Source organism: Arachis stenosperma, chromosome 5 (genome assembly GCF_014773155.1).
Source record: "Arachis stenosperma cultivar V10309 chromosome 5, arast.V10309.gnm1.PFL2, whole genome shotgun sequence".
NCBI lineage: Eukaryota > Viridiplantae > Streptophyta > Magnoliopsida > Fabales > Fabaceae > Arachis > Arachis stenosperma.
In genome coordinates, this window is record NC_080381.1 from 21008653 (window position 1) to 21122668 (window position 114016).

General features: G+C 35.3%; 3 protein-coding genes and 1 long non-coding RNA gene across 25 annotated transcripts; all 4 read left to right on the forward strand.

Moving 5' to 3' along the window:
- Positions 1-26790: 26790 nt before the first annotated feature.
- Positions 26791-30187, forward strand: LOC130980547 (protein tesmin/TSO1-like CXC 2). The gene is made up of 9 exons (XM_057904212.1): positions 26791-26847; positions 27654-27814; positions 27918-28518; positions 28696-29183; positions 29268-29436; positions 29528-29623; positions 29713-29779; positions 29868-29970; positions 30076-30187. The coding sequence occupies exons 1-9, from the start codon at positions 26791-26793 to the stop codon at positions 30185-30187; spliced, it is 1854 nt and encodes a 617-aa protein (XP_057760195.1).
- A 2842-nt stretch (positions 30188-33029) lies between these two features.
- Positions 33030-58337, forward strand: LOC130981825 (uncharacterized). 9 transcript variants are annotated; one of them, XR_009087044.1, is made up of 3 exons: positions 33030-33319; positions 33585-33632; positions 56836-58337. XR_009087044.1 is itself a non-coding variant. In XM_057905553.1 (2 exons), exon 2 carries the CDS (start codon positions 35107-35109, stop codon positions 35968-35970), a length of 864 nt encoding a protein of 287 aa, XP_057761536.1. In that variant the 5' UTR covers positions 33030-33319; positions 33443-35106; the 3' UTR covers positions 35971-35987. The 9 variants fall into 9 exon arrangements, 4 of the variants coding, with proteins under 4 accessions (XP_057761536.1, XP_057761535.1, XP_057761537.1 ...); XR_009087041.1 differs by lacking the exon at positions 33585-33632; XR_009087040.1 differs by lacking the exons at positions 33585-33632; positions 56836-58337 and adding an exon at positions 52744-56827.
- Positions 58338-76000: 17663 nt separating this feature from the next.
- LOC130981077 (protein NETWORKED 1A-like) lies at positions 76001-82578 on the forward strand. Its single transcript, XM_057904711.1, has 3 exons — positions 76001-76168; positions 77054-81048; positions 81184-82578. Exons 1-3 carry the CDS (start codon positions 76066-76068, stop codon positions 82360-82362), a joined length of 5277 nt encoding a protein of 1758 aa, XP_057760694.1. The 5' UTR covers positions 76001-76065; the 3' UTR covers positions 82363-82578.
- Positions 82579-82883: 305 nt separating this feature from the next.
- Positions 82884-89808, forward strand: LOC130981081 (uncharacterized). Of its 14 annotated transcripts, XR_009086964.1 has the most exons (5): positions 82891-83371; positions 84601-84844; positions 85302-85400; positions 85556-85692; positions 86415-89360. It is a non-coding gene; the product is annotated as an uncharacterized LOC130981081 (long non-coding RNA). The 14 variants fall into 14 exon arrangements; XR_009086954.1 differs by having other exon boundaries at positions 82884-83371; positions 84601-85692; positions 86415-87352; positions 87432-89360; XR_009086959.1 differs by adding an exon at positions 89367-89808 and having other exon boundaries at positions 82885-83371; positions 84601-85692; positions 86415-86959.
- The last annotated feature ends 24208 nt before the right edge of the window (positions 89809-114016 follow it).

Below are 114016 nucleotides of genomic sequence, written 5' to 3' on the forward strand. Positions count from 1 at the left end.
CGTGTTGCTCGTTTCACATCTGTTCGAGCTCTCCTTGCCATTGCTGCGGTAAAAAACAGGTCTCTCACTCATATGGATGTGAAGAATGCATTTTTTAATGGGAATTTAAAAAAGGTCTATATGAAACCACCACTATATGCAATCTCGGTTTCACTTGCAGCTCTTATGAGAATGCTCTCTTCATTCGTAAAAGTGAATGAGGAGTTGTTCTTCTACTCTTGTATATTGATGACATTATCATTACTGGAGATGATGCTGATGGTATCTTTGATCTCAAGGCCTCCCTTCACCATACTTTTGAGATGAAAAATCTTGATTCTCTCAATTATTTTCTTGATCTAGAAGTTATATCCACAAATGACGGCATCTATCTCTCACAAGCTAAGTATGCTTCGAATCTTCTTGCTCGAGTCAGAATTACAGATAGTCGCACTGAGTCTACTCCTTTTGAGCCTAATATTCGATTTATCCTCTATGGATGACACTGTTTTGGATAATCTTACTCTTTATTGACAGTTAGTTGGAGGACTCGTCTACTTAATTGTCACTCGACTAGATATCACCTATCCAGTTCATGTTCTTAGATAGTTCTTGTCAGCTCCTCGTACTACTCACTATGCGGCAGTTCTTCGCATTCTTTGCTACATCAAAGGCATCCTATTTCATAGCCTTTATTTTTCTTCCCATTCATCTTTATCTCTTTAGGCGTACTCAGATGTTGATTGGGTTGGTGATCCCACTAATCGTCGTTCTACTAATGGTTAATGTTTGTTTCTTGGCGATACTCTCATTTTTTGGCGAGCTAAGAAGTAAACGTTCACTGCTCGCTCAAGCACAGAAGTTGAATACCGTGCTCTCGCTGACACCACTGTTGAGGTTGTCTCGATTCATTGGCTTATCGAAGACTTAGGTGCTCCTCATTCGTCCCCAACTGATATTTTTTGTGACAACCGCAATGCTATTCAGATTGCGCATAATGATGTGTTTCATGAACGCACTAAACACATTGAGATTGATTGTCACTTTGTCTGATAACGTCTACTTGTTGATTCTATTCGCCTCGTCGCTGTTGGAACTCTAGATCAGACTGCTGATATCTTCACAAAGGCTTATCATCTTTCTCATTTACGGACTCTAGTATCCAAACTCAAGATGGTATCCTTAACTCCCACTTGAGTTTGAGGAGGGATGTTAGAATATAAATTATAATATATTTAGATCAATTAGTATCATTTACATTTATATAGCATATCTGTATATTAATTATAGAATTGTATGCTTTTATTGTTTTGATTCTTCTAACACCTATAAATACCCTTGTACCTTGTATCTTTGAGACACACTCAATAATACACCATCCTTTATCCAGTTTAGTCTCTTGTTTCTAACAGAGAGTATGAGAAGAGAGAGCGCCCATAAACCCAAAGAGAAGAGAACCCATTATCGACAATAGAAACACAAACAAAAAAGAGAAGAGAAGACAAGCAAAGAAAGAATGGAAGATGATAACACGAAGAAACGTAAACACAGTAGCTACGAAGATGAAGATGCGACGGCGACTAACCTTGGTCACATTGGCTATGACGATGAGGAGGAGGAAGTGTTCGTCCTGGAGGCGGCGATATGACAGAGGCTTCAGCAAAGTCCCTTCAATAGTGTTCCAGCATTTGAGAAGAGAGGAGCAACTGAGAAGGGGTCCTAATTAGTTTTGCAGAGAGGGTAAGTTTGGAATTATAAATTTAGATTGAAGGTGTTTTTGGAAAAAAATTATTAGTTGAACTTCAATTTTCGTCCTAAAAAATTTCATTCCCTGTGTTCCTACTTTTTGGAAGTACTGAAATATTGAAATTTTGGATATGAAGACTGAAATTTCAGTACCAGTCTCTGAACCAACAAATATAATACTAAGTTCTAGTTTCCATCTCAGTACCTCAAAACAAACACTATCTAAGAGACATAGATACCCTGATCCTCCCACCTTCTCATCATTATTTCCAACTTTTTCTATTTAAATAGCAGGAGTATTTTCTTTTCCAAAAATGTTATTTATACATTGAAATCAGCTATCAACATATTTATATATAAATATATGTATATTTAATTTATTTTTAATGTATATTTATATTTTAACATGTATTTTATTTTAGTAATTAATTTTAATATATATCTAACATAGTTAATTTTTCCAATGTGTTTGGTTTAACTTTTGTAAATTGAGATTGAGTTTAATTTGATTCTATTAAAATTAATTTTGATTAAAATTGAATTTATTTTAATATGTTTGAATACTACTTTGATTCAAAAATAATTATAATTGATAAAATATTATTTGAATAACAATTACTAGAATTATTTTTAGATATGAAATTACCAAAAGAATAAAGGTTATATTAAATATTTAATATTATTATTTTATATAATATTAATATATTATTATTGTAATGAATTATACATAATATTAGATATATATACACATAATTGATCATGTCTAATAATTATAAACTATAATGATAAAAGATAAACAAATTTATAAAAATAAATAAAAATAACAATAAAGGGCATAAAACATAACAATGTACTACAATCATATGAATATAAATATAATATTAATTTAATTGTAGAAATATTAAAATTTGATAGATTTGATCTGTAAATTAAGATTTGATTTCGAATAAAATCTTGAATAATGTTCATTTTTTATGAAAAGACAATAAATAATAGAAAAGCTACAAAAAAAAGTAAAATAAAATGAGGATGAAAGATGAAAAAAATAAAAAAATAATTATAAAATAAAATAAAAATAATTGTATATATAAAAAAAATAAAAAAATAATTAAATAAATAAATTTTATAATTAATTTTCAACAGTAAAAATTAAAAACAAAAACCACCAAATGTTACTTCAAATGGACGAGCGTTTAATAATAAAATTATATTAAAAATATTATCTAAATTAGTTTAGTCTAGTTTTCAAGATTTTTCAACGGGTATTCATGTTTCTAATCGCGGCCAAACATATACTTAAAACTTAATCATAGCGGGTGTTTGTAATGCGGTTTGAATCGATTTTAAATAAAAAATTCATTCGATTCGAATATTAATTTTACTTACAGTGTGGTTTAAATTGGATGATTTAAAAAAAAAATCGATTCGATTCGATCCAATTTCAAGCGGTTTGGATTGGATTGGATTTGCAGTTTTATAAATTAAAAAAAATAAATGCATATAACAAGTCTCAAAATCAAATTTTAAATAATCAACCATGACCTAATAAGTCTCAACAATATTTTAAAAAACCGACGATAACATAACAATAGAAATAAAATTATAAGTTAGTTAAAATAAATAAATAAGTAACATTTTGAACATAAAATATTTATTAAATAATAATAATACATAAATAATATAAAAATATATAACAAAGTAAACATGTTATAAATATAATTATAAATATAATAATAAAAAAATAATATTATAATACATTGTCCGGTTTGAATTAGATTAAATTGATTATAAAAAGTAGATTCAAAATTTGATTCGATCTAGCGGTTTGTAAAAAATAAAATCTAATCAAATCTAAACTAATACAATTTTAAATAATTTTCAATTTAAATTGAATTGAATAAACGATTTAATTTAAAATGATTTTGATTTAAAGTCTCTCACTTAATCATTATTAAGTGTGGTTGTTTCTCGTATTAATGGTTGAGGAAAAAATCACGTGACCAACACATAATCTTTGTTTTTGGTAAGAACACATAATCTTTGTTTATTTATGAGTAAAGGATGAAGGGGTCCAAGAGGGACCACATGCACCCCGGTAAAGGGGACCTGCTGGTGTTAGTGTGGCTGTGGGCTGTGGCATCCAATCTTTGGAAACGAGTGAACGGTGGAATTTGGGAGCTAAAGGATAAGATAGACGCACACCAAGACCAAAAAAAAAAAAAAAATTGGTAGACGCACACATCATGAACCTCTTAATTTTGCACCTCTACCTCATAAATCTTTGTACATGGATTTTATGAGTAATGATCATCAAATCGCACCATCATCAGACCATACACGTGTCCAATAGTTCCGCCTCATTAAATTTCAGTTAAAACTACTACTGTTTTTTTATTTTCCACAATATATGTTTTTCTTAGTTCAGCGAATCTACTCTCGTTAAAATTTGGTTTTGTAAAATTTTTCAAAGAGATATTTATATTTTTTAAAAGAATAAATTTTTTATTTTGTATTTGATAAATAAAAAAATTATATATTTATATTTGTAGTTTTAAAAGATCAGATTATTTTTAAAATTACATAAAGTAAAATTTTTTAAAGTTGAATTATGTTTTTTAAAATTTAAAAATTTAGTATAACTTTATATATTAACTAATTTTTAAATTTAAAATTAAAATTTATGTCTCTTATAATATTTTTAAATTTAAAAATTATTTTACTAAAAGTAATTATTATTACTTGTATTTAGTAAAAGTCAATTTTAATTTGATTTACTAAATATAAATACTACACTTTTTAAAAAATCATCTTTTAAAAACTAGTTTTTATAACTACTTTAAAAAAGGTAAAAGTTTTATCATATACAAATATAGTACAATTTTAATATTAGAAAAAAACTCTAAGCATTAAGAATTTTAATTTATATTGGCTAATACTTTTAGTTAATAGTCTAATATTTTTAGTTTAATAATTTATTAGTTTATTATTATTTTTAAATATTATTCTTTAATTATTGACTAAAAATAATAAATTATATTATTTCTATAATACTATATTTTAATATTTTGTAATTTGTTAAAATTTAATATTTCATGATCTTAACCAATGTGTCTACTTTTAAAGATTAATCAGCTTAATTATTATTTTATAGATATATGATTTACAATTTAATTTAACATAATGCTTAATATTTTTAATAAGTAAAATATAAAGTCCAAACCAAAAGAAATATGATACAAAACTCATACGAATAAGATTAAAATATACAACTACTTCAATCACTTATATATACTAACAAAAATTTAATAACAAAAAAAATTAGTTAAAAATAGTCAACTTATTTTATTTAATTTTTATTAATTGTTAACGAGTTATTCAAAATATACAATTACCTCATCACCTAGTTTAATTTTCTCTAGTTTTTTTTTTTTTCTAGCATCACTAATTGAATATAAAAAGACAATTATTCTCTACAAACAAAATTATCTATATATATATTCGGATTTGGTAAAAGCAAGCATATCCATCTTGAAAACAAAATAAGGTTCTCCAAAATACATTGTCGTCAAGAGAATTTTAGAGATGACTACAATAATTAGAGACAACATCTTGACTAAATCGTAAGGAATTAATTACATTGATGTATAGAATAAGGATCCCGTTAGGGAGACAATGGACTATTTGTACAATGTGTACAATGGCTATTGAGTTATGAAATGAACATCCCCTATACTATTTAGAATAACCATCCGATCGAACTCTTGACCTTTCGGATCTAGCGCTTTAATACCATGTCATGATACCACTCATCCCAAAAGCTTCAGCTGATGGGAAAATGTAACACTAATAATTATATCTCTAATACTTTATAAACCTCCATTGTACACATTGTATAAATATCTCATTGGCTCCTCATACTTTCCCTTATAATAAATTCTAGAATCAGTTATTTTTTAATAGAATTAATCTTTACATATAAGTGATTCTGTTATACAAGTCTTACAAGTTTTTTAATTGATATTATGCTCAAACGTGTCTCTAATAAATTTTTAATTTTTGAAAAAATTCTATTTCCTTTTCGAATTTCTTACCTTCTCTTTCTCATTCTTCATTTACTTGTTTTTCTCTCTGTCTCTTTCTTCGTTATTCTCGATTTCCATTATTTTTTACATTAAGCTCTGAAATCGTTTTTGAAGTGTTTTATTTTCATCGTCGTGCTTTTCCTCGTTCTTCTTTTGATTTTGCAACTAACATTATGTATTTTTTTTGTTTGATTTTTTCCTTCCAAAAAGAATTATGAGAATATGAAATAAGAAAGTGAAGAGGAGAAAGAGGAAGAGTTCTGAATTATGTATAAGGTGTACTTCAACGAATTTTGGGTGTATTTCTTAAATCCTTTAGGTGTATTTCTGTAATTCTTTGATGTATTTCTATAATCGTTTGAGTAAATTTCTGTACCCGTTTGGGTGTATTTCTGTAATCGTTTGGGTGTATTTTTAAAGTTTCATTATCTTTAAAACGATTTCAAAGCTTGATTTCAGAAATCATGAAAATCGAAAAAAAAAAACAAAACAAAAATACCAATGATAAATGCAGGTAAAACAGCAAATGAAAAGGCAAAAAAAAAACACACGAAAAAATTTTGATGTTTTACTCTTGTATTGAGTATTAAGAATTTTAAGAAAAGTAAAATTTTCCAAATTACTTTATCCACATCATAGGAGGAGGAAAATTTGATACTAATTTAATAGCATGCGTCCGCTCAAAATTTATTTAAAACGAACAAAAAAAACAAATAAATTCTTAATTTTTTTTATTCACAAATTTTATTTTTCTGTTTACTTAGGTCGATTAGATCTAAAAAAAAAAAAAATCAAACGTGATTGCTGTGATATTAATTTGGTCAATATACAGATGTATATATGAGAAAATTTTTAAAATGGAATAAATTAGACTGGAATCGATATGTTCTATTTGTTATTATCGCTCAATATTAACATAAATATTCAGTAGTACTTAATTAAATTAAGAGTAAAAATTTGCTAGAAGTATGACCGTGTCTTTTAATTTTGATACGTTTAGACATGCTCTTTTCTATGATAAAATAAAAGGATGCATAACGAAATAATTATTTCTGCTATACTTTATCTGTAACAAAATTAGTCAAGTCGAACTTTTTTGTCACACTCTTTTCTGTGGCTAACGATAAAAATTAAATTAAAAAAATATCATAATAAAAATACTCTTTAATATAAAATTACATCATATAATATAAAAAAATCACATTTTTATACGTATTATTCATAATATAAAAATATGAACTAATACTTAGTATTTAAAAGCAAATATCCTAAATTAAATGGGTTTAGTGTTAAAAAAATTACCAAATAAAACTATTACAAAATAAATATCAGACTTTATTAAAATAATACCAAAAATTAAAAGCTTGAAAGTATCAAGATAAAATGAATTTACCAAGTTCTGTATTTCTTGTTACATAGACAACCCACATAGAAAAATATTTTTAGATAAATAGCAAAAAGGACACATAACTTTGCCACTAAATTATACGCCATGTGGATACTCCAGTTGCCTGAATTAAGCTAAGAAATTAATAGGTCATGATTTGACTCTTTCAAGAATGATTAGAAAAATTAAGAAAGAACACTTATTTTTGGGATGTAATTTGCAACTGCTATGTAGTTTTTAGTTGTCAATTTGTATAACATTTTTTAAAATGTCAATTCATAATTTAAAATCTATCTACAGCCAGCAAAAAAATAATACATGTTGGGATAACAAAAAAAAGTCTAAAATTAACTTACATTATTGACTAAAAAATATATAAAAAATAAAATAATGCCATGAAAATTAATTAAAGAAGTGTCACTTTATTCAATTTTAGCATAATTTTAACAGTAACATTGGTCATAAAACTAAATAAAAAATTGAGCCATTTAAAAAAAAAACACAAATTTAAATTTAGTCAATTAAAAAGTCTAAAATAGGTGCATATCAAGCAAAACGGATGCTATTAAAGTATCTAGCACTCAAGTTACAAGATCATGCATGAAAATTTCAGCATCAACAAGAGCTAAAGTTATAGCACTATACACGCAGATTTAGTTCCTACACAAAGAATATTAGATAAAAGAGTTAGTGAATAATTAAAAAAAGTTAGTCTTTTAAATACAAAAAATAATCAACAGTAAAAAACTAACAATTTACATAACTAGCGACAATACCTATCTTTTTATTTTATCTTTAGACTAAATGCTCTCTTAGTTTCGGATAAATAATTCAATAAGCAAACTACTAATTCCCTTTATTAAAGAGAGATCCAGCAAAAAGAAAATAAATAAATATAAAAAAGAGTATGGTGGCTGCAGCTTCCAATAAAGTATGGGAAATAGGGGCCTTTATTCTCCAGAGAGAATAATCGAACAAAAATTAAAAAAAATAAAAAAAAATGAAAGTTACATTGTAATTTGTTTGGCTATCCAAATGATCATATTAGGGTTGCAAAAGATTATCTTTTGATAAAATCGTATTTTAAATAAGTACAGTATGTGGCTTACCTCAAAAACAGCTAAAATATTTGCTTGAGAAGAAAAAAATGATTGATCTGCAAAATTGTAACACCAAAGTTTAATAGATTAAAAACAAAAGACACGTACAAAATGCACATAAATGTATTACTTTCAATTATTAGACTCACATGAATTTAATTAACAGTGAGTAATTAAATTAGTTATTATTTTAATTAATCATACTTAATAAATTCTACTTTTTAGAATTAGTTAGACCTATTCTATTAAAGATAAATATATAATTTTTTTTGTACTTTTTTAGTACTTTTTTATAATTTAAATATTAATTCTCAATTAAATAATTTTATTTCATTATCAAAGTCTCTAAATTAATGCATACTATAAAATTAAACACTGAATTTGGCCAGAAAGAACACAGACAACAAATGCAAATACTAAAAAATATAAATACTGAAATTATATATACTAGTATATGTTTTCGTACTCTGTATGAAATAATACATAAAATTATATAAAAATTTTATTAAAAAATTAAATAAAATATATAATAATTATTATTATAAATATTTTATAAAATTATAATTAAAATCAAACTCTCGCAATTTTTAATATTGAAATATTAAAAATAATTAATATTTATTTTAATCAATTTGAGTTTTTTGAGTAATCACCCCATTCGTCCGCTTAAACAACTATTAGGAGTTAGAATCTCGTCTTGTGTGTAGCAATTCATTGGCTAGCGATATACCTTTAATAAATGGAGCATCAATATTTAGTTAGACTTGACATGAGTAGCCGCGGGTACCCGACCCGTCCATACACGGTTGGGGAGGATAATAACGAGTAGTGGCAGATTTTGCTTAGTACAGGACATGGTCGGATTTATGGTGTACTCAGTCCATACTCTATAGTCATGCAAGAGAAACCGAGTCATCCTCACCTAAAGTCTTCTTCTTCTCGCCTTCTTCACAAAAAGCCTCATAGCTCCTGTCATCATTGTTGTTGAGCTCATCACCGCTTACCCCTTCACAGCTCCATCTTCCTTCACAATACATGTCGCCATCGTTACTTATCCCATTACCATCGTTATTGAGCCCGTCACCACCTTTCTCCTGCCTACCGGGTCTCTTTCTCACTCTCTCTATCTCTCTTTTTTTCTCTCTCATTGTGAGTCTGTTGAGTTCTTTTCTTCTTTTTCACAGACTCATCACTTCATAGCCGTCGCTATGAGTCCGGATGTTGCCATTGCAGTTTCATCTGAGTCTATCACAGAATACAGCACAATTCATACTTTTTTTATTTTATGATTAATCAATATTTTTGTTAAATCTTTTGTATTTTATAATTGATAATTTTTCTCTACAAAATACAAATTTGTGAAGAATTATTACAAACATAATTAATTAAAAAAATCAAGAAAAAAGTATAAAAAAATCAAATAAAAGATAAAAAAATAGAGTAAAAATTTATTTTGAAACTAAAAATTTATCAATTGTACTAGAAATTCTAAAATTTTGTATCTTATTATATAATTAATTTTAATTTATTACTCACTTTAACTTTATTATCCCTTTATATCCAAAAAAGTATATAATGTCACATTTATTTCAAAAAAAAATAAAACTTTTCAAATACATGTTATAATGTATAATTTAAGAACAATAAGATAAAAAATATCTAGAATTTTATAATAGTATTTGAAATTTTCAATGATGATAATACAAAGAGTTTAAATCTACTAAATGAATTCAATAGTTACCATTTGCACATCTTATTTAAATTTGAATTTTAAAGTTTAATTTATATCTTTTTTTCTAATATAAATTATTTTTGATAAAAAATAGAAAAAAATTTTATTAGACTAAAAAAATATTCTATCAAAAAATTATTATAAGGAGATTTATAATTAGAGAATAAAATAATAAAAGTATTAATAATAATAAAGAAAAAGAAATGAAGCTCATATTAAAGAGTGTTAGAAAAGAAATAATAAAGTTCGTATTAATAATAATAACGTTGAGAAATGATGTTGCTGCTTTAGCCTTTTAGCCTCTGGCTTTGGCCATCGTTTTTTTTTTGTTTTTTTGATTTTTTATTTAAATGATCAAGTCATAATAAAAAGAACAATACAAGAAACGAAAATAGCAAGATCAATAATAATTATACAAATCAAAATACATGAGAAAAAAATAAACTATTATATGATAGAATTGACATGAGTATATTTCATCATTAAATAAACAAAGTTAACGCAAAACAAAATTATATGTAAAGAGAGAAGAAAAGAAAGAGGGAGCAATAAGAAAAATATTTGTGAGCATTCAAGTTGTGTAAAATGATATAATATAGAAGGTTATTTATAGGTGATAAGAGAATTGAAATAATAAAGTCGTAATATTATATAATAAATATTCATATATGTTGAATAATGCTAATTGATCTAATTGATCCTAATTATACTTTAACAATTATATTCAATTAATTTATATACATAATATTAAATTGTGTGATACTTAAATATCTAATCAAATTAATTAGTTGATATGATTAAACTATCATAATGAATTGTATTTAGGGAGTCACTTAAATAAAGACGCTTAAAACGTCTTTTTTTAAATATGTTCTTAAGTAATTAAAATTCAATACATATAATTGATTAAACTATGTTATTTTTATTAAAATTAGATCAAATAAATTGATTTGGTCAAAAAATCGATAAATTATACCTTGATTTGATCTAAATTAATATTTTTTATAAAAAATCATTACAATATTTCTATTATAAAAAATGACTAAAATATTCTTTTATATATATATAGATATATATATATATATATATATATATATATATATATATATATATTATATATATAAGAGCCTTAAATTCTAACCATTTTTTTTTGTTGTTATAGAGTTAGAATTTAAGATTTTTAAAATTAAAAAATATATAATAAAAATATTTTGCTCATTTTTTATAATAAGGTTATTGTAGTCATTTTTTATAAAAAAGAATATTAATTTAAATCGGTTCAAGGTTTGGTTTACCGATTTTTTGACCAAATCAATTTGTCTGATCTAATTTTGACAAAAATAATATAGTTTAATCAATTATATGTATTAAATTTTAGTTAATAACGAACATATTAAAAAAATATTTTAAGCATCTTTATCGGAGTGTCTCCCTTGTATCTAATGAGTTAAAAGAAATAAATTAAAAAATACTCTCAGAAGCATGCCACATCAGTTTTATTATTAAGTGCAAAAACCCAATTTTTATATAATAGAATAGATATGATTTTGTCTTTTTGGTTGCATTATAATCTGATTTTTATACAAGTAATAAACAACACAATTACACTAAAAAATAACTGTTAAATCATGAAGGAAAAATTAATAAAATCAACGCATAACCAGTACTAAGAAAAAAACAAGATTTAGAAATATAGCAGAATTTAAGAATCATACAAAGTGAGAAAATTGTACATTATCAACAACATCTAACATCAAATAATTAATTGTTGAGTTAATAAATTAACTAATTAAATTAGTGATGACAAACATTATTGGGCAAGATAAATAATTAGTATTGATTAATTAATAATTGTATGTTATTAATTATTTATAAATATGTTGCAAGCAAAAACTTAGTTTAGCAGCCCAATTGGAATGAAAAAAACATAGCAAAGCTGATGGGTTAATAATATAAACAAAGCCCATAAGAAAACAAGGCTGGAAAAATCAAAACGGGCAAAATGAAGTGATCCGACCCAAGTCCTAGTACTTCACTCAGTTCAAACTCTTTCCATGTGCTTCAACCAAAAGCAACGTACACTTCTCTGTCTCGGTCAAATCACAGAAGAAAGAGAAAGAGCTTCTTCCACACGCCATTCACAGAAGAAGAAAGAAAGAGAGAGATTAAGCTTGAAAGGCAGAAGTCTAATCATCCATTTCAAACGAAATCAAGCTTAGGTAAAGGTTAAAGGTAACCCATTTCCGTTTACATGCATCAGATCTTCTTCTCCTCTTCCCAACTCTCTGCAAGTGCAAAATTGGCATACAAGGGAAAGTTGCTCCCTGTCCTAATCTGCTGTGTATCTACGGTCACAAATGATTCTTAGAGACCAAGTAGCTCCTCAATGGCTCAGATTCGGTTGACCATTGGAAGACTCTTGTGGTTGCTGTATTATGGCTTTTGGTCAAGATAGAGAAGTCAGAAGCAAAGTTTTCACTCTGATGCTTAATGAGAAACAATGAACGATGGGTTGGTGAAGCTCAATGCTCAAGAAGTTGACCTAGGGTGAGCTACCAAGGAAGATGCAAGGAGAAAAAAAGAAGCTTGCTGCTCATTCAGAAGGCAAGGAGAGAAAACCAGAGTTGGTGAGTTGTGTTATGAATAGAAGTTCCTCTACTTTGATAATGCTTTCTTTCAAAGAAGCATTCGGCCAATACTGAAGAACTGAATCTGAGGTTTGCAAATCTGGTTTATCACATAGCAAATATGCTGTTGATGAAGTCAATCTCCTTCATGTTTTACAGATTGTGATGTACTTTTCTATGCTTATCTTTCTGTAATTTCTTGTGAGAAAAGGCATAGTGAGAAAGTTCAAGTAAAAGCCATGAGTGAAAAAAGGCTGAGTGATACACTTGAGAGAAAAACCTAGAGTTATTTTCTGATTTTTTTAGGTTAGTTAAGTGTCTTGTATCTTGTACCTGTAAGGTATCCCTTTCTTAGTTGGGTTAGCACTAAGAGTAAATAGTTAGGTGTTAGCATAACCAATGTCAAGCTAGGTTAGAACTTGAGTGTGAAATTGGTGTATGTAATACTTTTAACTATAGTGGAAATTCCTCCATTGTTGTGGAGGAGACTGGATGTAAGTTGCATGGCACAAGAAAACCGAACCAGGATATATGCTGGTGTTAGCTTTTCTCTTCTCTGCTGTGTTCTATTTTCTGAGATTCATGAGACAAAACAAAATTGTCTCATAAATTTTTGCTGCTGAGTATCAACAGAATCAGAATTAAAAGTTTAATTTGAAAAGGCCATAACAGCAACTTAAAAGGAAGGCATAGATTCAACCCCCTTCTCTAAACCTACCACAACCTTCATTAATATACTTTATTAAATTTTCAATGACAACACTGAGAAAGAGAGAAAAAACTAATGACAGGGTAATTGAAAAAAAATTGCACCTTTCTGATAAATTGAATTTACCTTAGGTTAGGTTTAAATTTAAGAAAAGTATAAACTGCATAAAAATATTTAAAAATGGATGAAGGAAAACACCAAATTATTAAGGGTAGAATTTAGAAGTAAAAATCATTCAGAATTTTTTTTCAAAGAAAATATTTCATTAATAAAATGAAGTGAAAGGTCCACTAGGGACTACACATAGAGGGCAATTTTGGAAAAGATCCAACAAAGTCTATGAATGTAATTGAATTACATTGATTAAGTCACTTTCCTAATTCCTCAGAAGAAGTTTCGTTCTCCTCTTTGTCACAAAGAACACCATACCCAGTTCATCTTCATCTTCTTCATCTCCTCGGCATGGATCGGTAAGCCGCTTCAACACACATCCAAGATGTTCTTCGCTCTTTATTGAAGACCAATTCATTCCTTGCTTTTTAGATCTGCCAGCATAGGTTCGCTGCTAGCTCTATATCACTTGAATAGTTGTGACTTCTAGTCTGGTTGCTTGTATGAACTCTGACCATCTCTTCCATGGTTCTGTTTGTTGTGCAGGAACTTCTAGCTCCGCGAGCCTCCAAGCTTCACTGAGTCCGGACAGTTAAAAATGTAATGACCCACTGATTCTTCTTCCATTTGGCAGCGAATACACGTCGGGTTAGAAAAAGCAATTCTGGAATGCAACTTTTGGTTAACCGGTAAGCCTTCATGAGCCATCTTCCAGATAAAATTTTTTACTCTAGGTTGGCTTTTCATCTTCCATATGTTCATCCACAGCTCTTGTTGCTTGCATCGACCAGGGAGGAACTCTACTGGAGGGTGGTAGAAGAGGAATGCTACTTGGTAACCTGACGCTACAGAATATCCGCAGTTTTTGGTCCGCATCCAGGTTAGTTTATCGTCTCCTTTACAGATACGAGTAATGATAATTGCTTCAGTGATTTCTGGTTGAAAAAATTTTGCTATTTTATCCTGGTCCCAAGTTTTGTTAGGCAAAATTAGCTCTGAGACCCACTGAGGGATTCGATAATTGTTTTGATTAGAAATAGGCATAATTGCAGTGTAGTCATTGACTCAAGAATCTGTATGAATGTTCACCATATTTCCCCTGCCAATTTTTCAGATTAGCCCTTTTTCCAGGACTTTTCTGCCTTCCAAGACACTCCTCCAGTCCCATGATGGGTTATTCCCTGTCTCTGCTCTCAAAAAATTGTGAACTTGTAGTATTTGCTCCTATACACTTTATTAAGCAAGGAATTCGATTTAGTAAGTAGCCTCCAGCCTTGTTTTGCAAGCATTGCAAGGTTGAAAGTCGTTAGGTCTTTGAAATTTAATCCTCCTTGGTTTTTGGGTCTACATGTAATCTGCCAACTTATCCATTGCATCTTTCTCTCTCTATTTTTTTGTCCCACCAAAACTGTAGGATAGTGCGCTGTAACTCCTCTAATAAAGTATCAAGCAATCGAAAACAACTCAGAGTATAGATGAAAATTGTTGTAGCTACTGCCTTTATCAAAATCTCCCGACCGCTAGAAGAAAGTAGAGCTCGTTTCCATTGTTGGAGTTTGTGGCGGACCTTGTCTTTAATATAATTGAAAGTAGCTCTCTTGGACCTCTGAATAACTGACGGTAACCCCAAATACTTATTTTGATTTCCAACATGCGGAACCATAAGAAGATTAGATAATTAGTCTCGGGTTTGAAGCGGTGTATTTTTGCTGAAGAAAATAGATGACTTGTCTAGGTTAACCACTTGGCCACTTATACCCTCGTAGGTCTGTAAGATACTTAGTAAGCCTCGGCAGTCTCCTTCTATAGCTTTGCTAAATAAAATTGAATCATCGGCAAAAAATAAATGGGTAATTCTGGGACATCTGTGATTCAGTCTCAAACCAGAAAGATCCTGTCTCTGTTCTCCTCTGTGGAGCAGATGGGAGCTGAGAGACCCTCTGCACAAAATAGAAATAGATAGGGAGAAAAAGGATCGCCTTGACGCAACCCTCTACATGGTTTAAAGTAACCATGTGGTTGACTATCCACAGTAACAGGGTAAGAAACCGTCATCACACATTCCTTCATCCAGTCCAGCCATTTATCACAAAAACCCAACTTTTTCATCATTGCCCAAACAAAAGACCATTCGACTCTATCATAAGCCTTACTCATATCAATCTTTAGAGCTAAGTCACAGTCACCATATCTCTTATTTTTCAAGAAATGCATAAACTCGTGAGCAATAAGAACATTATCACTAATCAGCCTCCCTTTAACAAAAGCACTTTGATTGTCACTAATCACTCTATTCATGACTGTTTACATTCGGTGTACTAAAATCTTAGAGATAATTTTGTAAAAACTAAGACTTATAGGCCGAATATGCTTCATAGAGCTCGCATTATCAACCTTGGGAATAAGACAGATATGAGTGTGATTAAAAGCTTTCAAAATTTTACCTCCAAAGAAAAAACTCCGGACCGCTCTGATCACATCATCCTTAATTGTCCCCCAAAAGTATTGAAAGAATTTAGCTGTAAATCTGTCATCCCCAGGAGCTGAAAAGGGATTGATAGAGAAAACTGCTGACTTAATTTCCGCATCCGAAACTGGCCGAATCAACCTTTTATTTGTGGCTGCATCAATTTTCAGAGGCACATGTTGAATCTCCTCCTCCGGATCAGCCGGGTTGTTAGAGGAAAAAAGATTCACAAAGTAATCCTCTGCGATTTGAGTAATTCCATCCGGGTCTGTTGCTGAATTTCCTTCTTCATCCTCCATAACACACACTTTATTTCTCCTTGATCTTGACTTGAATTTCGAGTGAAAGAATTTAGTATTTCTATCTCTCCAATTCAGCCATTGGACCCTGGATTTTTCTCTTCAATACCTTTCCTCATCCTCCACAGCCTCTTCAAGTTCTGCTTCCAATATTCGAATCTCTGTGAGATTAACATGGCTTCCTTTTTTCGTATTCAGCAACCAGCCGTTCCTTAATGTATGAAATTCGGACTTGGGAGTTAGTGGGGGAGTTCCTTTGCCAGTCCACCAGCCGATGCCTACAATTTTTTAGCTTTCCAGCCAACTTAAACATTAGAGATCCAGATATTTCTATTTTCCATGCTTCCTTGATTAATGCTATCACATCCTCTTTTTCACACCATCTTTCTTGGAAGTGAAATCTTCTTTTAAATCTCCTCTGATGTCGATCGTCACTTAACAAAATAGGTTTGTGGTCTGACCCAATGCAATCTAAATGCGTCACGAAAGTATTCGGCCAAGCCACTCTCCACTCATTAGTGACTAACATCCTATCCAGTCTCTCCCGTATCAGGTTACCTCCAAACTGACGGTTGCTCCAAGTGAACTTTCCTCCTTCGAAGCCCATATCTACTAACTCACCCTCATTGATAAAGTCATTAAATTCTTGAATTGAGGATTCTGCCTTGTTTCGACCACTTTCCTTTTCATGATGGAATCTGATTGCATTAAAGTCCCCTATCACAATAATCTTTTCATCCCCAATCTGAACTCTTTGCAGTATCCTTTCGAATTGTTCTTTTCTTCTTGTTTCTTCTGTGGCTAAATAAACCCCAATTGCCTCCCATTGTTGATTAGATTCCACATGGTGACACTTTAAGTGAATAAAAAAATTTTCTTGCTTAATAACTTGCAAATTATTGCCTTCCTTCCATGCGACTGCCATGCCTCCTGCCTGACCCACCGAATCCACCGTGAAAAAATTTGTTAAACCTGCCCTCCTAACAACCCTCTCCATTGTCAAAGCATTATTTTTAGTTTCACATAGAAACAATGCTTCGGGAGAATGGGATATTGTGATCCCTTGGATGTTGTGAACTGTTAGGGAGTTTCCCAAGCCCCAACAATTCCACATCAGCATCTTCATCCCTCCTTGGGTGCCATATGTTGGGTGGCACCTTCTCCCATGCTTGCTTATGTATCCACTACTTGACATTGTCTCTTTCTATTTGTCATGTCTTGCAATCCCATATTGCTCCTCTTGGATCCTGAGACCGATTTGAGGGTTGGTTTCCTTCGGGCTAACTGTTTCAACTTCAGCTTGCTGCCTCCATTACCCTCCTCACTTTGGCTTGTTGCTTCGAAGGTGAATAAACTATTAGAATTTGCAGCTTCTATCAAATTCTCCTCTCTTCCCTTGTTCTGTTATCTTCTTTCCAGCCTTGGGTCACTCTCTCCCACTTCCTCTTGTTCTCCTCCCCCTTCTGGAATTTGGTTTTCTGGTTTGAAACCTACCTCAGCTCCACTATTTTGTGAATTGCCTTCTTGAATTGATAGGCTAGCAAATGCACGTATTAGATTTACTGATGTAGGCTTCCTTGACGTTTGTCTCCTCTCCTCCTTCTTTTAGGTTTGTTGGGATTTTGGTTCTCCTTTGGATTTTCTATTTTCCTCCCTACTTGTTCAGCTCTCAGCCACGAACCCCATTGTTTCTCTTTTGACTGTCCAACCGTTGTATCCTCCAAATTCTGTTGGCAATTTCTCACTTCATGACCAATAAAACCACAATAATAACAAAAGTTACCGATACACTCGTATTTCAGGTTCACCTCCATTACTTTTTTATTATTGCCTGAAATTTTAATGGATTTTCTTAGTGGTTTTGTGATGTCCAGCATCACTTTCGTCTTCAGCAATCGATCCTCCTTACCCCTTATTGAAAATAGATCTGTCTCTAACACGCTCCCAAGTGTTTCCCCTACTTTGCTGCCTAGGTTTCTTGTTTTGCATTGTTCTGGTAATTCCCATAGTTGAACCCAAGTTGGAACTGTTGCAAACTCCTCGTCTTTAATCTCCAAGTCCTCATTCCACCTTCGTAGATTTAAGATGTAGTTTTTGAAAAGCCAAGGTGCACCTCTTTCAATCCTGATCAAGTCTGTTTCATTGTCGAAGAAGAATTGGAACAAGTTCTCCCCATGATCCATGATTTTGAAACCTATCGGTTGGCTCCAGATCGCATATAAAGCTGCCTCAATAGTTCATGGACTAATTTATCGATATGAAAATAGCCTGCCTACAAGACTCCTCGAGCATTTTTCTATCCCATCCTTTATATCCTCATCATTGAATAGAATGAATGTTTCTTCATCTGTCACAGTAGTATTGGTAGCATGAATTCGATCAGCAGCATGTGTTGTCATTGTTCCCTAGTAGTCTTCTATAAGTCAGCCTCACAATTAAGAATTCTCCTTAAAAAATTATAGCAGAGCAGAGTACACAAACAAACCCTAGAAAATAGGGCACATAAATTTTAATTAGTAATCGTTCAGAATTTACCACGGTGCTCATTGTATATATAATAATTGAGAGAACTCATCTCAAGTTGGCTACGAACAAATAAAATCGTCAAAAAATTCTATAAAATTTGTCCACAAAGATGCAAGACGTTGCAAGTGACTCTATTTTTCATTTGTGAATATCTTTAATAACTTCTGTATTGGCGGTCATATGAGCTTTCTTACTTCACTCTTTTTCCACACAGCTTGCTCATCATGCATGTAAAGAGACAATAGATGATTATTTCGTTTTTATTCTGACAGTAGCAACATTCTGGGGAGGTAATCTGAAAAATTTGATTGTTGCATAGAAGAACATGTATGCAGTTCGGTATCCAGTTGCTACATCATAGCTTTTTGATTTATTCAAAGCCCATTCATCACTTATTAGTTGCCACTCTTAATCATATCTTATATAACATATATTTACAGTAAAGCATTTTGGATTGAAGCTAATCAAACTGAAGTTTAAATAAAAGTGATTTTATAGAATTAATTTTGGGTAGAAGTAAATTTGTGTCACCATGATTTATATTTGACAATTCTATACTAAAATTGATTTTGATAAAATAAATATTGTTTGGATAATATTAGTTAAAATCACTTCTAGATGGATAATTATTAAAAAGGACATGATATTAAATTATAATATTATTTTTTTATACATGTTTAATTATTTTTATACTTTTTTCTTATATGTTTTTATATAGTATGTTTTAGTATTCTTAGTACTCTTATTTAGTACGTTATAATTTTTTACTATTATTATTATTATTTATCGTTAATGTTTTTATTTAATTTAATTTACTTAATGGGATCAATAGATTATATTATAAAAAGATGATAATAAATATAATGCACAAAAATTACCATTATAAAAATATAGAATGTCAAATAAAAAATTAATAAAAAATATAAATAATAAATAATAAATAATAAAAAAAGCGTTCAAATAAAAAAATAATAAGAATTTTATAAATAATATAATAATAAAGGATAAAATTAGTAAAAAAATAAATGTTAAATATCAATGGTCAAAAGCCAGGAAAGCTAGAAATTGTTGCTTTTTGTAAATATGATTTTGTGACTAAAATCACTTTTGTGTTTATAAAGAAAAAAAATTAAAATTTTTAAAAAGCTATAACGTGCTTTTTCTCTTTTAACATGGTTGCCAAACACACCCTCATTCTTAAAAGCAACTAATTAGACCATCTCCAGTAGGGAACTCATCCCAGTTCTTGTTTATGGCCCACCTGTCATAAAAAGTAACTTCACATCAGCTTTTGCGTGATAAACAGTAAATAGAAACTCAAAGCATCTCTCTCTTCTCCATTAGGAGGAACTAACTTTAGTCCCTATTGTGGTCCCACTTAATTAATTAATTAAAATACTTGTAATTAATATAATTAATTTTTTTAATAATGTAATTTAAATATTTAAATTTAAAAATAATTCACTATTAATTGATATTAATATTAAATAAATTCATATATAACAATAATACACAATAGATAATTTGGGGTTATATTAATTTGTAAAATTACTTAATACAAAGAAAAATATAATTAAACTCTATAGTTGACGACAAGCATTGTGAAATTGCCATATGTGTTCAATCAAGTCTTCCTTCAATTGTCTATACTGCTGCCTATTTCGAAGTTGGGCATTTCTTTGGAGAAATTGATAGTATGGTGCAAAATCTTCCTCTCCCAATTGAGGTTGTGATAAGCCATTTTTAACATCATCATACTCTAATTATATTAAATAATTAAATCATATTTAATTTATTAATAATTATAATAATTAATTAATTATGTAAAGTATACTATATATATATAACGTTAATATGTATAATGTATATGAAGTATACTATATATGTAACGGTTAACTTAATACATATATATAAAATATTAATTTTATTAATAAAATATTTTTTTTTTTGAGATAGACAGAATCTCTCTTAGCAGGGCTTCTCTTGTTCCGAAATTTGTGAAGGAACTCATTTTTTATTTGCTCCAACGGTAGATCATTCCTTTTTACTGACACACAGTAAATGAAGTTCAAAATTTTTGAACCGTTAGAGTTGCTCTTAATTAATTACATAATTAAAATAAGATAATTACAATATAAATAACTATCGGTATAATATATATTTTTTTAAATTATTTAAATATAATATTTACAAAAATATATAATTTATAACGTATTTACGCATAAATCTTATACATTTTAAGTATTGAGTTATTAAAACTATAAAAAGTACCACTCAAATACTCTACGTCTGTGATACATGCAGTTTAAACATCCGTGCATAAACTGGGTCGGCACAGGATTTGGTGGTCCAGGAATCTTTGGACCACTTAGTGGTCCAAGTAGAAAACATGTTTTTAGAGTTTTTTTTATCAATTGCTACGTAGTTCTTGAATTAATTTTAATTACAAATCAACCCTATATATTTTATTTAATTATAAAATAGTTTTTTATTTTATAAATTATTATTTTATTAATTATCTATTATATTTATTAACAATGAAATACAAAAATAACAACCAATTATATCCTCCATTCATCCTAATAATTCCAATTGATTAAAAAATTAACTTTGATCTCGTTACGTTCGTCCATGGCTTCCAAATCGTGTTTCCTTGAAATTCAATCGATTGGTTTTTTAAAACAATCGATTGAATGATAACTCAATCGATTGGTTTACATTATATCACAAAACAATCGATTGAAAGTTGTAAGGTAGAATGGTAAAAAACTTATACCAATCGATTGTTTATACTTTCCAATCGAATGAATGCCTCAAAACAATCGATTGTTGTTGTTACTCAATCGATTGAATTCACGAAAACAACATGGATTTGCCAAATACAATCGATTGGAAAGTGATGACATTGAAGTTTTAGCCAAATTCAATCGATTGGTAATGTAATCCAATAGATTGGAAGGTGATGAAGTTGAATGTTTTGCCAATTTCAATCGATTGGTAATGGTACATAAAATTAATTTATAGATTGGTAATTTATAAAATTAATTTTGCCGATCAATAGTACATTTTGCTTTTATTCAATTAAGGCAGAGTAAAATATACAAAAAGTATATGATATTGATAAGGTAGCAGCGTATCAAGTAGTAAGTATGCTTAATTTATTTATTTGTGTTATGCACAAATTTAGTTTCGTTAAAATATTAGTAGCCAGTGCTCTAATTTTTGTAAATATGTTTTGGGATAAGTGTTTGCAATTAGTTAAATGTTAGAATATATTGAGTAAATTCTTTTAATATATTTAGAGTTAATATAAAACTGAGGGTAAAAAACGCATTTAAGCCAAGGAATAAAAGTTTATTACGCATATAAGTCAAATAAGAATCTGATACAAGAATTCACCAAAGAAGTTTATTAGGCTAATTTTTTTTTTAATATTGATCAAAGATGTGTGTTACACTATGTTATTTAGTTTCAAGTAAGTTTTACTCTACTATAATTTTTTTTTTTTACTTTTCAGAAGACACAAATCTAAAAATTTTATAAATTAATTTAAAAGAAAATATCATTGACGTTTTATAAATTTTATGTACCATTACCAATCAATTGAAATTGGCAAAACATTCAACTTCATCACCTTCCAATCAATTGGATTACATTACCAATCGATTGAATTTGGCTAAAACTTCAATGTCATCACTTTCCAATCGATTGTATTTGGCAAATCCATGTTGTTTTCGTGAATTCAATCGATTGAGTAACAACAACAATCGATTGTTTTGAGGCATTCATTCGAGTGGAAAGTATAAACAATCGATTGGTATAAGCTTTTTACCATTCTACCTTACAACTTTCGATCGATTGTTTTGTGATATAGTGTAAACCAATCGATTGGGTTATCATTCAATCGATTGTTTTGAAAAACCAATCGATTGAATTTCAAGGAAACACGATTTGGAAGCCATGGACGAACGTAACGAGATCAAAGTTAATTTTTTAATCAATTGGAATTATTAGGATGAATGGAGGATATAATTTGTTGTTATTTTTGTATTTGATTGTTAATAAATATAATAGATAATTGATAAAATAATAATTTATAAAAAAAATTATTTTTATAATTAAATAAAATATATGGGGTTGATTTGTAATTAAAATTAGTTCAAAGACTACATAGCAATTGATAAAAAAACTCTAAAAACATGTTTTTTACTTGGACCACTAAGTGGTCCAAAGGTTCCTGGACCACCGAATCCTGTGCCCACTTGGTCCACTGCTGTACCGTATCCTAGATACATACAGTTTAAAAAATATATTTTTTATTAAATAATATTTATTTATTTTTTATTTTTATATTTTTTTATATTTTGAAATTTAATAGAATTATTTCATAAAATATGAATATATTATAAGTGAAATATAAATTTAACTATAAAAACAAAAATATAATTTATTTGAATTAGATTAGATAAATTTTAAAAGTTAAACCTAAAATTTGATTTGAATCCAATGTAAATCGCTTCAATTTTGATATATTTTATAATTAAATTTAAATTAGATCATATTGAATTAAATTAGATTTTAAGTTTTTAATACTCTAACTAATTAATTAGCTTATTGATTTATTAGTCTAATTGATTCAATTATGGTTTAACTGAAATAATTATTTTATAATTAAATAATAAATAAATATAAATAAACACACTAAAATATAATTATAGTCTAGTATAAGTCTTAAAATATCATCTAAATTTAAATATTACATCAATAAAAATTTTATGATCTTATCAAAATACAAACTCAAAAATTATTAGTTAAATAACAAGTATTTCTTGATTGATACTATCATTTATAAATAAAATTATAAATAATAAAATATATAAATAATCTTTGATCTCATCAATTATTAATAATTTAATATTTTTCATACCAAAAAACCATAATAATTTATTCACAATTTTAACAAGGTTGTCAATATAAAAATTTATTTTATTTTTAGAAATTATTTTATTAAAAATGATTAAATTAAATTTTAAAAAGTTATATTTAAATAAATTAAGACTCTTATATAATTTTTATAATAATTAGGTATTTTTATATTTAAAATTTAAAATTTTAATAATTAAAAAATAATAAAAATTAAATAATTTTATTTGTGGATCATATGTGTTATATTTTATTTTATTAATACTTTAAATATGGATGAAATTTATTATTTAAAGGGAAATTTTTTTTAAAAACTGCATGTATACAGCGTCAAGAATTTTATTATGACCGTATCCCGGGTATAATGCACGGATTTTTAAAATATATATATTCCGGGTACAAAATATTCAAATGGTGTTTTTTTATGATTTTAACTGCTTTGTATTCGAGAGGTGTAAGATTTATATAAATAAATTATATATTTTTATAAATATTACATTTAAATAATTTAAATAAAAAATTCCTAGATATAATAGCATTTTATTTAATGATAGATTAACATAATTTAATGCAGACATAAATCAGAATGCAAAATGGTGAAAATATAAATATATAATAGTATAACTGTATAACTTAGGTAGTATATTCTCTGACAAATAATACTTAATATTTATTTGGGTGTCATTAAAATAATAATTTTTTATTTTTTAATATATTTAATAAATTTCTATTAATAAAAGTAAAAATACCTCTAGATAAAAATATATATTTATTTTTGAGAAGTTATAATTTATATAATTTTTTTAAAGATTAAAAAAAACTATTTTTCATATAATAAATAAATAAAAAATACTTTTTATATTATTCTACTAATATAAATTTGTATCAAATAATAGAAAATTTGATAGAAATTCAAAAAAAATAAAATAGGAATTCCTAGAATTAGAGGTAAAAAAAAAAGTCGAGTTTCTAATTACATTATGCATATCTATACTAGTATATTTTATTCCTATTAATAGTATAATAATTCTCTAATTAGACTATAGACCAGTACTATCTTAACATTATCCTCTCTTTTAAAAATAAGTTTGTTTCCAAAATTACAAAAAAATTTAAATATTAATTAAAATTATAAATACAAATTACAATTAAAAATATATTAATCTTAACAAAATATTTTCTATGATACTGTGTTAAAAAAAGAATCTACAACAAAATTCATTGCTCGAAAAAAATTTAACCCTTCAATTCTATAAAATAAAGTTGTATATACATTGGCTTAGATTTTGGCCTACGAAAAAAAGTACAAATTATAGCTAGGTTCAATATTTTTTTTAGGGGTGGCAACGAGTAAGATAGAGTTGGGTAAGGTAGGGTTTGTATCCAACCCTAATCCTATTCGAGAGTTGAGAATATTTTAATTCTAACCCCTACCCGCTCTTGACCCGTTGATACACGACTCTATTCGCGGATTACCAAAAAGATGCAATATTATTATATAAATTGATGATAATTTAAAATAGAATCAACTTTTATGTAAAAATAAAAGAAAACGTATTAAAGTATCAATTAATAATATTTTTTCAGTAACTAAAGACCTTTTGTATTTAGTGAAAGGTCTTTGGTTCAACATCTATTTAAAATATATTTTTATATAAATATATACATATTGTTAGAATATAATTAGGATCAATTATGATCATTTAACATATCTGAATATTTATTATAGGATATTATATCTTTATTATTACGATTCTCTTAATACCTATAAATATCCTTTTATATTGAATAAACAACTTGAATACACTCAATAATACACAAATCCTTTCTCCAGTTTAGTCTCTTGTTTCTAACATGGTATTAGAGCTATGGTATCCTCCTCGAAGAGGATAGGTTGTTTTTCTTGCGGTGAAATCACGGTAGTTTTTGCATTTCTTTTCTATGTCATCATTCTTTTCCTTTTGTCACTCCTTTGATGTTTCTTCACCTCATCGACTATCCTATTTTTTCTGTTTTGTGTTTTTTCGAGTCGAATGATCAAACACCATTGTCATCACAGGTCCGTCTGCGTTTCGTTTGTGTTTTCTTATGGCAGTTTCGTCTGCGTTTCTTTCTAGCAGTTCTGTACTTCTTTCAGACAAGCGGCAGTTCTATCTGTGCTTCCTTCAGACAAGCGACAATTCTGTCTACGCTTCCTTCAGACAAGTGGCAATTTTTGCGCTTCCTTCAGACTAGCGGCAGTTCTATCTGCGCTTCCTTCAGATAAACGGCAGTTCCATCTGTGCTTTCTTCCCACAGTTCTGTCTACACCCATTTTATCTGTTTATGCAATTTTTTTTCTTTATTTCGTTGTGTCTTGTGTGCGGGTTGGTCAGGTTGAGTCGAGAGCATGAGTGGGGGTGGCTTAGCCACTAGCGAAGAGATATTCTCTTTTTGTATAAAGATAAATGAATTCGGACCTTATTTCTTTTATATAATAAAAATTTAAAATAATTAACTAATCAAACTTATAATTTTTGTAATTTGTGAATGCATTACTTGGTTTAAAAAGTTGTTAAATTTTTATCTTCTTATTATAAAAATCTACTCCAATACAAATGTATGATATATAAAAATAACAAAAGAATTAAATAATTCCAAAAAAATAGAAGTGAACCATACTATTAAATATAAAAAATATTTAGTCACAAAAAAAAATAAAAAATATTTTTAAAAAATTTAATAAAAATATAAAATGAATTTATAATTTTATTAATTTTCCTATCATAATTTAAGAATAATTAAAATAATAATTTATTATTTTATTATTCTCCGATCCTTTTAACCGAATAACGGTCTAACGGAATAAGATAAGAGACATAGAGGGAAAAAACGAAGTGAAATAGTGACTAGTGAGTAGTCCCCACCAGATACATTAAATTTAATAGTCTCTTCCCGCCTTCCCGCTTCTTCAAACCCTTCTTTTCGCCTCTCCGTGTTTTTCGCAACAGCAACGGAGGAAAAACAGAGATAAACTCCACACTCTGCACCTCGTATATAAGGAATACTCATACGAAGTTACAAACTGTTGCATTGTGTGGGTGTGAATAGCCACGCACAACAATGGTCATGGACACGCCGGAGAGGAACCAGATCAACCCTTCCCTCTCTCGTGTCCAGGTTTTACGTTTTCTTCTTCCCATTCTGCCTTCTCTGCATGTCTTTCGTTAAGTATTCATGGAAAACGCTATGTGTGTGATTTTTCTTGTTTTTGGAATATCTGTTTTATGAATATCTCACCATGCAGTTCAATTTGCACCAGTGGCGGAACTTGAGGATAATTTTTGGAGGGGCCAACATGTTAAATTTGAAAAAAAAAGGATAAACTTTTGGAGGGTCCAACATGTTAAATTTGAAATAAAAGAAAAAGATTGGATGAGTGACAGAAGTGAGTATCAAAGAGGGTGTAGCTTGATTAGTAACATAACATTTGACCAATTATGCTATTTATACTTTTTGTAATGGTTCTACTATTTTTTTTATAATGGCTCCCTGTGACTACAAAGCTCCGCCACTGATTTGTAGGGATTGCAAATAGTTTCTTTTGCTTTGCGTTTCGCGTACTGTGGTTTGCGTTTCATAATTATCCTCTTATCGGAGAGCACCTTTAATTTTATATGGGGAAGGTACTCTTGGCACTCTGAAGTACTTTTAAAAATGTTAAGAGGTCTCATGCTGGTGTCAATTTTCAAGTTCCTTTTTTTTATTATAATATTTTTATCATCTTCTGTTTTGGAGTTAGTGGTCATTCCTCCCATCGCTTAATGCGGCAAAAGGTACAATTAGTTATGATGCTGAATATGTATATTTACAAGTACATTCTTATTTGCTGTATTTGTTTATAGTCTTGATTATCTGTTTTTACATGAATTAATCCTTTTAATTAATCTACATTTAATTATATTTCTTCTCTTTGCTCTTGGCAGGATTCCCCTGTATTCAATTTCCTCAACGGTTTGTCGCCTATAAAGACCGAGAAGCCTGCTCAGATTGGTCAAACGTTTAGCTCGCTTAGCTTTCCATCCCCTCCGCGTGCTTTTGCTTCACCCAATCTTACCAGTTTCAAGGAATCAAAAGTGCTCAAGAGGTGATCTCTCTTCCTTGTTTGATTATTTTTAATTTGCTTATATCTGTATGAATACTGTTCAATGAACTATTTCTGACTTGTTACTTATTATTCACATCTCTAGGCATAACCCTTTTGGGAAATCAAGGCCTGGGGTGTCATCTGAAGATGGTAATAAATTTCAGATAAGTGACGTGGCTATTGCAGATTCATTTCATCCATATCATAACTCGAGGGAATCTCAGGGAAATTTTCATGATGGAATATCTGCAGTTGATGATTCGATTGCTCTACCTGGTGAGCACACAGACTTCTCAGCTGAGATACCACAGGCCTTAAAATATAATAATTGGGGTAACCCTGGCTATGATCCTGGTCATGAGGATAACTCTCTTGATTCAATTGAAGTCCTTAACCAGGAGTCGGGTGAATTTGATCCGAAGGGGCAAGAATTAGAGCATTGGGATAATTTAATCTCTGGAGATACTGACTTCTTCGTTTTCAATTCCCCAAATGAAGCAGCGGCTTTTAAGGATATAATGCAGAAGCCAGATTCCCATCTTATGCCTCTGGTACCGGAATCTTCCATATATAATGGTTTGAGAGATGATAGCAGAGCTAAAATAGAAGACTATCGTCCCGAGCCTTTAGCAGTCACAGACCAAATGCAGGACAAACATTACGTTGCCATGACTAGCAATACAAAGGAGAAAGCAGCTGCTGAGGTAGATAAGTTTGTTACTGTTGCGACGAATTATGCATATTATATTTAGTTGTGAACATTGCATTGCATTTATAAATTATAATTCTAGCGAGTATCTCTAGATTTTAGCCAATTGCTTCATGGTATGTCATGGCAAAAGTAAATTATTTATTTGAAGTTCTATTTCTTTTGTTTGCAGTTTGCTTCTGTGATGAATCGTAGTAAGCGGAGGCGATGTCTAGACTTTGAGACGGCCAGTGTGCAAAGGAAGAACTCAGATCATAATTTAAAATCCGATTCTCTTGTACATTCTAATGAAAAGCAACTGGTTGCTGCAAAATGCAATAGCAGTTCACAGCAATGCACTATGCCTGCAGTTGGCTTAGATTTGAATGCACTTGCAGCCTTGAAGGGAGACAAAAAAGTCATAAGTAATGACAATTGGCCTTGTGAAATTCATGTTAATCTTCCTAGTTGCACTTCAATGCAAATCTATACCAGTCATGAACATCATGATCCATTGGCAATGGAGGTGGATTCATCAGACATTGGGCTTCAGCCAGTTGAGGATAGTTCCCATGCATCAGATTTCACTGTTGATGAAGATGTCAATCAGAATAGTCCCCAAAAGAAAAGACATGGAGACTGCAAGCGTTGTAACTGTAAAAAGTCAAAGTGCTTGAAGCTGTAAGTTGAAATAAGTGATTACAATGTGACAGGCCTTTGAAATCGAATTTATATTTTTCTTGCTTATGACTTTTTGTTGATAAGATATTGTGAGTGCTTTGCTGCTCGTACCTACTGCACTGGCAACTGCTCATGTAAGAATTGCCACAACAAACTTGATCATAAAGACGAAGTCCTTCAAGCTCGCAAACAGATCGAGTCTCGCAACCCTCTGGCTTTTACTCCTAAAGTCATCCCTGAACCTGAAATTGGGGTCAGAAATTAAATTTCAACTCTTGTTTTATGCTAGCCGGAATTTAATCCCGTTCTAAAACTTTATTGATTTATTTTTTTTTCACTTTCAGAATGACCCAAATAAAACTCCAGCACCATCACGACACAAGAGAGGATGCAACTGCAAGAAATCATCCTGCCAAAAGAAATACTGTGAATGCTTTCAGGTATTCATCCATTCTTGCTATGTATCATGAATGCTTTAGTTTTATTTATAATATCAGTTATTAATAGTAGTGTGTTTTGTTTTTCAAAGGCTGGTGTTGGATGTTCCATAAACTGTAGATGCGACACGTGTAAGAACACGTTTGGTAGAAAGGACGGTGAGTTGTCACTCTTTTTGCAAATTAAATACAAATTAAATATCTGTCAGAATCTAACTGTTTTATTGTTTCGATTTTAATTCTATAGGAGTAGAAATCCAAGCAGAAATAGAAATAGAGACATGTGGTAAAGAGATTGTTGAAAATTCATCCCAAAAAATTGAAATTCAGAATTCGAATGGGATGTCTAGGTTGAAAATGTTGTTTTTTGGTTAACTTTGAAATGATAAAATTGATAATTTTGCTTATTAACGCTGACTTGATTTATTTTTTGATTTTTTCTTTTTATGTGATAGTTCATTGAATTTTCTGTCAGAGGAAAGGATGTTTGGGACTCTTTGCTCTCAGCCAACTGTTTCAGACCAGGAAAGGATAGATATTCTTGGAGACAGAGGTAGAAATGGATAGGTCTCCAATGACTTGGACCAAAACTACTTCTCTAAATGAGAAGAAATTTTTAATTGATAGTCAATAAATATTAGTTAGGTCTGTTTCTTTTTCAGTCAGATTAATAGTTTGTACCTTTAAGTATATAGATATCGTGGTTTTTAAGTATATTTTAACTTTAGTGTCATTTTTAAATGAGTATGGATAGACTATATTATTTCAGTTGTAACTAATTAATTTAGTTTTATTTTATTTGAGTTCTTTCAATTATTTAGCATTTATTTGAGCAATGGTTATAATCTTTATAATTATTCTAATAAATAATCTTTACAGGTTTTTGTTAGAGAAATTATAGTTCTATTTATGGTTTTTAAATCCGTGTTTATATATATAATTGTTATAATCTTTATAATCATTCTAGTAAATAATTTCTACCGTTTCTATTAGAGAAATTATATTTTTATTTATTATTTTTGAATTAGTATATATATTACTAATTTTATAATTAAAATATATTATATTTTATTTTTTATTATAATTAAAATTAAATATTTTTTTAAATTAAAAAATTATCTCCTCTTCTCTTTCTTTCTTTCTCAATCTTTTTCATTGCTTCACTCACTGTCTCTTATATATTATTATTAATAACTAATTACAAATTTGACAATCAAAATATATATGACATTCTCTAATTACATTCAAATTAAATTAAAATATTAAAATTGAAACATATTTATATTATATATTATATATATTACTAACTAAAATGTGTCATATGACACTCTCTTATTAAAATTTAGAAAAAATATTTCTTCAAAAATTAGTAAACCTCCTTTTTAAATTCTCTTATCTGCATTTTTTTTCTATTTCTCTCTATTCTTTTCACTCTATATATAATTTATAATTTTTAATTTATATTAGTAATTTGATGAATCAAAATGTGTAGCCATATATTTTTTATTATAATTAAAATAAAATTTTTTCTTAACTTCCAAAATTAACAAACTCCCTCTCTTATTCTTTTTCTTTATCTTTTTCTCTCTTTTCTCTCATTCTCTATTTTTTTTAATCTTTTTGTTCTACAAAAAATAAAATTAACATAATATAATTTAAATAAAAAATATTATTTTATGCGCATTTTTTATTAAGTTTTAAATTTTTACTACTTATCTTTTTAATTTATATTTTTTACTTTTTTTAAATATTTATTACATATAATTTAGAGAAAATACTAATGTTGTGATTAAAAGTTAGAATTAAGATTTAATTATTTTAAGAAAAAAATGAGTTAATTTTATAACTATCAATATAATTTTTTTATACTAATGTCTAGTTATATTTTTATATATAGATAGAAAAAAATATTATTTTTAAATAGCAAGTATAAAAATTAATTATTTCTATTTGTGCAACATATATAAAAGTATACACGTTAAATTCTTTCAAATTTTAGATAAATAATGTTAAAATTAATTATTAGTAAAATATTAAACTCTTTCATATGAAAATAATAACTAAAAAATTATTATTCAATTTTTTATTTACAGAGACCCCGATTTTCTTAGTCGACGTGGACTTTTGTCCATTACGATCTTTTTGTAAAAGTAGTTTAATGCTATAAATTTTTTGTGCCATAATCTATAATATAAAGACTGGCATAGTTTTAAAAAAATTATATTCCCGTAATATTGTTACGGATAAAAATACTTGTATACACTATTATTACTATCAATAAAGCTCTACATCCAAGCAAAATAGTTAACCAATTCTAACCAAGTTGTTATAATAACTTTTCAAATTACGCGCCTTCTTCTCCTTCTCCTCCTCCTCCTCCAATGTTGCGTCTTCTTCTTTTTTTTTTCTTTTTCGTTATTGTCATCACCAATAACACCAACATTTTATTAATTCTGATTTTTTCTGATGTTATCATTAAATAATTTCGATTCATTTCTTAGTTTATTTCTGTTCATTTGTGTGTTAATTGAAATTCACTTGATGCTACTGATAAATATTGATCAAATTTTTTATTCTTTAAGTAATTTCGTTTCATTTATTAGTTTAATTGATGTTTATTTGGATCCAAAAATAAATTTGATGTATTTTTATTAATGATTGAGTCTTTTTAACTGTTTGTTCAAATTTGAACAATTTATTTATATGCTAATTGAGATTTACTTGATGCTAAGAAGAAGAAGGAGGAGGAAGAATGCGCGGAGACGAAAAAGGAAAAAAGTCAAAAAGAAAAAGAAGAACGCAAACGCGAAGACGAAGATAAATAAAAATTTGCGTTATTGAAATATGCGTATATATATGCTAGTAACTAGTGTGATAAAAATATATTTTTTTTAATTTAAAGTAATTTAATTAGACTTAATTATAAAAAATATTTAAATGTGTAGTTAGAGCGTATTATTATCGAGTGTCAAGAGTCAATAGACTTTCAAAATGTTTAGAATTTTTTAAATATGATATTTCCTCAAGTCATAGTAATGGTTACTTTGTTCATTTGCACTAATTTAAAAAAAAATGATTACAAAGTTATTCATCAAGATACCTTAATTTGGTTATTAATCTATAAGGCAAGTACTTTATTTTTATTGTTCTTAATATATCATGTGAAAAAATAAGAATGAATGAAAGATGCTTAATACATATCAAACATAATTCATTTTTTTAAAATCTTGATCAAACAAAAATTCACCACTTGAAAGATAATCTTTGTTATCTCGAAGAAATTCACTTTTGAAATTTTCTAAATCTAAAGCTATGCTTCTTTTTTTTTTTTAACTTAATATATTTTTTTAAGACTAGATTTGATATATAAAGCTGTTGATTTGTTCCCAAAGTGAATGAATGGGCATTTTTGTCTGTTCTTGGGCTAAGCCTAGAAAACCCTATCCGAACTCGGACAACAACTCAGCCGACCCAAAACCCGACTTCCATTGTCTCTGTGCTTCCATGGCTGCCACAAGCTGACCATGGTGGTTTCCTCTTTCGATTGATCATCGGTTCTGGATCAAGGTTTGATGCGGTTGAACAAATCTGATAAGGTCTCTCCGCTGGCATCACTTCCGAAAGAAAGATCCGCCGCAGAGGATGAAGGATAACTCCTCACTACCGTGCTTCGCCGCTTATCTCCTTCTGCTACACCAGGTAAATACTTCTTCTAAACTCTGATTCCCACTAGTCGGACACTGAATATTCCAATGCTATTAGTAATTACTCAAATTTGAAGCTTCTTGGTCTTTCTCCTCATCTTTTATTTAACTGCAATAGCTCCGTTCCTGGGATCTTGCTCCCACTGCTCTGTTCAAAGGACCATTCATGTTGTCTAATATTGTCTTATTTGAAGTCCCTTGTTGGTCCAGATAGAATCTTGCTATCACTGTTCCTTATCACTCCATTCTCTCTATTGAAGGATTCATCTATATTGATTTTCATCCAATCATACGGTGGTGGCCTCCAAGTAATTTGCTTCTTGTTTCTCTTAATTTTTGCTTCTTTTACTTTTTCTTCCTGTTTTATTGATTTCCTGAATTCTGCTTCTTTAATACTTGCCATAATAATGGTTGCTTTTGGGCTGATTTGTTGTAGTTCCTAACTTTTCATATAGACCAATTTATAAATCCTAAACTGTTTATCCTCTCTTGTATTTCACACCCATCTTCAGCCTTCAATCTTTTAATGATTGTTAGTAGCCACTTTGCAAAAGATGTCATATTAGTTGGCGTAAGCAAACATTGAATCTGGGATCCATACTAAACTGCTCTAGTCCATGGACATAGTAATAACGGTGTTTTACTGTCTCTATTGCCTCTTGACAAATGTTGTAAGTAGGATAACTAGGATTCTTCACCATTTTCCTTTTAAACTGTTCGGTGGTTGGTTACCGGACAATTCGGGTGGATATTCGAGGGGATGTGAACGCTTCAATCGTGGTCGTGCTGGGTTCGGATCTGGCGGGTAGCCGAGCTCTCGTTGTGGAAGGAAAGAGGGGGTGCCACCTGCAAAGACACTCCGACGCTCTAGTCAGCTAGTGTGCAGGTGGGGAATAGGTTAGGTGGAAAGTATGACGTACCTCGAGGGAGGGTAGGGCCCTTCCCTCATATACCATGTCAGGTGTGGGCCCCAGGAGGGCAGAACCCACCTTCTTCGAAGCTTCCTTGTACAGCTGTGGCGGCCAGCTGTCCTGGAAGGATGCGCGGGTCGGACAGGTTCGGGTCACCTGACCGTTGAGGTCGGGTGGTACTCGGGTCGGGTAGGCCCAAGTTCTTTCTTGGGCCAGGCCGTAACAGTGCCCCCGACGTGTGAGCAACAGCCGCGCGGGCTGTTGGTGACGCGACATTCCTGACCTCTTGTGTTGTCGCCAATTCGGACGTCCGTAGAGAGGACGTGCCCCTTTCGCGCGTGCCTGTTTGTTGCTGGGGCGATCAGTTACTGCCTCGTTTTTCGCGTCGAGCATTAAATGCTCATAATGGGTTTAAAACCCTTTATGCAAAGACTGATATGCCCTTCGACTTTCGCGCTCCTTTTGGTGGTGGTTTTTAAAACTGTTCAGTAGTGCTTTTGGGATTCATTTGGTGATCATCTCTTCCAATTCCGATTCTGCCAACCTCCATCCTCTTCTCCCTTATCAATTCCAGGGCGTTTGTTGCTGCTTTCTCTCCAGATTTTTGTTATCAACACAGGTAACTTCCTTTATCTTTTTGTCATTCTTTTGCTTCTGCCATTACTTCTTTTGTGCATGCCGTATATTTATCTTGCATGAAGGTTGATCTTAGGTCCTAAGAGGGGGTTGCCATTCTTAGTGTGACTTTGTTTGGACCTTTTACATTTTTAATTGTGTTTAGCCTTAGTTGGGGAGTAGTGTGGGGGTAGCTTCTGTATTCGCTCCGAGCACCCGACCTCTTAGACTGACTGGATGGTCCCCCCATGTAGGTATGGCTCGCACCGCCTCCCGGGCTTCCCCTTCTCCCGCGGCGTACGACCCCTACGCCTGGGTTGTTTCTAACGTAAGGGACTCTCCCAACCAAATGGGCGAGGAGGAGCTCACCGAGTTCCGTCAAAACGAGTACTTATGCGGAGGGACCGACGAGGAGGCCAATTACGACGTCTTCGTCCCGGCTCCTCATGAACGCTTGTACGAGCTTAATTTCCACGCTCCCCGAGTTGCCGATTGGATTTGGTTCTACAAATCCATGTTTACCCAAGTGGGGGTCCGTATTCCATTTTCCGCCTTCCAAATGGCGCTTCTAGGTCGGGTTTCCGTGGCGCCGTCGCAGTTGCATCCGAACAGCTGGGCTTCAATCCGCTGTTTCGAGATGGTTTGTGAATATCTCGAGCTGCCGGTGTCTGTAGATGTTTTTCTTTTCTTTTTCAATCTTACAAACCCTTCGAAGGAAGGGAAACATAAGAAGGGATTCATGTCCTTCCGGTCTGCCCAAGGTCGGAGGATTTTTGGTCTGTTTGAGGATTCCTATCACGGATTTAAGGATAAATATTTCAAGGTCCGCCCTGTCAAAGGTCGTCATCCCTTTTGGTTGTCGTTGGAGGGGGCACGCCTTATCCCGACTTATTGGAGCTTCGGGGCAGGGTCCAATGCCTTTGTTAAAGTATCCTATAAGGGCATGTCTGCGGTAGACAGGAAGATTGCCGATGTGTTGCTGGCAATCTTTGGGAGGAATCACGTGAATCCTCACCTCCTCATGGGTGACCGGGAGGCCGGTCGGAACTATATTTGTGAGAAGTCTTTGCTTGCTTTGTCTTTTAGCTTCTTGCTTTTCCTAATAACTCATTGCAACTAACGGACTTCTTTTTTCTTTTTACAGTGGGAATGTCTGCCGAGATAATGGGTCTCCCTAACTTGTTCCAAACCTTCCTGTGCGCGAGTGACGACGAGGGAGGTAATGAGAAATCTGCTGCTCCCCCGGAGGACAAGGCCCATTCCGAGCAAGGGGCTACGGTCGAAAAGACCGGCACCTCGGCTCAGGATGCCTCGGTTCAAGGTGACAAGGTGGTTCACGTTTCCCCCTTCCGCGAGGTGGTCGACACTGGGGGTTCGACGTCCAACCCTGCTGCCGATGACGAGGTGGAGGAGGTTCCTAGCTTCAAAAGGAAGAGGAAGATGTCTAGCAGTCCTGAGGGTTTCTTACTGTAATGGAGAAGAACTTCGACGCCGGGAACTTTATTGATTCTCAGCTGATTCCCGGTACTGAAGAGCATTTTCATGAGTCATCCCTTGCCGGGCAAGCGAGGTGGATGTATCGTACTCTCTTGCACGGCACAGTGATAGCTCGGAAAGCCGAGTTCGAGCTGTCCGGGATGGAATCTCTTCGTGGGAGGTTGGAATCTGCTAGAAAGGCTAATAATGAGCTTAAACGCGAAGTTGAGACTCTCCGGAAGCAGCTGACCCAATCTAATGAGAAGCTTGACGCCGCCGAGAAGAAAGCTACTGCTGCTGAGAAGAAGGTCACTACTGCTGAGAAGAAGTTGGAAGAGTCGGACGCCACGGTTTCACGTCTTGTTGAGCACGAAATGACTTTAGAGAGTTAGGTCGGCGCGGCACAAAAACGGGTGGCCGAGATGGAGAAGGAGAAGCAAGCTGTGGAAGCTGAACTGGCAGCGTTAAAAACAAAGTACAAAGACGTCGTCAAGCAGGGAAAGGGTGCGATCCTGGCGACCGAGGAGGCCCTTAATGCTCAGGTCAAAATTGTTGCTCCTGATTTTGACACGTCGGCAATTGGAGTCTTCAAGGTGATCAAGGACGGGAAGATTGTTGACGTTCCCAAAAAGTGATTCCTCTCGTTTTGTATGAAACTTTTGGTTGGCCGTTTGTTTTGGCTTTTGTGAACAGTTTGTTTTATTGGGTTTTTGCCCGCTTTGTCAATTAATACTTTAATTCGTCTGGTAGTGTTGCTGTTCATGTTCACCGTTATTGGTTTGTAGTTGCCGTTTATGGGGCCAAGTCGTGGCTTTGTAGTGTAGCCGTTTGCTATTGTGGTGATTTATGGGCTACCGGGGTGATCAGTCCCGGGGCCGCGCATTGTTGTCGATTTGTGAGGAATTCGCTTGCGTAGTGGATTGTCCAGAAAAAGTGAACGAAACAAAAGAAATAAAATTTGCACAAGTATATCTTATTCGGTAATTGCGTAAAAGTACAATTTCCTGATGAATAGTACAATTCTATGAATGAAATACTTAGCTTGATTGGTCGGCATGTCGCCTCATGTACTAGGAATAGAATCTTCTCAGGTTGTTTGCGTTCCACGTTCTTGGGACTTCTTTACCATCGAGCCTTTCTAACTTGAAAGCGCCTTTACCCATTACTTTTTTTATTCTATAGGGGCCTTCCCAGTTTGCCGCCAGCTTGCCCACTCCAGGGGTCGGTAAGCCGATGTCGTTACGCCTTAGGACGAGATCGTTCGGTTCAAACTCCCTTTTGAGCACTTTGGTGTTATAGCACAGGGCCATTCTTTGCTTCAGCGCTGTTTCCGCCAAATGGGCCATTTCTCTGGCTTCATCTATTAGGTCCTTCTCCGCGGCTTCCTCCACTCCTTTCAAAAGTAGCCACGGGTATTACCGCATCTAGCCCGTATGTCAGTCGGAAAGGGGTCTCCTTAGTGGAGGATTGTTCGGTTGTTCGGTAAGACCAGAGGACCGAGGCTAGCTCGTCGGCCCAAGCACCTTTTTTATTATCCAATCGCTTCTTGAGCCCTAACAGGATAATCTTGTTCGCGGACTCCACCTATCCGTTTGTTTGGGGGTGCTCTACTGAGGAGAACTTCTGTCTTATACCCAGGCCGGTGAGGAACTCCGTGAACTTCTTGTCGGTAAACTGTGTGCCGTTGTCCGAGATAACAACCTCTGGAATCCCGAATTGCGTTATCACCTGCCTCCACATGAATTTCCTGCAGTTGGATGAGGATATGCTGGCCAGCGGCTCGGCTTCTATCCATTTGGTGTAGTAATCAATGGCGACTATGAGGTACTTGACTTGCCCAGGACCAACTGGGAAGGGCCCCAAGAGATCGACTCCCCATTGCGAGAATGGTCGGGAGGACGTTAGCAGGCTTAACTCGGAGGCTGGTGCCCTGTGAAAATTGGCGTTCTCTTGACACTTGACGCATTTTCTGACGAATTCTTTAGAGTCTGCCATCATCGACGGCCAATAGTATCCAGCTCGGATTAACTTTCTTGCTAAGGCTTTGCCCCCAATGTGATGTCCGCAGCAACCTTCGTGGACTTCCCTAAGGACGTAGCTCGTCTGGTCGGGGTGTAGGCATTTCAGTAGGGGCTGGTTGAGTCCTTTCTTGAATAGCTGTCCCTGGATGATCGCGTACTTGGCCGCTTCCCTTCTTAGTTTCGCGGCATCCTTTTCGTCATCGGGGAGTTTGCCGTTTTCTAAGAAGTTGGTGATGGGGTCTATCCATGAGGGGCCTAGCCTTGATAGGTGTAGAGTGATCGCCGGCTCCCTCGTCATACCTTGGATAAGAGACCGGTTACCCTCTCCCGGCTTGGTGCTGGCCAGTTTTGATAGGAGATCTGCCCGTGTATTTCTTTCTCTGGGCACGTGGTGGATCGTGACCTCTTCGAACTTTTGGCTCAAATCCTTGACCTTTTCCAAGTATTTTTGCAATAATGCGTCTCTGGCTTGATAGCTCCTGTTTACTTGGGAGGTGACGACTTGTGAATCGCTGCATATCTCCAACCTCGTTGCTCTGACTTCCTTTGCTAGAGCTAAGCCCCCTATGAGGGCTTCGTATTCTGCTTGGTTGTTCGAGACGGGAAATTCAAACTTGATCGACTGCTCGTATACGACCCCAGCCGAGCTTTCCAGAATGATTCCGGCGCCCCCTGAGGTCTGGTGGGAGGCTCCGTCTACGTGGAGCTTCCATCGTGTGCTCGCTTCTTCGGTTGGATCTCCCGTTACTTCTACTAGAAAATCTGCCATTGCTTGTGCCTTGATTGCTTGCCGGGGCTCGTACCGTATGTCATATTGGGAAAGTTCGATGGACCAAGTCATCATCCTTCCCGCCAGGTCGGGTTTTTGGAGCACTTGTCGGATCCCTTGGTCCGTTCTTACGACTATCCGGTGACTTTGGAAGTATTGTTTTAACCTCCGTGAAGAGGTCAAGAGTGCTAGAGCTAGTTTTTCCAGTTTCCTGTACCTTAATTCTGCCCCTTGTAAGGCTCTGCTCATGAAATACACCGGTTGTTGAGCCCTCTCTTCTTCTCTTACCAGAACCCCGGCCAGAGCTTCTCCTGTTATGGCGAGGTACAGGTACAGCGGCTCCCCGACCCTTGGTTTCCCGAGAACCGGGGGTGCCGCCAGGATTTCCTTGAAATGCCTAAAAGCTTCCTCGCACGCGGGCGTCCATTCGAACGCTATCCCTTTCTTCATGAGGTTAAAGAAAGGCAGGGCCTTTGCTGCCGAGGCTCCGAGAAAACGGGATAGCGAGGTCAGTCGTCCTGCCAATCTCTGGACGTCCTTGATACAACCCGGGCTCTTCATCTGGAGGATCGCTTGGCATTTCTCCGGGTTAGCTTCTACCCCTCTTTGGGTTATCATGAATCCTAGGAACTTTCCCGCTTCCATAACGAAGGCACATTTGAAGGGATTGAGTCTGATGCCATGTTGTCGGAGAGAGGCGAATACCTTTGCCAAGTCATTCAGGAGGTCGTCAGGTCGCGTTGTCTTTGCGAGGATGTCATCCACATAGACCTCTACAGTCTTGCCTATGACGTCGTGGAATATCTTGTTCATCAGCCTCTGGTATGTTGCTCCTGCGTTTTTCAGCCCGAACGGCATCACCTTATAACAGAAGGTTCCTTCCGGCGTTATAAACGCCGTCTTGTCCTCGTCGGGACGGTGCATCGGTATCTGGTTGTAGCCGGAGTAAGCGTCCATGAAGCTCAAATAGCGGTAACTTGCCGCAGCGTCGACGAGTGCATCTATGTTGGGGAGGGGGAAACAATCTTTTGGGCATGCCTTGTTAAGGTCGGAGTAGTCTACGCACATTCTCCATTTGCCACTGTGCTTCTTTACTAGAACTACATTCGAGAGCCACGTCGAGTAGTCTAGTTCTCGTATGAAACCTGCTTCTAGGAGGCTGGCCGTCTGCCTGACCATCTCCTCTGCCCTCTCCCGCAACATCTTTCGCCTTCGCTGGGCTACCGGGCGCGCCTACGACTTCACGGCCAGGTGATGTGACATAATTTCAGGGTCTATGCCCGGCATGTCGGCCGGTGTCCAGGCGAACAGATCCCTATTGGCCCTGATCATTTCTACCAGGGGCTCCTTCAATTCATGTGGGAGGTTCCTGTTGACGAACGTGAACTTTTCCTCCGTGTCGCCGACCCTGAACCTTTCCAGGTCCCCTTCTGGTTTCGGCCTGGGCTTGTCGTCTACCCTGGCGTCTAGGTCTGCTAGGAACACCCCCGACGCTTCCTTAGATTTCTTCCTTAAGGACAGGCTGGCATTGTCGCAAGCGACCACCGTTTCCAAATCTCCCCTTATGGACCCTACGGACCCATCGTCGGTAACAAACTTCATGACTAGAAGCTTCGTGTTGATTATCGCTTCAACATCATTGATCGTCTTTCTTCCTAAGATGATGTTGTAGGCTGTGGAATCTCGGAGAACCACGAATTCGACCATTGCCGATCTCCGGCCCTGTGCCTGTCCCACAGAGATCGGCAGGGATATTACTCCGTCTGGCTTGATGAAGTGGTCACCTAATCCGATGACCCCGTGTTGGTGCGATGACAGGTCGGCGTCCCTTAATCCTAGAGCGTCGAACACATTGCGAAACATGATGTTCGAGTCTGCCCCCGTGTCGACAAGGATCCGTTTGACGAGGCCGGTTCCCACCCTGGCCGTGATGACCATAGGTGGGTTCTCGGGTGCCTCGTCGAACCATTGGTCTTCGGGGCCAAAGGAGACGCATGGGGGCCTCTTAGAACTTCTCATTGGGGCGAAGGAGACTGCTAGGATTTTGGCGTCTTTCTTGTGAGCTGACCTAGACCTCGGCGCGGAGTTTTTGGCAGTTACTACGTTTATCACCGTGAGACCGTGGTCTTTGTCTTCTGGCTCTTGTCGCCGCTTTGCCGCTGGGGTCTTGGCCTCTTCGCTGTCTTGGTCACGTTGCCGTCTCCTCGGCTCCCGTATGAGATGGGAGAACTCAGAGAGTGTGCCATCTCTTATTGCTTGCTCTAATGCATCCCTCAGGTCAAATCTGTCTTGTGTTTGGTGTCCGTAGCCCTTGTGGTAGTCACAGTAGAGGCTCTTGTTCCCCCCCGTTCGGTCCTTGAGTGGTCGGGGCTTCGACAAGATCCCTCTCTCGGCTATTTGCTGGTAAACTTCCACAATGGGAAGAGTGAGTGGAGTGTAGTTGGTGAACTTCTCGATCCGGGAAAATGATCTGTGTGCCTTGGTCGGTCCTCCCTCCTTGGCTTGTTCTTTGTGTCTCTCTCTGTTACCCTGTTGCCTAGGTTGATTGTAGCCGGAATGCCGTTTATTGGCGGCCACGACCTGGCTGACTTCTTCGTCATTTATGTATTCCTTAGCCACCGTTTGGATCTCGTGCATCGTCCAAACCGGTTTCGTGGTAAGGTGTTTTCGAAAGTCCTCGTTCAGGAGGCCGTTCGTCAGGCAAAGGCTGGCCACCGAGTCGGTTAGGCCGTCGATTTCCAAGCATTCATCGTTAAAGCGATCCAGGTACTTTCTGGTCGGCTCCCCGGGTCTCTGGGTTATCCCGAGCAGGTTGATCAGGTGTTTTGCCTTTGCTATCCGCGTTGTGAACTGAGCCAAGAAGGCGCGGCTGATGTCCGAAAATCCACAGATGGATCCCTGCGGGAGGCCGTTAAACCATCGGATCGCGGGTCCAGCTAGGGTGACCGGGAAGGCCCGGCACCTCACCTCATCCCCTACTCCCTCCAGATTCATTCTAGCCTCGAAATTTGTGAGGTGTTCCAGAGGGTCTTGGGTTCCATCGTACCTCATGTCCGTCGGTTTGTCGAAGTGCTTCGGCAACCAGACCTCAAGGATGGACCGATGAAACGGGGTGGCGCCCATTATCACGGGTTGCCGCGTCCTCACAGGCCTTCCTTCCCCGCCTTCGCGATCTCGTCCTGTGTGGTACGTCTCCTTATCTCGGGAGTAGATGATTGTGTCATTTTGTCTTCTCGGGATGGGAGAGTCTTCTCGGGTGCTTTCCGCTTCCGTTCTGGAAGTGGAGGCGTGCCGGGGGTGACTTCGGTGGGAATCTCTCTCCCGGCTCTCTGGGGACGGGGAGTAAGTAAGATCGGTGGTCCGTCGATCGCGCTCCTGATCAGCTAGTTGTCGTTCCAGATTCTGGACTCTGTGGCGTAGCTCTTGCATTATTCGGGCGCTGTCACCACCAGTTCCTCCGAAAGTCGCGTCTCTCGCGTCCTTGTTCGTGGTTCGATGTGTTGCCAGGGGGACCTTCGCCGTCCTCCCGGTGATGCGACAGAGGCTGCCGCCTCTGCGCCGGCTGCTCGGCCTTGGTCTCCAAGGCCCGGCACAACTTCCATAACTGTCCCCACAGACGGCGCCAATGTTCGGTGGTCGGTTACCGGACAATTCGGGTGGATATTCGAGGGGATGTGAACGCTTTAATCGTGGTCGTGCTGGGTTCGGATCTGTCGGGTAGCCGAGCTCTCGTTATGGAAGGAAAGAGGGGGTGCCACCTGCAAAGACACTCCGACGCTCTAGTTAGCTAGTGTGCAGGTGGGGAATAGGTTAGGTGGAAAGTATGACGTACCTCGAGGGAGGGTAGGGCCCTTCCCTTATATACCATGTTAGGTGTGGGCCCCAGGAGGGCAGAACCCACCTTCTTCGAAGCTTCCTTGTACAGCTGTGGTGGCCAGCTGTCCTGGAAGGATGCGCGGGTCGGACAGGTTCGGGTCACCTGACCGTTGAGGTCGGGTGGTACTCGGGTCGGGTAGGCCCAAGTTCTTTCTTGGACCAGGCCGTAAGATAAACAAATTATAATTCATAGCGAAAATATTATGATAACTCCCAAAAAAATATTTTTAATTTTTGAGGTATAAGCATTTTCCATATTGTTCTCCATAACTTCTTTAGAGCTGTACTTGATGTTGCCTGATTTTGTATTTGGATTTTTCCTCCTTTGCTAGATGATACCCAATTTTTACCGTATTTTCACTGTTTGCTTTATATGGCCCAATCAGATTATCTTTTTTATTTATTGGGCTTATTAGTATCCTCATAATTCTCTCACCAACCCAATTTAAAAAAATGCTCTAAATTTTTCTCATATCCTATCCCTCTCCTTCTGCTAGGAGTTCTTTTACCTTCATATTCCTATCTCCTATTGGGTGCTCTATTCTCCCCTTTTCTTCAATCCAATTTTCGTCTCGTATATTAATCTCTGATCCATCACCAATGCTCCATCAATCTTTTCTTTTAAAAAAATCTCTCCCTTTTAAAATACTATTCCAATACGAAACCTTTCTGCTCTTTTTGGCTACTGAAAAATTGCCATTAAAAAGGTAAAAATGGTTTTAGAATTTTTACTCATGTTATTTCTAGGTTATTGATTAATCTCGATGCCTATTTAGCTAGATGGGCTAGATTCTGTATTTCAAAATTCTTAAAACTTAATCCTGCATCCTCTTTCGCTGTGATTATTTTCTCCCAACTCTTCTAGTATATGCCTCTTCTTTTTCCTTGAATTTCCCACCAGAATTTAGCAATTTTTGTGTTAAATCTATTGCAAAAGTTCTTGCAAAATTTTACTACGCTCATAGCGTATGTCAGAATCGCCTGTATTACTGTCTTGATCAATACCTCTTTTTCTTCTTGATTCAAGAGGTTTTTTTTTCAACCATCAATTTTGTTATCAATTTTCTCTTTTATCTATGCTGAGGCTTGATTTTTTGACCTGTCCCATTTGGATGGTGTTCATACCCTGGGTCAAGATGTCCGACCTGGGATGTTTAGCAACAAGCCAACCGACCTCTCCAGGTCAGGCTATCCGACCTCTTCTTAAAGAGCTCGGCCAATATCCGACCTCTTTTTAAAGAGCTCGGCCAATATCCGACCTCTTCTCAAAGAGCTCGGCCAATATCCGACCTCTTCTCAAAGAGCTTGGCCAAAACGCCACAGAGGCCCAAGAAGGCCCAAACGAAGGAACACAGCCCAATCCAAAGGCAGCCGAAAGATAAAGGCGGTTCCGTTGAAGATAAGCTGACCTCACCCAAAGATAAGATAAGATAAGATAAGATAACTAACTTATCTTATCTAAGAAGGTCACTTCTCACCATTATAAATACACTGGAGCACCCAAGTATAACTCATACTCTGATTCTACATAAAACCTGTTTAATACCCATGCTAACTTAAGCATCGGAGTCTCTTGCAGGTACCCCCCACCCTCCGGTGACGAAGGATCAGCAGTGCAACCAGTCCAACAAGTCGGACGCGGCAGCTCTGGCCACCATCTACAAGTCGGACGCGGCGGCTCCGACCACCATCAACAAGTCGGACACAACATCTCCGACCAGCACAGAAGATCTCATCCGAGATCGACCTACAGTTTCAGGTTACCCTCGAAACATTGGCGCCGTTGCCGGGGAACCTGGAAGTCATCCCATCACCATGGCGGACAACCATGACAACGACCATGATTCAGATCTAGAGGATAGAACACCGCACAAAGACGCAGATACTACACCAAAAGATACTCTTCAACCCACCAAAGGCGAGAATTCGCCAAAAGAGGAGGCTATGGAGGCACTTCAAGATCGCTTAAAGCAACTCGAAAAAAAGGTGGAACATCAACAAGAAGCTGAGAGAGACCTACGAAGGGAAGTTAGGTGATGCCACGAGTTAAAGGACAAGCTCCTAAAACTCGAAGCAGATCTCAAGGCCAAAACAACTCGATCCGGTCACGAAGACAACCCCTACAAAGATCAAGACCCATTCACCAAAGATATCATGAAAGCTAAAGTCCCAAAGGACTTCAAGGCTCCCGACATGATCCCGTACGGCGGCACATTGGATCCAAGCCATCATCTCAGTAATTTCAGAAGAATGTACCTCACCGACACATCGGACGCCATTCGATGCAAAGTCTTCCCGACTACTCTAACGAAGACAGCAATATGGTGCTTCGACAGTTTGTCTCCAAGATCCATCACAAGTTTGACGACCTTGTTAAGAAGATTCCTCGCCAGGTTCTCCATCCAGAAGGATAAAGCCAAACACACTTCAAGCTTGCTGGGAATTAAACAAGGAGATCAGAAAAGCCTTCACAGCTACATGGAAAGATTCAACAACGCATGCCTTGACATACAAAGTCTTCCAACAAAAGCGGCCATCATGGGACTCATCAATGGCCTAAGAGAAGGACCTCTCAGCCACTCAATATCCAAGAAGCACCCAACATCTCTGAACGAGGTACAGGAACGGGAACAGAAATACATCAACATGGAAGAGAACTCTCGACTAGGAGAAAGCTAAAAAACCGAATTCTCCTAACCCACCACGGGACAAGGATAAAGAGTCCAAGAAAAGAGAAGATCAATTGGAGAAGATCCCACCACCTCGCCCAATCAAAAGCAAAAAGGAGAGAGAGGTCGGACGAGTTGAAGGCCCACCTCATAACAAAGAATTGGGCAAGTTGAAGGTCCACCTCACACCGAAGAGGTCGGGCGAGTTGAAGGTCCACCTCACACCAAAGAGGTCGGACGAGTTGAAGGTCCACCTCACACGGAAGAGGTCGGGCGAGTTAAGGTCCACCTCACAACAAAGAGGTCGGACAAGTTGAAGGTCCATCTCACAACAAAGAGGTCGGACAAGGTGAAGGTCCACCTCACACCGAAGAGGTCGGGCGAGTTAAGGTCTACCTCACACCGAAGAGGTCGGACAAGTTGAAGATCCACCTCACACTGAAGATGTCGGGCGAGTTTAAGCTCCACCTCACACCAAAGAGGTCGGACAAGTTGAAGGTCCACCTCACACCGAAGATGTCGGGCGAATTGAAGGTCCACCTCACACCAAAGAGGTCGGACAAGTTGAAGGTCCACCTCACAACCAAGAGGTCGGACGAGTTGAAGGTCCACCTCATACCAAAGAGGTCGAACGAGTTAAACATCTACCTCACACCAAAGAGGTCGGACGAGTTGAACGTCCACCTCACACCAAGGAGGTCGGACGAGTTGAAAAGGACAACGGAGTACGAACAAGCCTTCCGAGATTTCAAAATTCTTGGGGCAACCACCCATCCTTTCCAGACCACGGGAAAGTGAAGAACTCATTATACCTCGCAGTGGGAAGTCAGGCAATAGCCTCAGCACTAGTCAGAGAAGACGAAAGTGGGAAACAACCCGTCTACTTCATCAGCAAAGCTTTACAAGGGACCGAACTAACCTATCAAACAGATAGAAAAAGTTCGCCTACACCCTCATACTCACCTCTCGACGACTCCACCCATACTTTCAAGCTCACACTATCAGAGTTCCAACCAACCAGCCAATAAAGGGCATCCTGCAGAAAACAAACTTAGCTGGAAGAATCCTACAGAGGACAGCTCGGATAATTCGGGAGACCTTGGACAAAACCAGAGAACTTCTCGGACAATTCAGGGGACTCTGGACAAAAACAGAAAATAGCTCGGACAAATCGGGGAAAATGAAGTCTGACACATAGAATGCCCGAGCTAATGCAGCCAGCACCAACAACTCGGACAAATCGGAGAAAAATGAAGTCCGACACATAGAATGCCCGAGCTTATGCATTTTCAAAACCAGCCAGCACCAACAGCTCGGACAATTCGGGGATATGAGGTCCGACACATACCTTGAGAGCAGAATGCCCGAGCTGATGCATTTTCAAAACTAGCCAACCAAGGGGCAATAACAGAAGCCTCATCCGAGCTACATTACAAGACCACAACAAATCGGTCTCGAAGGCGGTATAAGGGATGTACTCAGGGTCAGCCACAGTAACACGCATTTAAACTATAAAATCCAGCTAATCAGACACGCTGTCCGGGATCTTAGTAGACATCTCAAAGACATAGGTCGACTATGGAATTACTACCAAACAACTCAGGCAAATAAGGAAACAACTCGGACAATAACAGTAAAACATAAAGTGACAGACGTGGCAGTAAAAGGGAAACCCCAGGACTCACACAAAAGTCCAAGGGCACCCTTTGGAGGCAACAACAGAGCAAAAACCCAAATACAAAGTCAAAGCTTTACATCAAAAAGCATGCCAACTTCCACATTGCCCCACCAGAGGAGCTCATCAGTGTAACATCACCTTGGCCGTTCGCAAAGAGGGGACTCGACCTCCTCGGACTATTTTTCCAAGGATCGGGACAAGTCAAGTTCCTCATTGTAGGGGTGGATTACTTCACAAAATGGATTGAGGCAGAGCCCCTAGCTAATGCCACTGCTCAAAGAAGTCAGAAATTCTTGTACAAGAACATTATTACAAGGTTTGGGGTTTCTTACTCCATCACCACAAACAATGACACTCAATTCACGGACACAGGTTTCAAGAAAAGAGTGGCTAACTTGAAAATAAAGCACCAATTCACATCCGTAGAACACCCACAAGCCAATGGACAAGCAGAAGCTGCCAACAAAGTCATACTAGCTAGGTTAAAACGGAGACTAAAGGACACAAAGGGAGCTTGGGCTGAAGAGCTCCCACAAGTCCTATGGGCATATCGGACAACTCCACACTTCACCACGGGGGAATCACCCTTCCGATTGATTTACGAAATGGAGGCAATGATCCCAGTAGAGATCGAAGAAGGATCCCCCAAGAATGATCTTCTACAATGAAGAGGTCAACTCCCAAATCCAAAGGAAAGAACTCGACCTACTTCCAAGAGTCCGAGAGAGAGCTCCGATCAAGGAAGAGGCGTTAAAACGTCGAATGGCCTCAAGATACAATCAGAAGGTAGTACAGCGAAGCTTTGCCAACAACAACCTTATCCTAATCCGAAATGATATCGGAACAACTCGACCTGGAGAAGGAAAGCTAGCACCCAACTGGAAAGGACCATACCAAGTTGTTTAGACGAACTGGGGAAAGGTTGCTACAGACTGCCCGAACTTGAAGGGCAAGAGCTACCAAGGTCATGGCATGCCTGCAATCTAAAAAGGGCGCCAGGCCGAGATCCAAAAAGATTGCCGACCTAGAAAGGTAAGTACTAACATGTACACACTCTTATCTTTATATTATTGTTTAAAAGATTGCAGATTCCCTAAAAAGTTTCCTACCAAGACGCCCGACTACGGCAGGTCGGCAAGGTGAAACACCAAAATCATCGCCCGATCACGACAAAGTCGGCAAGATGAAAACCAAACTCATCGTCCGATTACAAAGCGACAAGTCGGCAAGGTGAAAACCAACTTCACCGCCCGACCACGATGAAAACCGAATTCATCATTCGATTTCGACAAAGTGAAAACAAAATTCACTGCTATACCAAGACGCATTAATCTGAAACGCAAATTTCACTGCCGGATCACGACAAGGTCGGCGGGGTGAAAACCAAATTCACTGCCCGATCATGATAAAATTCGGCAAAGATGAAACCAGAATTCATCGCCCGATTTTGACAAGGTCGGCAAAAAAGTGAAAGCAGAGTTCATCGTCCGATTATAAAGCTACAGGTCGGCAGAAAGTGAAAAACAATTTCACTGCACGACCACGATAAAGATGAGTCGTCCGATAAAGGTGAAAACGCAATTCACCCAAAGGACGAGCTAGAGATGCCAACCACTTTCTACAAATCGGCAAAGATGAACACAGAATAATGTAAGAAGTTATCGAAAGTGATCCAAAAAAGAACCTGACGAGGTCTTACGGATTGCTAAAATAGTAACTTAAAGACTGGCCGACGTTGAGAAGTCGGACCAAGTCAACCCAAGTTATCAGCAAATCCCTAAAAGAGACCTGACAAAGGTCCAAGAAAGAGGGTTACGAAATAACTTAGAAGAGATCGACATAAAGAAGTCGGTCTCCTACAACGGACAAGTTATAAAAGTAATCCCTGAAAGAGATCTGACAAAGGTCCAAGAAAGAGGATTACAAAAATAACTTGGAGAAGGGACTGACGTAAAGAAGTCGTCCCATAAATAAAAAGTTATAAAAAGTAATCCCTGAAAGAGACCTGACAGAGGTCCAATAAAGAGGATTACTAGAAATAACTTAGAAGCGACCGACATGAAGAAGTCGGCCCAAAGCTACAGCTTGGAACAACAAGAAAAAGTCGGACCAACAAAAGCTACAGCTTGGACCGACAAGAAGAAGTCGGACCAACGAAAACCACAGCTTGGACCGACAAGAAGTCGGACCAACGAAAGCTACAGCTCGTCGACACGAGAAATTGGACCAACGAAAAGCATGCGCTAAAAGGGACATAGCTTTGCCCAAAAAGCCACGGCTCCATGACAAGGCTATCAAAATTGTTCAGACCAACTAAAAAGGTTCTACCAAAGAACACTAAAAAGTCGTCGGACAAGTTAGCCCCAAGGACCACCTCAACCAAGCAGAAAGTGGACAAAACCGGCAGTGATCAAAAGAGGTCGGACAACAAAATACCGACACTCTACAAAGATCCACAAAGGGGACAAAGACATCTCGCAACGGCCAGAGGAATGCCAGGAATGCTTTGCTAAAAGGTACGAAGTCTTGAAAAAAGACACTACTTAAAAGGCAAAAGCACAAATCAAAACGGCGCTAAAAAGTCATCCAAACAGACTATAAAAGGTTTCCCATCAGGAACTATACCTAAAAAGTTGTTGGATTATGACTAAAAAGCCCGAACAGTGAAGACAAACAAGTCGGAAGAAGGCTGAAAAGACCTCTCAACAAACTAAAAAAGGCAATGCCAAACTCGCACAAGATAAAACTACTCAAGATCGACCAAAGTCAGGATGCTTGAGTACGACTTCCCCCAAAGAGAGCACGATCTCACGGAAAGATCGAACTCAAGCAGGGGCAAATTCGTACAGGTCGACGTCAGCTAAGAAGAGGCGCAAGTACAATCACAAAAAAGAACAAGCCAAAAGGTTAAGAAAAAACCTTAAGGCTCAAAAGTGCTTAGCTAAAAGGGATACAACTCCACTCAAAGAAGGCACAATCTCAAACAGGGCTACGTACGTCATCCGAGACTAAAAAGGTTCTATACAAAGAACACTAAAAAGTCATCAGACAAGTCACTAAGAGTCCGGATATCAAGCCGCAAGGATAACTTCACCAAAGCAGAGGGTTGTCAACACAAAAGCAAGGCGTGATCCAGAAGGCAAGGGTAGAAAACCCACACTACTACTCAAAAGAGGACGGACTGTGAAGTACCAAACCTCTAGAAAATCTGCAAAAGATTTCAAAGCAATGAAGAATCAAAGCCAGACAGATGCTTGAGCACGACTTCCAAAGAGATCGAAGCTCTGAAAAACACGATCTCACGAAAAGATCGAACTCAAGCAGGGGCACTGTTCATACCCTGGGTCAAGATGTCCGACCTGGGATGTTTAGCAACAAGCCAACCGACCTCTCCAGGTCAGGCTATCCGACCTCTTCTTAAAGAGCTCGGCCAATATCCGACCTCTTTTTAAAGAGCTCGGCCAATATCCGACCTCTTCTCAAAGAGCTCGGCCAATATCCGACCTCTTCTCAAAGAGCTTGGCCAAAACGCCACAGAGGCCCAAGAAGGCCCAAACAAAGGAACACAGCCCAATCCAAAGGCAGCCGAAAGATAAAGGCGGTTCCGTTGAAGATAAGCTGACCTCACCCAAAGATAAGATAAGATAAGATAAGATAACTAACTTATCTTATCTAAGAAGGTCACTTCTCACCATTATAAATACACTGGAGCACCCAGGTATAACTCATACTCTGATTCTACATAAAACCTGTTTAATACCCATGCTAACTTAAGCATCGGAGTCTCTTGCAGGTACCCCCCACCCTCCGGTGACGAAGGATCAGCAGTGCAACCAGTCCAACAAGTCGGACGCGGCAGCTCTGGCCACCATCTACAAGTCGGACGCGGCGGCTCCGACCACCATCAACAAGTCGGACACAACAGCTCCGACCAGCACAGAAGATCTCATCCGAGATCGACCTACAGTTTCAGGTTACCCTCGAAACAGATGGTAAGCCAAGATATTTTCCTGGGTTATCCCAAGTCGAAATCTCCAAAATTTCTTCTATATTTACCCTTGTTTAAATTGAGATAGCGTTGCCAAAGAAAATTCCTAACTTTTGAAGATTTATTTTTTGACTCGAAACTTCAGTATAATTGTTTAGAATTTGAATAATCTTATATACTTTGAAGGTTGTGGTAGGCTTAGAGAAGGGGGGTTGAATCTATGCCTTCCTTTTAAGTTGCTGTTATTACCCTTTTAAAATAACTTTGCAATTCTGATTCTGTTCGAACTGAGTAGTGGAAATTTATGAGACAATTTATTTTTGTCTCATGAAATCAGAAAACAGAACACAGCAGAGAAGAGAAAAGCTAACACCACCAAGTATCCTGGTTCGGTTGCCTTGTGCTATGCAACCTACATCCAGTCTCCTCCACAACTATGGAAGAATTTCACTATAGTTAACAGTATTATATACACCAATAACACAGGATTGACCCAATCCTTTCACACTCAAGTTCTAACCTAACTTGACATTGGCTATGCTAATACCTAACTATACCTTTTAGTGCTAACCCAACTAAGAAAGGGATACCTTATAGGTACAAGATACAAGACACAATCACACCTAAAGAAATCAGAAAACAACTCTAGGCTTTTCTCTCAAGTGTATCTCTCAGCCTTTTTCAACTCTTGGTTTTTTCTCAAGCTTTCTCACAATGCCTTTTCTCTCAAGAAATTACAGAAAGATAAGCTTAGAAAAGTACATTACAATCAGTAAAACATGAAGGAGATTGACTTCATCAACAGCCTCTTTGCTATGTGCAAAACCAGTTTCGCAAACCTCAGATGCAGTTCTTCAGTATTGGCCGAATGCTTCTTTGAAAGTAAGCATTATCCAATTAGAGGAACTTCTTTACAGAACACTGTTCTCACTCTTCTGGTTTTCTCTCCTTGCTCCTGAATGAACAGCAAGCTTCTTTTTATCTCCTTGCATGTTCCTTGGTTCTTCTTCCAAGGTCAACACCTTGAGCCTTGAGCTTCACCAACCCACAAGCTCACTTTTTCTTCTCAAGCATCAAAGTAGAACTTTTGCTTCTGACTTTTCAAACTTGACTGAAAACCATGAAGGAGTAACCGAAATTGTTTTCCAATGGTCAACCAAATCTGAACCATAGAGATGCAACTTGGTCCCCAAGAATCTCTTGTGACCGTGGATTTGTAGCAGTGAAGAGCAGAGATCAATTTTTCTCTTGAATGCCATTTTCGGATAGAGCAGAGAGTTTGGAAGAAGGGATGAAGATCTGATGCATGTAAGACGAGATGGATTACCTTTCTTAAGCTTGATTTGGTTTGGAATTTCTATTTTAGCTTCTGTGCTTCAAGCTTCAACGCTCTCTCTCTTGCTTCTTTGGTTACAGCTTAGTGAAGAAGCTCTCTCTCTCTCTTACTTTTTCTGAAGTTGATTTGACTTGATTAGAGAGGAGAGGAACGTTGCTTTGGTAAAAGCAAGTGAGAGGAAATGAGGACTTCAATATTGTATGAGAAGCTTGGATCAACTTGAATTGATGGACACGGGTTTGGATCGGATTACTTCTTTTTGCCTGTTTTGATTTTTCAGCCTTGTTTCCTCATGGGCTTTGTTTATTTATTTACTCACTAGCCTTGCTATATTATTTTCATACTAATTTGGGCTACTGAACTAAGTTTTGGCCTGCAACATATAATAAATAATTAGCAACATATAATTATTGACACTTAATACTAATTATTTATTTTGCCCAAAAATAATGTTTGTCATCACTAATTAATTTAGTTAATTTCTTAACTCAACATACTTTCTTTTCTTTGGCCTCTGCAAAAACAATACAATTATTTGCAAAAAGTAAATAAGTTAATGAGAGCTAATTTAATATGGGTGATTAAATTTTTATTCTGAGCCTCATTCATAAAGATAGTAAAAACTTCTACAGCAATAATAAATAAATAGGGAGATAAAAGATCTCCTTGTCTTAACCCTCTTTATGAAATTATCTTTTTTGATAATTTTTCATTAATTTTAATCCTATAATTTGCACTTTTCACACAACTTATTAACAGCTTAACCCATTTCTCATTAAAACTAAAGACTTTGAGCACCTCTTCCAAAAAAAAAAAACCATTCAAATCTATTATAAATCTTATTCATATCAAGTTTTATGGTTAATACATCTGCTACATTTTTTCCTTTCCTATCCAATCTATTAAAAGCCTCTTGTATAATAATTTTGCTATTCTGAATAAGTCTTCTCCCACAAACACTTATTGTGGATGCAATTTTTTCTAAAAAACCTCTCAATCTTAACACCAAAATTCAATATATGATCTTATAAATAAAATTATAACAACTAATCGGTCTAATATGATTAAGGTTTTCAAAATTTTTAATCTTAGGAATGGAGACAAGAGTGGTTTCACTAATTTGATCTGGTATAATTCCTTCAACAAAAAATTTTTTCACCACTTCACAAACCTTTCCCTTAATAGTTTTTCAGTATTTTTGGTGAAATCTACCATTAAGGCCATCTGGATCTGGTGCTTTCATACCACTCGTATTAAAGACGGCTCTCTTAATCTCATAGTCACTTATATCTTCCATAGCGCATTTAATGAATGACCATTATGTTGCAATTGGTTCAATTTTAACCATGGTTCTGAAAATTAAATTGGACCGGCCGGTTCAATCGAAAAAATTGGGAACCGATCACCTAGTCGGTCTGGGTAAGATCAAAAACCGCCTAATAAAAAATCAGTGAGAAAACTGGTCGAATCGACGGTTAACCGGTGAATTGGGAGAACCATCTAGTTTTTTAATGGTTTTTGGTTTAAAAATTAAACTACCAAACGGCGTCGTTTTGAAGGTGAAAAAAAATAGAAAAGAAAGGCCAAACGAACGTAAACAAGCTGAATCAAAAGAAAGGCCCCAATCCCCACCCACCCCTTTCTGTCTCTCTCTCTCACTCATACCCACCAAAAAACCCTAGTCCCACCCATAATCCTCTCATCTCTTCGAATTCCAAGAATAGCCACCACCCACCATCTCATTTCAGAGCTTAAACTCATCGCCGACCCCTTCTCTACTTGTCACCCTCTCTGTCCGAGCTTGCTTTGTCGCCGTGGGTTGCGCTGCTTCACTGCTCCTCGCCGTGGGTCGTCGTCGCTCTCCCCTCCTCGTTGTTCCTCCTTCGCCCTTCCTCGTTGGCGTTGTTTCTGCTTCTATGCTCCGAACCGTGTCTCACCGTCGTTGCTTTTCTTCTTCGCGTGGAGTCTCGAAGTCAAAGCGACTACCTTTCATCGTGTCTCATGTCTTGGTCTCTACTTCAATCCTCTCAGGTCTCAGATATCAGTTCTCAGTTCTCAAGTTTCTTCTTCTCTGATTCAAGCCTGAACCCTCTCAGGTCTCAAGTCTCAGTTTCTAACTCTCCCTGATTTTGTTTTCCTGACTCTATCCCTCTGAAATTTGAAATTTATTCTGAACATGCATATGATGTATTATTGATGATTCTGCTGAATTTTGAGATATTAATGTTTTGAATTTTTATTTGAATTCAGTTTGTTCATATTGAATTAATTCTGCTGAGATTGAGTCACAAATTCAATTGTTTAATTTATTAATTCGACTGAGATTGATTTTCAAATTCAACTTGTTGTATTTGTTTTGGTGAATTGTTGTTTTGATGTTATTGATTCAAAATAAAAGCATTGCCACAATTCTGTATTGAATTTGCTATATGGCTTCATATGATTTGGTTGAATTATGTTTATGATTTTTAGATTGGGTACATGTTTTGGATGTTTTGCAAGGAGACTTGATTGACTTACAGAAATTCACATATTGGAGAGTTGGAGTTTTATTAATAATTTTATTATATATTTAATGAAACCGGTTCAACTCTGGTTGAACCTCAATTGAACCATTAAACCATTAAATCTATCACCTGACTGTTTCAATAACCGATCCGATTTTCGCAACCTTAATTTTAACAGCATTTACAGGCTAATAAAAACAACGATAATAAAAAAATCATATATTGGGCTAATGGGCCATTGAATTCATGGTTTGTGAACAGCAAAAAATCTTAACTGGACATCACATCTTGACAAAAATAGAAAAACCTTTGACATCAAATGTTTAGTGTGGGATCTTAATTTTTCCTTCCTCTTTATTGATTGGCCTATATGAAAACATGGACTAAATTCCCATTTTGGTCCCTGAGATTCACGCGATTACTTATTTTGGTCTCCCAAATTCAAAATTACTTATACTGATCCTCCAGATTCAAGTTTTGGCACCAATATGGTCCCTCGACTCTTTCCGGTGATGATTAGGCAAATAGAGTGCTGAGATGACACCCTTCCTGTCACGTTGAACGCTATAACGGCTAGTTAATGTGGCGAGAGTTGTATTTGTATCCAATTTAGTCCCCCTTATTAAAACTTTGTCATTATAACTCAGATAAATAATAAGATAATTAGAATTTCAGGGACTAAATTGGATACAAATATAACTCTCGCTATGTCAGCTAACCGTTACCGCGTCCAACATGACAGGAAAAGTATCATCTCAGCACTCCATTTACCTAATCATCACTGGAAAGAGTCGAGGGACCATATTGGTGCCCAAACTTAAATCTAGAGGACCAGTATAGGTAATTTTTAATTTCGAGGACCAAAATGAGTAATCGCGTGAATTTTAGAGACTAAAATGGGGATTTAGTCGAAAACATGTGTCTTTGTAGGCATCCTGATTGGTCCTAATCAGCCATGAACACGGAACCCATTTTCTGGTGATGTGGTCCTTTTGATCATTGTCCATCACGCTTGATTTCGATCTTCTGAATTGAAGTGCTACCCTGTGTTCCTCTTTCTTTTCCCGTATAAATCATATCAATTTTAATAAAAATAGTTTTATTGGCGCTACTTGATTGCAATAATTATAATTTCTTCAATATGTGAGATTTGATTCCTTCCCTTCAGTGTATGTGTACACGCAAGCTTTCATAATTGATATCAAGGTAGGGAAAATTGAGATTTTACATAAAATCGAAAAAATAAATATAAAATCTTAACAAGATTTAAATCATAAAATTGTTAGACTTAGTACAAATTTCGTAAAATCAATAGACTCATTTAAAATTGTAATATCGAAAGATTTTAAGAGTTAAATCCAGATTTTAGTTATTATGATTCATACTTAAATAATAGACACCCCCTCCTCCAAAGATTTTAAGAGTTAAATCGAAATTTTAGCTATTATGATTCATACTTAAATAATAGACACTGACAACCCATTTCCAAAAAAATGCTTTAAATTTCTTTAGGATAAATTAAACTAATGGAACTAACAAGAATTGGTTACAATCATTATATTGTTGAAAGGGTTTTAGTTATGCATTTTTTGAAGTAAAAATAAAATAAAGTGTGAATTATAGTCGAAAGATTGGTCCAACCAACATTATTAGTTATTTAATTAGCGTGTGACAATAATGGAGGGGCTTTGCTATTTGACCACATCAACAAGAAGACGATCTTGTGAGCTGCATAGATTCAAGATCAATGTTCTCATTCTTCCATTACCAACACTAAGTTGTCCCTTAATACAGGGCTTTGCCTAATTCTCATGATTCAAGAATTTATACAAATAAGTTGTAAGACTAAGGATTATTATTAAGAACAACTTTAATGTAATATTTATATCTAATCAATTTTTTTTTATAAAAAAACTTAATATCTTTATCACCCACAAGGTGAATACTCAGTTAACTTCATGTGAAGTTGATAGTTGAGAATCGTTAACGACTCTCAACTATCAATTTCATATAAAATTACCTGCAACTAAGTGTTATCTTATCACAATATTATTATTATTATTATTATTATTATTATTAGGCGTTGAATGTTGGTGCTTGTGGGTGATGGTGAAAAAAATGGACGAATATATAGCAGTTTATGTTAGGTTAACAAATAATTTGGCATTATTCTTTCCAAACACAAAAGTACAAAACCAACCTCTCTCCTAAGTCATTTAGCTTCCTTCAAAAATTGACCAAACAGCTTATGCTTCAGCTTGAAAAGCCACAATCTAAGGGGAAAAAACACAATATCTGATTCATGATCTTTTGTGATATGGGGATGGGACCAATATAGAGTGCCTTGTCCACAATGGGGTTCCTAGTTCCTACTTCTTCATTCCTATATTTCAAAGATACGTTGTAGTTGGGCTTGTGAACTACTGTGAATGAATGTGGTTGGTGAATGGTGAGGGTTGTGCTGTTTGTAGGAGGAAAGTGAGAATTAAGAGAGGTAGATATCACCAAGTCCAAAAAAAAAGAGAGGTAGATATCACATTACCTAAGCTTCAATTCAATCCTCAAAGAGTAACCAAAATAATGTGTGTGTACGAATATATATTTATATATCCATGTGTCACATGTTCATCAACTAATAGTCTAATAAGGTTGATGGGCCGAAACGAAATTAATGGAGTAAGATGAAAATCATGTGGGGCTTCAAGTACGGTGTCTTAAAAGCATCTAAGCTTGGTTAGGGTGTAACATCAACTAGAATAGTACCTTGTATGCTAAACAAGGAAAGAAGATTATAGCAGTGTGCTTAAAGTTATCATTGTGCCTGCCTTAGCTTGTGGATACCATTGTTAATTGTCAATTAAGCCATGTGCTTGTGATCCTCATCATAATCTATATTTCCCTTATTAATTGGATTCATTGCCAGCTTTATTACTCAATCATTATCCATTTCAATTAATCAAAAAGTCAACAGCGTCAACCAGCTTAATATGCTAGCAAAATATTGAGTATTTTTAGGGTGTTTACAGATTCGGATAACTCGATTATTCGTATAAATTCGAACCGAACCATTTAAATTAGTTTTGGGACCAATGAATAATGAGTATAATTGAGCCGATCCAATGATACCTAATTATGGTTGGTTCAAGTATTAGTTTTGGAAAAAAAAATCCGACCGAACTTATTTATGAATTCGATTATTTTTTTAGTATATATATATAACTTTTATTCTAATTAATCTAACTCTATTATAATTATGAATTTATGGATATTTTTTATTATTCAAATATTATTGACTTGTTAGTTAATATTACATATTTAACAAATTTACATTATTTTTTAAAAAAATTCTCATTTTTTAATTTTTTAATTTTTATTTCATTAGATATCCAATTATCCGAACTGAATTAATTCGTTCTTAATCAGTTTAGTTTAGTTCAGGTACACAAAAAAAAATATAAAACCAAACCAATTCGAATCAATTATAATTTAATTGGTTCGGCTTTTATGTTACTCCAAATTCGAACCAATCTAACCAATCTGACTCATGAACACCTTATACTAAGATTCTAAGTAAAGTTAAAAACTTAAATATTCAATCGAGATTTATTCGTAATTTAATCGAATATAATAAAATAATATTTATATGTAAATTATATAACTTTTTCCATAAAATTTGCTTTTTTATTTATTATTTTAAATTAGTTAATTACTAAAACTTAGTAAACCGGTTTGACTGGAATACGAGAGAGTAGATGAGAGTATGTGAAATGGAGAGCGGGAAGAGCGGGGGAGAGTCTTCGAGGGTGGCACATAGCGAGGCAGCCGGCCATGCCGACGGAAGCAATAAGAGGGAGAGTGGAGGGGGGCATGCATCAGGTGAAAAGGAGGGGATTAAAGGAGACAATAACAAGACTCAAAATCAGCAGATATGATAAAGTTGTTGGTGCCTCGACAAGAAAAGTTTTGGAGGTTGCTGATTCTCTTGATGGGGATAAGATGTCTATAGTAGTTGGTAAGCAAGGCGATTCAGAGATGCCAACTGTGACGTTTACTGAAAAAGCAAAAAAGATATTGGCAGAGCCCTACAAAGATGCCATCGTGATCAAATTTCTTGAAAAAAAATTTAGCTATACAGCGATCACGCACATGCTTAAAGGTGTGTGGAGAACCAAAGGAGGATATGAGGTACTAGATGTCGGTTTTGGCTATTTCTTAGTCAAATTCGATCTCTTGGAGGATAGAAAAAAGTTCTTCTTGGAGGACCGTGGATGATTACTGGTAGTTATGTTGCGGTTAAACTTTGAGTTCTTCATTCATTCAGACCTTGTGAAAACACTTTTGGGTCTACCATGATTTGGATAAGAATCACATGTTTAAACATTAACTATTATCAAGAGAGAGTCATGAAAATGATTGCGTCAACTGTTGGCAAAACGATCCACATCGACTTAGCCACCAAGTCTGCGGAGAGGGAAAAGCATGCAAGAGCATGTGTGCAAATTAACTTGGAACTTCTACTTATAAAAAAATTTCAAGTTGATGGTCATATGTATGACATAGAATATGAGCACTTGAATTTAATTTGTGAAAAATGTAGCTGCTTTGGGTACGTAACAAGAGATTGTGCGAAAGAGAACAACAATGGCATTGGGAAGGAAAGCACGGTGAAGGAGAAAAATTTGTCGTCACTATTTTCGGTGGATAACAATGAGAAAACGGCAGAAGGTAGTCAAATCCCAGTAAAAAATCAAAATTCAACTTTTCAAGCATCAATTCCAATTATGGAGAAGCATGGAGCAGCAGATCTTGTGCATGATAATTTGCAAGAATCACGCATGGATAGGGATACTCATGCAAAATAGGGTGAATAGGTTACAGTTAGTAGAAAAGGCAAGGAAAAAGTGGGTAAAGGCTCAAAAGTGATGCCAAAAAAAGTCAATGTAGCAATATGCTCCAATTTTGTAAGTAAGAAATTTTCTTTTGGGTCTAATAACGTGCATGCTGGATCCTCATCAAATGCAAAGGTGGGGTTTAAGGAAAAGAATGATCCTCCATCCACGCTTAGCTCTTTGGGAACAACTCAGGTGACTTTCAAGGATCAGAGTACTTCCTTTTTTAAAAGTAGGGCACAAAAGACAGCGTCCTATTTCATTTCAAAACTCACCTACTGAAGCATTGTCAATGGATTCTCGAGTACAAAAAGAGCTTGATAAAGCTAGTGCAACAACAAACTTGGAGAACCAACCTCAACAGAAGAATGATAGTTCTGCGGCGCAAGTCCAAGAGAAGACACTTGGAGACAAGGGTCCATCAACGTGAGGTAGGATAATTAAACATTCCAATTATTTAATTTATTTTTATAGATTGTGACCATTTAAATATTATTAGTTGGAATGTAAGGGGGCGTCAAATAAGATGTCTCGGGTGCACTGTAAGGAGTTAGTACGAAAATTTCAACCAACTTTTTTTTTTATTTTGGTAGAAACTCATATTGGGTTTAAAACAATGAAAGAATTTTGGGAGAGATTAGGCTATTATTCTGTAGGGATTGTAGATGATGTTGGATACAAAGGAGGAATTTGGTTCTCTAATTTAAAATTTTCTTGTAAAATTCTTTGGGCTATGAATCAATTTGTAACTTTGGAAATTGATGGTGATGGGAGAAGATGGATCTGCAGTATGGTTTATGGTAGTCCTCAAGCCACTAATAGAGTAGAATTATGGAGTCATCTGCTTGATATTGGTTTGTGTATTCAAGACCCGTGGGAGGTGATTGGGAATTTTAATGATATTTTGAGTGTTCATGAGGTGAAAAAAGGTAATTTCTATTCGAATTACAATAGTATCTTTGCAAGTAATTTAGATTCTTGTGGTTTTTTGGATCTGACAACCTCTGGAAGACAGTTTACTTGGTTCCGTAAAATTCAAAGAAACAAAGAAATTGCAAAGAGATTGGATAGAGCTTGCTGTACTACAGAATGACGCCTTTTTTTCTAAAAGCTTTTGTTGAATTTCTCAGCCGCTCTCACTCTGATCATTGTCCCCTGCTTATCCGATGTCAAGGAGTTCCTATTAAGAAAGAAATCTGGCCTTTTAGATTCCAAGTGGCATGGGCAACGCATCTTGATTACAAGGCCATTGTTCAGAAATCTTGGGATAGTACAGACTTTGGCATCCACAGGAAGTTGCTGGGGATTCAAGAAGCTTCATTGGAATTCAACTCTATTGTCTTCAGCAATATTTTTATTAAAAAGAGGGAATTGGAGGCTTATTTGAATTGTATTCAACAAAAAATAGAAGTTGACGATGATCCGAGTTTGAAGCACAAAGAGGAAGAATTGAGAGCTGAGTATAATCTAGTTTTGGCTCAGGAAGAATTGCTTTGGTACCAAAAGTCAATAGATCAATGGGTTCGGTATGGTGATATAAATACTAGCTTTTTTCATATGCAAACCATCCTTAGAAGAAAATCTAACAAAGTTCATGGGTTGCTGGTCAGTGATGGGTCCTGGTCTGATAATCCGAAAGTTTTGCAAAGAAAGGTTGTTCATTTCTACAAAAATATTTTTTGCTCTACTGAGCCTGTTGAGGTTAATTGCATGGGAGAAATTCCTATGCCATATCTTAGCCAAGATGCTTGTGATAATTTATTTAAACCAGTAACAATGTTAAAGAAGTTTTGGATAATATGAGCTCATTCAAAGCTCGTGGGCCGGATGGTTTTCAAGTTTTTTTCTTCGAGGAATATTGGGATGTGGTGAGTCATGAGGTGTGGCGTACTGTTCAGAAAGCATTCTTAGGGGAGATGTTAAGTCATTCTTTGTTGGAAACTTTGATTGTTCTTCTTCCTAAGTGCGACCCTCCAACTAGATTGAAGGATTTTTGGCTAATAAGCTTTTGTAATGTAATTTATAAGCTAGTGACTAAAGTGCTGGTTAATAGATTACGACCATTTTTAGATGATATTGTTAGCCTAACTCAGGGAGGGTTTATTCATGGTAGAGGAGCGCCTGATAATATTATTGTCGCCTAAGAAGTTCTTCACTTTCTTAAGCGAACAAAGTCTAGAAAAGGAGCTATGACTTTTAAGATTGATTTAGAAAAGGCTTATGATAGAGTTGATTGGAATTTTCTTGAGCACACTCTTGAATCTTTTGGCTTTCCTTCTCTAATTTTTCAGCTTGTAATGAATTGTGCTCAGGCATCAAATCTTTCCATCCTTTAGAATGAGAATAGATTGGACAGCTTCCAATCTCGCAGAGGGCTCAGGCAAGGAGATCCAATTTCTCCTTATTTATTTGTTTTGTGCATAGAGAGATTGGCGTGCTTCATTTTCAAACAAGTTGACGAGAATATTTGGGATGATATGACTATTTCTAGAGGGAGACCTAGAGTTTCTCACTTGATGTTTGCAGATGACCTCCTTTTTTTGTAAAGCGAAGAAAAGTCAAGTTCAGAATGTTGTGCACACCTTGGAGTTGTTCTGCAAAGCTTCAGGTATGAAGGTTAACATTAAAAAATCTAAAGCTATTTGTTCTAGAAATATCTCTAATAAAAGGAAGGAAATATTGTCTGGTGTTTCTCATATTTCTTTTACTAGTGACCTAGGTAAATACTTGGGGGTGAACCTTAATCATTCTCGAGCTACTAGGTCTATTTTTTCAGACTCTTTAGAGAAGATCAAGAATAGGCTGGCTAGTTGAAAAGGCCGGCTCCTTAACAGAGCAGGCAGGCTTTGCTTAATTAAATCTGTTGCTTCTTCTCTTCCTATTTGTCAGATGCAAGTGACTCTTTTTCCTACTTCGATTTTTTAAAAGATTGATTCTGTGCTTAGACAATTCTTGTGGAAGGGAAAGGTGGGGGAGCGTTGCTTAAATTTGGTCAAGTGGAACAAAGTTGTCACTCCAAGAAAATATGAAGGCTTGGGAATTAGAGATACCCAATGTGTAAATTTTGCTTTATTAGGAAAGCTTGTTTGGCAATTACTATATAATAAAGATAAGTTTTGGGTAAGAATTATGTTAGCAAAATATTTACCTGGGAGTTATTGCTTTTCACCCAATTTTTCTAATAATGTTTCAAGCACTTGGTGAGCGATTTATAAGACAATAGAAAAGCTTTGTGATGGTTTTGATTGGTGTACAGGCAGGATGTCTCAATCCTTTTGGTATCATACTTGGCGACCATGTGGAATGCTAGCTCCTTTGGTTTCTTTTGTGCACATTTCTGATTCTCACTTGAAGCTAGAAGATGTCTGGCACCATGGACATTGGCGGTGAGATATTCTTTGCACAATGATTTCGGAAGAAGTTAAACTTGATTTGATGCTCTTTGATCCTATCAAGCAGGCAAGAGATAAAACAGGTTGATTTTAGACAAACTCAAATACTCTCACCTACTCGACTAAAAGTGGGTATGAATGGCTATTAAAGAAGAAATTTGGCTGGAATGATAATGAAAATTGGCTTTGGCTTTGGCGCTTGAGAATACCGGAGGAGATAAAGTGTTTGCTCTGGCTTTGCCTCAACAACGGAGTTCCTACAACTAGTTACTGGTTTCAAAGAGGTCTTGCTACTTTTGATTTTTGTCAGAGATGTTATCTTGCTCTAGAGGATATTAACCATTGCTTTAGGACTTGCCAAAAAGCTCGTCAGATTTGGATTAGCTTAAACTTAGGAATGACCGCTGAGGACTCTAGTTTGGATTTTATGTCTTGGATTCGTTCTATTCTCAACAAAAATGAGTTTCTCTTTGTAGCGGCCTTTTGGTGGATTTGGAGGGATTGGAACAATGACATCTTCCATCAAGATGATCCATGGAGTAAGGAGAAAATTGTTCACTTAGTTAAACATGCTGCTCGAGATTTCTCTAATGTTGTTACCACCCAAAAACATATTATTCCTTCCTCTTTGCAATGTAACTAGGAACCACCTCCAATGAATGTCTATAAAGTGAACTGCGATACAAGCGTTTTTGAAAATGAGCAATTAGCTGGCTTTGGATGTATTATTAGAGACAGCATGGGAATTTGAATAAAAGGTTGTTTTGCCAGTATACCTCTTTCTAGTGTTCTCTGTTGTGAGTTTCATGCTATTTGGAGAGGGCTTCTTATGACTTGGGATTGCGAGTGCAAAGAGGTCATATGTGAAACTGGTAATCTTGATGCGTTTCTTCTTGTTTCGCGAGGCACAACCATCATGATTAGGAATGATTCTGATCTGCTTGACAAAATCAAAGAGATGCTCCAGCACAATTGGACAGCTACTTTAGTGCTTCTCCAGTGCACAAATTTAATGGCTAAGACTGTTGCCTTAAACAAGTAGGTGTATCTAAAAGTGGCTATTGCCCTCTAATAATTTACGGAAAAGCTCTGCATACAAGCCATTAGGGCTTGTATGCTTTACAAGTTTATTAAACGATAAATTTAAAATACGCGCTCCTCCACCTTCGTTGATTACACGCGCTATATAATATGCCGCGTATATCTAACTTCCAAATTTAAAATATTTGTTTCCTTCTTCGTTTTCGTTATTTTGAGATTTGGTTGTTCTTCTTCTCGCGCGTCTTCCCTCATTCTTCTCCATCGATCTTTTCCTCTTCTTTTCTCACTGGTATGTTCTTCGTTTACGTTCTCTTTTCTCTATGCAACTCGAGCTTCGTTTTCTCTTGATTTGTTATTTCTGAAATCAAAGTTCGAACTCATTTTGAAGATAATGGATCCTTCAAGCTCAGATTCTGTGCTGAATCCAGGCGATGTGGATTATGAATTTGAATCTAACGAAGTTCCTGAGGTTTGATTTACAGTAATTTGTATAGCATTGTGTAGTTTAAAAATTGCTGAACATTGTTTAATTACCTGGAATTTATAGCAGACGCTCGGGTGTAGATCAATTTCTTCTTTGGGTGTATTTTAGCTATAAGTGTGGGTGTATATACACTATGGTTTTTTTATTTTAATTGAGTTGTTGTTGTTCAGGTGTATTATATCAGACATGATTGGGTGTGTTTTTAGTTTTTGACATGGTGTATTCTGCAGCCTGTGTATTGACAGTTTATAGCTTTAAATGTCATTCTGTAGTTGAGTTGTTTCGGTTCGGGTGTATCATTAGACATGATTGGTGTATTTGTATCATATCTATGGGTGTATTCACAGTTCTGACACGGTTTATTGTGCAGCCTCTCTCTGTTGTTGATGACGAGCTTGTTCCGAAGGTCGGAATGACCTTTACGACCCTTGAAGATGCCGAAAAATTTTACAGGAACTACGCCAAGGCTGCAGGTTCTCTACAAGAGTTCGGTGCACAAATAGGAAGGGAAACGAGATTAAGAATCAACTGATTACATGTAGCAGAGAGGGAAAATGGAAATCTAAATATCTCCAACCGAGAAGACCAATCCGACAGCCGGTTTTAAACTGTCCTGCAAGAATTATATACACCATTGAAGGATGTCGGTGCTTGGATCATTTCAAAGGTTGTGCTGGATCATTCACACCCCTGCTGTCCAAGCAAAGCAGAGATGCTCAAACAGCACAGGGAACTAAGCATGTCCATTCGTCGTACGATAGAGAATAACGACGAGGCCGTATCAGACCAAGCAAAACCTACCAATCATTTGTTGCGGCTGCCGGGGGTCACCGCGAGTTAAATTTCATCGAAAAGGACGTGAGGAATTACATTACCAGGGAAGTGCGGAATGTTTCCGCACAAGAAGATGCAAAGGAATTCGGGAAAATTTGTTAAGGATGAAAGAGAAGAATCCGAATTTCTTTTTTGAGCTCGAACTCGAGGAGGATCAATCGATTAAGCTGGCCTTTTGGGCCGATGCAAGAAGCAGAGCCGCCTGTGAGTATTTCGGAGACGTCATTTCATTCGACACCACCTACAATACAAACAGGTAACAAACTGTCCCTGTTTATGATGCTAAATTAATTTATTTTTACGAATCCGCAGCAGAGGTGTATATTGGCTGTGTCATTGGGTGTATTCTAAGCATTGTTGGGGTGTACCTAATGATTTTGCATTCTGGACCATGGTAATTCGTTTCAGGTATAATTTGGTCTGTGGTTCTTTTGTCGGGGTGAATCACCACGGTCAGTCAACACTTCTCGGATGCTCTTTGATGAGAACGAAGAAATTGATTCATTCAAATGGTTATTTCAATGCTGGCTTCGTTGCATGGGAGGAAACGCTCCGAAAGGTTTTCTCACCGATCAGTGCGCATCAATGAAAGGTCTCTAGAGGCCTGTATGCCAACAACAGTTCACCGGTGGTGTATTGGCACATCATGAAGAAGATTCCAAGCAAATTAAACGGGTACAAGGGACATGCCGATATCGAACAACAAAGAGCCATGTTGTTTGGAACTCTCACAGCAAAGACTCATTCGATAGGATTGGAACGATTTTTGGTGATTTTGGTTTTGCGGACAACAAGTGGCTTTCAGGTAATGTGTTTTTAAAATCTGCAGTAGAGGTGTAAATTGTACGATCTCTCGGGTGTTTTACTGTGTGTGTTTGGGAGATTATGCAGATCTGTACGAAGACCGTCACATATGGGTTCCTATCTATCTGGACCACCACTTCTGGGCAGGGATGAGAAGCACACAAAGGAGCGAGAGCATGCATTCATTTTTAACAAGTACATCACCCGGAACAGCTCGCTCATTCAGTTCGTCAACAGTACGATAATTGCCTCGGAAGCAGGGAGCAAGCAGAGAGAGAATCAGATGCTGCAGATTTTCATACGGTCATACCGTGTGCAACCAAATCCTCCATCGAAGCTCAGTTTCAAGATGCGTACACCCACGCAAAGTTTAGGGAAGTCCAAGCCCAATTCAGAGGAAAGGCGAATTGCATCACCAGATTAAAGAATTCCGCTCTAGGCTATTCAGTATACGAAGTCGGAGAACAAGTTTCCAGCTCAATATTGGACAAGTTCGCGGTTACCTACGACTCAGTTGCAGCCGAGGTAAATGCCAATGCTTATTATTCGAGTCGAGAGGGATACTGTGCCGTCACGCACTAAGCGTGTTAAGCTTCGAACAAGTAAGCCAAGTGTCCCTAGATACATACTGGAACGATGGAGCAAGAAGGTAAAGAGGCGACACACACACATCAAGAGCAGCCACGACGAGCCACTATTGGAGCCAAGAAGCAAGAGGTTTCGACCAACTGGTTTTTCGTTCGCAAAATATTTGCGAATTTGCCTCCAAATCGGAGGAGCTGACTGCAATTCTGCACCGTGCGTACGATAACGTCATGGCCGAGATGGAAGCATTAAAAGCCAAAAGAAGGGGACATCTTCTTATACTACGAAGACGCCAACTTGGAATCCGTTAACGAGCTCAAAGCCGCCAAGGATTCGAACAAGAGGACGTCCAAAAAACAGGCTAGGTTCAAAGCTGGAGAAACAGATTGCAAATGCCACAAAGAAGAAGAAGACGAAAGTTTAAGCGAGGTAAATGTAATGTTCTTTAAATTTGTGGCGATTGAGTTTATTTTTCTAGTTAATAGTTTAGCTAATGCGTGAGGTTATAGATAAACCTGTTTGATGCTGCATCAGTGGCGCATTCAAGTTGCAGCCAATATCAGGGACAAGTTATAAATTATCAGTTCAGGGTACCAGCAGCAGGGATAACTCTTTGGGTGTATAGTTATAAAGAGTATGGGTGTAAAATCCCTGTTACTTTTGGGTGTATTTTGTTAATTGACAATTTACATAGACACATATATAGATACATATAGAACAAAAGCTGTAAAAATTCACAGGTTATGGACGTATATTTCAGTTGATATTTTTTCATATTTTAGTACATGTAATTCATTCATTTTGAATACAGCACAGACAATTGGGTGTATATTTATTCAACCTCGGGTGTATTATTAGACTTGCGTTGGGTGTAACAGTTTATAATATGCGTATGCCTTGATTTTTTGCTTTATGTTTTACCACCTGTAATACAGTTTTTGAATACATCACAGACAGTTTACTAGCACAGATAGTTTAACTATGGGAAAAAATATACATGGAATAGAAGTTGTTGATAAATGGCAAAATTTACATCATTGTTCAATTTACAAACTACCCAGTTTCTATATCAGCAGAATTAATCTGACAAAACGGACTCAATAATACAGAGGATGGCTTCGACAGCCTTATAGCACTACTCTCTCTAATTGCCTGATCTCTCTGTGTATTCATCTCATGAATAGTATCCGGGAAGCATACTCCACTCTATAGTGGTCCACCTCCTCCTACAATTAAAAAGTATGTTATGTTTAAACAGAAATATTAATTCAGTAAAGTAATACAGAGTTATATAGTTCTAAAGACAGTTACTTGTGTCCAATTATCCCATTCATACTTCCCCTTTTTAATGTTTTCCGGCTCTATTAACTCAAGCCACTTCATTACGTAGATAGCGCAGTCATAGCTGAAAATGAAGAAAATAAATTACAAATCTCATTAGGAAAGTTTAAGGTTCAGAGTCACAAATCTATACCTTGTTTTTTGGCCTGAAATTTTAACATATGGTGCTTTAATTTCCTCTCCTTCTCGCCTTTCTCGAGAGGTTTCCCGCCGGCATGCTATCAATCTTGAAAATACATATCCCTTAAATACCAAAACAAGTCAGTAATACACCCGAATGAATGGGCAAGATACACCCAATCGAATATGGAATATACACCAACTCAAATTTCAAAATAGACCTATCTATAAAGTAAAGAAGACAGAGGAACTTACAGTGAATTATTAATGTCCTTTCTCTCAGGGCTTGGAGCTTTTTTGTGTAGCGGGTTAAGTATTTGACATTTCCGCGTTCTTGTTTATTAGCCATAACCACCAATGTCCCGAGTGGCAAACAGGAGCAAAAATCTGAAGGATTACCACATTTCAACAGTCTGTTATTTTATTGGCATATAAGTAAATAAGCGTACTAACAAATTTACGAAACAAAAACTTACATATGGATGCGAACTAAATTTTTTTCTATCTGAAGGGAATGAAACTGGGGTAGGCTTCCACCATGAATTCTTTGTTCGTTTTCGGAGATATAAATTCCCCCTTGGGTGATCCGAAAGTGCCTGCTCTGCAGAATTGCAATACAAGAAATGAAAACATGAAAATACACAACTTACACCAATGTTAGCTAAAAAATACACCCAATCAATGCATAAAATACACCAAAAGTTCGTAGAAGTAACACTTACCACAATATCGGGGGGGGAGACAGTATTTGTGCCTGAAACTCTTTTCCTTTTTCTGGTTTAGGATGAGGCAGACGGCAGATACAATCTAGAAATCAATTTTAAATTAATAACATTGCAATTGACTTTGGTGTAAAATCATTAATGTTAGTTTAAAATTACCTGACATTCTATATCACTTTTTGCCTGGAGGGATGCAAGGTGCGTTTCATCAAAATGTATTCTCCTTGGCCAATCAGAGTGCATATCTCCTCAAACTCGTCAGTATTGCCCTTTGCATCTTCCTTCAGTCTCGTCCCCCAGATGTAGCACTTTTCTTTCATATCATCCGAATTTGATTTATTCCCCCCGGGGTTTCAAACTTTGCAGAACTTTCTCCCCAGTCTCCCTCTGAATTTGTGGACTTTCGTCTTTTCCCTTGCTAACTTTTGGACCAAACTGTCCAATTGTCTAGCATAGTTGCAGTTGGAGATTTTCCCTTTCTGTCTCCTGCGTCGACGCCCCCTCCTGGCTTGAATCTGTCAATCCGAGGCTGAATGACGGCATCCCGGATCTGTTTTAGGAACATAGCTTGCTGTCCGTGCCATCAACAGGGCAGCAGCGTCCTCGGCGTCTGGATGACTGCATCATTATGTATAAGAATAAGAGTAAGAATAGAATATACGGATGACAAGCCGAGATTGATTCTAGTCTAATTAACTTACATTTTGTTGGAGCTGGGGAAGCTTGGTGTTGTTTCTTGAAGTTGTTTGGGGGTTTCAGGAGTGCTGCACAGTTACACAAAATCGATCAGGAAGAGTATACACCCAAAACTTAGCAAATATACACCCAAAACCCTAAACAAAATATACACCCAATACTATTTTCTTACGTTTCTCTAGCCCCTTCACCTGTAGCATAGGGGTTGGTTCGGAATCTGCGTCAGTTGTGTTTGCTGGGATGGCGGCACAAAAAAACGGCGTTTGTTCCCTAACAACCATATTTCGAATCATCGGATTCAACCTAAAATACACCCAAAGAAGGTCAAAAAATACACCCGAACAATTCAAAAAGAAGACGGGCTTTGTTTTTTGAGAACTTACATAATTGCAGTTTTTGCTTTTTTTTGCTGCCTTTTTTTTCTTGAATAAAATAATAAGGGCTTTTTTTCTAAAAAAAATATATACAGAATTAGAAGTAGAAGTTATTAGAAGAACAAAAGTAACGGTTATTTGAAAGAGAAATTACATGCTCTGAGACGGCTGGTTTACAGTACTCTGTTTGTGCGTCCTTGAGAGGAAGGATCATCACTTCCCAAGTTCACAGCCGGTAGTCTAAACAGATTTCATGTTATTCAAACGAAATATACATCCAACTTAGTAAACAAGATACAACCAACTTGATCCACAAAATACACGCATATTGTTTCACAGAATACATCCAAATCATGATAACAAGATTTTATTAAATAATAAAGCTTCTTACGTTTCAGAGGACATAGCGACCTTCTGTCGATCGCAGGTCAGCCTGGTTGTCCCTGCAAAACAAGATACAATTATTAGCAAACAAAAGACACCAAAATCTCAAATACACAGCACAGCAAGACATACCCCTCTGCAGCAGATTTATGACGTTTTCCCCTAGCCATTCATCAAGTTCGTCACTCGATATTTCATATCTCTCCTACATTCATAAAATAAGACGTTAACAAAAATAATTACGATGATAGACCGTATAGCTTACGGGTACTGTACCCGTCAAAGTATTGGTCTTCTTCAGGAGGTGAATCCTCCACAACAACTTTTTTCTTTTTTGTGGTGTTCTGGGTGGAAAAAAAAACAGTACCAATCAGAAATAAAAAATTAATTTATCACAGAATTTTATCCAAAGAAGTGCTTACTCTTTTGGTGTTGTTTTTGTTTTTTTCTTTTTCTTCTCTCTTCCAGGTGATGATTCTTCGCTCCTATAAGTCAATAAAGACACATCAGTTAATACACAAAATCTTTATAAAGAAGCCAAAAGAAAGTAGTAATAATTTCAGGACATTACTCATCACTTGGTTCAGATTCAGACTCTGAATCAGAATATGACTCCTCTTGCCTCTGCTTTCTTTTTCTTGAGTCCATTCTGCAGGCAAACAATGTCATTTAGAACATACTAAAAATACACCCAATGGATTCACGAGATACACCAAACTAAATATACAATATACACCCAAAACAGCAAACGAAAACACCCTGTTTAATAAGCTACATACACCCAACGTGGACAAACAAAATACACCCAAACCGAAAAAGAAATTACACCCAAGTATGGTACTTACTTTTCCCTTTTTGCCGGGGTGTTAATTCCCGAATCCTCCGAGTCTTCTTGAGCCTCAGACTCAGAGGTAGAAGTGTCACTGTCAGTAGTTTCTGTCTCCGAAGACGATGTGAACTCGCCTTCGTCCCAGTTGGCAATCCATGGCTTTGGTAGTCTTTCAACCCTGTTTTTGCCTTTGTTTTTTGAAAGGTGAAAGTAGATTATCATCAGGGCGAAGAGGCAGCCATTGATTGCCTTCTTCTTCTTCTCTTGATAGTCTGTTATGCCCCTGATCATGAAGGTCAAAACATGCCCCCCCAGTTTCTCTCCTCTATGCCGTCCATCTTAAAAATCGGGACCAGGTGCACGGGTGATATTTTGTTTATCGTCGTTGGCAAAAGGAACGCCATCTGTATGTAGAGGATGAATATCCTCTTGAACATCAGGCGTTCCTCTTCATTGCCAACGCCGATTTCCATCATTTCATCGGTAAGACTTTTGAGGGTCTTACCCTGGAATCTTCTATAAATTATTTTGTCATCATCAGAAAGTTTTATAGTCAACTTTCTCAGGAAATAGATCTCCTACAAAAGAAAGACAACAAAGCATCCAAGTCGGTTCAAATACACCCAAGCATCAGGTTAATATACCCAAGCAACAACTAATATACATCTATAATTTTGAGCTAATTACCTGTTGCATTGATGCCAAGCGCATCACCTATTTTTTTTGGGGTTATATGGAAAGAACCATATCCTGTCTTCAGTTTGTTCTCCCCAAGTTTGAAGTTTTTTGCCAGCTCCCTTAAGAGTTGGTGATCCACCCTCAGTGGTGGGATGTGCATCAACCCACCGAATCCAAGATCCCTCACAATTGCCTTCTTCTCCTCAGTCATGTTCTGAACTTATCATTCAGGAGATGTGTGGCACATTTCAGGTCTTTGGTTTGGTTTCTTGCTGCCATTTTCTCTGAAACTAAAAATACACCCAAAGATATCAGTAATATACACCCATATATATGACTCAGATACACCATTGATAACAATTAAGATACACCCATTGATAACAGTAAGATACACCCATATATATGAGTCAGATACAACCAAAGATATTCGCAAGATACATCCATTGACAACAGTGAGATACACCCATAGATATTATTCAGATACACCCAAAGATGTCAAATAAGATACACCCATTGATTACAGTGAGATACACCCATAGATATTATTCAGATATATCCTTATAGATATCAGACAGATATCACTCAACCATGCTTCAATATAAAGCCACATTACAAGGTTAAGCAGTTTACACCCCCGAATCTACGGAATAAACCCCTAAAAATCAACAAAAATAGCAGGAGAACTTAGAATAACAATGTAGAACGACGTAGAACTTAGAAGAACGACGTATAACTTAGAAGAACGACGTATAACAAAGAAGCAAGAGTAATAGTAAACCCTAGAAGAACGACGTAGAAGAAAAGTAAAATATACAGTATTTTAATGGACTTACATTGAGTATTCTTGGTTTGTTTTTTCTTCAGATTCTTCACAGAGAGGTTGATGGTGTTTTGATGCAGTTTTCGAACTACGATTTCTATATTTTGAAACTTGATTTTCACTCGAAAATGAGAGGGTTTCGTTGTTTTGAAAGTGCCTTGAGAAATGGAAGAAGTGGAAGAAGTGGAAGAGTCTCCCATACGTAACCGTTCGAATGCTGAGCGCGTGATTTGGACGCGGCATCTTATCTCTCTTTCATGCGCGTGATTCGTGTTTGGGCTGGGCCAACTTGGTTGCTTGTAGGCTTGTATGTGTAGCAGGCCCGAATAATTTAAACATTATTATTAGAAAAAAATGCTACTCTTTCTCTTATGTCTTTTTTTCTTGTATTATGTTCGGTCACCAAAAAATCGATTTGATTAATTAACCAGTATTTTTAACTTTTTATTGATTTCTCGATTCTTAATTAATTTACTATCGAACAATTTTTGCCTTAAACCAAATTAGTCTAGTAGTCAATTATCGATTAACCGAATAGGATTCAATTCTCAGAATTAGGATATTTGATATGTTGTCAGAAGCTGAAAATCATATATTAATAACTGATAAATAAATTAAATCTATATATATTTTGTTTTGTTTTATTTTATGGTTTCATTTCATCTGTCTACCAATTCTAATCAAAATCCGGTAATGGAAACTGGAAAGTTTAGCATCCCAACCGGCCAAGTAACTATTTGTTTTTGTGATTTGCTACTGATAATGAATGATTAAAAGGTGGGACACACACTACTTGCTAACCAAAACACGTTTGACTATGATGCATGCGTGCCCAATTCTTATTGCAACTGTAGCCCACAAGTCCAGAATCTAGCGGTAATCATGCGCAACAAGAAATGTACCTCCTCCTATCCTACAACAATGTACAAGTCATGAGTATTTTCTGCGATGCTTATTTTAAGACTTATATTAGCATATATCATTTTGTTTAATTCATTGTACTTTACAAAAGACAAATCATCTACCTCTTCTTTTGGCTTTAGCATCTCACCTGTCCCAATTATTTGTAATTATAAACGTGCCATTCTACTTGCATGCCAACCATTATATTGCCAAAGAAATAAAATAAATAATGATGAGAAGTTCAATACAGGGACAAAATTGATATTCGATAATTATAATGGTATTGTCCTCCTTTCTTCTATACCCATAACCCATATTTCCATTCCATCCCCACTATGATGAAATTGTCGGTTTTGTCAAAAAGTCAAAAAAGGAAGACGCAGATGAAACCAACCAATACTTATTTGGATGTTGAACAGAGTGACTTTACTATTTGTAACCGAATATGCATTTTAACATTTAAGTGTAACCATTTATTTTCCTAACAAATATGTAATGAAATTATATATATCCAAATGTAAAATAATATTTTTGCAGATGAACAACGTGTTTAACAAAAGTGAGAAAGGGAATTGCTAAATGGCAAGTAAGATTGGTAGTTCACTAGTTCTCTTTCAAGCAAACGATGGATGAAATTGAAACCACAAAAACCAGAAGAAGACGACCGTTGTTACAATATTGGTGTTAATTATTAAGTGTGACAAAAGTAATAAAGGTAATTAAGACATAATCATAGCTATGGATCCCGTTAATGACGGTTTGAATGGAGACAAAGCATTGCATTTGCACGCATTCACTTCCTTCAATGTTACTATAACAGTACACGTAATTATTATTATGGCAATAAACAAGAGAATTAGCATAAAAAAACACAACAACTACTCATCAAATTCTTCTTTTTTTTTTTTTAATATAAATCTGTCGTGGGTCTTTGTCTGTGTTTCCTTTTACAGCTCGTGCGTCACACGGTGTCACAGCCGACACACGCAAGAATATATTGCCAAATAACCTGTTTCAAGAACAGTAGTGGGAGAGGAAGAAAGAGAACATTTTTATTCTCAAATTTTTGTGTGAGCTCACAGAAAATGAAAATGGGGTAGTAAATTGGAAGGTTTTCGGCTGCTCAAGGGAATCCATTTCCAGATTCCATAATTCTGGGCCGTCTTTGATCCTAACAACTTCAAAGCTTGATGCTTTTCATGGTTTTCTTCATACCCATTTGATCACTTCGATGATAATTATTGTGCACCCAGAAGTTGTTGTTGATAACTGTTAAACACCAAGTTCCAAGTTCCTCATTCACTTGGTGAGTACTTGATCTCAGCTTCTTCCCCCTTTTTTTTGTTTGCCTCATGATCACTGCCTTTATTTTTTTTTTCTTTCACCTTTTTGATATGTCATAGCCTTTTTCTCAGTATACTTCTCTATGCTGCTTTTAACATTTCATGATCAATAATCATTCTGCATCACTGCTTCCGTTAAGTTAGTAATTCTTCGCATGCAGAAGCTAAGATTTACTTCTTGTCCATGGATACTATATAATGGAGCCCGGTTGTTGCATTTGAAGTTGTTCATCTGATAAAATGCATCATCATGAAGCATGGAACCTTCTGCTGCATATTTGATATTTCGTACTGTAATCTTGTTCAGTACTTGCCTAACATAACTTTTTTCTTTTTTCCTAGATTGATCTGGTTCATTTCCTTCTGACTGCTGCCCCATTGTATCAAATTGTGGGAACAGCTGAAAAAACCATTTAGCTACGCTGATAAATTGGAGCTGTTTCCAATTGGAAGGTAATACCATATCAATGTTGAAAATTTTAACTTTATTTCTTATTGATTAGGCCAATTTATACTATGATAACATATTTGCATTTATTTAATGGTAGGTACAATAAATAAAGAAACTGGTCTAAAATGTTTTGGAGTAGAGCAATACTCAATACCAGGCTTTTGCGAAAGTAAAACCAACTGTACTGGTGTTCATCAGCATAGCTATGGCAACCTTGACACATTCCGAGTCCAGGCGCTTATATTCTTGGTTGTGGGATAGCCACATTAGCCCAAAGAATTCAAAATGGCTTCAGGAAAACCTCACAGGTGTGGCCAATTCCTCTATATCTTGAAGGTTCAATACTGTTTTAGACTTTTAGTGGATTTTGAATAGATAGATTACAGACTTTGAGTTGTCATTTTTGCATTGAATTTGCTGGCAGACCACGTACTAAACTAATGGAAACACTGCTGCTTTTTTAGATGAAGCTAAACTATCCACAATAAGCCAAATTTCATTGTAACCAATTTCATAAAAACACATTGGTTAGGAGTAACAAGATACTAATAGGAAGGACTAAGAATCAGAACATCATGCTAATGTCCATGGTGTTAGGACTTGTGGGAATATTCTAGACTTAAGCTTCTCCGGAGGAAAGTAGTTCTAACATTGCTATGGCAAACATATATATCACGGTTTTTCAGTCCATCTGTTACTCTGTTAGCTTACAAATGGCTTATGTTTTGGGGACTTTTGACATGAACTAGGGTCCTGGAGTTTTCTGGAGTCTTCTTCACTAAGAATGTTTATGGTGTATGAGTTCCACATCTTTCTTATTTGGTATATTTGAAAAGATTAAATATATGCAAACCCTGTAATGTTGTGGCCTTGTATAAGATTTTTTATAAAATCGTTCCAAAAGATTGCGTATGTCTCACAAACTTAGCATGACAAAATTTCACTCCAAGAATGACTAATCCTTTCCAATTTGATATACTTTTAATGCTGAGATTGACATTTCTTTTTCAGTCTGTCATAATGTCTATTAGAAATACTCAGTTCTCTTAAAAGAAGTGTGAACCATGATTAATTCATTACAATAAGATGATGGAGTGGAGTGGGTATTTAAACTTAGAATTGGTAGGATCCATTAATTGTAATTTGTGAATATGGTCCTTAACATGTTATATTCTGTGTTATTTTTCATGCAGACATGGATGCAAAAGTCAAAGCAATGATCAAGCTACTTGAGGTGGATGCAGATACATTTGCAAGGCGGGCAGAAATGTACTATAAGAAGCGCCCAGAAATCATGAAATTAGTTGAGGAGTTCTACCGAGCATACCGTGCATTAGCAGAGAGATATGATCATGCAACGGTGGAGCTACGCCACGCCCACAAAACCATGGCAGAAGCATTTCCTGATGAAGCAAATTACATGTTAACTGATGATCCTGCAGGCCCTGATGCTGAACTGCAGAAATCAGGGGTGCCTCGTCCAAGTTGTGCATCCTTGGAGCCTGATGATTTGCAGAAAGAAGCACATGGACTTTCTTCAATCCCTGAAGCTCAAATCTTAAGGAATGCCCTGGCCAAAATACTGTCTGATAAGAATGCTGTCTCCCTTCAGTACCAGAAGAGTTTGGAGAAGTTATCTCAAATGGAAAGAGATCTTAGCAAGGCACAAAAGGATGCTGGAGACCTTGACGAGCGAGCAAGTAAAGCTGAAATTGAAATAAAAGTATTGAAGGAAGCGCTAGCAGAGGTAGAAGCTGACAAGGATGCTGGACTAGTTCAGTACAACCAGTGTCTACAAAGTATAGCTAACCTGGAGGCTATGTTATCTCTGGCCAAGTTGCAAACGGAGAAACTTGATGAGAGAGCTGTTAAGGCAGAAAGCAATGCTGAAAATCTCAAGCATGAACTTAGCAGAGTGGAAGCTGAGAAGGATGCTGGTCTTCTTCAATATAAGCAGTGTCTTGAAAAGATATCAGATTTGGAGGCAAAGATTACCCTTGCTGAGGAGAATTCCAGGACGATAAACAGGCAACTTGAAAAGGCAGAACATGAAGTTAATGAACTGAGGAAAAGTCTTGCTGAACTGAAAGAAGAGAAAGAATCTCTAGCCACCCTTTACCAGCAATGCTTGGAGAAAATATCTAAACTGGAGAGGGGAATGTTGCATGCCCAAAAAAATTCTGAACGACTAAATATAGAGATCTTGGAAGGGGCTGAAAAGCTTAAGAGTGCTGAAAAGCATTGTGATCTGTTGGAGAAATCAAACCAATTGCTTCAGTTAGAGGCTGAAGATCTAGTTCAGAAGATAGCTGCAAAAGATCAAGAGCTATTAGACAAGCATGCTGAGATAGAGAAGCTGCAGACTCTGATGCATGAAGAGCATTCTAACTTTCTTCAAATTGAATCCATTCTACAGATTCTGCAGAAGTTATACTCTCAATCACAACAGGAGCAGAGGAATCTTGCTTTGGAGCTTAAATATGGGCTCCAGCTGTTGAAGGACTTAGAGGTTTCCAAGCAAGATTATAAGGAAGAAATGGAAGGCATTGCAGAAGTAAACAGAACTCTGCATGGACTTAACTTCTCTTCCTCGATGTCAATAAAAAAACAACAAACGGAAATCTCTAAATTGAAGGCAATCAATGAGAAACTTGAAAAAGAGTTTGCTATCAATCCTGAGGAAACCAATGGCCTACAGCAGGAAGCTCATCAAATAAAGGAAGATGTTCTGGACCTTAATAGTAGACATCAGGCATTGCTGGAACAACTACAGACTTTAGGTTTGAATCCTGTATGTTTTGCAGAATCAGTGAAGGATTTACAAGGAGAGAACTCAAAGCTCAAGGAGCTCTGCCAAATGGAACGCAATGAAAAGGAAGCTCTTCGTGAAAAGTCAAAGGATATGGATGAACTTTTGATAGAAAATGCCTTTATGGAATTTTCCATGTATACATTGTATAATGAGTTAGATGGATTAAGAGCAACAGCAAAGAAATTTCAAGAGTCCAGCGAAGTTCTACAGGAAGAGAAGTCCATTCTTGTTGCTGAGAAATCAACTTTTCTTTCACAGTTGCAAATTATCCAGGAAAGTATGAAGAAGCAACTGGAGATGAATACCTTGTTGGAGAAGTCTCTTTCAGACGTAAAGATTGAACTTGAAAGTACAAAGGCTAAATCAAGTCACTTGGAAGGATTGTGCAAGTTGCTAACTGATGAAAAGAACAATCTTCTAACTGAAAGAAGGGTTCTAGTATCTCAGTTGGAGAGCGTTGAAGCAGGACTAGGTAACCTGGAAAAGAGGTTCACAGATTTGGAAGAGAAGTATTCTGATGTGGAGAAGGACAAAGAAAATGCTGACAGTCAAATAGAAGAACTCCGTGCTTCAATTTTGGTGCAAAACGAAACACACACTATTCAGAAACAATCAAGTGATGCTCGCCTAGCAAAATTGGAGAATCTTGTTCATGTACTACAAAAAGAGCAGCGATTGGGGAAGATAGAATTTGAAGAAGAACTTGACAAAGCTGTTAATGCTCAGATCGAGATGTTCATCTTGCAAAGTTCTATAGAAGATTTGGAGCAGAACAACTTGGCCTTATTAATTGAATGTGAAAAGCATGTTGAGGCATCTAAATTTTCTGATAAAGTCATCTCAGAGTTGGAGAGTGAAAATCTCATGCAACTGATGGAGGTAGAGTTCTTGTTACATGAAATTAGAAAGTTCAAAATGTGTATTCATCAAGTTTGTGGGGCTCTTCAGATTGATCCAGATTTTGAGCATGATAAAGGTAACAAGCAAGGGGAAATACCAATATTGCATATTTTGGGCAGCATTGAGGGCTTGAAATGTTCTGTTGTGAGAAGCCAAGAGGAGAAGCAGCAGCTGCTTGTTGAGAATTCTGTACTCAAATCTTCACTTTGTCAACATCAGTCTGAGGCAGAAAAATTGGAGTCAGACAAAAAGGCACTGAATCAAGAGCTTGAGAACATGAGAGAACAGAATACTATGCTGCAGACAGACAAGGTTGAACTTCAGGAGATGAACAAGCAACTAAGTTCTGAAGTAGCCAATGTAGAAGAAAAAGAGAATACATTGAAGACAAAATTGGCAGTTCTGCATGTGGAGTTGGTAGATTCACAGAGAGCAAATCAAGTGCTTCGGGGAGAAAATAGTAAGTTGCTTGAAGAGAAAAGGTCATTGCTTAAGAGTGTTTTGGACCTTAAAGATACAATTTCTGCTGCTGAAGATGAGAATAATGTAATTCTTCACGAGATACTAGCTCTAAGCAACCTGAATTTGGTCTATGAGAGGTCTGTCTCTGAGAAAGTCACCGAAAAGAAAGAACTTTATGAATGCCTCAGTAATGTTAGCAGTATGAATTGTGATCTTAAGCAGGAGCTTGACAAGTTGAGGAAAAGGTTCGAGTTGACAGAAGCAGAGAATGTTTATCTGAACAAGTCAATTGAGAGAATGGATAAAGAGTTGCATGAAGCCAAAGACACAAATTTCCATTTAAGTCATCAAATTGAAAACTCAGAAAATATGGTTAAGAAGAAAGAAGCAGAACTGTTAGCAATGGAGAAAAGGCTAGAGGCATCAGAGACATTGAACACCGAGTTCTGCAGAGCTATTGAGGAGCTGAAGATGGAACAAGAAGAATCAAGAATGATCAAAGAAGATATGGACAGAAAGATTGTTGAACTTTCAAAAAATTGCATGAATCACAAAAAAGAAATTGAACGCCTTAATGAAACAAATAAAAGCTTCCAGTCTGAGATGAGATTACTACATCATGAAGTTGAACAGCACAGGGTGAAGGAAGACATACTGAATTCAAAGTTGCTGGATAAAACAAATGAAGTTGAACAATGGGAGGCTGAGGCTACGGCATGCTTTTCTGATCTTCAGATTTCATCCATTTGTGAAGCACTGTTGAAAAGTAAGCTCAATGAGATGGCTGGAGTTTGCAAGAGACTTGGTGATGAAAGTGCCGCAAAAAGCTCGGTCATCGAACAGATGTTTGAAAGAATTGGTTTGCTAGAGAATAAAGTTGGAGGACTCCAGAGACAGTTATCTGCATATATTCCAGCTATAAGCTCTTTAAAAGATGATTTTGCATCTCTGGAACACATTTCCCTTCTCTGGACCAATAAAGCTTATGCTGTAGGCAATAGAGAAGAACAGAAGGTAGTATTCTGTTTTGACCTTTTTACTAGCTATTGTGTACTTCTATAAATTACATTCTTTTTGTCATGTCAAAAGAGTTTGTATATGAAATTATGCTTTCCACTAATCCAGTCCTATCATTAACGTTTTGTCCAGGATGTAGATATAGTAGTTGAGACTTGTCTCCAAGAAGATACCAATGAAATTTTAAGAGATAAAAAAAGTGAATTGATACCAGTTGGGGTTTCAGATTTGCTTAGCATGCAGAGGAGGATTAGAGCGGTTGAAAAGGCAATGATGGAAGAAATTGTAAGACGTGTCAAGAAGGAAAATTTAACTGAAAATGTTGAAGCAAGAGCTCCAATACAAGCGGCTGAATATGCAAATATGGAAGTTGCTTCATACCAAGGAAATGGCTACAGAAGAGTGGTGATGGATCATACACATAAGCGTAAGGGCAATCGTGACCTTAGCACATGGAGAACAATGTTTGAAAATGGATCACTGATGAAAGACATTCCACTTGATCACAACTCAGATGATCTAGACTCCAAGTACTGCAAGATGGAGCTTTGTGGAACCAATGATCAGATGCTTGAGTTACTCGAAACTGCTCAACTGGACTGCTATGGTGATTCAATGGTTAGTGAAGCGAATCGACGGAGTTCTGCTCCAACAGATGAAATTGTGACATGCCATCAGTCAGAAAATTCTGAAAGGTGTGAAAACTCATCAGAATTGGAGGTTGAAAAGGAATTGAATATTGACAATCTCATGCAACTGAAAACTAGAAGAGAGACAACTCAGGATGGTGAGAGAAAGATCTTGGAGAGGCTGGCCTCAGATGCTCAGAAGTTGGCCATTCTCCGAATGAGTGTGCAAGATTTGAAGAAGAAACCAGTGACAAAGAAGAGGAGCAAGAAGCTAAATGAAGTTGAATATGAAACAGTTAAAAGCCACATAGAAGAAGTTGAGGAAGCTGTCATGCAACAAGTAAACATGAATGACCAACTGACAAAGGCTATTGAAGAGGGCAACTCAATGGTAGAAAGAGATACATCGGCGGAGCTGGAAAATGCCGGACAAGTCCAAAGAAAGCTAGTAACGGAGCAGGCTTGCAGAAGTTCTGAACAAATAGGAAGGTTGCAGTTTGAGGTTCAGAACATACAATATCTTCTGCTGAAAATGGCTGATGAGAACAACCAAAAAGCGAGAACAAGAATCGGTCGGCCAACAGTAGTCTTGCTGAGGGACTTCATTCACACTGGGAAGAAAAACAGCAGAAGGCGCAGAAAAGTGTGTCTTTGTGGTAGGCCTTCAAGTAATGAGGACTAATAAAACTAGCATATTCATTCTTAACTTAGCTACTCAAATGAGAGCTTCATCATAAGAAATGAGAGTGTCATTTGATCATAACAACTTCTTTCATGTCTCTATGTTTTTAGCTTTCAAAAGAATAGTACTGAGCGTCATGTATATAGTTAAAGAATTGCCCTGTAATGTAACACACTGTGGTTTCATTCTTTTCTAAAGGTGTGCTGAGATTTTTCATTTTTTCTTTATCCCCAAGCAGTGACTTATCCTATGCTATATTTTATGATATGAATCTCAAGCAACCGGATTAAAGTCAGAAAAAGTATTGTATTGTAATTATTAGATATGAATGACATGTTTTTAAAAGAGATTGTATTTAAGTAGCCAATAAATATTTAAATATATATATATAGATTTTAAATATTTAAAGTAATTTCATCAATACAAGTCAAACATTGCTTTCACTTCCTTCATTGCTTGGTGGCTACTCCAAGTATACCCTTCTTCCTTGTAACTTCATTTATGGATAGGATTTTGTTCCATTACCATCACTTAATAAATAGGCCAACACTGCTTCCAAAGTCCATGGTCCAAACAAAAAGAGAAGCTAGTTCTGATGGAGAGAGACAGAGAAGAGAGTGTTGATTTGGCACAAATCTCTCTTCGACCCCTTCAGCTCTCTGATGTTGATGATTTCGTGGTGTGGACCACTGATGAAAAAGTATCCAACACTTGGGAACCTTACAGCAGCAAAGACCAGGGCATTGACTTCATTCAAAATAAAGCATGCGAGTTTCTATGGAGCAGAGCAATCTCTTTATATATAATATGAACATGCTGATGATTTTACAAGTCATAATATTTACTGTATCCAAAATATTTTATGGGGCAGTGGTTTTCTATTTTGAATCTGCTTTGTAAGCTTATACATGTTATGAATTGTGATCTATTTCTTTATGCAGATGCAAAATGATGGATTCTTCAATCAGTGGGATTGGTACTGAACATGTAGATAGTGATAAAGTTGAAAGTAAGGAATTGAAATTAATTTTTGTTGTTGTTTCTGTTTAGTCTATTTGATGTATTCCATGAACATGAATTGGTGAATTAATTTGAATTCTGAATTCTGCAAGAGTATGCATTTTCCAAGGAAGAATACTTGAAGTCAAAACAAAAAGGAGAAGAGAAGCCAAAAGTATTTTGTTTACTGTTGGATTTTATATATTTTATAAGCCAAAAGATATTATTCATCCTAGGGTGTGAAAATTTAGTTTAATTCTTAGTTACTATTATGATTTTCTTAGCTACATTACATAAAGCATAAGATACTATCATCCTAGAATAAGTTTGGTATTTAATTCCAAAGATTTTCTGCATTATCCTATTTATTCTAATTTGAGTCATAAGTTAAGCTTTATGTATTCTATAAGAGCACTCTGACATGAAGAGTATATGCCTGTTACAAGTACTGTCTCATGTCTTAACTGAATAATAATATAATATTGACATAGCTTATTTTTTGGTCTAACTTATCATTTATTATCATGTTGACATAATTTAGTATTTGGGTGAGTTTTTAAGAAAAGATTTTTTTTAGTTATCTTTTTTTAAAAGATCTTATAGAGAAGTAAAAGTAATTTTTTGTATGGATATCTCATATAAAAAGGTCTTTTTATCTATCAATTATATTTGGGTATAATAATATAAAAGTACTTTTTTGTTTATTTATTACATGAAAAACATCTTTTTTTTAAGGAAAAAAGATCTTTTAAAAAAAGATGTAAATTACAGCTTCTCAAAAAAGATCTTTTTTTTTTTTATTTTACTAGTGCTTTTACTTTTACTACTAGAAATTTGCCAAACACGTTAAAAAATAAAAAAGATCTTTTTTCATTGAAAAAGATCTTTTTTTTTTAACAAAATAATGGCACCCAAACATGCACAATATTTATATGCATTTTTTTAGATATCTTAATCTAATCCCAGTTAGTAGCAACATGCAGTAAGCCGGTGGTAATTATAAGGTAACATGCAGTTAATAGCTGTTCTATTGTCTTCTCCTTTAAATACACCATGTTAAAGGGTGAAGTTACAATAATAACATGCTAATTATTAAATGTTGTCTTTTTTTTTTATCTAAATCTGTGTGATTCACTTTAAAATAATAGGTTCTGTTATCTGCTTTTCTACTTTTCTGTTTTTCGGATTTTTTTATTTTTAAATTTTTTGCTTTTTGATTTTTTTTTTTTTTATTTTCAGATTTACATTGTGCTTCTCATAAGTTGACAAGAAAAAGTGAGGCTTACAAAGTGATACTCTCCGTACTCTCAAAATTACCTAAGTTAATGTTTGCTAGGGTTGTGTGGGAGCTTTATAATTATCTATCTAGATAATGTTTACTTGTTACAGGAAGAATAATTGGAGATAAAGTGGATAATATCACAAAATGGTAGTCTAATTCCTTACAATTCTTCACCAATAGAATGCACAACTAACACTAAAAGTAAGTTTCACTTAGGATTCTAATTTCTCATAATTTATGCATTTTGAAAATGTACCTTTTCTAGTTTAAGACAAGAAAGCACTACAGTTATTTTTTCATAATAATATAATGTTATGATTTTTCAACTCCAAATTTATTTGTGGCATGGACAGTATTTTATTTTTCTATTTCAGTTTAAATATAATACTAAAGAAATTCAGCAAGTTATAAGATGAGATACATGAAAGAAACTAAATTATGTAAGGTAATGACATACAAAATTTGACATAAATATTTATATACTAAGATGAGATGCATGATAGTAAGTTGGGTGCTTTAGTTGTTTATTTAAATACAAAAAAAGTGTTCATATTGGTATTTGTAATTTGATATTGTCCCTTAAGGATTCATTTATTTAACCTAACTTAAAGATTTGAAGATTTTTAGTTTAATTCTTAGCTACCATCATAATTTTTAGGATAAAAAAATAAAGTGGGGCAAGGGATTGGCTCAGAAGAAGAAATTTAGTTTAGTCAGATATATGTTACTCTTCGTACGGCTACAAGCTATATGGAGGGTTAGTATATAATTTTATGGATGTTATATATACATTCTTATACTTTACAACTACGTTACTCGCCTTTTTATGTTAATCTGATTAATTTTGTTTCAACTCATGTTTTTGCATCTTCATTTGTTAAACTCAATTTATGTCCATTATCAACTATGGAGATGTTGGTCCCCATTTAATGCTGTTAGCAAAGTGTTGGGTAGAGGAGGGGCAAAATATATGAACTGTGCGCTTCATGAGTTGAGCTAAAGGACACTACACGGAATGTGCTAAGTTGGCCGATTAGGTGCCCGATTTGGTGAGGAAGGAAACTGAGAACTGTGGCTGCCTTCATTGTGCATGATTCTGAGTTATCTTTGCCATTTCGGTTCACTTTTTACTATTTATTCATGGTTTGGTTTGTTTTCATGATGATATAATTAATAATTTGTTTCTTTTTGCTGTTCATTATTTTTATCTATTTTTTTTTTGTTTTAGAAATGTAATTGAAACTTAAAGATTATCTTACTAAGTATATATCTTTAAAAATATACTTCATCATTGAAAAGCATTGATAAGAACTAAAAAATGTTATGGTTTAATTAAATTGAATTTTGATGAACATGGAGTAGTTTAATTTTTGCTTGCAGCTTAAATATGTGATACTTTGATGAGATGGTTTCATTGTGGTTTTAGGATTTATATATTGAAAACTTTTAACATCTATGCATGATCACTTTTTTTTAGGCTTTGTAATTTTTTTTTCTATTTCCCTGAAGCATCTAATTTGGATCATAACCAGCTCTCTTTTTACATCTCACATAAATTTGAAGTTGATCATTATACATACTTATATCTGCTCTTAAGGGGATTCCAAATCTCTAGATGCTTTACTCTATAATTCTTTAAATTATCTTATTTTGCAACTGAATTTTAAGCTTATTCTGCAACTTTTGTATATTCTCCAATCTGCTTTCAGTATATCTTTGAAATTTAGTGTTCTCTTTTGTTGTGACATTATATAGCCACTCATTGTTTTAGGAAAAATCCTACCAGACAAGTTATATTTCAAAGAGCCCAACATATAATTAAATTATTAATTATGCTGCAATTCGACCATCACAACCGTATCTTGATCCAACTTCAGGTTATTTATTGTTTTCTATATAAGAACATCTTTCAGCTGCCTTTTTAGCAGTTATAAGAACTTTCGGATATTGTCTTACAACCACTAAATTTCTAGGACAACTAATGTGCAGTTGATTATGTTATGTTTGAGATGCTGATTTCGGTAACAGTGGTTGGTGGATTGATTGGTAGAAAACATTATCAAGTAAGAGGAAATTGACATGATCCTATTAAATGGATTTTTGTGATTTTGTGTTGAGATCTTGTGTGAGTGTGATACTGTGATCCTTTGCTGTCGTTAATCTTTGTCCAAAGCTTGATTAAGATTTGTTTTTGGATTGGACTCTCTTTTATTTTATTTCTTTATTTGTTTTATTTTCACTCTCAAAATCTATGTAGACAAGAAGACAAACTACGATGTAAAAGTTTCAGCAGTTGAAAGATCTCAATAAACTATGGTTAGTGGGAGCAATACTACCTTTGAAAGCAAAAAATTTAAAAAGGAATATCTATTTTTTTTTCATTTTTATGTCATTGTGAATAGAAAATTACTATTTAGATATGCTAAAAATATGCATTATTTTTATCTGCTAAAAAAAAAATTACTATTGTCCTATTTCCATAATTATATTTTAAGGTCAGAGAGTCCTTTTTCCTCTATCATGATTTGGTTTCTGATCTTAAGAGAAAAAATATATGATATTGCAAGGCTATGTTAGTTTGTTTTCTATAGGTCCCGCATTACATAGTTGATTATTGCATTACAGTAATATTATTGTTCCCAAATGTGATAATGCCTTTCATTAGAGAAGCACCTTACTTTTTGGAGTAAGGACTACAACTTACGAAATGTGAGCAACTGATTGAAAATTAGTTTTTTGCTCTTTGTTTTTTTTCTCCTTTGATAATATTTTCTATATGAATGTATAGACACTACTCTTCATCCAGTCATCTTTTGAGTTTCAACAAACTCAAGCTGTGGAATGTTCACATAAGAGAAATTCAAAATATGTGCTTAAAACAAAGTCAACAAAACAATGGCCATTGGTTATACCTTTTTTATCTTTTGTACAGTCCTGCTTCTTGCCTCTTAAGATTTTAGAGTGGATAAGCTTTTATTACTTTGCTTTCCCTAAGAAAGATCTTTTTTGGAAGGGTTTGTAATTGTAAAGTGTAAACATTGCCACCAATATGACAACTTGACATATGCATGGTAATCTAAGCATATTTTCATTAGTTTTCACTTTTGTTTTTTAATAATTAATTTAAAATAGTAAAATTATACAAATTTAATTATTTTGCATTTCAAACTGATGGAGAAATGAAAATGGGATAGCAAAGAATAAAAAAGATGTTAACTATTATACAAATGATAGCATTTTCAATTAATTTTTTAGTATTTCTGTTTTCAATCTTTTGTAATAGAAAAATGAAAACATATTGACATCTTTTAAGATTGTAAGATTCCTAAGACGGTATAAGGATGCTTCTTGCTTCTACTTATTGTTGAGTGAAAAACTTTCCGTTGAAGGGATCCTGCTCCATCTATTCTCTTAATGCTCTTTCTTAATGTGAAAAAATTTTCAGTATAAAGATGCTCTCTGTTGCATGATTAATATATGTTCTGTGATTGTTCTTTAAAGTTATTTTTTTTCTCTTTTCTTTTTTTGTGTTTTGCATCTGAAGAAGGTTCTTAAAATTTCTTCTGTTAATTACTACCTTTCAAGTACTCTTTTAAATTAATGTTGCTAAAATTATATATATTTTACTCCAAGCACCTTTAGTGATGCTAATACAAAAGGTGATAGAATGATTGATCAAGATGAGTGGAAAACATTTGTATCTAAACATCCATCCTTGATAAAGAACATGACTACCATATCTAATGTTAGTATAAGCTCCTCTCCATGGAAGCATTTAATTCTTCATCCTTTGTTTTTTTTGGATATTTTCATTAATAGAAGCATTTAATTCTTCATCCTTCCTTTTTCCAAAAGAAAAAACAGTGATCAAGAATAGGTTTTATTATTTGATTGTATGATTTTAGGATTTGTGTTTGATAAGCCAAGAGTTCTATTGTTGTGACATGTGAGGTTGAAAGAAAAGGAGTGAGATTCTAAAGAACGCTATCCTTATTAGTTTTTCTATGGCCATTGCATTTGTCATTTCTTACATAATTGAATAGTATCCAAAACATAAATTGGTACTTGATTGGATTGCAACATGAAGGACAATTCAATAGCAAAGTGTTAGGGAAGTAATTATTGGTTTGAAAGATGCATTTCTATATTATCGTTCATACAAAGGAGTTGGCATGTGATGTTGTGTGATTATCATCTTAGGATTTAACTTTGCTATTTTCATTTTTTCTTTATTCTATGAGGATGCCTCCTAAACACTAATACATATTTTTTCTATACTTATCTCAAGTGGGTGTTTAATTTTCATAGGAAGGAAGAAGCTATTTGTGCAGGAACTAAATGGACCATAAGATGTTCATACACTGTCATTTGTTTACAATCATATTTGCATTTAATATTGAATACCAATTTCTTTGTGCTTCCATACCATTTGCACATGAATATCTTAGCAAGTGGTGCTAAATATGCTTCATCGAATGTGTATTTTATGCTTATTTCTCTTAATCCAAATGTCTGGAGCAACAAAAAAGATTTCTGAAACCAAACTTTCACAGCAACTTGAGGTCACTTGAGTTATAAGTTTGTTGTGGATATTTTCAATAATACTTCCAGAAATCTATCATTAAGCTCATGTATTTAAGTGTCATGGATTACATAAATCTATAAATTCGTAGTCTGTTTTTTTTAGATAGTATCATTGAAACTTGTCATATTCTTTCTTCAGGTACTTATGTGGCTGTGACAATATTTTGGCTCAACTGCATAAAAAACACCTAAAACTTTCGGGAACTAATTTAATTAATTTTATCTTTTAGGAATTAAAATAGAGATCGAATAATCTTTTAAGGACGATTTTGACTATTAACTCATTCTAAATTCAAATTGTAAACCTTACTCCATGTTTTTTATAAATTTAAATATAATTTTTAAAAGAAAACATAAAAAGTAACTGTAGAAAATTTCTTTACTTAATTATGTTAGGGACAAAAAAACCTTGAGTAGCAATGGCAATGACTAATCTTAGAGTTAAGAAGTTGATTTTTTTTATTAATATTTTTAAAATAAAGTCAATATTATAAGAGCAGTTCTTAATGTATATTTTTTAGTAAAAAGCACTAGCATAGTTTGAAACTTAAAAGAAAAGATTTTTTTTGAGATAATGATTAAGATTTAAGAGTAATATTTAAAAAGACAAATAATTTTTATTTTTGATATTACACTTAGTAGTGTGTGAACATATAATAACAGAAAAATGAATAATTAAAGTTTATACATCCTATTGTTTTGTAAAATTAATAAATCTTTTATTGTGAAAGATGATGAGGATCTTTGATAATAATCAAATTTATTTAAATATCCCTTTAATTGTTAAAAATAAGTTTAATTATTCTGTTGGTTTTTATAGTTTAGTAAAATTTTTAATTAAGTTTTTATATTTTTTTTCTTTTAATTGAGTCCTTACACCAAATTTTATTTTTAATTGGGACTTTATACTTTTTTTTCTTTTTATTTGGTCTTTGCACCAATTTTTTTTTAATTGGGTCCTTATATAATTAAACCAATTACTGTTAAGAGAGGCCTAATTAAAAAAAATTTTAGTGCAAAGACCCAATTAAAAAGAAAAAATATAAAAATCTAATTAAAGATTTCACAAAACTATAAGAACCAATAGAATAATTAAACCTTAAAAATATTATCAATTTACGTTAACCAAGGGTGGTTCAGCTGAAGTTGACAATGATAATAATGTTGGTTCACAATGGTTAGATCTCAAATAGTTAACATTGTCTAACAAATTAAATATAATTTATTTTTAAAATATTTTGACCTAACTAAATTTATTTATTTTTTTTTATACCAGTATTTTTTTACCAACAAATAGTTGTAAGCAGCATATTATTTGAATTATATCAATGAATGGCATAATATATTTGAAAACTTTTTTTTTTATATTGTAATAATTTGTAGTAAAATTTTTTATGAAGAACTAAATTATGTGTTAAATACTGCTATGGTCATTTATAACATATCATTGACGTTTTGTGTTTTTACGATTAAAATAATATTTTTTAACAAAACATTTGTTTTATGTTTTAATAATTAAAATAATATTTTTTATTATAAAATTTCATGTGCTACCACCACAATCGTATAAAATATTAAAATGATCAAATATTTTTGTATTTTATATTAAATTATTCATATATAAAAATTTTAGCTTATATTAAATACTTTTATCAACAAATTTTTATAATGGATCAATATTTGATCCGTAAGTAGCGCAGGTCATATACTAATATGCCTTAATGACCGTGCTATTGGCTTTATCCTCATGAGCTCGTTTTTTGCTACCGATAAATCAAAAGGAGAAATAGTGGAACTTGTATATGTTCTAAGTTCCAAATACTGGTCCAAAGGGATTATGACTTATGTTGTAAAACAAGTGAAGAAAGTTGCATTCAGAGAGTTTCCACTCTTTAGAGAGGCTTGAAGCTCTAGTTGATGCAAAAAATGTGGGGTCCCAAAAGAGTGTTGGAAAGGCTGTTTTTCATAGGGAAGGAGTCCTAAGGAAATATTTGTTCTTTAATTTTCAGTGTTCTATCAACCGATCTTGATGACCAAGTTTTATCACTGTTTTTGACTTTTTGATATTCAGCTAAAATTATGTTGATACAGGTGAATACGGATCGATTTAGTTTGGATCGATTTAGTTTGGATTTATGGTAAAATTAGAATCGAATTGATTAAAATATAATTGGTTCGGTTTGGTTTAAATTTGTATTTTTTTTACATGTATTCGAACCAAACTAAATCGATTAAGAACGGATTGGTTCGGTTCGAGTAATTAGGTACCCAATGACTTTGAAATTCATAAAAAGAAAACAAATTTTTATCTTAAAAATTCAATAAGTACAATAAACATATAACATCAATAGAAATAATCCAAACATGTTAAACACTAAATACATTAAAAACTAAACTCATTAAAATCCAAACGTATTATGATATTAATAGTGAATAATTATTGTCTAATGGAAAGCCATATATATATTTTTTTATTTTTTTTATTTAATTCATATATGATCGGGTTTGTAGGTTGGTTCGGGTTCTGCACCTCTAGAACTGATATTCAAACCAATCACTAATAAAGATCATCGGTTTGATTCGAATTGGACCCAATTACTCATTGATTTCATAACCAATTTAATTAATTCAATTTGAATTCGGACGAATAATAGGTACTCCCTACTTCAGCCCTACATATTGCTCAGTTCTCCCTATCTTATGGTGGATCTCGTATTTAGGAATAAATAAGTAGTTAATCACATTCAAAATAAATTGTCATTGATATTATATATGTTTATTTAATAGACAAAAAAAAGTCTTTATTAAATAAATTTTTTTATTGAATTTAAAAATTTATTATTATGATAAAGATTATAATAATATTAAGAGATAATTTTTTTATCATTTAATCTAACATGTTTTAGTTGTATGATTATTCAAAAGAATATTAATAATACAGAATGGTAAATATATAAATTATGCTATGCATATATAAAAATCAATCATCAAATTAGTTATCGGTATAAAATATATATTAAGATATAAAATATATATTAAAAATAAATTAAACAACATATGTATTTATATACAAATATATGGTAATTAATTTTTTATGTGCACATAGCATATATATATGACCATTAAACCAATTAACTCTGAGAAATTATAATGGTTATAATTAGCGTATATTTGTCAATATGATTTTCTCATGATGAACGTAGTATTATTAGATGTTCTTTACACATACGACTTATTATAGTAATTAACAAAGTATTTATTATACTTTAATTTTGGACACCTAATACCTTAAGATGTTAGTTAAATGGATATTATATTATCGCCTATGATTTAAATAGTTGTAAAATTATGATTAATCAATAAAAAATACATTAACTTTTGATGAGAATTTGAATTCTATAATTATAACGAGTGAATTAAATAAAGTCTTTCTTAAGAAAATTGAATGAATAAAAAAATAATATTTTTAGGTCATTTATAGTTTATTTTAATAATATGTTAGAGTTTGACTATTAATTAATTAATTGTCAAAATCATAAAAAAAATTAGATTTTATTTTCTTTAATTTTGATTAATAACAATATATTATTTTATATTATCAAATTATTAAAGAGTATTATCATACACTAATTTTAATTAATAAATTTAATATGACTAATTTATTACTCATTTAATGTTAAACATACAATGTCACATGTTAACAAGTGAAATAATTGTCTTAGTTGAAATAAAATATTATTATATTATTTACTAACACCAATATTATTATTATTATTATTATTATTATTATTATTATTATTATTAATAAAACATGTTGTATGCGATTTTTACTATTGTCATTTCATTTTTTTAATCTCTCATTCCAATTAGTCAATTACTTAAAATTCCTCTAAATAAATTTAAATTTGGCACAATATTTTTTTATTAATTACATTCAAATATATCATAATTATAAAATTAATTCATAATTTTATATTATATTTTTTATATTTTCATTCTAATTTATTTTTTTCTAAATTTTTCTTTAATTATTTACAAACAATTAAAAACAACAAAAAAATATGAATTTGTATCGCTCTAATATAAAAATATATATTTTTTAAATAAATAAATTCAAATTTTTGAATTATAATAAAATTTTTCTCTCAGTGAGCTCTAACTCTCTCCTTTCAGATCTCGATAAACGTTCGTTAGAAGAAGAAGATTTAGTCTCAAGGAGTACAAAAAAATGTAAAGATGAATGAAAATAACATAGAAGAACAGGTAATGGATGACATGAAAAAATGAGGAGGCGTCCCAGAACAGAAAAAGGAGACTGAAGGTAAAAATCAAACCGACAACAAAGGTGATTCAGAGAAATTCACGAAGCCTAAGATATCCTACCGTGACATGGTAGTGGAGAATGGCTTCGGAAAACTGAATCCACAAGAGATTGTAGAAATGGTTTCAGAAGAGTATAATTCAGAAGATTTAGTCATGGACTCTTCTATAGACGATGAAGCTCCCTTCGATCCTAAGCCCAACATTGATGTCTCTCTAGAAGAGTATGACGAGTGGTATAGACCTTGGAAACTACCGCTGATTATTAAGCCGCTTAGAAAAACCTTTAACCTTCAAGCTCTTAATAGATGGGTACAGAGGAGATGGATGAAAAAAGGAGCGATACGAGTCATGGATCTAGCTGGTAACTTTTTTTCGGTCAAGTTCACAGATCAAGATGACTATGCACATGCACTCTTTGAAGGTTCTTAGATGATAGTTGATCATTATCTCTTGGTGCAAAGGTGGAGACCACTCTTCTTGTCACAGGAGACAGATATTCAGAAAGTAGCAATATGGATTAGGATCCCCAACCTACCTGTGGAATTATACAATAAATTCTTTCTCTGAAAAATTGGGAAAGCTCTCGAAACAATGCTCAAAGTGGATGAACTCACCTCCATACACTCTCGAGGGAAATTCGCAAGGATATGCGTGGAAATTGATCTGCGAAAGAAGATGGTTCCGACTATCATAGCCCTTGGCAAAGAGTTCAACATTATCTATGAAGGATTACACCAAATCTGTTTCAACTGCGGTAAGTATGGACACAGAATGGAGTATTGTAATGAGAGGACGATCGAAACAGCCACTAAAGCTGCCGTCGGGATGACGGAGGGCACCCGGTCTGGCCATCGAAAATCCCCTAACGGTCAAGAGAGAAATCAGGACACACAGAATCAGAAATCAAATCTAGAAAGGAAAGAAAATCTTGCAGCAATTATTATGAATGACCCACCAATCACACCTGAAGCTAGGCACCAAAACAAGCAAGTTTCCCAAAATATGGCCACCAATCAGGAAAGCATTAATGAGGAGCAAAATGGTAACCCCTTTGGGCCATGGATGATTGTGAAGAGATATCAAAGAAGGAATAAAACCAAAGCTAATTCTGCGGAGAAGGAAAGGAAGGAAAGTTTCCTAAATTCAAGGTTCCACATCCTTGCAGAGGCAAATCAAGAAGATAATCATTCCATTGAAGAGTTACCCTCGAATGAGACCCAAACTATTAATTCAGAAGATGACAAGGACGCATGTCCAGCAGGACCTAGCAAAAAAATAGTAGCAGATCAGAATTTCAGAAGCGAAAATACTCACCATATACAAAAAAATTAACAGAGGCAAAAAAGTTCCATTCCTATCATTAGAGGAAAGTATACAACAATAAGTAAGAAAATAACACCTGCCGCTAAGCAAATCAAGCAGTTCAGTCAAAAGACCAAGATCATCCAAAGCATCACCAGAAATCAGGAGAAAAATAAAATTATAGAAGCACACCAAAGCAGCCATGAAACTCCCCAAAAGAATCAGAAAGGCAAGAAAAAAATACATGATGAATATTGGAGGCAATTTTCTTACCTAAACAAGGAGATTGCTAAAGCTGAGTATGTGCAACCAACTCTCCTAGGGGGCTCTTTAGATCATACAACTAAAGCGCTCATCACTAGTATCATGGGAGGTGGGTATAATAATAAGATTAGTAAGGAAGAAGGGAACAAACCTCCAGACCCAAGCGAATCCAGCTCCAAACCAAAGAACGACAAAAACATGAAAGAACTTGATCTCCAAAACAGAGAAGTCGCTTACCAGAATATAGAGATGGACGTTCAAGCCATCAATAGCAAGCCAAATGAGGCTCAGTGAATCCTTTTCTTTAAGGGAGTTTTTTCGAAACTGTTCCTATAATAATTATTCTCATGAATATTTTAATTTGGAATTGTAGAGGGGTTTCTGCTAAAGGATTTTCCATTATTATTAAATATTTAACCTATTATTATTATTTGAATTTGTGTGTCCTCCTTGAAACTATGTTTCATGATCTAAAGCTGAGGTGATTATCCGCAAGCTAGGTTTTGAATTTTGGTGTAGAAGCGAAGCTGAAGATTTTGCGGGAGGCATTTGGTGCCTTTGGAACAAAAAAGAGTGGAATATTGAACCTCTAGAAGTCCATAAGCAATTTATCCATCTGAATATCAAAGACAACAAAAATTGAAACTGGTACTGCACTTGTGTCTACGGCAGCCCACAACCTGGGACCCGGAGTAGCCTCTAGGAGGAGTTAGAAAATTTTGCAGCGACTATCCAAGGACCTTGGTGCGTTGGTGGGGATTTTAATTCTATTATTTTTCTTGAAGAAACAGGGGGCAGTTTCAATCTTTCTCAAGACTCAAGAAGATTCCAAGATTATATTCAGAATTGTGGCCAAAAGGACCTAGGCTTTTCAGGAGCCCCCTTTACCTGGTAGAAGAATAGAGTCAAACGAAGACTGGACCGGTTTCTTTGCAATTTGGGTTTCAATGATCTCTTCCCATCAGCCGGCGTTAAACATCTCCCTAAGTTGAAGTCTGACCATATCACCATTCTTTTAGACTTCAATAACTTAGAGACGAGAAGAAGAGATAAACCTTTCAGACTTCTTGCACCTTGGCTCCTTCATGAAGACTACCAAAGAATAGTAAAAAATAGTTGGATCAAGCAAGGAGATCTTATCTCCAATATTAATAATTTTACAAATAAAGCTAAGATTTGGAATAAAGAGGTTTTCGGTCACATCTTTAGAAAGAAGCAAAGAATCCTCCTCAGACTTGATGGAATCAATCAAAGTCTCTCTTTTAACAATAACCCATTTCTAGAGAAACTCCATAACGACCTTTGGAGGGAATACGAAAGGATTGTTGTTCAAGAAGAGAGCTATTGGATGCAGATGTCTAGGTGCAATATCATCAATTTTGGAGACAAGAACTCTAAATACTTTCATCAAAAAGCAAATGGGAGAAGAAGAAGGAACTATGTCACTTCGCTCAAGAACAATAAGGAACTATGCCCACAACCTGGGTGTATCCTTTTTTAAATCTTTATATGCCCCTGATAATTACTCTTTGGTGTTTCCTAACTTTGCTATTGCAGGTAAATTTTCTAGAGTAACAGAAGATAACCTTGTCCACCTAAACAAGAACATCACTTTCGAGGAAGTCAAGCACGCAGTTTTCAATATGGGTAGCTGGAAGGCTCCCGGAAGTGATGGACTCCCAACAAAGTTCTTTCAGCATTCCTGGGATACTGTGCCAGATTCCCTAGTAAGTTGGGTTCAAATGACTTTTAGGAACCCAGAAAACATTGCTAGAGTGAACCAGACTCTTATCTCTATCATTCCTAAAGTTTCTTCGCCTGAGAACTTTGCCCAATTCAGACCGATCAGCCTATGTAATGTTTGCTATAAGATCGTTACCGAGGTGATAGCTGAAAGGATTAAGCCGACCCTAGGGGCTATCGTGTCTAATACTCAAGCAAGCTTCATCCCAGGAAGGGTCAGTGCAGACAATATCTTAGTCGCACAAAAGGTAATACATACGATGAGGACCAGAAATGGAGGAAAAGGTCTTATATTGATTAAGATAGACTTGGAGAAGGCGTATGATTGACTCAATTGGGGTTTCATCATTAAGACTCTTAAAGACATTGGCATCCCGGATAATATTGTAAATGTTATTTATCATCACATCTCCTCTCCAACTATGAATTTGCTTTGGAATGGGTCTCATTCAGAAACTTTCATCCCAACCAGAGGCATAAGACAAGGAGATCCCTTATCCCCTTACCCTTTTGTCTTGTGTATTGAAAGGCTTTCCCATTTAATTAACTCCTTGGTGGAAAAGAAAAGTTAGAAACCTATTACTCTATCTAGAAATGGACCTCAATTATCTCATCTCTGTTTTGCAGATGATCTCATTCTCTTTGCTCAAGCAAATAAAGATCAAGTTCAAATCATCAAGGAGGCTTTGAGTATTTTTTGTGAAGCTTCCAGTCAAAAAGTCAGTCTCAACAAGTCTTGCGTGTTCTTCTCTAAGAATGTCAACCACAATATTAGAGCAGAGCTCAGCGGATACCTTAGCATTCCCCTAACCGACAACCTAGGAAAGTATCTCGGAGTACCCCTTATTCATGAAAAATGTGGGAAGCAACACTTTCAGCCAATCATTGACAAGATGCACGCCAAGCTGTCCAGTTGGAATATGAAAACTCTTTCGTTAGCAGGAAGGAGCACTCTTGTTCAATCCGTCCTCTCAAGGATACCAAGTTATACTATGCAGACTATGACGATGCCTAAGGAAGTTTGTAATCAAATTGACAAGATTTGCAGAGATTTTCTTTGGGGATCAGACGCAGGAGATAAAAAGATCCATCTCATCAATTGGGATTCTATTTGCAAGCCTAAAGAGTTAGGATGCCTAGGTTTGCGTAAGGCTCAGGAAACAAACAACCTTTATCTCATGAAATTGGCATGGGGTTTAGTCTATAATGACCAAGCACTTTGGGTAAAGGTTATGAAGGCTAAGTATGGCTGTGGTGATAGCCCTATCCCCAAGGTGGCTAAGAGATTAAATTGCTCGAACGCATGGAGAGGGATTGTTAAAGTTTGGGACGACTTTCAACGCAATCTTGTTTGGCGTATTGGCGATGGTAAGAGCATCAAGATCTGGAAAAGTCACTAGATCCCTGGTATTGAAAATCTTAGTGAGTTATTACTTAGTCAAATTAGCGATGATAGGGATAACAAAATCCTAGAGGCCTATGCTACGGATGATGGCTGCTGGGATTTGGAAAAATTATCTCATGCCCTCCCAAATGAGGTTGTTGACATGATATGTACTTTGAAAGCTCCAAACCACTCCCTAGGTCGAGACTCTATCAGTTGGCTACCGGAAGCACATGGAAGTTTTTCTATTAATTCAGCTTATAAGGCTTATTATGTGGAAGACATAAATTCTGATGAGATTTACAAATTATGTTGGAAAGGCAGAATGCCTCAGAGACTAAAGACTTTTTCTTGGTTATTAAGCCACAACGCTCTATTAACTAATGCTAAGAGAAGGAACCGAGGACTTACTGAAAATGGGTGTTGTCCCAGATGCCCAGATCAAGATGAGAGTCTGCTCCATGTTCTGAGGGATTGTCCTTTTGCCCGAAGTATTTGGTTTAGCAGCTCAAACAGAGACCCACGTGACTCGTTCTTTAGCCAGTCTCTTCATGAATGGCTTACGAACAATCTGAATAAGGTTTCTCGCACTGACAGTGGGACTTCATGGCCCACCTTCTTCCTCACCGCATGTAATGTCATCTGGAGAAATAGAAACAATTTAATTTTTCAACAGGAAAACAGCCCATACCAACAAGTCATTCCCGGAATCAAAGGAGTAGCTAGAAATTATGATGAAGTTCTAGAACTTACTAAGATAAGTAGAACGACTCTAAGAACAACGGCGTTGGTCTTGGTTGGGTGGAAACCTACGGAAAATGGTTGGAGTAAAATTAATGTTGATGGATCAGTCCTCCAAGCTTCTAGTTCAGGTGCTTGCAGTGGAATTATCAGGGATTCTAATAGTCTGGTGTTAGATGGTTTTATGATTAACATTGGCAAGGTTACCATTACAGAAGCAGAATTGTGGGAAATTTATTTAGGCCTTAAGATTGCAACTGATATGGGATTCAACAAGATTAAGGTAGAATATGACTCTACCTGCGCGGTTAGGTTGATTCAGAATAGCTCAACCTCCATCCATGGAAGCACGACCCTCATCCGTGCCATCAAAGAGCTTCAAGCCAAGCCAAGAAATTTCAAAATTAATCGTATTCTGAGAGAGGCCAATTTTAGTGCAGACGAGCTTGCTAAACACGCCCATAACCTACCCGTGGGTCTTCATCAATTTGTTGCTCCACCCCCTTTCATTACTCATACGCTGGATGCAGATAGAAGGGTCATTGAATTTGCTAGAGTGATGAGTGTTTAGATTTTTTTTCTTGCGCCTTATGCCCCCTTTTTCCATAAAAAAAATTCAAATTTTTGAAACAATAAATATAATTCAATTTGTATTACATTTTAGTTTAATAATTATATGAAATAATATATAAATTATCAAATAAATATTTTACTAATTTTTTTAATATAAAATACTTTAAATTTAACATTAATTTATTTATTATTTAATTAATCTTTAAATAATATTAAAAATATATTGTTAGAAACAAGAGAGTTATCTGAAGAGTGTATTATTCAGTCTGTCAAAAAGGTACAATACATAGGGGTATATATAGGAGCTAGAAGAATCAAAGTAATAAAAGCATACAATTCTACAATTAATATACAGATATTTTATATAAATATAAACGATACTAATTGATCCAAATTGATTTTAATTATTCTCTAACATCCCTCCTTCAAACGAGTAGGATGATGAGCCTTCGTGAAGATATCAGCAGTCTGATCCAAAGTTCCAACAGCGACGAGGCTAACATCATCAATAAGGAGACGTTGCCGAACAAAATGATAATCAATCTCAATGTGTTTGGTGCGTTCATGAAACACATCATTGTGCGCAATCTGAATAACAATGTGATTGTCACAAAAAACGTCGATTGGGGATGACTAAGGAGCACCCAAATCTGCAAGAAGCCAACGAATTGAGACAACCTCAGCAGTGGTGTCAGCGAGAGCACGGTATTCAACTTCTATACCTGATCGAGCAGTGAACGTTTGCTTCTTAGCTCGCTAAGAAATGAGAGCGTCGCCAAAAAATAAACAATAACCAGTAGTAGAACAACAATCAGTGAGATCACCAGCCAAATCAGCATCTGAGTACGCCTGAAGGGATAAAGATGAATGGGCAGAAAAATAAAGACCATAAAATAGGGTGCCTTTGATGTAGCAAAGAATACGAAGAACTGCCACATAGTGAGTAGTACGAGAAGCTGACAAGAACTGGCTAAGAACATGAACTGGATAGGCGATGTCTGGTTGAGTGACAGTCAAGTAGATGAGACCCCCAACTAACTGTCGATAAAGAGTAGGATTATCCAAAATAGTGCTATTTATAGGGGTAAATCGAATATTAGGCTCAAGGAGAGTAGACTCAGTGCGACTATTTGTAATCCCGGCGCGAGCAAGAAGATCTGAAGTATACTTAGCTTGAGAGAGAGATAGATACCATCATCTGTGGATATGACCTCGAGACCAAGAAAATAACTGAGAGAACGAAGATCTTTCATTTCAAAAATATGGTGAATGGAGGCTTTAAGATCAGAGATAGCATCAACATCATCTCCGATAATGATCATGTCATCAACATACAAATGTAGAAGAACAACTTCACATTCACTTTTACGAATAAAGAGAGTATTCTCATGAGGGCTGCAAGTGAAATGAGATTGCATATAGTGGTGTTGAACTTGTCAAATCATTCACGAGTAGCTTGCTTAAGACCATAAAGTGCCTTGTGAAGGAAATAGACTTTGCTAGAAGGACAAGGATAACCCAGAGGTGGTTTCATATAGACCTTATTTTTCAAATTTCCATTAAGAAATACATTCTTCACGTCTATTTGACTGAGAGACCATTTTTTTACCGCAGCAATGGCAAGAAGAGCTCGAACAGATGTGAGACGAGCAACAGGAGCAAAAGTCTCTTCATATCCAATACCATACTCTTGCGTACAACCTTGAGCAACCAATCGTGCCTTATAACAGTCAATATAACCATCAGAGTGAGTATTGATCTTGTATACCTATCTACTACCCACAACTTCCTGATCAGAAGGAGGATTAACCAAATTCCAAGTGTATGCTTTTTCAAGTGCCTGGATTTCTTCCTGCATTGCTTGCTACCAATTTGGATTTGTGGAGACTTCTCTGAAGGAGTTAGGTACATATTGATGAAAAATAGTAAAATAAAATCATGATAATCAAGAAGATGAGGAGATGAATTTCTTACCCTAGTAGAACGAGTGGAAGGAGGAAGCATGATGGCAAGAGTAGGATCATCGTTCGATTTTGAATCATCGGGAGATGGAGAAGGCGGAAGAGTAGGAGGTTGTATAAGTTGACTCGAGATAGAACCTATAGAATCATCACTAGGAAAAGAGCAACATTGAGGTTAGTGAAAAAGGGTGACTAGGTAGGAGAAATGGACTCAAAGGAGGAGAACCGAAAAAATAGGTGATGCTCCCAGAAGACAACATCACGAGATATATGAATACGTCTAGATAGAGGATCCCAATAACGATAACCCTTGTGTTCAGTTCCATAACTAAGGAAACAACACATGCGAGCCCGAGGTTCAAGTTTACTATGTTCATGAGGCTGAAAAAGAACAAAACAGACACAACCGAAAACTCGAAGAGAACTGTAATTTGGAGAGGTATGATAAAGACGCTCAAAGAGAGTAACGTTACAAGGACAGAAGAAGGAAGTCTATTGATAACATAAACCACAGTAAAAATAGCTTCACCCCAAGTACGCTCAGGACACGAAGAAAAAACGAAGCATTGCACGAACATATTCAAGAATGTGACATTGTTTGCATTCAACTCGTCCATTTTGTTGAGATGTACCAGGGCAAGAAAACTCAGACAAAGTACCCTATTCTGCAAGAAAGGTTAAAAGTTTGGAATATGAAGGGTAGATGGAGAAGAAGCAGCACAGAGATTTGGCACATAAGGAGTATGAAGTTTCTCATGTTCAAACAACCTTCCAACCTTACGTCCAGTCCTGATGATTTGTCCAATCTGACAATTCTGTACACGACAACCAGAAACAGAAAAAGTAATATCAAAACCTAGATCAACAAGTTGACCAACAAAAATAAGAATAAAGTTTAATTTGGGAATATAATAAGTATCAAGTAGATTAAGAGTTGACTGAGAAATAGAACCCTTGTGTGTCGAGTGCAAGAGGAAACCATTAGTAGTATTGACAGAAGGTGCATGTGTAGTGGTAGACAAAGATGAAAAAAAATGAGGCAAATGAGACATGTGATTGAAACAATCGAAGTCAAAATACCTTTTAAAATTACCTGGAGGAGTCGAAAAAACAGCAGGAGTATTACCATAAAAGGAGAAAAGATGCTTAAGAAGAGATGCAATATTAGATAGAGAGACATAAGACGGGTTGAGAGGAGTAGAGGTGGTAGATTTAGTAGAAGCAGTAACAGCAGAAGTAGACATACCTGAGTTTCCATAATAGTAGATACAAAGATCAAAGAGAGGAGAGAAAACTGCAAATTTGGGCCGAAAACGAAAAAAAAAACGACAGACTTGGAAAGAGCTCACCAAAAAACCTTAGGAAAGGTCCCACTGTCTGCCACGTCAGCAAAGTAGGACATGTGGCAACGCGTGACAGGAGGAAGGAGACACGTTAGCGCTAACGAGGAAAAGGAGCTTGCACGTGGGTCGGAGAGGCGGTCCGGGTCAGGTTGGGCGCGGGCTGGAGCGGATCTGCATGGCTTACTGGCTTTGACACGTGGCTTGACGTGGAACTGTTGATCTGGGGCACTGATCCGACGGCACGTGAGGGTGCGTCCGGCGGCGGCAGGCAGTGAGTCTGGCAGCGTTGGAATATTGACGAAGAGACGAACACGATGGTGGCAGCAATGACGAACCAAAGCATCAAAAAAATATCAAAAAACGAGGGCGAAGAGCACTACTTGAAGAGAAAAATAAGGGAGTATGAACGAATTCTCATGAAAAAAAATAACTATGCTCTTGATACCATGTTAGAAACGTGTGATAATCAAGCTTGTGGTAATGAAAGCCACGTGGGACCAAGAAAATAAGACTTTTTGGATGCTTCCGCAATCTTTTACGGTAAATAAACTTACATATCATGTTAACTTATATCACTTTTCTTTGAATTATGCATAATTCATTAGAATGAGATCTCTTTAATCCTTTTAGGTGGAACATTTCATGGGACATTCACTAGATAAAATAATTGTACCTATATATATATATATATATATATATATATATATATATATATATATATATATCGCTTTATGTCTGTTGCACCGGATCTTAAATTCGTGAGTGCATGTGAATTCGTTGATGGATTAATTTATGCAAACCTACACTAAAGCTAAATTTACAAGTTTAATGTGAAATGACCCATACTTAACTATCTGATGTAGATTTATGTGCCAATTAAGGAAGAAGATGACCACTGGTATCTTATGGTCATTAGCTTATTGGATGAAAAATTATATCAATTTGATTCTAATCTAAATGACGATCAAGTTGAGCCAAGATAAGAAATTAAGAAATCCTTAGTGAGGTATCCATAACTTATTTCTATATACACAGACTATATGTAAAATAATACATGAATCTTAATAGTCTTGTCATGAATAAAATTTTCAGGCTATAAGATTATCAGAAATGGTAACTTCTGGGCATTACCTAAAAGGTGACATTCTTAAAAGAAAAGATTTCATGAACTTTGGTGTTAAAGAGGCTAGGGGGTGCCCAAATATCCTCAAAGGTACATATAATTGCAATGAATCTTTTATATACATCTTTAATTAAAGTGATTTTTTATTGACACTAACTATTTAATATTGCCATTGAACTTTTAGTCGCGACTCTAGTCTATGGGTTCTTCAATGGTTGTCTATGAGAGAGAAGTTTAATCCCATAGTGTCAGGCATTGTAAGTTCCAAAGACATATTGATTAATTATATACATATTGAGCATATTATTTAACTAATTAATCCATATTTGTAGCTAAATGAGTAATATATTCGTACATCTATTGTGGTAGATCTTTTGTTGGGGATGTTCAATAACCACAAATACGAGTTTCAGAAAAAGAGTAATGATTTTTGGGCTATGCTTTAAAGTGAATAGTATGGAGATCAACATTTTTACATATTTAGTTATTATTTGAAAAATTTTCTGTAATCCTCAATTATGAATGAGATTAGTGACATTTATAATTTATTTGTTGAATTATTATTTTAAAAGAGAAAGTTTATCTAGTCTGAAAACTTTGGTACATTTTTATATTGGTAATAAATACAGAAATCAATAATATTTTGCTATCTTTATTTTTTTTGATGGAACATGTGTGTGAGTTTGCGTAAGAATAGGTGTGATTGTATATTAAGTTTGTGTATTAATTTGGTTATTGGTGTAAGTAAATAATTGTAACTTTATGCTCACTTATTATCATCTAAACAGTTTGTGCCAAGGATTAATATTATGATCATAGTATTTAGATATTTAGGAATATATTCATCATGTGTTATTTGTCATTCCAAGTTGAAAATGATTAGTTAAAGATTCACACATGATTTTTTGCCATTCCAGCATTCAGACACTTGTGTCTCAACAAATACATAACAACATCGTCATAATACCCTCATGCCATAGTTAGGAAGCCTTTCATGTATCATGCAGATATTCCTCTAATCCCATTTTATACCAAAATGAAATGCACACGCTTTATTTGTGAACGAAACTTTGAAATGCATCAAAAAAATTTTATGTTGAAATCCAAAATGAAATACAGACATTTCATGCATCATGCACATATTCCTCCAAGAAAACAAATCATTAGATAGTAAGCCAAATTCTACTGCATGATGCCCATAAATCTATTCACCAAGTTTTATTCACCAAAATGCATTTAGAGATCCATTCACCAAGTTCTATTGAGTTACCAAATTCATCATGAAAATTCATACACAAAGTTCTATAACCCAAGTTTTATTCAATTAGCACATAATAAAAATTCATATAATATTATAATGAGAACTCTTCACTAAGTTCCATGTCGGCATTTGTATCAGAATCTCTTGTCCAAAACTCTTGTTCTTCATAATATTCTTCAATGTCAGATGCCCAAAATCCATGCAAACAAAATATTGATCAATCTTCACTCTTATTAATGAAAATTATATAATTAACATGTTGTGGTACGCAAATCATTAAATCAAATATTACCATTTCTGTATCTGCATCCAAACCTTCCTTAAAAGGGTTCCCATTTATGCCATGAGAAGTTGCACAACTCGCATTGGTCTACTGAATGGACAAGATTTTTTATTGTTCCCTTCCATGTTACAAATACCACATCATTGTGGTTTTCGTTTTACCTTCTCACTTGGATGACACTTAGATCTATAATTTTGTGGATTCTTAAGAAAAATACCATCTGAACTATCAGCTTCAGCACCAACTTGCTTTTCTTGTTCATCTTCAATCTTGAAATCTTTGATTAGGCTCATAACAGTGTCTCGAATAAGGCAAAATCTCTCCTGCCTTCGACTAACGACATAGGACAGTTGCCGAAACTAATCCATCAAGCATCCATATTGAATTAATATTATAGACTCCCAAGTAACGCCACTTGAATCGAAAGTGCTTGTCTTGGCATTTTTCGACCACCTTGTCAATACAAGAGACTTTGGCAGCTCAAGGATGTTAAGAAACACCAGCACGCAAACTATATGCTCACACGGAATTCCAAAGGAATCCATCCTTAAGCATGAACAATTGAATTTTGTCATTTCATTATCCACAGACACCTCCTATGAACTATTTAGACTTCCATATTTAGATATTATATAAATTACAAATGACTCAAATGCCACATCTTGCACAACCTTAATTCTTGCATCTCTAACAAGCATTGGTTGAAATATAAAAAGTATCTCTCGTATATAGATATTTGATGCAGACCTTTCCAAAGGTTCCAATGCTGTTTTAAGTACCGGCAGACCAGATATGGAAACATAGTCAGCCTCAATCTCCTTATATCGTAGGTAGGTAAGATACCGCTTAAAATGCTTTATGAAATCAACTAAATTATATTGCGATTTAAAATATTTTGCAATAATAGAGTGTAAATCTTCACATCGAAAAATTGTCCTAAATCCTGCAAAAAACTTGCCTCGAATATGTACAGTGGCCTATATATGCCTTTTCTCGTACATGTCAATAATCCAATTCTTTTCAGCTATACCAAACTTCTCAACCATTCCAAACCACTTCTGCTCAAACACACTAATCTTATAATCTCCTAGCATACACTTGTTAAACATAGATGTGAATTTTAGGTTTCCAATATTACTTGTGGCATTTTGAATGAGGTGTCAAGCACATAATCTATGATGGGCATTTGGGAATACTGCCTCATTTGCAAACTTCATTGATGGAGTACCATATGTAATCACAGATACAGGTGTTTTTCCCTTCATGGATGCCAATAGTTGTTGTAATAACCACATCTAAACCTCCTTACTCTCATCGGTAACTAGAACACTTCCAAATACCACTATTTAATTGTGATGATTCACACTGAAAAATACTACTACCAGACACAAGTACTTGTTCTTCTTGTATGTCGCATCAAAGGCAAGCACATCTTCAAATACTTCATAATCTAATTGGCTTCTTCCATCATACCAAAATAGATCTCGCAATACCCCTTTAGCATCAATTATGTGCTCATAATAGAGGCAAGAATATTCAGCTTTCTGGTTTTTGAGGTATCGCAATGCTGCTCTAGCATGACCTAGGACATGGCGCCTTTGCCTAGTAATCTCATTATACATATCCCTTAAGGTATAATTAACATTCTCATAACCACCTGCTTGATTAGCTAACATAGCATATATATATGGGGTTGTTAATGCCTACATCATTCATGTTGTTCATTTGACTAGCATCAGCTTCTGCCATTTTTCTATGTGTAGGAAAGAAACCAACTAACCTAGGATCAAGGCAATCATGTTTTTGCGATTCAACAAACAAAGCCACATGCCATCTTCCAGTGTAAGCCGCAAAACGAACTACAAACCTAGCCAGGCAACCACAACGAGTCTCAGATTTTGGCTCCCTTTTTCTGTTTTTCATATTATAATATTTCTCTGGTCTAAATCCCTCATAAGAGCACACAAACAATTGCTTCACATATTTTTCTTTGTAATTTTTTCAAGTCTTACTTTTTCTAGCACCAAAACCAACAGATTTTGCATAATGATTATAGAAATTAAATGCTATCTGAAGATTAGAAAAATGAAAATATTTCATCTCATGAGCACCTATGTTCAGAAAGTCAACCATGGTAATATTTTTAATATCATCTATTCGATATACTTCATCCATCTGATGTAAAAAATCGTTCCCATCAAACATTGCTTGAAATTCTTGCTCCCCTAAATCCTCAGAATTCACAGCTTACTGCTCGATTTCATCTTGATACATTCTTTGAAATTTCTCTGTATCAACTGACTCTTCTATCATCTCATCAAAGAATACTCTTTCTTCCATTATATCATCCACTTCAAGATCCTACTCATCAATTTTATTTGTAACCGGAAAAACATAAAACAAATAGTATTTTAATAAATCAAAGTGTAGAGACCACTAACATGAAAATAATAGCACTGTATTGGTTCTATATTTTTTTAAAATTTTTTAAATTCTAAAATAAAAAATAGAAGAAAGCATTCAAACTGTAGAAGACAATCTCCCTTATGCTATCAAACACTAATATCGATTAAAAAAACAAAAGGAAGAAAAAACATTAATGTCCAAGCAAGAAATATCGACAACTATGTGCAAGAAACAGATTTAAAACTATAAAAAAATGAACAGAGAACCATTAATGTGGAAGGAAGAAGAAACTATGTGATAAAATACAATATTCATTCATTAGAGAAGACTTACCGGTGGGCGCACTTCTCTTGTGCCACCATTTGAACCGCCATTGCCGTCTCTAGTAAAATCTGCGTGCTCCATATGAACCCTAAGAGATTTCAGGTTTCTGTTGTTTTGTTATTTAGAAGACTAATTATTTTATTTAATATTTAAATTAATCATTAATATAATTTTAAATGACACAATAAAGAAGTAGGAATATAATAATAAATAATCAATATTGAATTATTCTTAAAATAAAGAAGAGATATAGTACCGATGTTGCAATAATTGGCTGGTGTTTTTGAAAAAAAAAAAATCAATTGTGTTAGACAAAGATTTCGAGGGACCAACATAAATGCCACCATAAATGTAGTATTAAATGTTTTTTTGAGCTACGATTTATCATAGTAATTAACAAAGTATTTATTATATTTTGATTTTGGACATCTAATACCTTAGGATGTTAGTTGAATGAATATTGTATTATCGAGTATGATTTAAATGTTGTAAAATTATGATTAATTAATAAAAAATACGTTAACTTTTGGTGAGAGTTTGAATTCTATTGTTAACTTTTGGTGAGAGTTTGAATTCTATTATTATGATGAGTGAATTAAATAAAGTCTTTGCTAAAAAAATTAAATGAATAAAAAAATAATTTTTTTAGATCATTTACAGTTTATTTTTATAATAATATATTAGAGTTTGACTATTAATTAATTAATAGTCAGAATCATTGAAAAAATTAGACTTTATTTTCTTTAGTTCTGATTAATAACAATATATTATTTTATATTATCAAATTATTAAGGAGTATTATTAGACACCAATTTTAATTAATAAATTTAATATAATGAATGTATTAGTCATTTAATGTTAAACGTACAATATCATATGTTAACAAGTGAAATAACTGTCTTATGAAATATTATTATATTATGAGTTAATAGTTAATATTGTTTTTTGAAAAATATCTTCATCTTCATTTTCGTCGTCGAAAGATAAAATTAATCAAATTCGTCCCCAAAAGATAACCAACTTGATCGCGTTAGTTCTTCCATCATCTCCTGCTAGGGGTGACAAATGGGGAAGCCCGTTCCGCCTCGTCCCGCCTAGTGAGGTGGTCCTAAAATTCTACCCCGCTCCGCCTAACTGCGGGCTAGCGAGTTAAGCCCGCCAAATCTCCTCCTTTTTTTCTATTAACTATTAAATAATATATATAATTTCACAATTATTTTAATAAATTTATAATTTCTAAAGATATAAAAATCTTCGTAATTATAAATATCGTTTCCAAAGCAAAGTAAACATAATCCAAAACATAATTATAAATATTGTCTCTAAAGCAAAATAAACATATCAAAAACACTCAATTTTCATCTTCATTCTCTTGTAAATTGGGTTGAAAAAAGTTGGATTTTGGTAAAAAAATTGCAAAAATACACCCTTGCCAAAAAAACACTAAACCCGGCGGAGAAGTTTGTCCCGCCAAAGCCCGCGGTTTAAGTTGTGCGGGTTAGGCAGGCTTTTGCTATTTGGCGGTCCTATTTTTCCAATCCGACCTGCCTTTTTTGGCGGGTTACGCCGGTCGGCTTGGCGGGTTTAAGCTCGTTTGCCACCCCTATCTCCTGTGTTAAGGTGGCTAACGCTCGCTGACATTGCTTGTTAACTGTCACTCTGCCAGCATAGCACTCGCTTAGTGTACCCTCTTGTTGCTGATAAGATAAGTTTATTAGATGAATTCAGATAAGTTCGTAAGTACATGAACCCTAATCCCAAATTCAATGATTGGTTGACTTGGTACTCTCGTCCCTCTTTCTCTCACTTCCATCTCTCCTCTTCTTCTCACTTTTATCTCCTCTATTTCTCTCATTTCTATAGTTGCTCTTGGAGCAATTAATTCAAACTATAGCTATATTAAATCTTTTTTTCAGGCCATTGAAGCAACTCAAAAGCTTCCTCAAGACTCTACCTCAATATGGATTTTAGTGAATCTCTCATCTGGCAGTTTGTTATGAAAGTTAAAGATAATGTTACTAGGAAATCATTGAAAAGGAAGCTCCAAGATAAAACAGAAAAAAAATTGATCTAATAAAAAATTTAGTGAAGCATATTAATTTGTCTAAAAATTTTGAATAATAAAGATATTATAAGAGTAGCCAATTAGTTGTGTGTACCTTGAAGCTAATATTGCGAGCAGAGAAATGGTTGGCGAAAAGAATGACAGAAGCAGTTCTGTAAGTATGCAGTTACTGTCCGTTGGGACCAAGGTCACTGGCCCTATCATGCCATTCTATCACGTCACTTCTTTTCCCGCTCCCTCAAATGTTATGTACGGCTTTGTGACGGGCACAACAACCTTCTCTCTGCACCCAACAACCTCCCAATATCAACCACATTATTCTTTTATTAGTTGATTTTCTTCATACTAAATTAAAAATAAATGTAGTATGTTTAATGAAATTGCAAACAATGCTGGGACAGTAATGATGGCATTGTTTTCTACGAGCAATGAAGAACTTAATTGATATGTGTATACATGTAGTATCCTGGGCTGATTTGGATCAGTACGTTCATTCTATTGTTGTCTGGGACGCATTCAATTCACCGCAACTTGTACCGACTAAAACTGTCCACCGCCATTGTCATCGACGGTGATTACGCGCTGACCTATTGGTCTCGCCCTAGTGTGGTTCCGACGATGATTGGAGGAGGACTTGGTAAAAGAAGAAGAAGACAATGTTCTAAAGGTGCTATAGTGATAGAGTTAAGGAATGATTTGAATTGATCTAATAAACTTATCTTATCAGCAACAAGATAGTACATTAAGCAAGTGCCATGCTAGCAGTTAACAGGCCATGTCAAGTTAACGTTAGCCTAGTGCGAAAATGGATCCTCTCTATTTTTTTTTCACTGGAGAGAATAAAGTGTGATCTCTCACCTTTAATTTTATAAGTGGGACCAGAAATAAATAAGAGAGAGAATAATGAATTGTGAGATTAAACACTGGACACTATATAGTTTTTTTCCCACTGGAGAGGATTCACTCACGCCCAGTGCAAGGACTTATAAGGGATAAGAGTGAGAAGAGTGAGTTGGAGTCAAGGTAAATATTCAGGGGATAACACAATTTAGTTAGTCAGCATTTCTATTGTAGAGTTAGTATGTATATATATGTGATGCGTGTATTTGATTCTAGTGTAAAAAGTAATAAGAAATATTTTTCCATTACCCTCTATTTCTACTCTCAATTTTCTCTGTCAAGAAACCAGCACTTGGTACATAGCTTCTTACTGCATCCTTTATGGTATTGACGATTGGATTTTTGATGGTATAGAATTTCACAAGTGAAATCTCGTTGAAGTATAGTCTCTAAACCAACAATAATTCTCTCATACAAAAATTTGTTTGTCACAAGTACAAACCCCTAAAATCTATAAACCGAAGTATTTAAACCTCGGGTCGTTCTCCCTAGGATTTACAATAAAGTGTCTTGTTATTGGTTGTGAGTTGTTTTGGGGTTTTTGAGATTTTAAACAAGAAATATAAATGGCAAAGAAAATAAACTAACAACTAATAAAACTCTTGGCAAGATATGAGAACTAGAAGTCCTATCCTAGTTATCCTTCTCAATTATGATGAGAATTGTGTATTGCTCCCACTTAGTTAACCTCTAACCATAGAGGAAAGTCAAGTGGATGAATCAATTTGATTCCTCAAGTCCTAATCAACTCCTAAAGGAAAGACTAGCTTTAGAGGCATTCAAATCAATTAGCAACTTCTAATTATCAATCAACAAAGGAATTAGATAACTCAAGAGTCACTAATTACTCTACCTAGGCCAAGAGGAACAAAACCTACACTAAAATCCAACCAAGCATTTCATCAAACACTTGGAAGGCACAAAAGAAAAGCAAAGCAAATTGACAACAAGAATAGAATCTAACAACATTTATTGAAAGGAATTAACAACAACAATCAAAAGAAACACATTTATTATGAATTACTTTTATTGAATTGAAAGAGAGTAAAAGAAACAATACTAGATCTATAACAAGATACAAGAACAACATAAAGGAAATTGCAATAAAGGAATGGGAGAAGAATGAATGTAACAACAAGGAATTGAGAAGATAGAAAATAGAAGAAGATGAATCTAAATCTCAATCTAAGAACTAAACCTAATCCTAATCCTAATTCTAGAGAGAAGTGAGAGCTTCTCTCTCTAGAAACTAACTCTAACTAGAACTATCTATCTAATATTAGTCTATGGATGTGAATGTATGTTAATCCCCTTCAATCCTTGGCTCTTTTATGCATTTTGGCGCCAAAGTTGGTTGCTGAAAACCTTCCAAAATCGCCAGGCACGTGTTGCCTTAATGAAGTCATGTGCGATCATCGACGCGTGCGCGTCCCTGGCCAATTTCGCAATGTGCGCGCGAGCGCCTTGTGCGCGTACGCGTGCTTGGCCGAAATCAACTCTTTGGCTTTTTGTGCTTCTCTCCACTTGCATGCTTCCTTCCTTGCTTTCTTTGATCCATGCTTAGCCTATTTCAATCCTGGAATTACTAGCAAACACATCAAGGCATCTTATGGAATCAAAGAGGAACTGGAATCCATCAAAATAAGGCTTAAAAAGCATGTTTTTACACTTAGGCACAAATACGGGAGAGATAACAAAACCATGCTAATTTATAGGCTAAATGTGACAAAAGTTTATCAAAATACTCTAAATTCAATACAAGACAAACCCTCAAATTGGGGTTTGTCAGGTATCAAGAGCCACCATTTCATCATTAGATCCACAATGGAAATCATGCTATCAGATTCAACAAAGAAGACCTTCTCACCCATTGCTGAAAAACTCAATGAAGACAATTACTCAACTTGGAGATATCTTGGACTTCTTACCATTGAAAGTTTGGGTTTCGAAACCCACCTTGATCCATCAAAGGTTCCAGAATAATTCACATCAGATGCCACCAAGAAAATACTCACTGAATCAGAAGAGTTCAAGAATTGGCGCCAGCGTGATAGAACCCTCACATACAACCTGGCTGGTAGCTTCGATGACAAACCCCTTCAAGAATAAAATCATTCATCTATCCAAATTTTCTGATGTTTGGAAACAAATAGATGAATACTTCCAAGCTTCCTCCTCTGCGCGTGTACAAAGCCTCAAGAGTCTACTACGATCCTGCAAGAAGACTGGTCCAGCAATTGAGTACCTTGCCTAAATTCGCAAAATTGTGGATTCCTTGTTTGCTATGGGATATGAAGTACCAGAGGATGATCAACTTCAAGCTATCATTGATGGTCTTTCTGAAGATTATGCCGTATACATCTCATCTGTCACAGCAAAGAAAGGATCTTTCCGAGTTGTTGAGGTTGAAGCATTTCTCCTTTCGCATGAAGAGATGCTTGAGTGCTTCAAAAAACCTAACATTGGTATGCCAACTGCTCATTATGTTCAAACTTCTCCATCGGGCTTTGATTACAACCGTGCCACCGCCAATCGACGCGGCCGTGGAGGCAGAAATGGCCATGGTGGTGGACGTTTTGGCTTCAATAACAACAATTTAAGAGTGCAGTGCCAACTTTGTGGAAGATTAGGGCATGTGGTGTGGAACTGCTACCACAGATTCGACCATTCGTTCAATCCCAATTCTGGAAACCCTTTTACGACACCTCAAATTCCATACATCAATGCGCACCCACCACCTCCCCCCGCGAATTTCCACCAACCAACAGCCTTTCTTACTGCCCCATCCTCATC

Coding starts and splice junctions, on each gene's coding strand:
- LOC130981077 (XM_057904711.1), top strand. CDS start 76,066: ATGGCAACCTTGACACATTCCGAGTCCAGGCGCTTATATTCTTGGTTG. Junction 76,169..77,053: donor GCTTCAGGAAAACCTCACAG/GTGTGGCCAATT, acceptor TTTTTCATGCAG/ACATGGATGCAAAAGTCAAA. Junction 81,049..81,183: donor GCAATAGAGAAGAACAGAAG/GTAGTATTCTGT, acceptor CGTTTTGTCCAG/GATGTAGATATAGTAGTTGA.
- LOC130981825 (XM_057905553.1), top strand. CDS start 35,107: ATGGCTCGCACCGCCTCCCGGGCTTCCCCTTCTCCCGCGGCGTACGAC.
- LOC130980547 (XM_057904212.1), top strand. CDS start 26,791: ATGGTCATGGACACGCCGGAGAGGAACCAGATCAACCCTTCCCTCTCT. Junction 29,624..29,712: donor AATACTGTGAATGCTTTCAG/GTATTCATCCAT, acceptor TGTTTTTCAAAG/GCTGGTGTTGGATGTTCCAT. Junction 29,971..30,075: donor AATTCGAATGGGATGTCTAG/GTTGAAAATGTT, acceptor TTTATGTGATAG/TTCATTGAATTTTCTGTCAG.